This window comes from Schistocerca serialis, chromosome 7 (assembly GCF_023864345.2).
Source record: "Schistocerca serialis cubense isolate TAMUIC-IGC-003099 chromosome 7, iqSchSeri2.2, whole genome shotgun sequence".
NCBI lineage: Eukaryota > Metazoa > Arthropoda > Insecta > Orthoptera > Acrididae > Schistocerca > Schistocerca serialis.
In genome coordinates, this window is record NC_064644.1 from 327,598,267 (window position 1) to 327,742,445 (window position 144,179).

General features: G+C 42.1%; 1 pseudogene; it reads right to left on the reverse strand.

Moving 5' to 3' along the window:
• Positions 1-7,738: 7,738 nt before the first annotated feature.
• LOC126413477 (5S ribosomal RNA) lies at positions 7,739-7,856 on the reverse strand (annotated as a pseudogene).
• Positions 7,857-144,179: the final 136,323 nt, after the last annotated feature.

The following is a 144,179-nucleotide window of genomic DNA, read 5'->3' on the forward strand; positions in this document are numbered from 1 at the left end:
GCGAAAATTGCCGGGACTCGACGATATTTCTAAGGAATTTTTTGTGCATTTTTGACCTCTCATAGGTGATGTCATTACTCCACACTGGTACATAAGGTGAAGCGGGAGGGCGGGGGGGAGGGGGTTGATTCCTACCCATTTGAAGGTTAGTGCAGTCGGTCTAATTCCGAAGACAATCTGAGATCCGGACACTGATAAATTCTGCCCGATCATATTCCTTAATTTCAATTACAAAACTGTCGCGCTGGCGGTTAACAGCCATTTGTAGTGTTTATAAATAAGATTCTTGCAATTCACCAAAGCTGTGTGCCTGAACGCACAATTCTGACACCTGTAGTCGCATGCCGGAACGTCGTCTCGGTGGCTGCAGCTACTTCTGTTCCTGGAGCCTTGCTCTTTATTGATTTTAATAAGGCATTTGACCAGGTCATTCACAATTTCATGATGCAGGTTTTCGAGGCAATGGTCTCAATCATACTATGTGTAAGTCATTATCCCATTTGTTACTGCTATTAAAGTGTCTGTGTGGCTTCCTTCGACGGACGGTATCTATGTACAAATTCGGAATCAACGTATTCTTCAAATTAATTGGGGCGATGTTTTACTTTCTTCCTCTTTTTTACTCGACTGGAACCTCGTCTTCCCACTCTCATTCTGTATCTATTCCTCCCATCATGTAAACTTATTTTCCAGATAAACTCACGAACCCGACCCTATAACGCCAGTTACGTTATCCCTAGTTTATACAGCTGTTCGGCGTTACTCGAATTGGTACAACGCGTTTCCCGCGCTATTCCGAGAATAGAGTTTAACCACTTGAGCTGAGTGTTTATAACCGGGCCATAGAGAAAGCTTTTGAGTGTTGACTGGACTACACTCTCTAAATCTTGGAAGTTAACAGGGAAAAATACAGGGCACGAAAAGTTATCTCTAACTTTTACAAAAACCAGGACTCTAAAAGCAGGCAGTAGTTCAGAAAGTAGTGACTCAGGGTTGTACCCTATCCCCAATGCCGTGCAGAGTTGCCGAGCGGTTTGAGGCGCCATGTTACGGTTTGCGCAGTCCCTCCCGCTGGAGGTTCGAGTCCTCCCTTGGGCATGGGTGTGTGTGCCGTCCTTAGTGCAACAGCCACTTGAAGAAGGCATAAAAAAGAAAAGAATAAAAAAAGGAAAATCAAGTAAAACAGTAACTAGAGCAGAGGAACCGAAGGTTCTGGATTAGACGCCAGGTCGGTCCTTGAATCTTTTCTTCTTTCACATATGCGAATAGTTAGTTAATATGAAAATATAATTGTCTGGGTAAGTCAGGTCAGAGGTCGGAGGAGGCAATACGAATACAATCCCCAGTACGGATGCAGTGTTCAAGACAACTTTTCTGTTCAAGGCAGTCGTATGTTTTACCTGGAGAATTATCTATGATGAAAATTTGTTGAAATTTGTTGTATGGTGACTGCAAGTAAATTAAGAAGTAAATTTCTCAGCAATGTTTCAGTTTTTCTTTTTTTAAGTCCAACATGTTCTGTGCACTGATACGTCTGTACATATGAGACGTGGATGCAGCATACGACTCCAGAAGCGAAGCAGCAGACAGGGCAGTGCATAGAAACTGGAAAGGGAGAAGCCGGTATCAGTTGCCCAGAAGTCTACAGACACCATTTTCTGGGTGGGACATCGATTCCTCTTGCTGAATACACTGCAGTGGGTCAGTCAAAACTAGAGAATTCTGCACAAGGTGACTGATAAAGGTGGAGAGGACGTCAGGTTTTTGAGAGAAAGATTGTCATTTTCCATCAGGTCAATGCGCCTTTCCACAAATGTGCTTTCTGGGTGGGAAAACTGAGGGATTTGAAATACAAATTTTGGAACATGCAACATATTCATCAGATTTAGACACTACGATTCCCCACATTTTCGCGCACTGGAAGGAATTTGTGCCTGGAGAACGCTTAGAATTCAATGGAGACATTGTGGCAGCTGTAGAAAAGGATTTTGTTATCCGTTGCAGGATCGCACTTTTCGGATGAATCACTAATCACGTGAAACAGAGTTTATTTCTTCTCTACAATTAAATAAACTACAAGGCCAGTTCGAGATAATTTTTCCACACAAGCTAGTTATCATGTGTGGCCCTCTTTCTGCCCCTTTCCTCTCATATACTTCCATTTGTGTCAGTTTTCGCTACTAATTGTGATACAGAATAAATACTGATCTGTCACTTGGGCAGTCACGGTGTCCTTTTCATTTTACTTCCCCTGGTGGCTGCTACTAATTGTGACACGTCATGTGTAGAAATCTTATGGTTATGGCGCTCCTGGCGCTCGGCGCCTTACGCGGTGGCTAATGTTGCCTGCTGCTTAAACCAGCCCTGCATGGTTAGCTGCTGATTTACACGCAAGCACGTGACTCGCATCCACTATGAGTAATCGATTTTGACCAGCATGTCTCTTCCGTAAAACATACTTTATACAGGGCAGGTGTAAGATCGGATGGGAGCTACAACACCACTGATTTGGAGGGACCCCATTCAGCAATACAAGAGGTAGTCATAAAGTTTTAATTCTCACATATAAAATGAAATCACCACACCACTGTATTGGAGCACACCGCTAGCCGAGCCGAAATAATATGGTGCAGCCCTTTGATAAAACAGACTGTAGTGGGTGGTAAAAGCTGCAATAGTCTATTCTGACTAGGTGGAAGTGTACAGAAACAATGTACAACTGTATGATACAATGGTTAGGTGGTGCAGAGTTTCCCAGCGTGGTCAAACATGTCTGAATGATGAAGAACTACGTGGCAGATCATCTCTGACTGAAGAACCAGGAATCGCAAGAGATCAAGAGAGGTGGAGGCCATGGTGTTAAAACACAGGTGTATCACAACCGAGACTAATGCATAGGCATGGACACACTCGTCCTCAATGATAACCTACTTGCTGTTCAAGTTTGTTCAGAATCCGCCAAACGTACACTCTTCACCAAATAGTCAACATATCGTATCATGTAGCATCGACGTTTTCCTATCAGACCAAGCGCTCAAAATTCACCCTAAAATTCCTTCAACATAGTATCTAAACAAAATGTTTCACTGACGTTAACTCGTGATCCTCTTCCACAAAGCCAACACCCTCTATACCACAATACTCCTTAAACATAAATACAACATACAAGCACAAAAATTGTAGTAATTAATAAGACAATAAGAAAAAGCAAATCTCAATGTGTCCCCAGTTATCTTGCAATCCTCTTCGTGATCTTAAGTCATGTGGGTGTTTCAGAATAACTGTAGATGTATCGTGTTTTTTTCCGTTTTTCTTGTCTAATTTTACCAGACTTTTCTCTTGCCCCAGGCACTCCACCCTCCCCCCCCCCCCCCCCCCCTCCAACACACCTCCTTTGTGAAGGTACTGCCAGAAATTGAGGCAGGACCTGTGGGGATCTTTTAAAATAGCGGATTCGACGTACATTGACCGCTTTCGCACGTTGGAAGCTGTAATTTAACTTTAACAGGTGAAATTATTTTCATCACGTGATAGGGTCTTTGGTAATACACAAGAAATTTTTTAGTCTTTCCCGTTGATGCGCAGAGGTTGGTTAACATAAGCCATTATCTGGCATGCCATATACAGTTTTTTTTAAGATTTGTAATTTTCTGTCATTCCAAGGGTTTTGTGTTCATTTATTTAACCTCACACCAAATATTTTTTAACTTTGTCGATAATTGTTTTATTGCTGATATATCTTTTCCGTGACAGGGAGACAATCCTATACTCTTGTGGATTTTTAATTGTATGCCATTACTACACAATGGATTGCTGTGTTCCAATCACCGTGATGATTGTTATTGTAGTAACTCAACATTTTTCTACCCGACAATGGTGTCCCTCTGTTTGTCCATTTGCCTGTGGGTGAAATGCACTGGATCAAAATTTCGTAATGTGTAATAGTCAGCACAATTGCTTTATTAAACTGGATAAAAAATTCTATCCTTGATACGTTATCACTAGCCAAGGTGTGCCGAACTTTAGTAGCCACTGGTTAACCATCGCTTGTGCCACTGTTTATGCCTGCTGGTAAGATATTCCTATCATGGACATGAAACGTGAAAAATGATCAATTATCATTAGCACGTAATGGTCTCCTGCTCATGTTTGAGCAAATAGTCCAAATATATGTGCATGCCAATCAGCTGAAATGGTTTAACTGCCTCTGGTAACCTCTGACAATCTGCATAACTGATCTGTGCTTCTTTCAGTTTTTCTGTGTCTAGCCCAGCACGTTACACAGAGCGAATTTTGTGATCAAGGCCATCATCGTTTCTATGTGATTTACTTGGTGGATTTACCACTTTTTAATCAAATTCACTCAGTTGTACTGCTCATCTAGTTGAACAACTCATTGGAGTTTAAGTCCTAGTAAACATTTCAATGTTGCATGATTTGCTATTACTTTGAAGTACTGTCGATACAAATAACAACAGAAATAAGTTACTCTGTATATTAGTGCTAGTATTTCTTTCTCAGTAGTCAAAAATGCACCTCAAGGCAAAATTGCTAGCATCATACAACAATCAGAAATTATTTCTGGTAATTCAGAATGGTAAACTATATTAGAGGTTAATAAATCTTTTAGTTTTCAAAAGCCAATTCACAGTATCGGGGCCATTAAGACTTTACGCCTTTTTCAATCATTAGTTGAGCTGTTTTGCAGTATCAGCATTTTTGTAATGAATAAAAATTATTCGTTTTCTGTAGAGGGGTCAGAAAATTTTCGACAGCATCAGCAGTTCATGGTGCAGTTCGTATAATGTAATATGGGGCAAGTAATGGACTTCTTGTAACATGAAATGGAATTTTTCCTGACAGAGTGCTAATAATGCTGCATGTTAATAATCAAAGACTTCACGTAAATCTGGAACATGGACCTGGGTGTCCTTGGAGCACACAATAATCTAAATAGCCCACATATTGCTTCAGTTTTAATACTCTCAGTACACCATCCCGTAGGCACTGGAACGTTGTTGGCAGTTTATCGCTCCAGAAGGTATGTGTTAATCTTTGGAAACTGGAAATTTGTGGTAAGGCCTTATGGGACCAAACTGCTGAGATCATCGGTCCGTAAGCTTACACACTACTTAATCTAACTTAAACTAACTTACGCTAAGGACAACACACACACTCATGCCAAAGGGAGGACTCGAACCTCCTATAGGGAAAGCCGCGCGGACTGTTAATCTTGATAATGACAAGATGGATTTGAGAATGCTGTTTTTGGATGGTCATCGGACGCTGCCTCCAATTGATGATAACACTTCATAAGTCTACAGTTGTAAAACAGTGAGACTGGTCTAGATTATCTCAGACGTCTATTATATTACGTGCAGGGTAGGCATCTTTAATTGTTTTCTCGTTTCAATATCAATAGTCACAAAAAACCCTATGTGTGTTACTGCCATCTGATGATTTCTTGAATACAATGATGACAAGTGCAGTCCAGGGGATTTTATTCCATTCTGTGATTCCATCTTGAAGTTACTGATCTACAAATTCTTCTATGACAGTTTTCTAGTGATGTGGGATTTTACACAACTTCTAATAGACAGACAACAAATTCCCAGTTCGAATATTATGTTGAGTTAGTGGCATGATAGGCAGTAGTCCAGGACAATCAAGTAACTCAGCGTATTCGTCTAATAGTCTAACACTCTCCTTCTCCTGCCACTCGAGATGTGACACTTTCCTCCTCAACATAGTTAAACTGACAGACTGTTGGAGCATTGCACAGATTAATGTGGAATTCCTATCTAAGTTAACTTAATTTAGTATTTCTTAACTAGCTATCAGTATACTTTATGATAGCTGCACCTCTCCAGAACTGAAGTTATGGATGCTGAAGGGCACAACTATGCTTACATCAATTTTCTATGTGTAGGACAAACTAAATCATGTAAAACGTTGTACTTTACCTAATTCTTAATGCTCAGGCAAAGGCTCAACTACATATTAAGGGTTGACCAGCAGATCAGCTTCTACATCAGACCACATTAATTTTCCAATACTGTTCGGTATGGTACCCCACGAGTTGTCTTTGAGGGCCTTGTTCACAGTTTGGGTAACTACTCCTGGCGTAAGATAACTCCTTGCAACAGTAATGGCTTTCTGGCCACAAAAACAAGGTGTTTCATCCTTGTATGATACTTGCCTTTCCAAGGTAGCTTTGGTGTGATGCACTACCAGAATATATAAACCTAGTATGATTTCACAACCACGCCCAAGCTTAGGGAGCAGTGCCACATTAACCCAGAAGCTACTTTCCCCCATTCAGAATCCTAGCACATCGAAGCCGAGTGAGTCAGCATGACCGCTACCTATGCCGCTTAATCTCCAGTGTGGCGGAATAAGTTATAGTTTACTAAGTACAGGCTTACTTGCCACAGATACTTGAGATCCAATATTTAATAAGAATTTGCACAGCCTTTGGTGCATATATGTTATGTTTATACTCGTATTTATTTTGAAGACGTATTGTGTCATAGAGGATGTTTTTGTGGAAGAGGCTCACTAGTAAACATCAGTGAAACATTTTATTTAGATACTAGGTTGAAGGAGTTTTAGGGGCGAATTTTTAGCGCTTAGGCTGATAGGAAAACATCGATGCTGCATGATACGATATGTTGACTATTTGGTGAAGAGAGTACGTTTGGCTGATTCTGTACAGGCCTGAACAGCAAGTAGGTTATGACTGAGGACGAGCGTGAAAATGCGCATGCGTTCGTCACCGGTATTTAGCTTCAAGAATAAAGTTTTTATTGCTCAAACAGTTTATTTACATAATAAGATGAAGGACAATATTAGCCAGAACTCCCATACACTGCTCCCCTCGCAAGAATTACTGCACTGCCAAGCCGAACCGATAACCAACTGCTCTACACAGCGGGTATGCACCGTCCCCTACGTCATGTGAGTTCATCTTGTTTCGCTCCGAGAAATATGTGACAGACCTTCCTAAAGAGACAATCACAGACAAATCAGAATTCTTCCAAAGAAAGCTTCCATGACAAGCTCAATGGTTATTATTTTCACTTGGCACGAGCAGGGACGTTACAGTGACATACAGAACGCAGGGCTACTGGCTCAAGGATTGTTGATCAAGCAAACCCAGTGCAGTATTTCCGTACCAACCTTTCGTTTACCTGCCACCATCAGTGGAACCACCATCCTAAATATCACCTACACATTAATTTACTTGTGATCCATAGATATCCTACCTGCTAAAAACCTGACTAACTTCAACAATACTTTAGACCTGTCTCTGCTCGCCTCCCCACATCAGGTGTTCGTTGCGGAAAATGGTGCACATGAATGAATCATTTTTTAGACCACATACCGTTCCGAATATCAACGCCGATTCGTAGGTTTAGGAACCTTAACCTCAGCCCCCTGCGTGATTTTAACCATAGTAAGTATTGCTTACTACCACCTCAAGTAATAATAATAATAATAATAATAATAATAATAATAATAAAACTAAATTCCGCTCGAACAGGCCATGAAGGCCCAACGGTACCGACCGGCCGCCGTGTACTGATATTCCACGTTCCAAGCTCTGCCTATAGGTGTCAATGGATTCGGAGATGGAGGGGCATGTGGTTAGCACACCGCTTTCCCGGTCGTATGTCAGTTTACGAGAGCGGAGCCGCTACTTCTCAGTTTGCCTCACGAGGGCTGAATGCGCAACCCTTACCAACAGCGCTCGGCGGACTGGACGGTCCCCCATCCTCGTCCTAGCCCAGCCCGACAGTGCTTAACTTCGGTGATCTGACGGGAACCGGTGTTACCACTGCGGGAAGGGCGTTGGCCAATTACAGCCCTATCAACTTTGAACAAACAAACAAAGTGGAGAGGGGAGGGGTGGGGAGTAGCGTCTTTGACTAGCAATCAAAACTTCCTCGGTCTTGAGTTCGAACACCACCACAATTTAAATTCTGAATAAAAATCATTAGCAATGGCGGTTGAAGACTTCCAGCATAAAAAGTCACCGACATTCTGCCAACGGCTTTGTCAAAGAGGGCGGAGGAGCGGACAGAAGTTCAGAGCACTGTTTTGCCCTTTGGATGTGAAACTGCCCCTGAAAGACGGAAGAACATCCATGATCAGCGGCATGAGAATGGAGAAGGCAATGGAAACCACTACATTAAAGACTCATAATCCACAGGATATGCGGCCTGTAACTGAAACAGTTTCATGATGATCTCTCCATCAACAAACGATTCCAGATTAGTCTCCTTTCGGATCTCCGTGACGGGATTCCCAAGATGAAGGTGATCATCCGGAAAAGACCGAATAACCAACGAAAGGATAACATTCTACAAGTTGGAATGTGGAATATCAGAATCTTAACGTGGTAGAGAAGCTAGGAGATCTGGAAAAGGAAATGCAAAGGGTCAGCCTAGGTAAAATGGGTTCAGTGAAGTGAAATGGAAAGAAGACAAGGATTTCTGATCAGATGAGTGTATGGTAGTATCAACAGCAGCAGCAAATTGTATAACAGAAGTAGGGCTCTGAGCACTATGGGACTCAACTTCTGAGGCCATTAGTCCCCTAGAACTTAGAGCTAGTTAAACCTAACTAACCTAAGGACATCACACACATCCATGCCCGAGGCAGGATTCGAACCTGCAACCGTAGCGGTCTCGCGGTTCCAGACTGCAGCTCCTAGAACCTCAAGGCCACTTCGGCCGGCATAACGGAAGTAGAATTCGTAATGAATAAGAAGGTAGGGCAGAGAGTATGTACTGTGAATAGTCCGGTGATAAGAGTTGTCATCAGAACCAATAGCAAACTAACACCAACAACAATGTTTCAGGTATACACGCCGACGTCGCAAGCAGAAGATGAAAACATAGAAAAGCTATATGAGGATACTTAACTGGTTATTCAGTACGTAAAGGGAGATGAAAATCTAATAGTCATGGGGACTGGAATGGGGTTGTAGAAGAAGGAGTAGAAGAAAGGGTTACGGAAGAATATAGGCGTGGTAGTAGGAATGAGAGAGGAGAATAATTGAGTTATGCAATGAATTTCAGTTATTAACAGTGGATACACTGTTCAAGATCACAAGTGGAGGAGATGTACTTGGAAAAGACCAGGGTTTACGGGAAGATTTCAGTTAGATTACATAATGGTCAACCAGAGATTCGAAAATGGGATATAGGATTGTAAGGCGTACCTAGAAACAGATATACTCAGATCACAATTTAGCAATAATGAAGAGTAGGGTGAAGTTTAACAGACTAGTCAGGAAGAATCTGTGCGCCAGACAAGTGGGAATCAGAAGTACTAAGGAACGAAGAGATGCGCTTGAAGTTCTCTAAGGCTGTAGATACCTAGATAATGAATACCCCTATCGACAGTTCAGTTGAAGAGGAGTGGGCATCTCTAAAAAGGATAATCACAGAAGAAAAACGTAGGTACAATGAAGGAAACTGATCGGAAATCATGGGTAAGACAGGAAATACTTCAGTTCATCGACCAAAAAAAAAAAGAAGCACAATCGTGTTAAAGTAAATTCAGGAACAGAGAAATACATGTTCCCTTAGAAATAAAGTAAATAGGAAGCGCAAGGAATCTAATGAGAAACATCTGCATGAAAAACGTGAAGAAATCGAAAAGGCAATGATTCTTGGAAGGAATGACTGAGCATATAGAAAAGTCAAAACAACTTTCGGTGAAATTAAAAGCAAAGGCGGTAACATTAAGAGTGCAACGGAAATTCCACCGTTAAAGGCAAAGAACAGGGTGGATAGATGGAAAGAATACACTGAAGACCTCTAAGAGGGAAAGGACATATCAGATGACGTGATACAGGAACATACAGAAATCTGTAGGGAAGAGATAGCGTATCCGGAATTGGAATAATAAATTAAAATAACATTGGAAGGCTTAAGATCAAGTAAGACAGAAAGAATAGAAAACATCCCATTGGAATTTCTAAAATAATTGGGGGAAGTGGCAACAAAACTGTTATTGGTGTTGGTGTGTAGAATCTAATGAGACTGGTGATATACCATCTGACTTTCGGAAAAATATCATCCACACAGTTCCAAATATTGCAAAAACCGCAAAGCATGAATTCACGTCACTGACAAGAATAATATACAAAAGTGTGGAGAAGAAAGCTGAGGCTCTGATAGATATGACGATATTTTGTCTTTAGGAAAGGTAAAGGCGCCAGAGAGGCAGTTCTCAGTTACGGTTGATAAAGGAAGTAAGACTGAAGAAAAATAAAGACACTTTCACAGGATTTGTCGGCCTGTCGACCTATAGAAAGCGTTCGACGATGTAGAATGATGAAAGACGTCGGAATATCTGAGAAAAATAGGGATAGCCTTTAATGAAAGACGGGTAATGTACAATATACAGGGAGGTCCATTGATCGTGACCGGGCCAAATATCTCACGAAATAAGCGCCAAACGAAAAAACTACAAACACCCAAACTTGTCCAGCTTGAAGGGGGAAACCAGATGGCGCTATGGTTGGCCCGCTAGATGGCGCTGCCATAGGTCAAACGGACATCAACTGCGTTTTTTAAAAATAGGAACCCCCATATTTTATTACACATTCGTATAGTACGTAAAGAAATATGAATGTTTCAGTTGGACCACTTTTTTCGCTTTGTGATAGATGGCGCTGTAATATATTAGATGTGGTGCTACAGAAGAATGTCGAAAACTGTGTGAACTTATAAGGCAAGAAATGATGAGGTTCTCTAAAGAATCGGCGAGGAAAAGCTGACGAAGAATAAGGGACAGGATGATAAGACATCGGTTAAGACATCAGGGAATAACTTCCATAGTACTAGAGGGAGCTGCAGAGGATAAAAACAGAGATTCGAGTATACTCAGCAAATAACTGAGGACGTAGGATGCAATTGCTACTCTGAGATGAAGAGATTGGCACCCGAGAGGAATTTGTGGCAGTCAGAAGACTGAGCAGTCTAAAAAAAAGTCGTAGTCTCCGGCGACAAGGAATTTTTCTTCAGGAGGCTTTCAGACTTCCTCCAACACATTCTGTGGTGTTACAGGGTTGGTACAGTTTGTGAACCATAATAATTTACTCAAAGACCTTCCGACAGGTGGAAGTTAGCTCCTACGAAGCACATAACACTATGGGTGTGACAATGTAACGGCCCAGAATTACTGAGGAACATTGCAAATTTTACGCTTGAAGTAATATTTGTTCTGCGTCTTGCAATTTACACCAACAGCGTAGTATAAAATAATTTTGCAGTTCCCCTGCTTACTGCTGAATACTCTTATACTCTTGTCAAAGGAAAAATGCTAGTTCTTTTTTTTTTTTTTTTTCATTGGCGAGGTTAAGAGGATCTGTTACAAACTGTAATGGAAAGCGGGGCTGGTTGCGATACCCCTTTTTCCACACAGCGATACACGATGAACGCTAGTACTGTCACAGTCAAACAACATGGAGGCACCATATCCTCCACTAGAGTTTCAATTTGATGAGAAATGAGAAGAAGAACTTTAACTTTGCTGATTCTCAGCCACGAAAGTATTTTCTTTCACACGAAGTCTTTGTTATTCTGTGACTCTCTTGATAATGGGTAGAACTATTAACAACAATTGTACTAAAATGCTGAATTACTCATGGGACTTTTGTGGAACAGTGAGCCATCCACATTGTCCAAAAAGAACTATTGGAGCAAATTGCCATGTTATTTCTGGACATGTTGGTACAGAGAACATGACACATCGCAGCTTACATCTCACTCACAGTTTTTGTACATAGCTATCTGTTGAAGCATTGTAAGTAGTTTTTTATTTATTTTTTTACTGCAGGTTTACCACTAGGAATCATAAAAGAAAATCTGACACACCAGAACATTTTGATCAGACCTCCTCCTTACAGTCATTCCCCTCATTCCCTAGTGATACACTTACTCAAAGAAAATTACATTTACTAGGTAGGGAGAAGGGCACAAGTAAGTAAAAGAAAAAAAAAGCAACAGAAGTTTGCAGTTTCTGGCATTACAGAATTTGAAGACGATTCACCAAAGTTAATAAGCTATGCCGAACATGAGGACAGTACCGGTTACCAGCACGCACAGACATTGGACAGGAATGCTAAACCAAACTTTCAGGATGTTGAGAGTGCTCACTTACACTAATTCTAAATCAGAGTGCTGTGAATGTGGTATGTGGACATATTTCAGAGCAGTATCACCTGGACGATTTCCAGTCAATGAAGTATGATGCTTCTCTATATTCTTCAAAGATAATGGAAGCTAATAGTGATGGATTATTTGCTTCCACTACGGCGAATGAGAAGAAATTTTGAAGATGGCCGGACATTCCTGGCATTTTATTATAGCCGTAACAAGACTGTGCAAAAATTAAAACTACTAGTTCAAACGAGATTCTTAGAGATGATGTTCTTGGAGATAATGAAGCTATTGTTGATGACTTTCTTGTTTTCTTATGTAACCTTCCTTTGTTTGTTTCTTTATTTAATTTGTATATCGATGCTTAACATACACATTATGGATGTCAGTTATCGCTGAAACAATCGGTTTTCAGTTTTACCGTTTTTTTCACCTCCGACTTAACCTGACTGTTAAAATCGCTCAAAATAACGGGTTTTTGAAATTACCGATTTTAAATTTTTTATTGCTATTATTTCCAGCAATCGAACAAACATTGACAAATTCTAAGACCCTCTCAGACTTTTGCGTCACGAAATTAAAATATCAAATAACATAGGTAAATTAGAAAAAAGCTTAGTTCTTCCACTGTTCATTGCTTTTCTTTATAAGTAATGAGGGGGTCGAATACTATAAAAATTCATCAGTATTCTCTTCCTGATTCTATTTTTTTTAAATATCTACACAAAAACCATGTTGTAATCGAGGATCATACCATTATTTGGGCATTGCGAATAGTCAGTGCTAAAGGCTAAAAGATGAGGTTGAATAACTCTAATTTTCGTGTTCAGTTATCATTTTCTAAAGGCTACGAACAGGTAAACTCATATTACACAGACGTAGCCAGCAGATAATCTCCTTTCTATTTTCACTGTGAATGATGAATGAATTCTTAAGTTTTTAATTTATTACTGTTGCAGTAACTCCCTTTCTCTATTATTATTTGATAGAAATGGCAGAAAAATGCTGAGCTTTTGTGTAAAATTTGTAGCATTTTTTCGTTCTTAATAGAATGGGAAATACGCTTTTGAGGAAATGTATATCTTTACTTTTTAATAGGAATTCGAGTACAACTGATTTTATAGTAACAAAACCAAACATGTTATTTCAAAAAAATTGAATGAACAATTTAGGTAACGGACAAAATATAACATTCGCCAGGAACAATTACATGAGAGTTGTTAAAATTTCATTAACGAATTAGTTTACTGTCCAATGTTTATAGTCCAATGTGTTCATAAATATTCTTTCTGTAATATGTTGATCTGTAAGTTGATTCCTTCCATCAGAAACAATCTTTCAGAAGCCACAGAATTTCCTATAAAACTCCTTTGTTTAAAAACCCGAAGTTTAGGCGCCATTTCTGCGGCAAATTGTTATCCCAGTTTCATACCTAGTTATCAGTAAAAAATAAATATATTTGTTATAACCGATATCAAAAACCTGGAGAAAAATACCGATAATTCAAAACTAAAATACCGTTATCGGTTTTAACCGGTCGGTTCTTCTCATACCTAATGTACATCACTTATTTCAGCATTTTGTGTTGAAATAAAAGTTTCGCAGTTAATTTTCAGATGCCATTAACTATCGTTCTATGACATCTTATCCAGGGAGTACACAGCTTTTCCTGCATCTGAGGTAAGTTTTCGTAGTTGTAAAGTTTTTGTACATAATATTTTACGAGTTCAGTATATCATTTTAAGTGATATTTTCATCACCTATAAATAGTAAAAGACTAACACTGTGAGCAGCATAGAAGACATACCTTTAAGAGTGTGTATTAGAGGGAAAAATATCGAAAACTAAAAACTACGCCAACTATCCCAAGTCTCCCCTCCTTTACAGATCACGCATATCGCTGTCTGTCAGTCTTTAGATAAATTTCTAACCTTGTCAGTTACGAAGTGAGTGTTTCCAGGACGCCTCAATTACGAGACTAAATTTCAGGCTGTTAGGGTTTCTGGTGATAATATACAATTACCGGTAGCACTGGTGTCACACCATTAACGTCTCTTGTCAGCAGTTGCGTCGCTGCCACGAGCAATCCGTCACAGACAAGGACGGATTGATCACACGACCACATGTGTCGCTAGCGCGCTGCAATGTGTAATCCGTCAAACACAACAGGGATCATGTCATACTACCCCAGCGCACTGCCTCATAGCCGAATGTTTTGAACAATGATATACGAAGCAAGGTGTTTACTATATTCCGTGTTTTTCGAAAGCGAAGTAGGAAATTAGTTGAATACCTTGAGTTATCATGTTCTGCGATATCTCACGAAGAATGACAAGTCCCCGTTCGTGTCATTTCTTTGGCTTCGCCACTGATGCCACGCTAAATAAGATTTTAGTGTATGGTCAGTTGGATTACGGAAATACTAAGCGCTAAATTCGTGGATAAACAGTTTCACCATACTATATCCGTGCAAATGGGAATAGTAGACTATAAAAGTAAAGCTGTAAACGCTGACAGAATACAGTTCCAGTTACAAACGCAGACAAGTCTAAAAAAATAGTATGGCGTCATATACGAACAGTATGTGTCTGGACGGGAGGCTATTAGATTTTATATGCCCGTCTGACAGTGCTACAGATGTATATAAACGTGACACTTCATGATCTTTGTAGAAACTGCATGTATCTAGCACTCGTAAATGAAGTTGTTCTGATGAATTTATCAGACTATGGGGAGAAGAAATTGTTGTACCATAATGTTAGATGGATTTAGGTCGGATGAGTTGCTAGATTGACGGTCCCCCTAACTGCTGCTTAATGTGTAAGTTTGAGAGTATAGCGGTCTCGGCTGGTGATAACTGGGAAAATTTTGTTTTGGAGAATGTGTAGACGATTTAGGTGACAGTGGGGATCCGTGGATCACACTTCACAGAAATACAGGGTCTCCGAGAGCATGATGACACGCAAGACGATCAGCTTTGCGTCGTTTGATAGTGTGTCACGTTTAAGGAGAAGAAACAGTCGATAAAATAGGATGACCGCTTGGTTATGCGCGTCTCCAAGTCAGTCTCTTATGTATTATTATACCAAGGTATCTGGCTGAGTCACACCATTTCTGTGCCAAGTTGATGGTATGGGTGCTTGAGCTTGGACGTGAACTGATTCACTTGCCTTTATCAGCATATGTTTTACCTTCCAGACATTACACATTTTGGAGGTTTTCTCCAGGTGCGCCAGGAGGTACCTAGCAATTTAATCGAGGTTGCAGCAGTGCTTCAGTAGCACAGTATCGTCGGTGTACAGGGCAACTGTCCCTCTCGCCTGCTTGAACGTGTCGTTTCATTGGATAGATACATTACAAGTCCCAGAAGTGAATTCTGCGCCATTCCAGTCATAATCGGCGGTGACTGGCCTCTGTGTAGTCTCAATGTTTACACATAGATGAATAACTGTGTACGCTTCCGCGGGCGGTGTCATAATGACTAAAATTTTCCTGGATGATGAAACGCGTCATTGTATAAAATACGACCGCCTCTCGTTGTTCCTGAAACACGAAAAGTTGTCCACAATTGCAGTGGTGTTTCGCTGTCACCGATTTATTGTGTTGGGCTAATCACACGTAGCGTTCATGTTTTGCTACTCATGTGCTGAGTGGCCTTCCTGTCTCACCTATGTAGGCTGCTACGCACTCATAACATAGTTCATATACTCGTGAAGTAATAAGTTTGTTCACTGCATCCTTGGTGGAGCCTATCAAGTCTTGGATCCTGCACTGTTACGCCGCCCTTGCTGGCTACAGCATGTAGACGACACATTCATTTTCTGCCCACACGGGGAAGTGGAGTTGAGAAATTTCCTTCAGCATTTAAAGAGCCTGCAAAAGAACATATAGTTCATCCTCGAAACAGAAACCAACGGTACGTTACCATATCTGCGCGTAGAGGTGTATACAGGGTGTTACAAAAAGGTACGGCCAAACTTTCAGGAAACACTCCTCGCACACAAAGAAAGGACATATGTTATGTGGACATGTGTCCGGAAACGCCTACTTTCCATGTTAGAGCTCATTTTATTACGTTTCTTGAAATCACATTAATCATGGAATGGAAACACACAGCAACAGAACGTACCAGCGTGACTTAAAACACTTTGTTACAGGAAATGTTCAAAATGTCCTCCGTTAGCGAGGATACATGCATCCACACTCCGTCGCATGGAATCACTGATGCGCTGATGCAGCCATGGAGAATGGCGTACTGTATCACAGCCGTCCACATTACGAGCACGAAGAGTCTCTACATTTGGTACCGGGGTTGCGTAGACAAGAGCTTTCAAATGCCCCCATAAATGAAAGTCAAGAGGGTTGAGGTCAGAAGAGCGTGGAGGCCATGGAATTGGTCCGCCTCTACCAATCCATCGGTCACCAAATCTGTTGTTGAGAAGCGTACGAACACTTCGACTGAAATGTGCAGGAGCTCCATCGTGCATGAACCACATGTTGTGTCGTACATGTAAAGGCACATGTTCTAGCAGCACAGGTAGAGTATCCCGTATGAAATCATGATAACGTGCTTCATTGAGCGTAGGGGTCGATTCAAGACATCACCAACAATGCCTGCCCAAACGTTCACAGAAAATCTGTGTTGATTTACGTGATTGCACAATTGCGTGCGGTTTCTCGTCAGCCCACACATGTTGATTGTGAAAATTTACAATTTGATCACGTTGGAATGAAGCCTCATCCGTAAAGAGAACATTTGCACTGAAATGAGGATTGACACATTGTTGGATGAACCATTCGCAGAAATGTACCCGTGGAGGCCAATCAGATGCTGATAGTGCCTGCACACGCTGTACATGGTACGGAAACAACTGGTTCTCCCGTAGCACTCTCCATACGGTAACGTGGTCAACGTTACCTTGTACAGCAGCAACTTCTCTGACGCTGACATTAGGGTTATCGTCAACTTCATGAAGAATTGCCTCGTCCATTGCAGGTGTCCTCGTCGTTCTAGGTCTTCCCCAGTCGTGAGTCATAGGCTGGAATGATCCGTGCTCCCTAAGACGCCGATCAATTGCTTCGAACGTCTTCCTGTCGGGACACCTTCGTTCTGGAAATCTGTCTCGATACTCACGGCTATTGCCCCGTGCTAATCCATACATCAAATGGGCATCTGCCAACTCCGCATTTTTAAACATTGCACTGACTGCAAAACCACGTTCGTGATGAACACTAACCTGTTGATGCTACGTACTGATGTGCTTGATGTTAGTACTATAGAGCAATGAGTCGCATGTCAACACAAGCACCGAGTCAACATCTCCTTCCTTCAATTGGGCCAACTGGCGGTGAATCGAGGAAGTACAGTACATACTGACGAAACTAAAATGAGCTCTAACATAGAAATTAAGCGTTTCCGGACACATGTCCACATAACATCTTTTCTTTATTTGTGTGTGAGAATGTTTCCTGAAAGTTTGGCCGTACCTTTTGTAACACCCTGTATAACTGCCGATGGTACACTGGGCTACAAATTGTACCGAAAGTGAACCAAACCCAAATCGGTAACTGTAAACGGAGAACCACCACCACCAAGTCAGGAGTATTATGTTCTGCGTACGTTGCTTGCCGTGCCTACCACATACGTGACAATAACAACATTGAAATCTGGTTCGCAGGACAGAGCGGTGCAGGTTATGGTTGTGGAAAGGGGCCAGAATCAGTTACTGTCAGTTGCACAAAACACACAAACTTTATTTTCCTAAAAACACTTAATCACACATGCCCTCAAAAGGATTCAAAACAATATGGCTGAAAGCCCGAACACTAGTTATTACAATTGCTTTAAGGAATACACGCGGCTGAAGGCCTTACTTTAAAAAGAAAGTCTTACGTAAATACTCGGCTGAAGGCCACACACTGGACACAGAAGAACTGAGGCTTAAGGCTTGGATAACAAGAATTTCCAATAGAGAAGAAAATTTAAAAAGGTTTTAAACAAGTGAATTTTTAAATTTTAATTTAAGACGGCTGAAGGCGTTATCTTAGAAATATTTGACATAAAAGCTCGGCTGAAGGCCGCATACTGAACATAGAACAACTCACGGCTTAAGGCCTCGATGACAAAAATTTGCAATAGAGCAAAATTCCCCTTTTTTTCTTTTTAAAAAAATTATTTCAAGCAAGAATCTTGAAGGTTTTAACTTAAGACGGCTGAAGGCATTATTTTAGACTTAAAATAACCTAAATTAATAGGCGGCTGAAGGCCTCGCACCAAACTTGAGACAAAAATCACGATCTAAAAACAACAGAACAATGGTGCTCAGAAGTGTTCCAAGGGTAGGCCTGAGGAGGTAACTCTAACGTAAGGTTAGGTGAGATAGGCAGCCAAGAAAAAGATTAAGTAATCAGATGGCAACCCGATCCAGGGACGGCTGAGGAACCAACCAACAACCTAATCAATTCCGCTGCGCCTACCAGCGGCACGTCAACGGAAAATATCAGCCGAGGACGAAGATACCAACAGCACTACTTCTTCAAAATTGGCGTCTAAAAACAGCCAAGGCACAATAACCACTCAAAAATATGAACAACACCAAAGGCTGTCGAACTACACGCGGTACGGACAGCATCAACACGGCGAGGAAAACCACACTGCGGAACACTACGCTAACACCCTCGCCGCGGAGGCTTTCTCGCTGCACTGTCCCTAACGACCGACTGGCTACTCTAGTACGCAGACAGCATTAACGTAACTCCTCAGTCGAAATTACACAAGCTAGACACAGTTCCACGAAAACACTTCCACTAGAACTCGAACAATCGTAAAAGCAGTCACTGTGGAACAACAAGGACGAATGACAAGTCGACTCACACAGTGAACACGAAGTGGTCGGCGACCAAATATACATCGTCCGATGAGACGACCGACCGAACGACCAGCCAAGGTCGTCTCCACTCAAGTCATGTGTGTCAGTAACAAATGGTTCAAATGGCTCTGAGCACTATGGGACTCAACTGCTGAGGTCATTAGTCCCCTAGAACTTAGAACTAGTTAAACCTAACTAACCTAAGGACATCACAAACATCCATGCCCGAGGCAGGATTCGAACCTGCGACCGTAGCGGTCTTGCGGTTCCAGACTGCAGCGCCTTTAACCGCACGGCCACTTCGGCCGGCTGTCAGTAACAGTCGGGCGAGTCTTGGCAGTTCGGACCTCACTGCAGCTCCATGTCCGTTGGGAACTCGGAGACACGGCGACCCGGGCACACTGGCTCGGACCCAACTATGCAGTGGGAACACTTGCCCATTGGCCACCCGACATCTCTGCATAAGGAAGGAACCGACTCACGTCCGGCAAGACGACCAACTGACGAGGCCCAGAAACGGTAAGAAGACCAAATACAAGTCGCCCGATGAGACAACCGACCGAACGACCAACCAACGGTCGTTCCCGCTCCAGTCTCCTTCCGTCGGAGATCGCATGTGTGTCGTAAGCGGTCGACGAGTACTGGCTGTCCGCACCACACTGGCGCTGCGTCTAGAGGTGTACAAATTCCCCTTGCAGCCTGCTTGCCCCTAGCTCCTCTCCAACCATTCATGCAGGTCAACCTGCCCCGCGACCTAAACACAAGAGTGCGCGTGTACTGAGGCATAGTGGGTAATGCGGCCGACTTGGGCTCCCGCAAGCCCGGGCTACCTGGGTTCCCGCAGGCCTGCCAAGCTTCACGGGACCCGCTCAGCTTGCTGCGCCTGACAACAGGTTGCGCTGTCAAGCTACCGTGACTAGAGTAGCCAAGTAGTTATCCCGCAGTTCATTTATCGCAACGGTGGGGGCAGCACAATGAATAGGTCGAACCTTAGTGAGATTGGAAAAAAATTGACAACTGGCGAAGACATGCTGGTAACGAAACAGAGAGCCGGCCGGAGTGGCCGTGGGGTTCTAGGCGCTACAGTCCGGAACCGAGCGACCGCTACGGTCGCAGGTTCGAATCCTGCCTCGGGCATGGATGTGTGTGATGTCCTTAGGTTAGTTAGGTTTAATTAGTTCTAAGTTCTAGGCGACTGATGACCTCAGAAGTTAAGTCGCATAGTGCTCAGAGCCATCTGAACCATTTGAACGAAACAGAGCTCAAGCGCCGCATGGGAAACGTTTTCGTGTGTTTATGAGGCCGCAAACGATGTCAAAATCTTTTGTAAGGTACTCTATTCCATGCACTGTCCGAAATATTATGTAGACAGTGATCTTCCTCTTGATGGTCAAGCGTGCAAAATTTCTTCAAGATCCGAATAAAACTGTAGGTTGGTGTAGAAGTGTGTAAAAAGTACCCTCCCTCATCCACCATTCAGAATTTTAAGCAGACAGCGCCCTTCATCCTGCTTTGAATATCTATTGTGACAAATTTCATCAAGATAGGAATAAAAACGCACAATTTGTCGAATTCCGTTAGGTAAAGTAACCCCTGCCATGCACCCGACGAAATTTTATGTAGACTGTGACCTTATTCTTGGTTTCAAGGTATAGTGTGCAAAATTTCGTCAAGAATGTATGCAATACAAACACACGGACACAATGAAAACGTACTTTCAGGTTTTCTCAAATTTTCCAATTTTTCGGTCGATTTTACAAAATTTTATTTCATAAAAACCTTGTCCTGAGAATTACAAACACAGCAAAAAAAAAAAAAAACGCCGAATTGGTCCAGCCGTTCTCGAGTTTTACGCTTATCAACACATTTGGCAATTCATTTTTATTTATATAGATAATAAGCCCGAAATATACTCGTAAAGGAAGAATGTACAAATAAAACCCAATATTTATTAACCTGAAAAAAATATATATATAATTATATAATGTTGGGGTTTGTCTTTTGGTGCTCAGGTAAAATAAAAACTTTTAATTAACGTTCATAATACGACAATGACGCGCGCAAACTAAACGGCTGCGTAGCGCAGCTCAGCAGTAATATGGGCAGGCAAGCAAGTTTCCCGCAGCCTGTCCGGGTTGGGTTCTGCTTGCCTTGGCTGGGAGTGAAGCAGCCTGCCCGTTCTGTTGACAACGCGCGGCGGCCTGCCCGCCTGGCCACCGGGTAAGCATGGGCGGGTTAAAAGCGGAACATGTACACCACTGGCTGCGTCCCGACTCAATCCCCGACACACGACGAGCTGGAAATACTAGCGGTCACTTCTTATCGATACGCGCTGCTGCTGCCATTGACGGGCAGGCAAGTCAACAACTTAGTGACGCCAGTAAATCGAATAAGAAACGAGGCGAGTTTTGTAAAGAGAAGCTGTCGAACAAGAAACGGCATAAACACGAGCCGCGCACTGCTCAAACATCAAAGAAGATTTGATGGAGCTGCACCACAATTTTCTCGCCAAAGTTATGACAGCAACTTTATAAGAAACGTAACCAGGGCCAACTGTAATAAACAAGAGAGGAAGGCAAGGAAGAGAAGCTTCCGCTAGTGCACTTACAATATGTGAAGGCGTCAGTGACGGCTAGGCAAAGTCCTTTGCCTACAAGGTTTCAAAATTTTCGACAGCTGCCACAGGATTCATGACATGATAGGATGCAGTGAACAAACTTAAATACTGCAGGGGTGTGTGAGCCGCGCTGTGAGGGCGGAGCTGCCAGTATAGGTGAGGCAGGCAGGCCAGTCAGCACACGAGTGGCAGAACGAACGTGAATCCTATGTATGATTAGTACAGCACAATAATTCGGCGATAGCAGAACACCACCGTCACTGTGGGCAACTTATCACGTTTCACGAAGCCTGTGCATAGACGAAAGACCTGTGAACACGCTAATGCAGAATGCAAGGGTCGACTGAAATTACTAAGCAGCATGACAACATCAATAGAGAGGACAACTACAGATTTCCAGCGTCCTAGCTGCAGGCTATCCCAGTCCAACAGGCTGTCAGCAGTCGTGGGGCAGAAGCCTGAGTGGACACAAACGCGACATCATACATAAACAACTATAGAGGAACTGACAGTGCACTTCCGAGCAAACTAGGCAGAAAACATGCCCACCAGAAGCCAAAAGCTGATTTGCAAACTGTCGCGAATCATTGATAAGCCTGAAATTCCACAAATAGCTTCTTTCCTATTTTCTCCCCTTTCGTCACGACTAGCTTATTATATCGTAGGGCCAATAGTTTCACAAATATGAGTTGATGACATCGATCATCTGCAACATGTAGAGGGCACCTTTCCTCCTCCAAAACCACTCCTATGCTGAAAAAATGTTCAAATGTGTGTGAAATCTTATGGGACTTAACTGCTAAGGTCATCAGTCCCTAACCTTACACACTACTTAGCCGAAATTGTCCTAAGAACAAACACACACACCCATGCCCGAGGGAGGACTCGAACCTCTGCCGGGACCAGCCGCACAGTCCATGACTGCAGCGCCTCAGACCGCTTGGCTAATCCCACGCGGCCTTATGCTGAAAGGCCATTGTAATACAGTCGAAACATCGGTTCTATAATTGTTGTAAACATATAGGGAACGGTAGCGATCCCACTGCACTAATAAAAAAATATCATATACAGTGAGTCCAAAAGGTATTCGTTTGGTTCTACTTTTTTTTTTTAAACTAAGTATATGTCGCGTGAAAGGAAGGGAACAAAAACTGTGAACTTTCAGTCGTATGCAACGAACCTTTGTAAGTCATTTTTATTGATGGACAAGGAAATAAATACATCCTTAGCGACAAGAAATTTGACAAAATGGAGAATTTATTCAAGGGCTACTTCAAAAAGTAAATGCTTACTCATATTTTTTAAAATTTACAATATGAAAATATGATTTCAGTCACAAAAATTAATATTTAGCGGGGTTTCCCTTTGCAGCTATTACTGCCTGTAGGCATCTGGGCATCGACTTGACCAAGTTTGCATTCAGGGAGGCTGGAATTTTGTCCCATTAGTCTTGAAGTGCTTCTTTTAAGTCTCTCTAGGTAGAAATGTGTCTTGTCCTGATGCTATCTTCCAGTACTTTCCAAAGTTTTTCAGTAGGATTATTGTCTGGGCTCTAAGGAGAGGTGTTAAGTTGTTTTGAGGTATTGTACAAGAGCCACAGCCTTGTATTTAGAGCCGTATGCTTGTTGAGAAATGAAATTTGCTTTCAGGCCTAATTTTTCGGCGCTAGGATTCAGATAGTCCTTTAAAATGTTGATATACGTCCATTGTACCTTCTATGAAATGTAATTTTTCAACACCTGCAGCACTCATACAGCCCCACACCATCAGGGAGCCACCACTGCGTTTAGCCGTTGGCACAAGATTGCATGGCAACATCTCCGCAGTCTTCTTACGCCACACCATTCGCCTGCCATCCGACCCGAATTCGTTATATTTACTCTCATCACAAAATATTACTCTATTCCAGAAGTCTTCCTTTTTGAATCTACGTTCCATCGCAAAATGAAGACATTTCTATCGATTCTGTTCATTGATTAAAAATTCCTTGCGCGCTACCCGGCCATTCTATCCATACGTTTTGAAGATTTTCTGATTGTGTTGGCACATACCTTCTCTCCCTTGGACTCTAACTCCCCAGCCAATTTAGGAGCGCTGATTTTAGGTTTCTTCTTCACTTCCCTCACGATAAATCTCACGTCTGCATCAAAGTGTGAGGGCGTCCGGTATGTGGTTGGTTTCTTAATGATTTTGTTGCGCAAACTCGATCTATTATCGACTGAACCGTCGACCTAGGTCTACCGACTACTTTAGCAATCTCGTAAGAAGATTTGAACTCGTTATGTAAGCGGAGAATTAGTTTCATTTCGATCAGCGTCGTCTCACTACCCTTACGGCCCATGGCGCTAATTGCACTGTATCGGCACCTTTCAGTAGCACAACAGGCGATGGAGTGGAGCCGCGCACGGTTGACTCTAGTGTGTGCCGTGGGTCAGCGTTATACACTCCTGGAAATTGAAATAAGAACACCGTGAATTCATTGTCCCAGGAAGGGGAAACTTTATTGACACATTCCTGGGGTCAGATACATCACATGATCACACTGACAGAACCACAGGCACATAGACACAGGCAACAGAGCATGCACAATGTCGGCACTAGTACAGTGTATATCCACCTTTCGCAGCAATGCAGGCTGCTATTCTCCCATGGAGACGATCGTAGAGATGCTGGATGTAGTCCTGTGGAACGGCTTGCCATGCCATTTCCACCTGGCGCCTCAGTTGGACCAGCGTTCGTGCTGGACGTGCAGACCGCGTGAGACGACGCTTCATCCAGTCCCAAACATGCTCAATGGGGGACAGATCCGGAGATCTTGCTGGCCAGGGTAGTTGACTTACACCTTCTAGAGCACGTTGGGTGGCACGGGATACATGCGGACGTGCATTGTCCTGTTGGAACAGCAAGTTCCCTTGCCGGTCTAGGAATGGTAGAACGATGGGTTCGATGACGGTTTGGATGTACCGTGCACTATTCAGTGTCCCCTCGACGATCACCAGTGGTGTACGGCCAGTGTAGGAGATCGCTCCCCACACCATGATGCCGGGTGTTGGCCCTGTGTGCCTCGGTTGTATGCAGTCCTGATTGTGGCGCTCACCTGCACGGCGCCAAACACGCATACGACCATCGTTGGCACCAAGGCAGAAGCGACTCTCATCGCTGAAGACGACACGTCTCCATTCGTCCCTCCATTCACGCCTGTCGCGACACCACTGGAGGCGGGCTGCACGATGTTGGGGCGTGAGCGGAAGACGGCCTAACGGTGTGCGGGACCGTAGCCCAGCTTCATGGAGACGGTTGCGAATGGTCCTCGCCGATACCCCAGGAGCAACAGTGTCCCTAATTTGCTGGGAAGTGGCGGTGCGGTCCCCTACGGCACTGCGTAGGATCCTACGGTCTTGGCGTGCATCCGTGCGTCGCTGCGGTCCGGTCCCAGGTTGACGGGCACGTGCACCTTCCGCCGACCACTGGCGACAACATCGATGTACTGTGGAGACCTCACGCCCCACGTGTTGAGCAATTCGGCGGTACGTCCACCCGGCCTCCCGCATGCCCACTATACGACCTCGCTCAAAGTCCGTCAACTGCACATACGGTTCACGTCCACGCTGTCGCGGCATGCTACCAGTGTTAAAGACTGCGATGGAGCTCCGTAAGCCACAGCAAACTGGCTGACACTGACGGCGGCGGTGCACATATGCTGCGCAGCTAGCGCCATTCGACGGCCAACACCGCGGTTCCTGGTGTGTCCGCTGTGCCGTGCGTGTGATCATTGCTTGTACAGCCCTTTCGCAGTGTCCGGAGCAAGTATGGTGAGTCTGACACACCGGTGTCAATGTGTTCTTTTTTCCATTTCCAGGAGTGTAGTTTAATCACTGAGCGCAGAATTTCGGCTTGTTCAAATAGTGGACGAATAATTATGAAAAATCCGCCTCGATTGTACAAACTACCTGGTGTTTATCTAGGTTTCAGCGTGGGTAACCACGCCTTCTTCAGAACAAATATAAAACAGCTTGCCTGAATAGGCATAGTGAAAGGCTAAAATCAGCGGCAAGGCCCCATAAATTTTTTTTACAAATACACTGTATATATGTATCAAGTAAATAATATTACTTATCTCAACCCTGTGTGTGGTGCCTCGCCCCAGCCGACGTACGATGGTCACAGGCTCTCCACCTAACTGAGGCACCGGGGGCTGCTCACGTGCTGCTAATGAAATCACTGCGCATGGGAGCGGGATTACAAAGTTAACACGGATCGGGACCTAACTGATTGCCAAAAGTCGTTGCACAAATAGCAAATTGAGCAAATGCTCCTCTGTCAAAGACATGCACCAATCATAATCCCACCCCACACCATCGAACCACGACCTCCATTGCAGGTCCCTTTTAAGGACATTAAGAGGTTGGTATCTGGTTTGTGGTTCACGCCAGAAGAAAACCCGGCGAGAATCACTGTTCAGACTATTCCTGGACTCGTCCCTGAACATAACCTGGGACCACTGTTCCAATGACCATGTGCTGTGTTCTTGACACCAGGCTTTATGGGCTCTCCTATGACCGGGGGTCAGTGGAATGCATCTTGCAGGTCTCCGGGCGAATAAATCATGTCTGTTCAGTCATCTGTAGACTGTGTGTCTGGAGACAACTGTTCCAGTGGCTGCGGTAAGGTACCGAGCAAAGCTACCTGCAGTACTCTGTGGCCATCTGCGGGCACTGATGGTGAGATATCGGTCTCCTTGTGGTGTTGCAAACTGTGGATGTCCCGTAATGAAGCGCCTGGACACGTTTTCTGTCTGCTGGAATCATTGCCATAATCTTGAGATCACACTTTATGGCACACAGAGGATCCGTGCTACGACCTGCTGTATTTGACCAGCCTCCAGTCGCCCTACTATTCTACCCCTCATAACATCATCAATGTGTGTTCTTTGAGCCATTTCCAACACACAGCCACCATTAGCACCTCTGAAAACATCTGCACACTTACTCGCTGCACCGTACTCTGACATGCACCAACACACCTCTGCGTATATGGACTGCTGCCAGCGCCACCGTGCGACGACTGCAGGTCAAATGCACAGCATGGTCACACCCCCAGTTGATTTAAACTCGCAAACCCCCCACCAGATACAGTCTGGAACCGCGCGACCGCTACGGTCGCAGGCTCGAATCCTGCCTCGGGCATGGATGTGTGTGATGTTCTTAGGTTAGTTAGGTTTAAGTAGTTCTAAGTTCTAGGGGACTGATGACCTTAGAAGTTAAGTCCCATAGTGCTCAGAGCCATTTGAACCATTTAACCCCCCCCACCAGAGCGTTGTTTCACCATGTATCAGCATTATCCTTCATTTATGAGCATGAGTGTATAAAGTGTGTAAGTAAAAGTTTATTCATTTGGAATCATTGCTTCAGAGTGTTCACTCTCTTCTCTCCCACAGAAGGGGGAGAAAAGTTGCATAATTTGTTGAGGGTTTGCTTCTTTAGTGTGATATATTTGGTATCCTTGCGTACAGTGGGTGTCGATAGTGACAGGAGCTGAGCATCTCGCTGCTACGACTGCCGCCGCCTCCGACAGCATGAGGCGGAAGCGGCGAGTCACGTGGGCTACACTCTCCCACAGATATAGACCAACCGGGAAGCCAGTAATCTCTTGTTCCGCGCTGTGTGAAGTCCTCAGTATCTCATCATATCACTACGTACACAGCAACCCTGCTCTTGTTCTGGTCCTTACTGGTTCTTGCTGTTGGGATAAATTCAGTGTGTAGCCTAAAACGATTCTTGCTCTCTTTATCGCGTACGCTTTTGCATCGTAAGTTTATGGAAAACTATCAACACAGATATGTTCAATAAACTCCTACAGCAGACGGTAAAACAACTGCTTACAATTTTACTTCCTGTAACATACATCCCGCGCACTGCCAGGGGGATAAATCTGGAAAAATTATGACTTGCACACAGAAAGGTTCCGACAATTCACGTACAGAACAAGAGAAAGCAAAAATGACGTAGTCTCTCAGGTTTTCTCGGCGTTATTGATTAATGATGAGCTTTCGGGCAGTCAGCTGAGTCGTCAGTTACATATTTCTGCAATATATTCGACGACCGATGCTGCCGCATTCGTCAGATGCTGCGACTTTGTTGTTTTGCGCTTTCGCTGAACCGCACCCAAACGGTGAGGTCATGTTAGCGTCTCTCCACGTTTTATAGTCGAGTTCGAATCCCAGTGTCCTCAACGCCTTTCGATGCTCAATTGTTTTTCGGAGCACGCTCTGTTAATACGTGAAAAACACATTGTGTTACAGTTTTACAGTTCTGATGGATGAGGTTGTTAGCGAGATGTTAATAAGCTGAATGCCTGATCCCAAGTTTTACTTGTTCGTTTATTACGTTTTTCTAGATCTATATTTTAATAGACTCCTTAATTGCGTAGTCCCAGAAACTAATCGTATTTCAGTTCATGATTCACATTCGGGTGGGATGCGATACACACCTAGCTTTCAGAGGCGTAGAGAGTCTATAGCACTAAAACGAAGAGTTTTTATCTTCTTTGACGCGTGGTGACGAGTGGTGCTGTGACCAGAAAGAATGGACAACTGCTGAGTGGTGTCGCATCGTGCTGAACGATGAATCGCGATTCTGTGTACTCCGTATGACCACTGTCCGTAACGACGGAAACATTCAGCCAATGATTTAGAAAGGTACAGTGCCGTTACTCCAGACGTCACGGTGTGTGAGGCCACCGGCCATGACTTCAGGTCCCGGCTGGTAGTAATCGAGGGGAGTCTGACGGCGCAACAGTACGTCATGAACAGTCTGCTTCCTTCTATGTCGCCTCTCTCGCGACAATACCTTGATGTCATTTTTCAACACGACAATGCTCGTTCACACACGATACGTGTTTCTATGAAGTATCTGCCTGATGATGAGGTATTCCCGTGGTCGGTGTGATCCACAGGCGTGTCCCATATAGGACATATGTGGGACCGTCTCGGACATCAACTCCGTCCCAGTGAGAGTATCCAGGATATCCAGGACCACTTTCAACAGTGGTGGTCCAGCTTGCCTCAGGAGAGAATGGAACGGCTTTATAACAGCCTTCTCAAACGAATCAGTGCACGAATCCAGGCCAGAGCGCTGATAAGTGGGCTGATATTACCAAGTTCTTTGTGCATTCGTCTCGATTTGGAAATTACTGAAATAACATCACGTAACCTCTCAACTCGTGAAGTTTCGTTCTGTTTTCCTTCCCCCATTCTGGGTACTTCACTTTTTTTGCCACACGGAGTTCATCGGACGCTACGTTTCTGTAGGAATCCAACGATATTTGAGAAATTGGGCTGCCATAAGACAGGTAAGGGACTCTTGATTTTTCTTTTTCATTCTTATTCCCAATCTCATTATCAGGCATTGTTGATTCTGGCGCGAAATTATTGTCCTCTACGTACTGTACGCTGGCTTGTGGAACAAAGATGTTAATTTTGATGCACATATAGATGTTGCACGTCTTCTTTCAGTCAAGTCTACGTTTTACTGAAAATGTTAATAAATGGCATGTGGATCAAATGTGGAAAGCGTAATCTGTCCGAACATGGAAATACGCAGCCGTTCTCATTCTCATTAAAGGTTTCCTGGGTATGTGTCCATCTCGTCATGTTGTTTTTTAGACTAACGCTTCCACTACTGTGACTCACATCAGTATACAGTGATTACCATAATGAAGGATCTACAGGGTATGTGCGAGCTCCGCCGACAAAACTCCGCACATTGTTCAGAGTTATTATCCGAATATTTAGTTCCTGAGGATACGTGGTCTCCGGTAGCTCATCGAACAAAATTGCATTGAAGTCGTCTGGTTTCTTATCGCAGTATCTGATCAAAAGTATACGGACATCCCTATGTAATGCGGAATTGACCATTAGTTGTCACGAGAGACAGAACCGTTTATATAATGTATTCGCAGTTGCGAATATGGACACCCATCAGCTGTATAATGGAGTGACAAAAACGAAAATTTGTGACGTCCTGGACTCGAACCTAGATTTCTCGCTTACTGCGAGCGGCCGCCTTGCCATTAGATTACCCTGGCACGATTTATGGCTAGACCCAGACTTCCACATGTCGTCGGCCTTGTGTCTGCAACCTGCACTCGTGTATTCCCGCACAGGGGAGACAATTCAATTGAAAGTCGCTTGCCCAGTATCAGTGGATAAATACGGTGCTGCAGCGCCTGTGTTGTTCAGAAGTATGTGCAGTATCGTATGACTGTGATATGCTAATGCAAAGAAGAAACCATAGCTAAACCAACACCAGGGAGACGTCTTGTACTAATGGTCAGCAACCGTCGAGCATTACGGAGGGTGGTTGCAAAAAATCTCATGTTGTTAGCAGAGTCACTAGTGAATTCCAAAATGCTGCCAGCAGCCCCGGTAGCTCAACGACTTTGCGTCGGGAGGGAAAAAGAATGGGGTATAATGACCGAGCAGCGAATTTTTGTAGTCAATAATAAGCGGCGCCATAGGACATTGGCCGATGGAAACAACTGATTTGGAGTGATAAATCACCGATGGAAGGGTCTAGGTTTGAAGCATGCCAGGAGAACGTTACCTGCCAACCCGTGTAGCGCCAACGGTGAACTATGGAGGAGGAGATGTTACGGTGTGGTGGTGTTTTCGGGCTTTCCGACCGTTGGCTTTGCGACTCGTGACGTCAGCGGTACCGACCGACCGCCGTGTCATTCTTAGCCTAAGGCCTGAACAAATGCGGGCATGTGGGGCCATGTGGTAAGCACCCTCGGTCATTGTCAGCTTTCGTGAACGGAGCAGCTACTCCTCACAAGTGTAGCCCGGTTGCCAATAGAGCTCAGCAGACCTGAACGGTCATCCATCCAAGTGATACGACGGGAACCGGTGTTATAACTGCGGCAAGGCCATTAGCCCACGTAGTTCAGAGGTATATTTAAATGCCTTTTTATTTTTTATTTTTACCTATTTATTTTTACTATTGTTATTTTGACCTTTTCTTTCTACAACATTAATTCAACAAGTGATTAAACTTATCTTATTTTGTGAATTTTTATTCCTCTTTCAGTTTTTTTAAAGAACCTCAAAAATGTTAAACATTTTCTTAAATCCTCCCAGTTGCTGTATATTGTTATAATGTCGTTTAACCTCCTGTCAAGATTTATCTATCTTTTTCCTCTTGTTTGAAGGCGCAGGCGGATGAAATCTTTTTTTTTTTCATTTCAATTATAGCATTTACTGCTTTCTCCTTCCGATTTTTTATCGCAAAATATACATTCGAGTGTAGTTTTCCAATGCCAACCTTCTCGGCATGCGTGATTCTGTTCCACTGGCTAAAAACATTAAAAATTGCAGCTGAACTTCTCATCCATTACTGAACGATATAGCCAGCGAATTGCGTGACCTTTTCGCCAGTTTGCATGTCTTCCATTACTACCATCGACTCTTCATCAACACTGTTTGGTGGAACGTACGTCACCGTAGCACAAACGCGGCGAAACAGTTGTACTTCTCTATCCCTGTACACCTCCGTTAATCGCAGCACTCGTATTGTTTTCCACCGTCATTGGTTGAAGTGAAAGTTGCAACCGGAAAGGAATGTTTCGGGGAACACTGTTTCATAGCTTTAATTGTAGCCATTTCAAAATCTAGAACTGCAGTTTTCGGTGGCCACCCAGGCATCTTAGTTTTTAATGCAGAAAGAAGTCTTTCGTATGTAATTTGACTTTTGTCTGAGAGCAAGACAGATAAAACAGGAAATACCTTCGTCCTTCTTCTATGCTCCCGATGTCAAAGTGTATGGCGTACATTTGTTTGAATTCCTCCGAACAACTGTCAAACGTCCCGTCCGTAAGAACAGTCCCATTTTTTACACAGGATTTTTTCCACTTCTTCACAACCGCACACCAGCATTTTGTGGTCAGAAACAATTACGTTCAGTTGATTTCAAAATATCTTTCCACGGTTGAATTTCCGATCTAGGGCCATGGTTCTGGATCGTCTGAGCAGCTTCCCCTACTGTTTTACACAATGCGGTCTTGGAGTTCTCATAAGTTGGCATATGGTGACGAAATCTAAGCTTCATCTTTCAGATCTTTAAATGCCTCTTTAAAAATTTGGAAAACAACAATTGTGTTTTCTCCGTGTTCTATTGTACCAGACTGATGCATTCGTTTCTTATCCTGCATATCTGCTTAGTCAGGTAGGCAAGAACGTTGTACAAAAACGAACGCTATCGACGGGGACCCTGCCTGACTGATGGTGGCAATACATCCGCTGCTGGCAAAAGACTGGTGTAAAATCTACAGTGGTGGAAGCTCTGATCGGAAAGTCCACAGTGCAGAACTGTTTGGTCGGAAACACAATGATCGGAAGGCCCACACATCAATGTTTTTGGAGTTAGGTTGTGCCCCTTTATTGTGATTAAGAAACGTTAAATGCGGTGGCATATGAAGACATTTTAGAGGACTGCGTAGTGCATACAGCAGAAGAACAGTCTATGGAAGAGCAGTTGTGAGTCAACGGTTTGTGGATAGTAACATTCCTGAAGTGATTTGTCTGGCCGGAGACCCAACCTGATTCCAATAGAATACCTTTGGAATGGGTTACATGGAACAGAGACCTCAGAAACATAACTGAAAGTGTCCCAACAGAGTTCAAGTTGTCGTAAAGGCGAAAGGTGTACGAAATCCACATTTAAGTCCAGCAACAAGTGTCCCGATCGTTTGGTCAAAAAGTACCTGTCTTGCACAACAGTGCGATGCGTTTCTTGTTTGGAAACAAACTCGTTCGTTTCACTTTCGGTACATGCAATTAATAGAGGTACAACCCACGTTATTTTTCTCACTCAAGCATGCACTTAGTACTGCTCGGTTGTGTCTCGGGATCGTTTTTCTGGTGGTGTCGGTTATACATTACTGGGACACGCATTAGTACGGATATGTTTACTAATGGTGAGTTGCCGATATGCACCTGGTTTATCATTTCACTGAATGCGATAAAAGAGCGGCACTAAGATGTTCTGTTCCGCTGTTCCCGCAGTCACGGCCACCATATCACAGTACATTTGCATTTGAATGTTGTTGCATTAGTCCTTGTTTTGTGTTGTACATTTTGATCATTGCGCATTACGGGCCTTTTCTCTGCTGTGAAAATGTAATTGCGGTAACAAACCGAATAAATGATAATTAAAGTATTACTCTATAACTTGTGATCGGAGTCCACGGGGATTCGTGTAACAAAAATAACTAAAGAAGTATTCTGGAATAATCTCCAAAATTTTATCTGTTCGTCCAGTACAAAACATAACTAACAATAATCTTGTTTTAGTTTTTGCTCCTTGCACTTCTTAATACCCCATTTAAGACTCACCTCAGAGGCATGTAATCTTTTTTTTTTTTTATTTGGGCTTTGATCTATAAAATTAATATCTTTAGAAAAATTTAAAATATTTCTGCCTCTTGGGTTTCATTCGAATCACTAAGGCAAATCGTAGAGAATTCACAAGAAAAACTATCAGAATAGGCCGACCACGGTGGGCGCTACAGTCTGGAACCGCGCTGCTGCTACGGTCGCAGGTTCGAATCCTGCCTCGGGCATGGATGTGTGTGATGTCCTTAGGTTAGTTAGGTTTAAGTAGTTCTATGTCTAGGGGACTGATGACCTCAGATGTTAAGTCCCATAGTGCTTAGAGCCATTTGAACCATTTCAACTACCAGAATAATAGGAATTTTGATGGCCTGTCCCACGAATTTTCTGGTCTTATTTTAATCTCAGTTTTCGAGTAGAAACATCACCTTTACCAGGCCGAGATACGAGGGCTGAGCTACACACATTCTGGTTCTCTAGGATGTAATTACAAATGGCCTCTGGGCACCAGTATCATTCATTTATTTTAGACATGTTTGACACTGCGTCAGTCGTTGGGGGTGTTCTGAAGTTACATTATTCTTGAAGAATCAAGTTTTACAAGATCACTAGCAATTACTTTTATTACTATGACGGTTTCGAAGGATCTACGCTGACATCATCTGAACTTTAAACATTATTAGATGTACGTGTTTATTACAACACTGCTCCGTGACTTTGAGTGTTGCAAAAAGCACGTACATCTCATAATGTTGAAAGATCTGATGATGGCAGCGTATATCTTCGAAAACGGTCGTAGTAATAAAATGAATTGCTAGCTATCCCGGAAAACTTGATTCTTCAAGAATAATATGTTGATTTATTTATTTATCGTTTGGCATAAACATGTGGATGCGTATGATACATTGGACATTTAAATTACCCCAAACGAGGAGCTAAAGAACCAAATACATTGCGTTTAAGTACATTAGTTATAAAGTAGATATAAAATATGCAGTAAGATGAACAGCACAATGTGCGATACAATGGACTGTAAAAGTGGTAAGTAAAGATGGCCTGTGAGGAGACCCAATAAAAAAAGCAATAAATTACTCATTAAGATGACCAGTTGAATGGGCATTAAAGTAAACAATAAAAATAACATTAAAATGAACAGTAGGACAAGTTATTATCATAACAATGAAATGAACAATAAATTTACACTAATACAGTTGTCTGGATTAAGAGACATGGGCAGCAAGCATGATGCTTATTTATTAATGTCTGAGCCATCCAGTCAGTTTATATAGGTGTGTTTTTGGTCCTGGGTACGCTCTAGTGTTGCACTCACTGACAGTGTGGTCAGCTGTCTGATACAGAGCACCAGCCAAGCGTAGGGCTTCAGAATTTGTGCAGAAAGTCATGGCAGACTCCGTTTGACGTTCGAGTCCTTTATTGTTCATGAAGTATCAGAAAGTTCCGAAACGTCACTGTCCACGAGAATGAGCTACATCACAAGTTTACTTCCTCGCTTGTGGTATATTATATTATGTGACAAGCAGGTGGTCGATTACAATATGCTCGTAGCTGCGTGCGTTGGCCTGCGATCGCTGCTTTGAAGCAGATGTGGCAAGAGAAGATTTGGTCGAGCAGATGCCACGGAACCTTGCAGCTTTTGAGAGTTCGCAGGTGCGCGCGGTTTGCATGTGAAGGTTTTAATGAGCAAATAATTTAAAAATAGCTATACTGATAATATCTGCTACCTTTTTGCATATAGTCGTGGTCTGGTGAGTAGCACACCATACTCTTGGCTTGAAGGTGCTGTGTTCAATCCTGGATTGAGGCTGGGGAATTTCCTCTTTTCAGATCATCCTGGAAAGTGCCAGATCCACTAAGCCTGCGATCAAATAACTATCGAGGATATTTTCTGGAGGTAAAGGATGGCTGGGGCACTGGGTTCGCCACCCGCTACCTCCTACAGCTACAGAGATTAAACCTATATTCTACCCACAGTCAGGCTAGTGGCAGGTCATACGATAGTGGCAAACACTTTTTTTTTCTACCATAGTTCTACTTCGGTTTTGTTTGTCATGTCAATAAGAACGAATATTATCCGACTTTTGTAATTGCGCTTTCTATTTTTGTTTTTACCAAACATGTTACCCCAATCGTGTTAGATATCTTCAGTGGTCTACAAAGAAATTAGAGAGATAATTGTTCACTATAAATATTTTGCTGTGTTATTTGATGTTTACTGGTAGTACATTTATGTTATCTTAATACTGACACTATTTAAAAGGTACAGGATTGTGCTTTAGCACGCAATTCTGTGTTTCCTTTGCTTCTTATATGCCCTTTGGTTCTATTACAAGAGTTGGAACTTTAATAGTGGCAACTATTTATTTACAGCTCGTACAAAAGAAATACGTGTTTCCAAGTTTTACTGACCTTCAAAGTAGTACCCAGAATTGTGTATAACCCGCTGCCAGCGATGTGGGACTCGTATGATACTCTTAGCAGTGCCAGTTGTGTTGATAATTCGAACGGCGCGGTCTATTGCCCGACGAATTTGTAGCAGTTCTGAAGTAAATGCCGTGAAGTGTTTCCTTCAGTTTAGAAATCGAATTGAACTTACGAGGGCTTAAGTCAGGGGAATGCAGTAGGTGGTATAGCACTTAGCAGCCCCATCAGTCAAACAAATCAGTAACATCTTGCACTCTACGTGCTTGAGCATTGTCCTGCTAAATGAAGGTCAGGTCCTGCTGAAAGTGTCATCACTTCTGTCTCTATGCTGTTCATTTTTGGAACACTACCTACGACCAGCTTAGAGACAGAAGAAAATCTGAATAAACATCACCTTTCAGATGTAGAAACACGCCTACCAACTTTCGTTTATGTCACACTGTTCCTTCTTGGTGTTGCCATTTTTTCGTCAGTTTCTATTTATATACACAATATGTATATAAAAAAAGTGTATAGCCTACGTCCCTCCGAACGTGTATTAGAGTCACGTAAAAATCTGATGTAAATGGGTGAAAAACTTTTCGATATTTTTGGCAATAACGTTGAAGATTACCTTGTCTTCATATAAAAATTAGATTTTTTATGTATATTTATATACCGTATACATTAAAAAATATGTAGCCTATATCCGTGCGAACGTTTATTAAGGTAATATCTAAAAATGTGGAGCAGATCGGTCAAGAACTTTTAGAGATTTTTGTTAAAAAGTTTTCCCTTTTGCATAGTATATAATATTTATAGAAAACGTACATATAACATGTACCTGTTGGTCCGAAGGTTTATTAGTGTATCGTGTTAAAATTTAAAGTAAGTTAGGAAATTTTCGAGATTTTTGATAACAACGTTAAACAACAACTTGTCTTTATATAGGAGTATAGATAATTTTAGATTGTCACATGTTTTACTCCAACTTGTTACTCCTGTTTTTCCAGCGCCCGCAGCTCGTGGTCGTGCGGTAGCGTTCTCGCTTCCCGCGCCCGGGTTCGATTCCCGGCGGGGTCAGGGATTTTCTCTGCCTCGTGATGACTGGGTGTTGTGTGATGTCCTTAGGTTAGTTAGGTTTAAGTGGATCTAAGTTCTAGGGGACTGATGACCATAGATGTTAAGTCCCATAGTGCTCAGAGCAATTTGAACCATTTTTTGAACTCCTGTTTTAATAGTTTATGGAATATAAAATTTTTAATACATTGTCACGTACTTTACGATGATGGACTCATTGTATCGCAATATTTGTAGCAATGATTACTTTAATTTATATGCTATCTGACAAAACTGTATTTTATTACTGTTATTTTGAATTCATGTGTTACATACAAAAACTTACCTGAACCCACTTTTTCATGTATGGACAATGGAAACAGAGGGTGTAGGCCATCCAACATGATGTAAGCCGAGGTTAGCTCTACGAATCTGTAAACAGAAGCCTGAGATTTATTGATGCTTGTACGTGCCAAAGTTATATTGTAACAAAAAGTGTCATTATAATTATGCTGAGTCTTTGTGACTACCTATAAGGATATATAATTGTGCAGCTGGCATTTTGCACAGCTGTGACATGGTTATTGGTTAGTGCTCTTGTTTAGTGTCTGTTTCCTTTGTTATTTTTATATTTACAGCACTAATGATAGCTGCACCGTTAGCAGAAATCTAGATCTCGACAAAGTAGAGATGATATTAAGAGCGATGCTGATCTTCTCTCTGTCCTAGATTAAATCGACAGATTAAAGGGCGCATTACCTAGTGCTTCGTTTGTAAACATTCTGCTGCCGAAAAGACAATATACACTAACCTAACTGTTAGTAAGGTGAAGGTTCCTAATTCGAATCATTGTTGGTGGAGAATTGATTAAGCCAGTTTTAAGTTCTGGGAGGGCAGTGTGCATTTTGCTCTTGGACCATTAATTGTAATACCTCCCATCCCCACCCCATGTCTGACCAGTGGCCACTGAATCGATTTTTCTACTCTGAACGTAAACTATCTCCAATAGCGCCATCACTGGTAAAATTACTTATTTGTGCAAACTAACAACATTGGCATCTGAAATTTTCTTGTAAGTTAAATTATATGTTGGAGCGGTATTCGAATCCTGGAGCTTTGCCTCTCGCGGGAAAATGTTCCACCACTGGTGGAAGTAAAACTGTGAAGTAGTGCCTGAGTTCGTGCCTGCAGTCATTAAAGCATTTCTCTGGAAAAGGGGAAAAGATCCCGGATTTGACTCACAGTTTTATCCTGACAGACAGTTTCAAATTAGCGTACGCTCACCTGCAGAGTGGAAACTTCTTTTTGAAAAACTTGGATTGATGACAGTCTCAGTAATGCTCGCGAACACTGATACATCTAACATTCGTTATGTAGTTTTCAGGAGTCGTATGTTTTTACCATTACCATACAGTTTGCAGCGTGTGTAGTATACAGTATTACAATAAACAGACGACAATAACACTCAATTTTCGTGTACTGCTGCAACATCTATACTCTGAAAATTACTTTGAGAGCCTTACAGAGGCAGATATGGCATCTGTTAAGGTCTTTTACCACTACTTTAGTCGATTAAGCGTAATGACTGCTCATCTATATGTTACTGATTGGCTCTACTTTCACGGCTCCAAGGAGAGCAATATGTAAGAGCTGAATAAACGAATGAATGGACTCCCTTAAAAACATGCGGGACGAAAGCTCACGTACGTTCCATAATATTCTTTCTACTTCTGCTCTGAAATGCTAGAATCTATTACTTCTACACATATTATAAAAGTCCCCCCCCCCCCCCACACACACACATACCTCCCCATGTTTTCCTATCTGTGTGTGAAGGCTAATCTCAAGAACTATTGTAGGGATTTAGATACGACTTTCACTTACAGATAGACCGAATCTCAAGGAACGTCCGTGTATATAATTTATTACCGTTAGCCAGACATCATACTTAGTGCTATCCGTGCAAACCCTGGGTCGCTGGTTTGATACTATGAGGGCGAGCTGAAAAGTAATGCCACCAAAATTTTTTGTGAATACCCTTAAAGCTTTTTTAATAAAAGAAATCTTATTAACATTCTACATCTTAATTATTCATGTCCACACACTTGCAGCCCTCTGCCCCTGGAGGGCTCAAAATTCTTACGTGTAACATGGCGATGTGTAACGTAACTATATTTCGGCGCGTGAGAAACAGCACGCTGTAATCACGTTTCGATTTCGAAGAGATCGTCCCCACATGGAACACCGTCTCTACCAGCATGAAAGTGCCAAACTACACCAGAGTGCAGCGACATTTGCAGCAGTCCGACGTCTTAGACTCACTGTCGTCGATAATCTTCCATACAGTCCCGACTTTACCTCACCAGATTTTCATTCGTTTCCCAAACTTAAAGAAGACCTTCGAGGACTTCACATTGATAGTGATGATGAATTCCAAGCAGAGGTGAGGTTATGGCTCCGACGACAAATTCATTCTACAGTGATGGTATCAACAAACTGCTCTCTCGTTGACAGAAATCTGTTCGTCGCTAGGGTGCTGATAGAAATGTGTTCGTTGCCAGTGTGACTACGATGAGAAATAAATACGGATACGTGAAGAATAAAGATGTAGAACGTTAATGAATTTTATTTCACTTAAAAAAACTTTAAGACTTTTCACATAAAAAATTAGAAGGCATTACTTTTCAGCACACCCTCGTAAAGTACAGATCATGACAACAGTTGACATCTTAGATTAGCAATATAACCAGGACAAGCTATTTTCTTTAAACTCTTTGTCCTGGATCAGCTGAAGAACTCGACGTTTGATAGAATTTACATACAGGAATGATCTAACGAGTTACTCATGCCCAACACTCCCTGAACTTTATCGCAGCGCGTTACGAGATGCCGATAACCTTTATCTATATGAAGCTGTGTTTAATGGCAGGCAAAATGAAAGTTCGACCCGTCCATGACAGAGCTTTAGTACTAATACATCACCGCGGATGAAGTTGCAGATAATGGAGGATGACAAAGCAAAACATTCCAGAACAGCTCTCAGTAAGGTGTTACGTCATGTTATCCGTATCATCCAGAGATAAACAATTGCTGTTCGCCAATTTTGCTGTCAGCTGTATTTGATATCCTCCTGGCATGGGCGTGGCTGGAGAATGTGAATGGAGCGCAGACAGCGCTGTATCTGGGGCCGAGGGAGGAGAGCTCATGCGAGCGGTGGCAAATGAGCCCACTCTTATCTGATCAGGGCAGGAATGAAACTGACGTTAAAGCTGTTAGCACTGAATGTTGCCCCACAATATGAGAGTGGGCGTGATGAAAGCTTGTGAAGACTGAAGACAGGCAGGTTGCGCGGTTGCACAACAGTCCTTCATGAACCGATCGAGAACCACCTTAAATGTAACTCTCAAGGGAAGCATAGATCCAGTTGGACATCGACTTTGTTCATCTTGCACACGGTTGTGGTACATACATACAATGTTGTTGTTGTTGTGGTCTTCAGTCCTGAGACTAGTTTGATGCAGCTCTCCATGCTACTCTATCCCGTGCAAGCTGCTTCATCTCCCAGTACCTACTGCAACCTACATCCTTCTGAATCTGCTTAGTAAATTCATCTCTTGGTCTCCCTTTACGATTTTTACCCTCCACGCTACCCTCCAATACTAAATTGGTGATCCATTGATGCCTCAGAACATGTCCTACCAACCGATCCCTTCTTCTAGTCAAGTTATGCCACAAACTCCTCTTCTCCCCAATCCTATTCAATACCTCATTAGTTATGTGATCTACCCATCTAATCTTCAGCATTCTCTGTAGCACCACATTTCGAAAGCTTCTATTCTCTTCTTGTCCAAACTATTTATCTCCACGTTTCACTTCCATACATGGCTACACTCCATACAAATACTTTCAGAAACGGCTTCCTGACACTTGAATCTATACTCAATGTTAACAAATTCCTCTTCTTCAGAAACGCTTTTCTTGCCATTGCCAGTCTACATTTTATATCCTCTCTACTTCGACCATCATCAGTCATTTTATTCCCTAAATAGCAAAACTCCTTTACTACTTTAAGTGTCTCATTTCCTAATCTAATTCCCTCAGCATCACTCGACTTAATTCGACTACATTCCATTATCCTCGTTTTGCTTTCGTTGATGCTCATCTTATATCCTCCTTTCAAGACACTGTGCATTCCGTTCAACTGCTCTTCCAAGTCCTTTGCCGTGTCTGACAGAATTACAGTGTCATCGGCGAACCTCAAAGTTTTTATTTCTTCTCCATGGATTTTAATACCTACTCCGAATTTTTGTTTTGTTTCCTTTACTGCTTGCTCAATATACAGACTGAATAAAATCGGGGAGAGGCTACAACCCTGTCTCACTCCCTTCCCAACCACTGCTTCCCTTTCATGCCCCTCGACTCTTATAACTGCCGTCTGTTTTCTGTACAAATTGTAAATAGCCTTTCGCTCCCTGTATTTTACCCATGCCACCTTTAGAATTTGAAAGAGAATATTCCAGTCAACATTGTCAAAGGCTTTTTCTAAGTCTACAAATGCTAGGAACGTAGGTTTTCCTTTCCTTAATCTTTCTTCTATCGTGAGTAGTAAGGTCAGTATTGCCTCACGAGTTCGAATATTTCTACGGAATCCAAACTGATCTTCCCCGAGGTCCGCTTCTACGAGTTTTTCCATTCGTCTGTAAATCTGGCCAATAATTCACTTGAGCTAAATATCGGAACTACCATATGATAGTGGATCAATGCCTCCGCAATATGACGTAAATAAAAGAAACCTAAACTTTAATGGTTGGTTAGATTGTGTTTTTATCTACGTTGTAAAGTCCTCTCTGGGATCTTAATACTTTCTTACTAAGCTCACTGGACGTGCAGTGCGCACGAAATGATGAGTAGTTAAGCCTTTACAGATGGTGCAGTGATCGAGCCACGTGCTCAACTGTGTGCGCACTGTCTCTGCATGAGGAAGTAGCAATCCGTGAGACATTTATGTTTACAGCGGGAATTGTATTTAAAAAGGGTAAATGTGAGAACGTAGCAGAGTGCCAGAAAGGGGCAATCGTGTTTGACAGTGCTCATAGGCGTAATAAGTGTGGTATTGTTGAATTTTGTGGTGTTTCGCAGCGGACTGTTCAGCTCCTGTACAAGCAGTGGTGTAACACACGTGGCAACGAAGCACGACGTCAGAATTGTGGTCGGAAAAAGATCGTACCAGAGAGGCACCGGAAATCGCTTTCGTGGTTTGTGAATCGAAATCGCTTTCACTCCCGACAGGAAACTGCTGCATGCAGTGTGTAAAGGTCCACCCCCTATTGCTGGCGAGAAAACATTGCGGCAGGAAGTGCATGCAACGAACATTTGGAGTCAGTCACCTCGCAAGAGGCCATTGCTCAAATAGGCACATAAATCTGCACGTCTTCAGTGGCCTATAAATCATCGAACTTGGACTATAGCTGACTGGCGGAACGAAACATGGTCTGACGAATCACATTACTCTACATTCAAGTGAAGCATGTCGTCCAGTACACCGAAGGCCAAATGAAGCATTTCATCCTAAATGTGTGCAAGGTTATGTAATGTTTTGGAGGCTGTTTGTCTTATCATGAATCGGACCCTCTCACTGAGGTGACCGCCAACACGAACCAGCATGCTTATTTAAACATTCTGAATGATCAGATGTCGTCTTTCAGTCAAAATCTGCATAATGAGTATGCTATTGATCTCCTAATTTTTCAAGACGACAAAAGCGTAGTTCATCGAGCGGAATTATAAGTGACTGGTTTTCTCAAGTCTCTCCCACAAAAGCACTTCTCGTTTGATCTGCAAAATCGCCTGACTTGAAACCCATAGAAAATCTGTGGGATGTGTTCAACAATGGGTAGAACGCAGACATCAACAACCCTGCATTTGGTGCAACTGCGCGATCAGATCCTCAGCGGGTGGCTTAAGTTGGATGCGACATACCTGCAAAACATAGTGCATTGAGCACGCGGTTATCAACCCCAGGATGGGAATTTCACGGTATTAATGGTGCTTTTAATTATTTCTCTAAAATTGACAAATTTTTTGTCCGGAGAACTTTGATGAGCCAAAACATTACGACCACTTGCTTACTGGCTTGTTTGTCCGTCCTTGGAACGAAATACATCACTGATTCTGCGTGTCAGGGTTCCAACAGTTTGTTGGTAGATTTGTGGAAGTATGTGGCGTTAGATGTCTACGCGCAGATAATCTATTTTGCGTAAATTACGAGCCTCTTATTTGCGTACGCTGTGACGGCGTCCGATAGCGACCCATATGGGTTCCACAGGGATTACATCAGGAGTTTACCATAATGCTCCTCAAACCACTGTAACATGTTTCTGGCTCCGAGGCACGGTCAGTTATACTACAGAAAGACGACATTGACATCAAGGAAGACATCAAGCATGAAGGGATGGAGGTAGTTCGCAGCCGTCAGTGTGTCTTCGATTAGTACCACAGGTCCCATGCAAGCACAGGAAAATGTCTCCCATAGCATAATACTGCTCCCACCAGCCTGCGTCCGTGGCGCGCTGCACATTTCGAGCCTCCGTTCACCTCGATGACGGAGTTGTGGAGACGACCATCATCGACATAGCGTAGCAGAAATGTGATTCAGCTGAGTGACCGACACGTTTCGATTGCGCGACGGTCGAATCCCGATGGTCCCGTGTCCACTGCAATTGTAACTGACGATGTCGTTAGGTGAACATGTGAACACGTAGGGGCGGTCTGCTGCGGAGATCCGTGTTCAACAATGTATAATGAGCAGCGTGTTCCGAAACACTTGTGCGTGCAGCAGCATTGTGTTCTTTCGGCAAGAAGCCACAGAACACCGTCTATCCTACTTTACAGAGCAGACAAGCCTCTGAACCCCACATTCTATGAAGGGTCGTGAACATCCAACAATTTAGTGCCTGGTGGTAGTTTCGCTATACTTCAACCTCTCTCAGTAGAAGCTCACGACAGTAGCACGTGAACATTCGACCAGCTTCGCCGTTTTCGAGATACTCGTTCACGGGTTCTCCTTAATAATAATCTGCCCCTTGTCAAGTCGCCTATCTCAATGGTTTTGCCCTCTTGCGGCTCATATCCTCGAGGGTGTGATCCCCCATTCGTATATGCTCCGCTTACATACAAGGTGACAATTATTGAACTATTTGAAATAAAATCATTATAACTTCTGAACGGTTTGCATGAGGACGTTCAAACTGCACTGTTGGCCGCGGTGCATGGTGGGAATTAGTACGCACATATGCACTCGTTTGGTTTAGCTACGAAGCCCACTTTCATTTCGATGGGTGAGTCATTAATCAGAGTTGGCGCATTTGGGGAACTGAGAATCCGCATTTCTATATTTAGAAGTTCCTTCACCCTCAACGGGTGACTGTGTGGTGTGCAATGTCCAGTCACGGAATAATCGGTGCGATATTCCTTATGGTACGGTGACTACGGAACGGTATATGAAGGTTTTGGAAGATGACTTCATCCCCTTTATCCATAATGACCCTGATTTCGAAAAGATGTGATTCATGCAAGACGGAGCTCGATCACATCGCAGCACGAGAGTGCTTTATGTCCTGGAGAAACAGGGGCCGCATTCTGGCTCTGAGGCACCCAGAGGCCATTGTTATGGGCCTCGATTGGCCGCCATATTCTCTCGATCTGAACACATGCGACTCGTTTTTTTGGGGATGTATTAAAAGCAAGGTGTACAGCAATAAACCGAAAACCATTGCTCAGCTGAAAACAGCCATTCAGGGGGTCATCGACAGCATCGATGTTCCGACACTTCTGCGGGTCAAGCAGTATTTCGTTAGCCGGCTGCAGTGGCCGTGCGGTTAAAGGCGCTGCAGTCTGGAGCCGCCAGACCGCTACGGTCGCAGGTTCGAATCCTGCCTCGGGCATGGATGTTTGTGATGTCCTTAGGTTAGTTAGGTTTAACTAGTTCTATGTTCTACGGGACTAATGACCTCAGCAGTTGAGTCCCATAGTGCTCAGAGCCATAAAATTTCGTTATTCGTCTGGGTCACATCATCACCAATGACGGCAGGCATATCGAACATGTCATAACCTAAATCCGCATATCTGTTGTGACGTTTGTATGTTGAATAAAGTGTGTGCACGCCAGACTTTGTAGCTAGTTTACGTTTTTTTCCATATAGTTCAATAACTGTTACCGTGTACGAGGCGTGTTTTTTAAGTAAGTACTGTTTTGAAATTAAAAAAAAAGACGTACTAAGATATCTCAATAATTTTATTTTTACATGAAAGCCTGTATCTTAATCTACTTTTCTACATAATTTCCGTCAATATTGAGGCATTTGTCATAGCGTTGTACCAGTTTTTCAATACCCTCCTCACAGAAGTCTGCCGCCTGACTTGTTAACTACTGCATCACCACTGTTTTGACTTCGTCATCGTCTTGAAGACGCTGACCGCCCAGGTGTTTCTTCAAGTGCAGGAACCGATGGTAGTCACTGGGCGCAAGATCGGGGCTGTACGGAGGATGATCTAGAGTTTCCCATCGAAAAGATGTGATGAGATCTTTGGTCTGATTCGCCACATGCAGACTGGCATTGTCTTGCAGCAAAACGATGCCCTTGTTCAACTTCCATCCGTCAACATTTTCGGTACCCAACGTGCGCACAATTTTCAGTAATTCAAGTGCTCGGTCACAATGCCATACAGAACACTACGAGAAATACCAGGAAAGTCATCCGTAAGGAGGAAATCGCAAAGAGTCTGTTTTCTCTCACCTTATTGTCCATTTCCTGCACCAAACTTTCATTAATGACCGAAGGACGCCCACTCCGTTATTCATCAAGCACATTTGTGCGGCCGTCTTTAAATGCTCTCACCCACTTTCTTACCATTCCATCACTCATAACGTTTTCTTCGTAAACTTCACAGATCGCACGATGAATATCGATCGCTTTTAGGCCTTTAGCACTAAGAAATCTTATAACAGCCCATACTTCACAGTCGACTGGACTCACGATTATCGGAGGCATCTTAAACACTCAGTACACAACGTAAACAAGGAAGAATCATACTGTAATGGCATTAGGGGATAGGTTAATGTACATACTTTCATGTAAAAATTAAATTATTGAGATACTTTAGCACGTCTTTTTTAATTTCAAAACGGTACTTACTTAAAAACACGCCTCGCGTTTTTATAACTGCGTCATGTGCCCGCAACGCTTCCAAGTGGCATCCAACGTAGCGGTGGGCAGCCATCATAATGTTTTGGCTGATCAGTGTATAGCCAACTGCTTATTAAACGAATCTTATCGCCACATCTTTCCATAATCCTATTACTCTTCTTCTTGTTCAAGTTCCACATCCACAAAGCAGTATCCGCACCGGGATTACCTGGTACAGACTGAGTCATATCTCCTGTTCTCTTAAAAGCTTCTCTTCATTATGCCTCACATGTACTGAAAATCTACTGATTCTATTGGATGTCCCAATAAAGTTCTAAGCTACATATGATACTTTGTTGACAATTTTTGTTATTTTGTTATAAACAACTAACATTTCACATGTCAGTTTTTAGTTCTGAAAATGGAAAACTGTCCATCTATGCTACTTTCGTATCTGTGTTCAATCCCATCGAAGAGTCTCTTCAGATTTAAATAAAGCCATTAGGTGGCCTGGAACAAAACATCACGCACCGTCAGTCCAAAAAGCTTCGAATCTGGATCAATAAAGACTAGTGGGAAGTTAAGATGGTGATTTTAATGCTTCACGTGTTCTACACAGTCTTTCCCCAATCTAGTACGAGGCACAGAACATTCATACGACCATGTGAAATTGTCAGAGAAGTTCTTCTTTCGTATGTTGTTCACCTCGCGTGCCATATTCGCATTTTCTTCGGTCTTGGCGAGCTACCAGAAACCCGTTCTGCACTTTCTAGTTTTGTGGTAGGTTCGTACTGGTAACACCAAGTAGATGAGGTCGCATCACCCTCAACGATTTTTTCCAGAAAAGAATTGTCCGCGTTTTGCATTTCATCAAGTTTGAGCAGATTTCCAAGCGTCGACGTACCTGTTTGGCAGTCAGGTGTGCAGGACAAAGTTTGCACACACTTTCTTCTTCTTCAAAACGTTCTGGAGAGAGTCTTCAACACTTGATTTAGAAACGTTCAGTTCGTTTCTCCAGTGCGATTTGTAACTATGTTAACGTGCCACTGACACATGTCCACTACTTAACACCAACGGTTCTCATCTCTGATCGAATGCACATCTGTTGTATACGGTTGTTTTTTCAAGCTGCCACCGTAGTTAGTGCGCTGACGTTGATTCTACGCCAGATGCAAAATCACTCTCTGATCTTTTTAGATGGAAGCTGTATGTGAATTTAAGAGTTATCTTGCTAAATGGATTAAGTAACAAAATGTACTTTTTTGGTATTCCAGGTTTGTGGCTTGTGTCGACCGTCGATCTTTCTGAGCTGCTTACGAAACCTTCCGTCACCTTCTCCACTGTTGCATTTGGCACACTTCTTCAACTGGTATTTTTCTTTTCACAGAGGCAGCCAGTGCCCCTAAAATCTTGATGCCAGCGCACGCTGTATTTACATAGTGGTAATTTCCCTAATTCCTTCTGAATGCATGCTGCACTGTTGTAACAGATAAACATGTAGCATACTCCAGTACGCAAAAACTCTTTTCTTGCTTTGCTGCCATTTGTCAAAGCACTGCATTTTTAACACCAACTGTTGGCACAATGCGAACTCGGTGAAATTATCGTTCTATTCATGCATCAGTCATACCTGTACACGTAAAACTTTGGACAATATAGAACTTTGGAAAAGATAAATCATTTATAGTAGCACTGCACTTTTAATTTTGAAACATTTGCCTTCAGAGTTGCTTGTTAAACAACATAGTTGGCGACAAACAGAATTACATATTACAGAGATGCTTGTAATGTGTATCGCGTATAAGTGGCTGTCGTCCGAAACAGTGTTTGGCAAATGGTTCAAATGGCTCTGAGCACTATGGGACTTAACTTCTGAGGTCATCAGTCCCCTAGAACTTAGAACTACTTAAACCTAACTAACGTAATGACATCACACACATCCGTGCCCGAGGCAGGATTCGAACCTGCGGCCGTAGCGGTAGCACGGTTCCAGACTGTAGCGCCTAGAACCGCTCGGCCACTCCGGCCGGCAGTGTTTGCTGTTGTCTTGTGCATTTATAGGTCGAAATTTTGTCTTATTTGGTCACATGAATAATGAAACTCGACATAGCCGGCTCACAGAGATGAAACAATCACGAAAAATGAAGCTCTTAGTACATAGTTAACTGCAAAGTATACAAATGAAATATATGGAAGAAGAGTGTCCGCGTAAGAGGAATCGGCCAATACAACACGTGCCTTTACGAAACCCCGGTCACTGATGTGTTTCGTTCCCAATACATGTCTCACTTTGAAACGCTGCCTCGTTGGTGTTGGCAAAAGAAATAACGGTGCCGAAAGTTTTACGTAACGATGCAGACTTATGCATCTTAATCATCAGCATAAGGTGTTTTTACCAAAGGCTGCATCTCAAAGGATTTTGCTTTGAAGTAAATCGACCTGTAATCGAAATTTCGTTATCCATTTTTTTATTTCTACGCGCAGTGACTACACATTGAAAATGGTTTTGTTGTTTTCCCCTCATCCACATTCAAATCTTTCGCAGAACTAAGAAACAGGTGTGCGTATTGAAAGGTTAATTTGTTAATATCCTATGAAAACCTATTAGAGGCTTCCGTCTAAAGAACATGCTGCGTAATCTTCAAATTTTAACAAAGTGAAAAATAGACTTTCTGTTGTTTATAATTTGTACAAATGATTTAAGAGACAATCTGAGCAGGCATATTAGGCTGTTTGTAGACGATGCTATCATTTATCCTCTAGTACAGTCGTCAGAAGATAAAAACCGATTGCAAATTCATTTATATAAGATACCTGCAAGGTGCGGACAGTGGCAATTGACTCTAAATAATGAAATGTGTGAGGCCGTCCTAATGAGTACTGAAAGGTTACGTGATAAATCACAAAAAACTGAAGGCTGCCAGTTCAACTAAAGACCTAGGAGCAACAATTAAGATAGCAAATGGGTACGATTACATACATAATGTGATGGGAGAGGTTAACCAAAGACTGCGTGTTATTGGTAGGACACTAGAAGATGCGACTGGTCTACTAAAGAGACTGTCTACACTACGCTTGTCCGTCCTCTGCTAGAGTACTGCTGTGTATTATGGGATCCTTACTACGTAGAATTCACGGAGGACATCGAAACAGTTTAAAGAAGGGCAGCCCTTTTTGTAGCATCGCGAAACAGGGGAGAGAGTGTCACGGATATGGTAACCGAGTTGGGGTGGCAGTTATTAAAACAAAGACGGTTTTCGTTGCGGCTGCATCTTTTCACGAAATGTCAATCACCAACTTCCTTCTCATAATGGGAAAATATTTTGTTAGGGAGAAGTTACAAAATATGAAAATTAGAGCTCTCACGGAAAGATTTAAGTCTTCGTTTCTACAGCGCGTTGTTCGAGAGTTTAACGGTAGAAAGATAATATGAAAGTGGTTCCATCAACTCTCTGCCAAGCACTTAAGTGTTAACTGCAGATTGGTGATGACGCAGTTGTTGAAAGGTATATGCAGTTTTATAAGAAATGAAAAACGAATATGGCTTTCGGTATATGGCTGCAACGTTTTTAATCCAAGTTATGTACTAATCTAGTGTTAAGCCAAGGTCTTGGACGGTGGGAGAAACAGAGGTTTCTAAATTGTTATTTAGAATCGGAACCGGAAATTTATCGATTCGTTATTAGGATTTTGCTGCCCTTTAATGGTATCGAGATAATGTTGAGATAATGTAGAGTCCTCTCTTAAAGATTTACGTATTTTTATTGAGCTTATAGCATTCTTCAGAGTTTTAATTTGGCTTTAGATATGGGTCAGAGACGTTTGTGTACCCAAGTAAATAATGTGGATGAATATGGGAGATATACGATTCATGGAAAGAGGAAACGGCCATAGCACAATTTCTGTTCTTGACCTCACTTCCTGTAAGTGCCTGCCTTCCTGTAATTAATAACTTTGTCGTCCTCTATGATATGGTTAGATGGTTTCTAGGATCAGTCAGACAATTTTGTGTTTCTCAATTTTGCAAATAATATTCAAAAAGTATCGTAACCAAGTTGCTAAAATTAAGTGCTGTCAGAGACAGCCAATTTGCTATCAACTGCAACTTCCAACAGGGCAGAACTTTATCTGGTATGCTCCTTACGTGTCCACCGATATTCGCTGAAGTGATCATGCACTGGACATTCCACTGTCTTGACAACTTATAGATACGGGCTGTATAATACCTTTATACTGATATAGTTTGCTTTTTGCTTTATTGGTAGTGGTACTACTAAGCAATGTTTAAAATCATATTGTAATATTAAATCCTGCGACTGTATTTGGATGCAATATATCTTTTACAACGCGAAATACTATGCTGACGGTATCGTAACATTTTAAAAGTAGCACTGAATATGCTTGTCCTATAGGAAGGAAAGATTGCATCATATCTGTTATACGCAGTGTCCGAGAATGTTTACCGTGATTCTAAACAGGTATTACTATTTACTTATGCAATCTGTCTGTGACATTCTGTTTTTAGTATGTTGTTAAACTCATTATTTCCATGATGGTGTGTTTAAGTTCCTGAATGTTACGCTGAGAGCGCCACAATCGATTAGAGCGAAAAATGACAGTGTTAGTACGGGTAAAGGCACACTGTGTTGTGTGGCTGCCTCAGACAGATCTCCAGTCAAGGTGTAACGAAGGTTCAGAACAACTTACGGTAAATGTATGAAAGTCGTTTTAAAAATAGGAGTGCATCTGAAAAGAAAGCAGTGGGTGAACTTCGATTTTGCAGAGACTGTCGGAAATGTCCGGACAGTGTTTATATGATCATCATCCAAATTAGTGAGACAAGCACGACAGCAGTCCCAAGTACCGAACATCATATTAAATCTTCAAAATCTACATGGAGCACCATCTCACTGTACAACGCGTGTCCGAGAGACTTTGGAAGAAGAATTTCTTATCGATATATTGGAAGGGATAGCCCAATACCACGGACACCAAGATCGCTAGACATTACACCATTGCATTTTTTCTTTTGGGGAAGTTAATATCAAAATATATGCTACACCTGTACTTGATACGCTCACATTGTGCAGGCGCATAATTCAAACTGCTGAAAGTGCTCAAATGCTACAACATATATGGCGCGAGACAGAGTACCGTTTGGATATTTTGTGTGTCACCAACGGTGCCTACAATGAGAGCAATAAAACATGTTACGTATGACTGAAAACTTTGTGATCAAGTTTATGCCTGTTGTGACGCTAAAACCAGGGTAAAAATTCTGTGATCCCAGAAGCAAATGTTTCGCCGATGATATACAGATCCTTGCAAACCGTAATAAGCGAGGGTTGTCCAGAAAGTGAGTTCCGATCGGTCGCGAAATGGACACCACAGTGGAAACCCTATGAAGCTTTGCACAGATGTTTTGGGTAGTGTCTCTAGTATGACCGTCGATCGCATCAAGACGCTCTTTTCAGTTGTGAGCGCACTGTGGCCGAGTAAAGGTGCCTAGGACAACGATGTCTCCCGCCAAGTAGGAGGGCCCGCCGAGAGGCTTCACCTTAATGAATGCAGCCCACCTAACACTGCCCTAGATGACTGGAAGACCGTGCCCTAATCAGATGAGTCTCGATTTCAGTTGGTAGGAGCTAGTGGTAGGGCTATCTGGAAACGATTTGCATCCGTTTATTGACTTCATGTTACCAGATAACAATGGAATTTGTAGGGATGACAATACGCCATTCACTGGGCCACAATTGTTCGCCACTGGTTTGAAGAATATTCTGGACAATTCGATCGAATAATTTAGCCACCCAAACCGCCCGACATGAATCCCATCCAAAATTTATGGGACAAAATCGAGGGATCAGTTCGTGCACAAAATTATGCACCGTAAGCACTTTCGCAATTATAGACGGCTATAGAGGTCACATGGCTCAGTATCTCTGCAGAGAACTTCCAACGACTTGCTTGAGTCCATGTCACATCGAGTTGCTGCACTACGCCGTATAAAAGGAGGTCCGATACGATAGTCGGAGGCATCCCATGACATTGATCACCTCAGAGTAGTTATGCACCGTGCAGAAGCGTAGCTGTGCGGAAGCGCAACGGAAACACGGTCTGCAGCGACCGTGCGGCATCGTGGCATGAAATGCTGCACCGCTGTGAAACCGCCGTGACACCACCTGGTGTACCGCCACGTTAGTGTGGCCATCCCAGTTACACGCCTCTTGCTACAAAAATCAATTGTGCCGTCATAGTTACGGCTTGGTTTCTGTCACGTCATTGTGGCGAGTGACAGATAATCACCCGCACAGAGACTTTTTTGGAAGACTTGAGGACACACAAACTTGATCTTAGTGTGAAATTTCATTGCAACCAAAAGTGTAAGTCAAATGAGAATTGACTAAACACTCATTACGTTATCATGTCTTACCTTCATCTGCGTCGGGACAGTTATGCGCACTCTCGATAACAGGGGCTGTGCGTTACTCTACTATTGTTGACTGTGGATATTAGGACGAAAAATTCCGTCCATTAACAATTATTGAAGTACAAGTACAGTGAAACTTCGCTAAAACAGTGTAATAGGGGCGACAATCCGAATTATCGAGTGTCGGAATTACCGATATGTTTTCTAAAATAGTCATCTGATGCTACAGTTGGGAATATAACATACAATGTACACTATGTGATCAAAAGTATCCGGACACCTGGTTGAAAATGACTTACAAGTTCGTGGCGCTCTCCATCGGTAATGCTGGAATTCAGTATGGTGTTGGCCCACCATCAGCCTTGATGACAACTTCCACTCTCGCAGGCATACATTCAATCAGGTTCTGGAAGGTTTCTTGGGGAATGGCAGCCCATTCTTCACGGAGTGCTGCACTGAGGAGAGGTATCGATGTCGGTCGGCGAGGCCTGAAACGAAGTCGGCATTCCAAAACATCCGAAAGGTGTTCTATAGGATTCAGGTCAGGACTCTGCGCAGGCCAGTCCATTACAGGGATGTTATTGTCGTGTAACCACTCCCTAACCGGCCGTGCATTATGAACAGGCGCTCGATCGTTTTGAAATATGCAATCACCTTTTCGGAATTGCTCTTCCACAATGGGAAGCAAGAAGGTGCTTAAAACATATATATAGGTCTTTGCTGTGATAGTGCCACGCAAAACAGCCAGGGGTGCAAGTCCCCTCCATGAAAAACACGACCACACCATAACATCACCGTCTCCGAATTTTACTGTTGGCGCTACACACGCTGGCAGATGACGTTCACCGGGCATTCTCCATACCCACACCCTTCCATCGGATCACTGCATTGTGCACCGTGATTCATCACTCCACAGCACGTTTTTCCACTGTTCCATCCTCCAATGTTTACGCTCCTTATACCAAGTGAGGTGTCGTTTGGCATTTACCGGCGTGGTGTGTGGCTCATGAGCAGCAGCTCGACCATTAAATCCAAGTTTTCTCACCTTCCGTCTAACTGTCATAGTACTTACAGTGGATCCTGATGCAGTTTGGAATTCCTGTGTGATGGTCTGGATAAATGAACTGCCTATTACACATTACGACCCCCTTCAAGTGTCGGCGGTCTCTGTCAGCTGACAGACGAGATCGGCCTGTATGCTTTTGTGCTGTACGTGTCCCTTCACGTTTCCACTTCACAGTGGACCTAGGGATGTTTAGGAGTGTGGAAATCTCGCGTACTCACGTATGACACAAGTGACACCCAATCACCTGACCACGTTCGAAGTCCGTAGGTTCCGCGGAACGCCCCTTTCTGCTCTCTCACTATGTCTAATGACTGCTTTGGTCGCTGATATGGGGTACCTGGCAGTAGGTGGCAGCACAATGCACCTAGTAAGAAAAACGTATGTTTTGGGGGTGTCCGGATACTTTTGATAACATAGTGTATGAAGTAGTTAAACGGAAACTAAATGGACTGTACTATTATTTGAAACACTGTACAGTATATTTAACTTAAAAGAAGCTAACGTAATGATATCAAAATAATGAGCAACAGTATTAAACAAATTAAAGTGTCCCAAATGTGACACTGTTTTGCCTAGATTTTCTAGGTTGGCGCTACTTCCTGTGATATGGCGCTGGCTAGCCTGGCACATCTCTCGGCAGAGGAAGGGGTTACCTGCTGGCGCTGAGGGGTGAGTGAAAAACTGTGAGAGGAACCACAGGTGTTGACAGCGCTGGTCGGCTTACTGCTAGAAGTTTGGCCGCAAGTTCAGAGCGGGCTTGTTCAAGAGAGGCCACCCACACCCATGGCAGTTACTGGTGACTTACTGAGCAGGCTTGAGGCGGTGGAGTCTGTTGCTCGTGTAAGTCGATGTTCCTTGCATGTCAGGCACAAGGAGATATAAAATGTCCATGATGTGTATATAGCTAGCTGTGCTGAGCAATGTTACCTTTTGAACAGGTACTGTAATCTGATGTTTACTAGAACCGGAATTATCTTATAGCACTCTTAAATAGACCGTCGCAGTGCAGTAACTGATGATACTGAGATCCACGGTGTATTATCTTTGCTTTGAAGGTTACAGATTTTGTATCAGTTGTATGTTATATGGTGGACTATCGGGTTGATTGAGGTTTTTATATGAGGTGTCCAGGAGCAAAATGCAGTGAACGCATCAGAAAATTTTTTCCAGGAAACGGAAAAGTCTTCTTACTTCTTTCATATGAAAGATATTCGAAATTCCTTTTCTTCATAGATTTGCATTTGTGGAAGAGTTAATTTCCGACAATTCCTGAAATATTCAGGTTTCCTTTTAGTAGTCATAACTTAAAATAATTTGGATTCACCAAGTTTTGAATCTATTCCCATACATCTACAGTGTTTTGCTACTGTAGAGATTATCATAACATAATAGTAAAAAGTCGCCTTAATGCTGGTACAAAGGAGAAAAGAAAACGATTTAATACCTACAACTGGCTGTGATTACGAACTATGTGACATGAAGCAAGCCGGCCGCTGTGGCCGAGCGGTTGTAGGCGTTTCAGTCCGGAACGTCGCTGCTGCTACGGTCGCAGGTTCGAATCCTGCCTCGGGATTGGATATGTGTGATGTCCTTAGGTTAGTTAGGTTTAAGTAGTTCTAAGTCTAGGGGACTGATGACCTCATATGTTAAGTCCCATAGTCCTTAGAGCCATCTGAAACATTTTGAACATGAAGCAAAAGTCTGAAAGTAGTTAAAAACGTCACAAGCTCACAAGTCCAGTCGTATCCCGTCTAAATTGGGAACTCGCTATACGCTGGATGAATTGCAAACCCGTAGTCCTTTTTCTCATTGTTGACAGGTTACGTTCTTGTAGACAGTAGGGTTTTCGTTTTCTCCCCAAGTCTGCTCGAAATGTTTTTGAACAGGAAATCCATGTCCCTCACTTTTGCTTCCTTTACGGCTATTCCAGTTCAGATAACATTTCGTTCCACGGACGAGTAGGCTTTGCCTCGCCTCCATACCCTTCTTCCTTCATATGCGTCCATTTTGTAGGGCACTTCAGTTCTTACTATTGCATTTAAATGTTTACTTTTGACTTTCACAATCCATTTTCTTTTACAAATCTGAAGTTCCACTGACCAGGTGACTTAACGATATCAGCAACTGCATCCATCCAACACCTAGCGTAAACATGCATTCCCAACTGGATAACAGTGACCCTTGATAACTTAAGGATGACGTAATTGTGAATCTAGATCGGAGAACCTTTCCTACTCGGCGGAAAATTCTAGCCACAGAAGCAGCCACCATCACCTCACTCGCTAACCAATATCAACCATTGTTGACGGAACAGAAGAAAGCCGTGAGGACGGCCAAAAACCGAACACGGAAGACGCGCCAGGTCACGTCCAGGACACTCTACTGGACAGTCGGAGCAGGGCTACAGACACGGTTGGCGGCACAGGCATCAGAGAGACAGCCGAATACAGACGAAGCCAGTTACCGTTAGGCCTACCCGCCAGGCGGCCTGAGCGTCAGCTTCTACCCGTTATCATGAAAGTTAAGTTCATACTACAGAGAATTACTGCAGCGCTTCAGACAGTGGACGACATCCGTCGTCATTGTCATGGCTGCAAGAGATGACAATGAGCCAGTCTAGCTCTCAACCGTTAAAGATTTCAAGAAATTCACACACCAGGAAGCAGGGCTCTCTCTATAGTTACGCTGTTGTCACAGACAATCCCGTGAAGGCGATCTTGAAGGGTTTCCCAAAGTGCACAGACCTTGACCTCCCAAAAGAACCCCTGGAGGACATCGGATTTGGTGTGTATACAGACGCGCCTCAAATCTATCCTGATGCAGATGGCTCTGAGCACTACGGGACTCAACATCTGTTGTCATAAGTCCCGTAGAACTTAGAACTACTTAAACCTAACTAACCTAAGGACATCACACACATCCGTGCCCGAGGCAGGATTCGAACCTGCGACCGTAGCAGTCGCGCGGTTCCGGACTGAGCGCCTAGAACCGCTAGACCACCGCGGGCGGCCCTGATGCAGAGGCAATCACCTTCACTCTTGGCGATCACCAACAAGAACTAGGAGAACAAGAAGTTCTTTTCGGTGTAGAAGGTGCCCAACACTAAGGTTACTGTCGAAAATCTGTGGAACAAGAAAAGCTTACTCCAGTGCTTTCACTGCTAAGGGGGACCTATGGCACGCCACTATACCTTCCTCGAGGCAAGGGTGAAATGCGCTGGCGAACACTCGAGAGCAAGATGTCTGCTACCCAAGAAGCGCCCTCCCAAATAAAAGAACTGTGGTAGCCCGCACGTCGCGAGCTACTGCAGTCTTGAAGTGTTTAAGGCTGCGGTAGCCCTTCAGCAAGGAGTGCCACTCAAGAAGTAGGCCGACCATTCCGTCCAGCGCACAGACAATAAAGAGACTGAGCAACTCCTGAAGAAACTGACACGCCACAGCCTAAATTACTGTTTACAGATATGTTGATAATGAACTTCTTATTATTTTCGTACAGAGAAATAGCACAAAATTGAGAGTTGATGACTGAATCTTACCTCAAGTGCTTTGCTTTATTCTTCCGATCAGAAGTACTTGCTGATCCTTCATGGCCTTTCCCTTTTGGGGCTGATTGTACATTTATTGCATCATTAATATCCATGACTATGGAGGAAACGACAAAGCACTCTTGATATTTTATTAAAACAAATCCATCATAACCATAGCCCATGCAATCATAAGCAAGCCAAGAGAAGAAAATTGCGCCAATAAGGCTACATATTGTGAGCGTGTTACTGTTTTCTGTTTCACAGAAGCGTGCATTTAGGAGAACTCTGTGAAGCAATAAGTTGGGAAATCAGCATTATTCCGACAAAATACAGAACATGTACAAAGCCAATGTTGTGTCTTCAACCTTCTTATGAGATGGCGAGTGCTAAGGACACACCAAGTTTTGCTACTTCATCATTCATTGGACTCATTCAGTTCTGTTTTGCAACAAGAAGTGCATATTTTCAACTGTTGTACGTGTGCTTTAGGGAGGCATAAGCTGTTTCGCTCGTGTTTTAAGACCGTAATCGCTAGACAGCAGTATGGAGAACAGTGGATTGTTCAAATGTTCAAATGTGTGTGAAATCTTATGGGAATTAACCGCTAAGGTCATCAGTCTCTAAGCTTACACACTACTTAACCTAAATTATCCTAAGGACAAACACACACACCCAAGCCCGAGGCAGGACTCGAACCTCCGCCGGGATCAGCCGCACAGTCCATCACTGCAGCGCTTAGACCGCTCGGCTAATCCCACGCGGCCAACAGTAAATTCATTGCAGTATGCTTCTGGACACCTCTTATTGTGGGTATAATGGTACCGTGATAATAGTGTATGCACCATGAGTAACATATGTTATTGCTACAATACGGCACGGCTGTTTTCTGTTTCTACTACCGAGCTTCTGAACGGATACTATAATCTGGTGTTGGCTAAATCCGGCATTATCTAAGAGTTATCCACAAACTGTTCGTCGCAGTGGAATATCGGATGATATTGAAGTGGCTGTCTACGGTGTAGGGGTTTGCTGTACAGGACACAGATCTTGTACCTATTGTAAGGTATCAGGTGAACAGCCGGTTTGCTAGATGTCTTTATATGTTGTGGTTAATAGTACTGTGATATGGGGGGAACACCACGAGTAGAATACGATATTGATAAAATAAGCCAATGTTTATTTCTGTTTATAATACTGAGTTGTTTCAGGTTAGTTTGTGTGGTATTTTCACGTGTATTTTACGTAGATATGTGGATTGAACTACAAGTACCAATGTGCACGTTAAAGGCAGAACTCAGTCGGTGGACACCCATGGTCCTTCAAACGGTAAGCTACTGTTCTTATTATAGTATTTAGCGTAAACGTTTGATCTTTTAGACTCAAAATATTTCTGAAGTTATCTTCCAATGGCTTGTTTTATTATGCTTTTGTTGTTTCAGCTATGATGCAAAGTTCATTTAATTTTTCTTTAACCTGAATCTTTATTAATAATTTATTACTGCGTTGATATTTTCTCTTGGTAACATTCCTTGTACGAACTAGTGGTTGTAGCCGGTTTTTCTAATGTAGCCTTAACTGTGATGCTAAATTCAGGTACATTTTATTTGATCTGAATCTTTAATAATAATTTCTTGCTGTATTAATATTTGGTCTTCGAAACATTCCGTTCATAAATCGAGTGATTTTAGCTGTTGTTCTGTTCAAGCCAAATCTGTGTCTGTGTAATACTATTTATTCACGTTATCAATAAATGCGTAAGTATTGGTCTAGTAACCAGAACTCAGTCAGCCAATTCCACCCTTTAATCCCCTGGTCCCAACTGCATGCAAGAAAAATTACAATGTATGTCCAAAAGTTACATTACACAAGCTTTATACATACACTACTGCACATATATATTATTGTATGCGTTCAAACGCTGCTCTGAACTGGGAATTAATATGCTAGATTTACAACTAATTTGTTGGTGTCCTCTGGATATACAATGTTATGCTCCACTGCAGCCAAAGACACGCTACCACCTGCTGTTGATGCTATTGCAATATTTTCAACCGTAATCCCTGTTAACAATCACTTGAACAAGGAAATTATTTTCGATTGAGACAGTGCTGAAAAATTGGTGAATTGGTCGCTAAATGAAATGCCACTTGTTAAAGCAGCAGATAGTTTGGAAACCAAAATACAAATGACAGAAAATATACTAAGGTGTAGAGAGCAACATAACAAGAGTACACGCATTACAAAGCTTCATCATATTGAGACTCACATACACACCATGATCATCTAGGTATTCAGATACATAAAGACACGTTGTCACTCGCACATCTGTCATAGGAAACTAATTTCAAAACTACAACATGCTTTCCAGGTTGACAATTTACACGACCAGTGGGCGGTGCAGCGTACATGTGTGGTGCCGCATAGCGTAGAAAAATGAATAATAAATACAGTATTAGTCTGCAGCTCGTGGTCGTGCGGTAGCGTTCTCGCTTCCCGCGCCCGGGTTCCCAGGTTCGATTCCCGGCGGGGTCAGGGATTTTCTCTGCCTCGGGATGACTGGGCGTTTTGTGATGTCCTTAGGTTGTAAGTAGGCTGTTTAGGTTCTTATATTGGTAACGCCTCCGCCACGTAGCGCTCTCTGTATGAAAATCACTGGCTGTGCTATGTGCAGTCTGTGGCTAGTTTGCATTGTTGTCTGCCATTGTAGTGTTGGGCAGCTGGACGTGAACAGCGCGTAGCGTTGCGCAGTTGGAGGTGAGCCGCCAGCAGTGGTGGATGTGGGGAGAGAGATGGCAGAGTTTTGAAATTTGTAATACTGGATATTAGGAACTGCTATGTATATTATGATTTTTCAACACTATTAAGGTAAATACATTGTTTGTTCTCTATCAAAATCTTTCATTTGCTAACTATGCCTATCAGTAGTTAGTGCCTTCCTTAGTTTGAATCTTTTATTTAGCTGGCAGTAGTGGCGCTCGCTGTATTGCAGTAGTTCGAGTAACCAAGATTTTTGTGAGGTAAGCGATTTGTGAAACGCATAGGTTAATGTTAGTCAGGGCCATTCTTTTGTAGGGATTTCTGAAAGTCAGATTGCGTTGCGCTAAAAATATTGTGTGTTAGTTTAAGCACAGTCATGTACAATTGTTCTAAGGGGACGTTTCATATGTCGACCCTTAGCCGAGGATACCTCACTGGAATCTTCTGATTTTTTCCTTGTAGTTTGTGTAATTAGCGTAGATTTTGCTTATTGCTAGCACGTAATTGTAGAGAAAATCTCCTTTGTAGTTGCAGTCTTTCATTGTTGTACAGTAAAACAGTTGTGGCATGCATGTAGATTTGCACCAAGTATTTCGCAGCTGCAATTAACTAGATGTTATTTTCAGTGTTATGTTAATGTGTTCTCTTATTTTTGCTCTTCAAATTGTGCTTTTCTGTGTTATCGTGTGAAATATTGTGACAATAATGGCGTGTGAAAAACGTAACACTAGGCTCCAAAGTAAACTGAGAAATAATAATGACGACGAGCGTAGCTTATCAGCACCACTGTGTAATGAAGTAACAGACATTCAAAGTAGTAATTTGGTAACTGTGCATAGGGAAATGAAGCGGGCGTCAAATAATGGTGTAGACAGTGAAATAGGTAGTGAACAGGGAAGCGTTATCGATCGATCGGTCGGCAACAGCTCGTCTCAGGAATCGGGAATGACAGAACACAATATTGCAAATACTGCAGACTCAGGTTTTGGGTTCTCACCGTTTTCTCAATGAGTCAAGACACATTTTCCGCTTGTCAAAATGTGAATGTTGCCGGTGCAAATTCACTGCCGAAAAGCACTGAGGAACATGTTTCAGGCACCAGTGCATTGTTATTACAATTAATGCAACAAATGGGACAAAAGCTTCAAAAGTTAGACACAATGGAACAAAATCTTCAAAAGTTAGACACAATGGAACAAAATCTTCAAACGTTAGACACACTGGAACAAAATCAGAGACAAACACAGCAACAGCTTCAAAAGTTAGACTCATTGGAACAAACTCTTGAACAAACGCGTGAAGATTTGACTACTGAGTTACATAACACTGAATCGAAATGTCAAAAAGTCTGTAATGACGTAAAAACTCAAATTTGTGAACATTTTCAACCCATTTTTTCGCGGCATGAAAATGCATTACAGAATCACGAAGCAGCCATAAAAGAACTGCAAATTATTGTTCATGAAAATCATGAGACCTTGCAAGCTAAAATTGACTCAGTTGCGTCTACCGATTCGGTTACGCAACTTGCAAAAACTCAGGAAAACTTAAAGGACGCAGTAGAAAGACACATGGAGGAAATTAGTACTTTATCAGAGAAAGTAGTTGAACTTTCGGATCAGCTAAATAATTTATCTACGAAGGTAGATGATAATCTGAATGACACAAAACCGGTAGTCTTTAATGACACAGAAGAGTGCGAACAAATTAGGAAATTCAAACAAAATCAGAATCAAATTAATACGCAACACCAAAGAGAAATCCGCGAAGTACAAGATCAGCTGACACAGGTAGTACAAGAATTACGTATTTCAGAGGACACTCGCGCCCCAATACGGGAAGAGGGACATAGAAATACGGAACAGCCACAAAATAATAACACAGCGCATTTCGGAAATTATGACAGAAATTGGCAAGGTGCACCGAATTTTGAAATGGAACCGCCGAAACGACGTAACAATGACCGATATGCGACTCGCCGACATGATTTTGACTATAAGCTGTTCATTACTACGCGTAAATTTAAAACATTTAAGAATTCTGGCAACGACATTCATCCACAAGCATGGCTCCATCAATTCTCTCATTGTTTTCCTCCCAACTGGTCATTAGAACACAGATTAGAATTTATGTGTTGCTACTTAGAGAATGATCCAGCTGTAAGAATGCGATCGGTCAGACACGATTGCCACAGTGAAGGAGAATTTTACCATGCCTTCCTCTCAGCATATTGGTCTCAAGCCACACAAGACCGAGTAAAACATGGCATCATAATGATGAAACTTTTCGAACAATCTGAATTTTCCAGTCTTGTGAAATATTTTGAAGACATGTTGCACAAGAATCAGTATCTTTCAAACCCATACAGCCCCTCAGAACTCATCCGCATTTGCTTAATCAAATTGCCTGAACATTTACGACATATTATTTTAGCAGGACGTTGCAAAGACGACATTGAAGCTTTTCAGGGACTGTTACAACAATTGGAAATTGACACAGACAGTCGCGGGATGCGAATACAGGAAAACAATCACTACAGGTCACATCCGTCACAATTCCGTGACGACAGAAACAATAACTGGACATGACAAGTTTATTCTTACAACGCAAATCGTGACCAAAACAGACACCACCCATATGACAACCGTTGGCAGAATAATAGTTACAGAGAAAGATCGGTTTTCCATAGTAATGAATGTGACATAGACAACCATAGAAACAGACAATATGGGATCCAAAATAATTATTATCAAGGGAGACAGAATAACTTCAGACGCAACGGTCCACCGTGCAGTTACGATTCTAGGAGAAATTCTCCACCACATGACAGAGAGAAAAGAAACTATGTAAACTACCGACATAACGACAGACCTGAATTTCATCAGAACTGGCGGGACTCTAACAGAGCTGGGCCCTCTCGGCAAGGCGAATTTGTAGAAGTTAGGTCTCCTAATCCCAATAACGACGCACGCCAACAAAGAGACAGACAATGACTCGCACAGCAGGCAGCCGCGTGCGCCGGCTGGCTCAGAGAAAAATAACATAGACGCTAACCTTGAGAAAAATTCCAGTATTCTTTACCAATGTATGCCGCATGATAATTGCATTCAAGTTCAAACTCTGAGTACTATGAAGAGCAAAGGATTGCATCACATTTCATATGTAAAACCGTTTATTGAAAGATAATCTGCTTTTTGACTTAGTCTTTGCCATAAAATTTTTCACTTCACATTTCTAGTATGCTTTGTCAGACTTAAGAAACTGTTAACATGCAACACTGTTTGAAGTTAAATATCCAGTCAAGAACCAAGAGAATTTATTTAAACAGAAATTACGAATGCATTGTTATTGTGAACAGATGACACAGTGTTATTGTATGTGTACATTCTTGCTTGGTAGTTGCACGATTACATAACGACTATAAGGCTTACATACTTAGAACATATTCTGGTACTGCTAATGAGATTTTAATGCATCATTTTGGTTTACTTGAAAATACATTCTGGATTTAAAGTACTTTCTGTGAGATACCAGACGACACAGTGGTTAGTTTATGTGACAACTACTCGGTTTTATCACGACACTACTTATGAGTGACAATTTACAATGTTGCTTTTGCAGTGTTTCTGTTTTATATCTGCACAGTTCTTCTGCATTATTCTGGAAAGTAAAACATGTTTTAGTAGCAACTTTTGTGGTATAGCAACAATGAGACAGCCTTTCTCGTGGCACAACAATACGTTACTGTACAGTACTTTCTCCATCACGCCAATAAGCATAATAACTAAGATATCTATACGCAAAGCATTACACTTTTGTTTATCATGAGGTAAGTACATTGACTTCTGCAGAACTTAGCTTTCGGAGGACGATAACTACGACACTTCCACAGAGATTATCTTACAACAAGACGCACAGTTTAGCGCTACAGTACACGTATTTGAGTGATTAATTTTGTACTTATAACACTTATTTTTAAAGGTATTTGAAGTACAATGATACAGAGGTTTTCCGTGATACATTTCATCCCATTGCTGTAATCTGTAACACCTGAGGGTATAATTACATTAATCCTCAGGGGGGTACACACCTACTTTGTGTACCATGTGTCTGGCAAACACAAGGAGCCCTAGCTAATATGGTATTTGCTTATACAACTTTACACATCGGTACCATATTTCTCTAACACAGAATTACACAGCTATCTGATTATTTAACAGAGAAACAAATATTTTTTTTACTACATCAGTGACACATGTTTACGCAATTACACAGTTGGGTAACTTCACACTTATAAAATTGTATTTTGTCTGTACTTTGTGAACTGTTCATATTTTTTCGGAACCATTGTGTTCTTATGAGAGCTTTGAATGATATATTTGGTATGGGATCACGATTTTTAAAGTACGTTTGAGGCAGATGACACTTTTGACATGAGCAGAGAATTTTTTTAGGTTTTGAAATTATTGGAGGAAGCTACAGCGATTTTGAGAGTTGACTGAGGTGTTATGATGTTATTATTACGATGACTATGTGTATTATGCTGTTGCAGCATGTTGATGATCAATAAGCTGATGCTATATGAGGAATTTGATTATGCTATGTATTTATTATGATGAAATATTGAAGTGTCGTCGCAAGATTGACGTGTCGACGAATATATATATGTGTAATAAGGTAAGGAGTAATGAATAGTGGTTAGGGACTCTGACTTGTGAAAAAGGATGTTGGAAACCAAGAATCGTACTTTAAGAGTTATGAAATGTGTGTAAGTGCGTGAATGTATCACAATGCCGGCGAAAATTTTTGGACACTGTTATATTCATAAGATTTTGTTTCTACACATTTGCAACGCAAATTCTCAACCCGTGAAATTTTGTATATGAGACTGTCACTGTAGCGGAAACTGCTGTCGTAAATATTTCCGTAAGAAAGTTAAGTGACCACCTGCACGTAATGCGTCATGGGCACCAAGCTGCATCAGACACCTGGAGAAAAAGCCATTAGTGTGTGCGTTTTCAGAGGCACAGGTAGAAAAAAAAAGGGAGACCCTTATCCTCGGTATTGACATTCCTTTGTAGAAAGCATCCCAAATACGACATGCTCAAACTTGAGAACATATGATTACACTGTGGAGCTCTTAATTTATGTTTTACTGAAATGCCTAATGAAATGACGTGAAATATTTTATGTCTATACACCTGATTATGACTACTGTCTTTATAGTTGAGAGATTTTTTACCACCTTATGAAATGCCATATGGCTAATGAATGATGTTTCATGCCTTCCTTTGTACATATTTTCATTTTTTAAAATATCTAGTTTCAAGCTGCACTGCAGCATTGGTTAAAATAGAATTTTATAGATTACTGATATAAATATTTTCTGTCTACAGATCCAGTAAATACTTATTTTGTAATACATTTCCCAAAAATGGGGGAGCACAAAGACATTTCCCTTCACAGGAATTGCATACGGAATATTCTTTTCAACTACTTGGTAATTTTTTTTTTGTAGAATAACTTCTAGTGGTGCACCACTTTAATTACATAGACATTAAGATGTGAATATACATTTCCCTTGTCTGCATTATTGTCTTTAGTGTAAGGTTTTTTTCTGCTTGAGCTATGTCTTGTTTAGATATAAGTTATTTCATTTGCTGCTGCTGTTTGCCAGGCATAGTGTTACTGAATTTGACTTTGTGTTACTCTTCTAAGCCAGTTTACTACTGATTTATTTTTCTTGTTTGCTGCACATTGCCTTATATTAGTTGTAATATTGTTGCTTACTTTGCCAATTTGTATTTTTTTGTCCTTGCTGTTTGTGTTAATTTGTTATGTGCTGCTGCATTGCCTCGTCCCTTGGTATATATATCTGAGCTCAGTAGATTTAAGTTAGCTTAAGAGGGGGTAGACTATATGAGAAACTAACTATAGTGAATTGGAAGAAATGCATTAAGAAGCTATAAGAAAATAGTTTGGCCAAAAAAAAAGTAGTGCACAGTGGAGAAAAAATATTTTTGAAAGAGGATGTGAACAGAATACAGAAAGCATGCTTGGATAGGATTTTTTTTTTTTTTTTTTTTTTTTTTTTTTTTTTTTTTTTTTTTTTTTTTTTTTTTTGCTGGAGCTAATGTTGAAATAAGAGGGACGATATATGGAATGAAGTTTTGGGTTGACTGCAGTACCAAATGTTACACTGAAAACGAACCCTATCCTTTCCATTGTGTTATTCCCCTATGTGTTTGTGTACTCTTGTATATTTGTGTTTTTCCTGTCTTTAGGTGTTTAGCTAATAAGAGTTATGTTGTAGAATTTTTCTGATAATATGTTATTTTCTTTGTAAAGATGTTTAGACATTATGTATTCTGTTCTGTTTTAATGCTCATGTGTGAAGTTGATGTTTCGAAAGTTATTCTGATCTTTTATGTATGTACTTATGTCATAATTCTTGTAACACTGATGTACATGTTTATTTCTATTCTTTTGTAAAGCCTTGCATTACCACAAATGTTGTCTGTATTGTTATTTTCTTTAATGATGTATTTTATACCTTTGTAATTGTATTCTTATGTTATAAAATTGTAATTGACACCAGTTCATCATATTATTAACTTGTAAGTTCCATTTCACTGCATACGTTTCTGTTGGTCATAGTATATGGACAATGTGTGAGAAGTAGGGACTGTTAGTGTTTGCACGTGTGTTAATAATTCAGCAAGGGACTGGATAACAGCATTGCTGGTTCTAAGGACAATTCCAGAAACTTTGTGAGTGCACAAGTTGTGGTTTATGGACTTGCTATACTCTCTGCAAGACTCTTCGATGGTGATTGTGCACCTGCACAGTCGCAACAGATGGCTGCTAGCTATCTCTACAAGGACTACAGTGGGTCTACACCTTTGATGACTCACCAACACCATTATTTCTGCAAGGACTGCAGGGGGTCTGCACCTCTGGTGGCCCACCAATACCGTAATCTCTAACAAGACTGCAGTGGTCTGTTCTGTGATGACCTACCTACCAATATTCCTCAAAACTTCGACTGACTCTGCAGTGGGTTTGCTCTGTTGTGGCCCATTACCTGTCTGCATGTCAAGAGTCAGCACTGTCTTTCCATTGGAAGGACAACACTACTTCTTCAAGACAGCATGGAAATCCACTACTTCTGTGTGCATTTTCTTTTACTGCTCAGACTTTGAGAAAAACACTGCTATTTTACTGTGATGAACGATCAGGACTGTCTTTATGGACTGTGAGAAAATTTTAGCTTTTGACCAACATTGTATCAAGAAGTGTGTGCATTTGATATCTTTCTTACTGTAATTATGAAAATTTTTTTCAAATCTGTATTGGGCACTGCCCAAAACAATTTGTAAAATTTTTTGTGGGGAGCATGGGGGCTATGTATGTAGGCTGTTTAGGTTCTTATATTGGTAACGCCGCCGCCACGTAGCGCTCTCTGTATGAAAATCACTGGCTGTGCTGTGTGCAGTCTGTGGCTAGTTTGCATTGTTGTCTGCCATTGTAGTGTTGGGCAGCTGGACGTGAACAGCGCGTAGCGTTGCTCAGTTGGAGGTGAGCCGCCAGCAGTGGTGGATGTGGGGAGAGAGATGGCAGAGTTTTGAAATTTGTAATACTGGATATTAGGAACTGCTGTGTATATTATGATTTTTCAACACTATTAAGGTAAATACATTGTTTGTTCTCTATCAAAATCTTTCATTTGCTAACTATGCCTATCAGTAGTTAGTGCCTTCCGTAGTTTGAATCTTTTATTTAGCTGGCAGTAGTGGCGCTCGCTGTATTGCAGTAGTTCGAGTAACCAAGATTTTTGTGAGGTAAGCGATTTGTGAAACGCATAGGTTAATGTTAGTCAGGGCCATTCTTTTGTAGGGATTTCTGAAAGTCAGATTGCGTTGCGCTAAAAATATTGTGTGTTAGTTTAAGCACAGTCATGTATAATTGTTCAAAGGGGACGTTTCAAGGTTATTTAGGCTTAAGTAGTTCTAAGTTCTAGGGGACTGATGACCATAGATGTTAAGTCCGATAGTGCTCAGAGCCATTTGATAGACTTTAATTTAGTTACATAAAAATTTTAGAATATATAACACAACTTTCAGATAGGTATACAAAGCAAGAAAGTTAAACAACAACCTGTAAAACAATTTTTACATTGGTATAAAGTCCCATCAATAGAAAGGACATATAAATAACACGCGTAAGGTATACAAAATCAAAATTTTGCACAAATGACGTGTTGACAAAAAGTGTGAATCATACCGCATAGTCAAATACAGTCAAATATATGAAGTTCCAATGTTAAAGAAGCAAGAAAAAAACAGTGGTGGCATATGAAACGAGTGATTCAAAGTGTGCCCTTCCCGCAACCCTGTAGACATACATTAATCAGAAGACTGCATCTGTTGGTGGAACAGTAGAACTTGCCTGAGCGCGTTGTGAGTTTTGTAAACACGGGCCTACGCTAACAATAATACTGTGTGTCGCGTATAGTTGCCCATATTTCTGCAGAGCCGCTAGACTCATACGGGAAGTGACCTTTCGCTGCACTTTGCAAGTGCTGTGTGTCTCGAGACTTTCGTTTGTGAACAATGTGGAAGCTTTCGCCACCTCGATCCGTGTGTTTAGCGGTCGGTCAGTCGCTGCCGCCGGGGCTTGCTCAGCTGCGATGCGGGTTGCCTGCACCATGGCGTAAAGCATTGCCAGAGCGGGAATGCGCCTCCCTCGCACAACCTCGCACAAACGTGTCACGGAGTAGACACACGTCTTTCCACTAGCTACTGTGGCGGTCACTGCTGTTGTACTCCGTACGTGTATACCTGCACGGCCGGGTTCTGCGATTTGTCGGAACTAACGGACCGTAATATGCTTTGTACTTGACAGACGTAAGTAACATCCACCGCTACCTTCATTCCTGCGCGTCGTGCGCACCCACATTACGAGAGCGATTGACATAACATTTTTTTCCAAAAACGGGTTATTCATTTTTTAACATGGCCCTGTTTAATAGATACTGAATTTTTCCCAATGTCCTGGCCAGTTTTTGTGTATACTGGAGTATTTTCCATTTACCCGCACGGATCGCTGCGCGTTACAACGCCGCTCCCGATATTCAGGGAGGCACGCCGGCGAATAAACGACGAGGTGGCGGTGTGCCGGTTAGCCTGGATGTGATTTTTAGGCGGTTTTCCACTTTCGTCTAACAAGGGGAGGCCGCCAATTGTGAAATTCAGATTCGATTCATTTTGCGCATAACAAAAGCTCATGGCCAGAGGTGTAGTGTGGCAAAGCACCAAGATGCACTTCTCAGCCGTTGTCGAGAAAATCGACAGTTAAAAGAAATCGTTGCGGTGAAATACTCTCTACAGGGTCGTGGCGCAGCGGTAAGCGCTCGGGTTCGTAATCCGAAGGTCGCCGGATCGAATCTCGCGCCATGCAACTTTTTTTTATTATTTGTTTTTTGTAATTCAAATGTACACACACACACACACACACACACACACACACACACACACACACATAATTCCCGGCAATTAGTTGCAACAATTATGCATATAATAAGTTGTTGAAAGTCGTTTGTCGTGGAAAAATAATACTTGAAATAAAACACAATATCACAAATAATATTCAAGTGGATACAATTTATTGATAAGTTCGGTATACACTCGCACATAATTAACTATTAGTGACCAGAAGTAGCTGGAGTATCGCACGAACCAGAGTGACAGTTATCATAGAAACATGGAAAGCAGAAAACAGCACGACATCGAGCACATCTGATAAACGATGCGTTTTTACAAGAACAATTGTTTTTTAAATTATCTGTTGGGAAACACACCTGACTGACATTCTGAAAAATTGTTCTATCGTTCGTCAGGTTTGATGCATACCACGCGTATCGTATCATATTGGCAAAAATCGGAGAAGACAATTGGTGGTGGACGATGGATTGGATTTTTATACAATCGTCTCTGGAATTGATGTCACAGTTTCGCTCGATTAAAAAAGCACAATTTTGAAGGCGCTTGATCAAATTATTTTACCTGCCGGTAAAAATACACGTCACACGGTTGGACGAGAGGAGTGCACTATGGAGGAATGACTTCTATAGTGCACCTTGGTAACTTCTTATCGTCCTCGAACATCTCATCGTATAACGCCGGGTTCGTTTGCGCACCCCAAGAGTCGATCAGAAGGAGAAATGTATGTATGTATGGCTGCAAAGCATTACGCAAGAAGTCCATGAACAAACCCATTGTTAGTTTACCGGATTTGGAGGATGGAATAACGTAGTTGGTATACTTCTTGGCGTACTCGTCGACTGTCTTCTGTACTCTGGGTCCAAACGTACCTGTGGACTCTTGGAGGCATACGAAAACAAGAGGCAAGACTCGTCCAGACATCGTGATTGAATATTGTGCCGTATACGAATGCGTCACCTTGTTCATGTCGTGTCAGGTTACCAGGACACCCTTTGACCCTTTTTCGGCGAGAGTTCTGTTGAACGTGGACTGGTACTGGCACCCTGGCAAACAAAATATAAAAATATCGTTTATATAAGAAATATACGAAATCTGTGTTATCTATCATATATCAGATTATCATATTCTATCATCATGTCATATGACATTTGTGAACAGCTCTTTACGTACCTGTTTGATCAGTATTAATTATGAAATCTTTGTCGAAGTTCGTTATCAACGTTCGCGTCTGGATCCGAAATGTGTTCGCTGCGGCCATAATTTCGTCTTGGGTAGCCGTCTCTTTCCGGGAAACAAATTTTGTGATTTTCCGTTGCCGAATCCCATGTTTCTTTTTAAATTCGGTGACCCATGTTTTTGAAGCTTGGAAGTTGAAATCTGGGAACTGATTTGCAGCGCCCAAGGCCCACTGCTGCAGGTTTCTTGTAGTAACTTGCTGGAAGTTTTGTCGAGCTTCTACGAAGCGATCACGCACCTATGAATCGATGGTACAATATTTATCAAATTTGCTACCGCCACGTTTGATTTGCTCTTCCCACCTGGATAAATAGCCCATATTTGTCCAACGAGAGCACCCCTTTTTTTGTAGAGTTTTGAGACTTCAGCCTGGATGTTCTTTGGCCAGATTGACAGCTCTAATTTTGTAATCCAGAGAAATATAGTTGTACCCTTTTTTTTCTTCTCGTCCGGCTCGTATTCGTTTGATGATTCGTTGGCAATGGGACTCGTTTCAACGTCTTCGTAGAAATTATTATCGTCGATTTCATTAATGTCTATCAGTTCCTCATCATGAACGAGGGTTTTTTCGGCGAACATTTGCAGCGTATTCTGGAACATTTCTTCCCCAATTACCATGGTTTATTCGTTGATTGATGATGACGGTTCTGCTGCGATGCGATTACTGTTTCGAAAGAGGCTTTCAAAATACACCAACGCATCTTTCAATTGTTGTTTCGCCACATCACTGTGTATAGAATCTTCTTCGATCACATCACTTTCATGCGAAGGGTCCGGATCGCTCTCCAATTGTACCGCCTCAATTTTTCCGCTTGTTTAACAAGGTGTACCAAAGCTCTCACGTACGCACTGATTTTCGACGATGTTATAAGTTGCGCTAGGGACCGCATCTACCTTCTTTCGAAGTTAGCAGGCAACTACGCTGTTATGCGGCGGCTCGTTTCGGCCCATTAAACATCTGTCCTTAAAGTCTAACGAGCGAGTAACGGAGTTTATATTTCATACCTGCCACAGCAAATTTGTGTTCGTGGGGACTCTATTCCAATTCGAACGTTTGACTTACACAATATGTATTCATTTCGGAATATCGTTTCTACGTCTTCCGTTAACGATACGCGGTAAACATTATGAAGACAATTAATAAAATTTGTGAAATACAACTTTGTTTGCGGAAAACATAATGATGTTCGAAGTCGCCAGTTTTTCCACGACAAACGACTTTCAACAACTTACAATATGCATAATTGTCGCAACTGATTGCCGGGAAATTATATATATTTGAATTACAAAAAACAAATACTAAAAAAAGGTTGCATGGCGCGAGATTCGATCCGGCGACCTTCGGATTACGAACCCGAGCGCTTACCGCTGCGCCCTGACGCTGTAGAGAACTATTAATCGTAGAGAGTATTTCACCGCAACGGTTTCTTTTAACTGTTGATTTTCTCGACAACAGCTGAGAAGCGCATCTTGGTGCTTTGCCACGTTACACCTCTGGCCATGAGCTTTTATTAGGCGCAGTATAAATCGAATCTGAATTTCACAATTAGCGGCCTCCCCTTGTAAGTGAATACCAGGCTGGCGCCCATGTCCCGCCTCAATTACACGACTCGCGAACATTTCGAAAGCGCTTACACATGGGATACCATTCGGCTCAGGCAACTGAGTGCATAAATCACATGGAGAGAATGGGGGGGGGGGGGGGGTGAGGAAGGCTACCTCCGCTTCCCCCCCCCCTCCCTCCGCCCTACAACTAACATTGCCAAATCCAGATTTAACATGCCGATGCCGTAAAGCTAAGGGATAAGACCAGGTGAAAGAAGTATATGCTAGGTTTTAGCGTTGATGCACTTTGTCGCTTCTCAAGCTCCATTGTTTATTGTCTTCCCAATTGGAGATTACCGGCATCAATAGTTTCTTTTACATCTATCATCTTCTACACGGATGACCTTGTTTCTTTTCTCCCTTTAGAATCCACATCTATACCTTCTTTCGTCATCTATTATCATCACCCATCCGTTCTAAATAGCCATACCATACTAACCTCTTCCTCCATTAAGTTTCGTTCCACGTCCATCGTTTTTCTAGTTTCTCCATTTCTGATCTGAACTTACCTTGAGACACCAGCGCTTCATCTCCATTAAGCCACTCCCATAGAAGTCGATCTTTTTTTTCTCTTCCTTATTTCTCAAACTTCAGACCTATATACTAGTATGCATTCTTCTATTATTCTGCACATCTTTTCTTTTTTGTAAGCTTATTGCTCCAAAGGACTGAGTTTAGTTGTCAAATAAGAGATTTCCCTTGTCCAATGGTATTATTAATATCTTGTATTCACTTTCCATTCGCAAGTACAGTTACACCAAAGTTATTTAAAAGAACATACACCACTAAAAGTTGCAGCATCTCAATCAAGCTGTTCGTCACTACACGTTATCATATACTCAGTTTTCTTTGTGTTTATTTTTAACCCCCTTCAGTTTCCTTAGAATATAGCTATTTTTGACAATTATCAACTGCGCATCAGCTAATAGGAGAGAATGTTTTTTACCATCTGTCACTGACGTTCTTATAGAGCTACAGTTGCTTTTTCATGTCTTAAATATTTATTTCAGATAAATTTTAAACAACAGAGGAACCAGTAGGCTATCCTTTCGAAGCTGTATGTTAATTTGGAATTAATCTAATAAGACATTATCCAATTTCAGTGACCGTGTGTGACCCCAATATAAAGCCCTTACTGCAACAATGTAGGTTATTAAGACCTACTGTTCCTGACGCTCAGTGATAACTTATTCAGTAGCACTGTGTCATACGCCTTTTCGAAATTTACTGATGCTAAATGGGCTCTTCGGCATCTGTCAGGCATATCTGTGTTAGTTGTGTAAGTATGGAAATGCTATTAACGTAATGCACACCGGCAGGAAAAGTGCCACAAGTCAAAAAATGCCATTTCCTAGTTTATGTCACTAAAAAATATTACTGAAGTGCCCCACCGTGCACGAAAAACATCACTTCTCTATCTCGCAATTTATTCTCTTCAAGGCAGAGTATCAGTTTTGTTGTAGGCTATCTCATGAATCGCCTTGTGTGCATGGGTCACTTAAGAAGAGCGCCACATTGTGAGTTCTTACATTTTTCATGTGTAAGGTAAGTTGAATGTAATTTTTATACAGTGCCTGTATCTGATATTACAACGTAATGCATAGATGTCTGAAGAAACAGACACTGCTTTGACGATTACAGCTGTTGTAAATACGCGTTGCCGCGTAGAAGAAAAAAAAAAAAATGGAAACTCCTGCTGTAAAGAAAGTACGTACTGAATCGCTTTTCTCGGCGAAAAATATTTCTGCATTATATAAGACCATTTATGATTCTATTTTTCGTACATTTTGTTTCTTATATTATATCTAATTGATGTTCTTTATTAAATTGTATTAATTTTCATAAACCACCGGTGGCAATAAAAAGCCAAGGAACTCCAATGTCTAGCAGACGCCAGGGACTTTTGGAGTTTTTATGCTGGAATATAAGAAATATACGGGCCTGTTCGTTATCAGGAACCTGTGAAAACGTAAATCACTTAAATATGTTACCTAGACAAATTTATTCCCAACATTTCATTACTCTATAGGCCTATCAATTATTTCTTGGTATTGAGATTTTTTTCCGTCAGTGTAGGTCAAGTGCATGTCGTGGTAAATCTTTGAGTCAAGTGAACTGTACGCAGATGAAAACACAAGTTGACACTACAGCATTTCCTTCCCATTTTCAGAGACTTAGCTCTCTCTATGACTGCTAAGCAGGAACAGTATTGGGTGTTGTTAAAAACGCTTGATAAAATACTCATGCCCTTAATGAGCATGACAATAAGAAACGCTTTTTTTAAAAACTAAAAGTGTCATAGTTACATTTCTGTTCCCTGACGGCAAATCCTGCAACTACTGCACATGTTTTTCACGTTTATTGTTAGGTCGGTGAGGCCTATCTATATGATTCATTTAAATGTGGTGGTAGTCTGAGTTCGAAAGATAGCGTCAGCAGAATGATATATGTGTGGATGTGCACTATGAAAATTAAGGCCGAAAACCCAGTGAAAAGCGCGATGACCATTGGTTGTTTTGTCGTAACTTCTAGTACTGGAAACCAAAATCTCAGACGGAATCCCACATTCTATGAAGTTGGTTGTCAAATAATCTGAAAGCGTATAACATTTTCGCTTAATACTCATTAAATCTTCAAGAAAGCTCCACAAATTCGTCGGCATGAAGAAAAGCTAAGCCAAACGTCCAGTGTAACCATATAGCTAGATCAGTATTATTTTGTTTATGATCAGAATAAAGCCATAAGGCCTGAATTTTGCCCTACCAAGCCTGCGGCCAGTAGTATAGCATAGTACTCGGAGAAAGTGACAAATGATATGAATTCTACTAACAGTTCAGTGCAAACATCTCCAAGTAGCTAATAAAACACCTGCACACACTTGACCTGTTTATGACCTACCTCATCGCGCGCTGAAACTGCTTGCGGGCAGTTGGGTAACAGTACACAATTTTCAATTTTGCACGCAATCGGTACCCACCCCAGGACAGTAGTCGAACACCTGTATCGAGCACGGGGAGCATGCGGTCTGGCGTTATCTTGTTGAAATTGACGTCACGGAGATCTAGATGATAACGCACAGTCATCGGCTTTAATGCGTCAGGAATGTAGCAGATGCTGTTCAAATTACCGGTAGCGTGTACTAGAGGTCATTTTGTGGACCAAATGGCTCTCTACATTATTACGGCATCCACTGAACTCATATACTGAGGTGACAAAAGTCATGGGACAGCGATATCTACTTATATAGATGACGGTAGTATCGAGAAGACAATGTATAAAAGGGCAGTGACATCATCTGTACTTAGGTGATTCGTGCGAAAACTTTTCTGACGTGATTACGGCTGCTCAACGTGAATTAACAGACTTCGAACGCGGAATGGTAGCGGGAGCTAGGAGCATGGGATATTCCAGGAAATCATAAGGGCATTAAATATTCCGAGATCCACAGCATCAAGAGTGTGCCGAGAATACCATGTTTCAGGCATTACCTCTCACCACGGATAATGCAGAGGCTGATTGCCTTCACTTAACGACCGTGAGGAGCGGCGTTTACGTGGAGCTGTCAGTGCTAGCAGACAAGCAACACTGAGGGAAATAACAGCAGAAATCAACGTGGGACGTACGACGAACGTGTCTGCTAGGAAAGTGCGCACGAAGCTATGCACGCAAGTTGTCAACAAGGCACTGTGCAAGCTGTTGGTGGCTCCATAATGGTGCGGGCTGTGTTTACATGGAATGGACTGGGTTTTCAGGTCCAATTGAACCGATCATGGAGTGCCAATGGTTATATTCGGCTGCTTGGAGACCATTTGCAGCAGTTCATGGACTCATATTACCAAACAACGAAGGAATTTTTATGGATGACAATGCTCCATATCACCGGGCCACAATTGTTCGCGATTGGTTTGAAGAATATTGTTGGACAAGTCGAGCAAATGGCTGCGCGACATGAATCACATCGAACATTTATGGGACATAATCGAGTGGTCAGTTCATGCACAAAACCATGCACCGACAACACTTTCGCATTTATGGACGGCTGTAGAGGCAGCACTGATCAATATTTCTACAGGACACTTCTAACGACTTGGTGAGTCCATGCCACGTCGAATTATTGCACTACGCCGGGCTAAAGGAGATCCGACACGATATTAGAAGGCATCCTATCACTTCTGTCCCCTCAGTGAACGACGATAACGAATGCGATCTGGAAAGGTTGTTCGCCTCGTAGCATCCACTTAAGCATACGTCCGTCGTGATGGTGATGCAGAACCGAGACGCTGCAGCAACAGTCACAGTGGTGCTCCAGACGTCGTCGCACTGCTGTCGCGCATATCTGTCTTGCTGCAAGCGTATTTCCCGACTCGAGGTAACTGCCTTGACTGAACAGTCGGGCGAACTGTTTGCCTGTCCTCTCTGGCACCAGCCACATCGGGACAATGGGATCCCGCGTAGAGTTGAGTGTGTCCATTCTGCCCCAGCGATTCCATATTCGCATGACAATAATTGCATCCCAACTACCGTGACCAGGAAATTTGTGGCACGATATACTGCGGTGTCGATAGACTAGATAGCTGCCGCTGCGGAATTCCGACACATTCTGGAAGAAGTTTCTCCTTCCAACACGGGGCATAACATAATCTCATTACAAACACTCATTAAAATGCAGTTTCTAGGTGAGGAACAAGTTGTGTTGTCTGTCCCTCTCTCAGGTGCTAATTTCTGCCTAGTTTGTGCGGTTACGCTGAAATGCGAATTATCTGGATACCCAAGCGTGTAATACACTTCTTGACAATCTGAGATTCTTTGCATGCCGTCTTCATTGTGTTCCAACATTAAATGGCAAGCAAGGTGATACTCACCGCTCCTCCCGACACTAATATTCCGCGTACTTCCCTTGAACGATCAGCGAGAATTACATCGTGCAATTTTTCAGTGATTTATTCGGTAAAAGTATCTGCTGGGAATCCTGACTATCGTTTCTCTTACAACTTACCTCGTAACGCATTTTCTATCCCAACAGCAAAAGGCTACTGCAGTTTTTCATGGCAAAAACGGCGTAGTATAATTTACTGAAATGTCTGCAGAAACTATCATTCATATTATTGTCACATTTTGTAAGTAGGTTGTTTAGGTTTTTATGTTGGTGACGCCATGTAGCGCTCTGTATTAAAATCGCTAACTGCGCTATATGCAGTCTGTGGCTGGTTGGACTCATTGTCGGAATATTCGCTAGTGTAGTGTTCGGCAGTTGGATGTGAACAGTGCGTAGCGTTGGGCAGTTGGAGGTGAGCCGCCAGCAGTTGTGGATGTGGGGAGAGAGATGCCAGAGCTTTGAGATGTTAATATGAGGGGACGATCTGGAAGTGTCTCCGTCAGAAAAAGGAAATTTGTTAAAATAGATGTCAAGAATTTTTATATATATATTATGATTTTTGAACACTATTAAGGTCAATACGTTGTTTGTTCTCTATCAAAATCTTTTATTTGCTAACCATATTGAAAGGTGGCTACACTGAGCCACAGCGCCAGAGATTGCGCCAAAGAGTATTATTCAGCCGCCTCCACTGGCAGTTCTCGTCGAGAAGTCGTGGTGGAGAGTGCTTGTTGAGATGTAGCAGTGGTGAGTCGTTGTTGAGAAGTTCCATGGAGAGTGCTTGTTCAGAACTTGTAGTATTGTTTTTATGGGCTAGACACCAGATGTTGTTGGATTAGGGATGCTGTAATGTGCTTTTCGTCAATATATATGAAGGTAAAAAAAATTCCTTTTTTTCATTATTTCAATGTCTTGAACAATAATGCCTCTTGGTCACAGGTTCAGTCAACAAAGCATCTGGCTCGTGTTCTTGTATTAGACTGTATTTCTGGTTTCTATGTGCAATTATAGTATTTCTGTTTTTTTTTTAATTACTTCAGTATAAATGGTCTTATTGAGGAAGAACCGTGCCAGATGTGTGCGTTGAATCACACTTCCACACACAGAACAGCTACACTTGTGTTTTGTTGTTTCGTAGGTTTTATAGTTGCTGGGGACTTAATTAATTAATTGTGTTAACGGAAATTTTCTTTCATTCTTTGTTGTTGTTCTATGCAGTCAGATTGCGTACAAATACTAATCAGGGCCAACCGTTTACGAGACTGCGTAACCGTACATACAGCTACTAAAAATATTTGCATTTTATTTAATTAAGCCCCCATGCACGTGGCGACCGCTGCTTCGGATCGTCCCTTGGAATGCTTCTGATTGTAAAAATAGCAGACAGTAGTATTGTTGTAGTAATTTGTAGTTTAGTAATTGTAGTCTATATTGCATGTGTAGATTTGGTAATTGTCATTCATCTAATGGTATTTTTTGCACAATTTAATTTTTGTTGTCTTGTATACGGGTTTGACAATTTTGTGCAATTATGAAGATTTCAATTGTTCGTCAATCGTGTTTGAGGGAAGCATTTCGTGAGAATGATATTGTTGGTGATAAAGTGTCATTGTGTGTAATTTTCATATAGTGACGAGTTTTGTATGTTTTGTAAATGATTACGCGATCGATGAAAAAGGCAAAAATGATGGATAGTCAGAATGACGAAATTGTTGACATGGCGAACTCGCCAACACAGGAGAACAGTATGATGAATAATGAAGTTGAAAACAATTTAATAAGTCGGGAAAATAGTCCGGAACCAGTTCAAAATTTTTCACAATCAAAAAATTTTCGGAATACGAGATTAACGACAGAAGATTCTGGAATAGTGTCGAACACAGATAGCTTTACAGCTTTGACGGAAGAAGTTGATTATGCGGGAAATGTTAGGGGCGAAAGGAATTTCGATCAAGTTAATATGGAGCAGTTGATGAGTGCAATATTAAATTTGGGATCGCGGTTAGACTCACAAATAGGAACAATTAAAACTGGTATGGGAACAATGGAAAAACGGTTAGACTCAGTGGGATCACAAATAGGAACTATTAAAACCGAGACGGGAACAATGGAAACACGGTTAGACTCACGAATAGGGACATGTTTCAAAAACATGAAAGATGAATTAAGGAAAGAAATTAGAGAAGAAGTACAACCGATTTTGAATTCTCACAATAATAGATTATTTGCAGTAGAGATTAGACAAAAGGAACAGGATAGAGAACAGGAAGAAAGAGATCGCGTGATAGTACAAAAATTTTCAGAGTTAAATTTACAACGTGCACACGATAAGGAAGAAATATTTGAGAGAATCGAGGAATCCGTACCAAATGACAGAATAAATAACCTAACACAACAATATGAACAGTTAACTACTAAATGTGTCAATACTGAAACCCGAGTCGCGACACTTACGGAAGACGTAAATAAACAGAAAGAAAAAATAGGTGACTTATCGGAAAGAGTTGAGGAGATTTCAGATAAATTGACAAGTCTTAGTTTAAATGGGGACAGAGATTCAGATGATACAGCTCCATTGCAATTTGCAGAAACCGAAGAGTACCAGAACATAAATAAGCATGTTGAAAATCAGGGAAAATTTAATGATCGCGTTAAAAGGGAATTTGAGGCATTACAAAAGCAAGTCAAACATATTGAAAGCGAAATCGTAGGAAAAGACAGCAGAAGAAATTTGGAATCACAGATAGCAGAGGGGTTTGAAGAAAATAATTTGTTTCATTTACGAGATGCAACAAGAGAGCGCCAGGCGCGCGAACTTGACAATAATCGACATTCGGACTGGGACAGACGCGGTAGGTCTTTGTCGCCACGAGAAGAAAACTTTGGCTATAAACACTTCTTAACTGTTCGGAAATTTAAGATCTTCCGCAATTCTAAGAACGACATACATCCATGTTCATGGTTAGATCAATTTATGTACGCACTTCCACCAAATTGGCCACTAAGTCACAAACTGGAATTTATGTGTGGATATTTAGAAAACGAACCGGCGACGCGGATGCGCGCACTTATTAGAGATTGTAATAATTTAAATGATTTTTATCATGCATTTCTATCGGCATATTGGTCCGAAAACACGCAAGCCAGAGTCAAACACAGTTTTATTATGCAGCGTAATTTTAAACAGTCTGTGTTCCGCACGCCAGCAGAATACTTTGAAGACATGATTCGAAAGAATCAGTTCCTTTCCAGCCCTTATAGCCCGACTGAACTAATTCGCATTTGTTTAACTAAGCTGCCACAATCCATAAGACAAATTGCTTTAGCTGGAAGATGTAAAGACGACATTGAGACTTTTAAGACTTTGCTACAAGAACTTGAGTATGACAATGACGACGGGACTTCTTGTAATTTTTTCAGTAACGGTAATCACAGTAGATTTTCAGAGAGAAGGGATAATGATCGAAACGGACGTTATATGGGTAATTTTGAGAATGACAGACGAAACAGACAGGACAATAGATACCAGCCTTATGACAATAACAGACGTTCTAACAGAAATTACACAGACAGTTATAATAACGGAAACTCCTACCGGCATGATCAATCATACGGAAACAGTAACCGGTATCATCAAGACAGAAATTATTCATACAGTAATAGAAATTCTTACTACAGAAATAACCAGGGTAGTAGATACAACAATAATTTCAGAAGTGACAGTCGAAATTACACAAGAAGTAGTCATGCAGACAGTCAGGAAAATAGAAATTTTCATAACAGACACAACCAAGAATTGGCATCTAACAGACAGGAAAGACCTAATTGGCATCCTCCACGTGACAGAACTTCAGAGAGACAAGTGCAAATCGTAGAAATAGATCCGCGAAATGACGCGAATAATCAAAGACGAGACGCAAACAATCGACAATGACTTGTAGCTTCGGCTTCTGGCAGCAATACAGACGGTTCAGAAAGTAATGACACTACGACTTTACATTACGTGCGCCTGGAAGACATGAGAGACATTTTGCTAGACGAAAAGGAAAACAATGTAGACGCATTTTTACATCCTGTTATTGAAGTATGTCTGGGTAAGAATAAGTTCACTGCAGTTTTAGATTCTGGGAGCCCACTGAATGTTATTAGTGAATCAGTTTTTCGTATATGTGTAAGAACTATTGCTTGTCCTGTGTTACCTGTTTCTAAAACTACAATTCAAGGAGCTATTTCTGGAAAAAGCGTGGAAGTCAAACAACAGACCAACTTAAATTTCATTTGTCAAGGATACGAATTTTCTGCTAATTTTATTATTGTTCCATTACTTAGCACACAAATTATACACTCCTGAAAATTGAAATAAGAACACCGTGAATTCATTGTCCCAGGAAGGGGAAACTTTATTGACACATTCGTGGGGTCAGATACATCACATGATCACACTGACAGAACCACAGGCACATAGACACAGGCAACAGAGCATGCACAATGTCGGCACTAGTACAGTGTATATCCACCTTTCGCAGCAATGCAGGCTGCTATTCTCCCATGGAGACGATCGTAGAGATGCTGGATGTAGTCCTGTGGAATGGCTTGCCATGGCATTTCCACCTGGCGCCTCAGTTGGACCAGCGTTCGTGCTGGACGTGCAGACCGCGTGAGACGACGCTTCATCCAGTCCCAAACATGCTCAATGGGGGACAGATCCGGAGATCTTGCTGGCCAGGGTAGTTGACTTACACCTTCTAGAGCACGTTGGGTGGCACGGGATACATGCGGACGTGCATTGTCCTGTTGGAACAGCAAGTTCCCTTGCCGGTCTAGGAGTGGTAGAACGATGGCTTCGATGACGGTTTGGATGTACCGTGCACTATTCAGTGTCCCCTCGACGATCACCAGTGGTGTACGGCCAGTGTAGGAGATCGCTCCCCACACCATGATGCCGGGTGTTGGCCCTGTGTGCCTCGGTCGTATGCAGTCCTGATTGTGGCGCTCACCTGCACGGCGCCAAACACGCATACGACCATCATTGGCACCAAGGCAGAAGCGACTCTCATCGCTGAAGACGACACGTCTCCATTCGTCCCTCCATTCACGCCTGTCGCGACACCACTGGAGGCGGGCTGCACGATGTTGGGGCGTGAGCGGAAGACGGCCTAACGGTGTGCGGGACCGTAGCCCAGCTTCATGGAGACGGTTGCGAATGGTCCTCGCCGATACCCCAGGAGCAACAGTGTCCCTAATTTGCCGGGAAGTGGCGGTGCGGTCCCCTACGGCACTGCGTAGGATCCTACGGTCTTGGCGTGCATCCGTGCGTCGCTGCGGTCCGGTCCCAGGTCGACGGGCACGTGCACCTTCCGCCGACCACTGGCGACAACATCGATGTACTGTGGAGACCTCACGCCCCACGTGTTGAGCAATTCGGCGGTACGTCCACCCGGCCTCCCGCATGCCCACTATACGCCCTCGCTCAAAGTCCGTCAACTGCACATACGGTTCACGTCCACGCTGTCGCGGCATGCTACCAGTGTTAAAGACTGCGATGGAGCTCCGTATGCCACGGCAAACTGGCTGACACTGACGGCGGCGGTGCACAAATGCTGCGCAGCTAGCGCCATTCGACGGCCAACACCGCGGTTCCTGGTGTGTCCGCAGTGCCGTGCGTGTGATCATTGCTTGTACAGCCCTCTCGCAGTGTTCGGAGCAAGTATGGTGGGTCTGACACACCGGTGTCAATGTGTTCTTTTTTCCATTTCCAGGAGTGTATTAGGTATGGAGTTTCTTAACACACATAAGGCAATTTTGAACTTTAAAGAAGGAAGTGTGAATTTGACTGTTGCCGGAATGCCGCAATGTTTGAAATTTTTCGAGTGTTTAACAAAATCTGAATCAGACACAAAATGTTTAAGGTTTCTTACTTCTGATATTTTCGCTGAGTATTATGACGACAATGTGTTCATTCATGACAATGACAATAGATACAGAGACGGGATGGATGATATAATTAATAGCGAAGAATTAATTAATGAAAAGGTTAAGAAAGCTGAAGTGCCAGATGACGTTGCAAGAGAAGAACTGCACCAAATTTTGACTTCACATGCTACAGTATTTAGCCATCACACAGGAACTATACAAGGCTTACAATATTTATTTAAAGTAAAAGAACACACACCATTTCGGGGGAAAACGTACGCTATTCCTTTGGCTTACAGAGACAAGGTTAAGAGTGAACTTCAATACATGTTAGATCAAGGCATTCCTGAAACTGACCGCCCACAAAATTTAGATGAACTTCTTCAACATTTCCATGGAATTAAAGTTTTATCCACGATTGATATGCGCGCAAGTTTTTGGCAAATAGAACTCCAACCTGATTGTAGAAAATACACTGCCTTTTTAGCCTTTGGTAACTGTTATCAGTTTCGAAAATTACCGTTTGGACTTACTGTATCTTCAGCAGCATTCATTCGCAGTTTAATCGAAATTTTACCTGTTTATCTTCGTGACAATATTACTTCATATGTTGACGATATTCTTATTGCTAAACGTTCTTGGAGTGAGCACAACAAAATTTTGGATTTATTATTACGTATTTTTGCAAGAGTTGGCATTACAGCGAACTTGGAAAAATCTGAATTTGGTCGATCTCAGGTGAAATTTCTAGGTCATATTATTTCTACAGAAGGTATTCTCCCTGATCCAGAGAAACTAGACGCTATTCGTAATTATGCTGTTCCTACCACAAAACGTGATGTTCGTCGTTTCCTTGGTGTCTGTAATTTTCTTAGACGCTTTGTTGGATTGGACAATTTGGCCACACCTCGTTTATGTGAACTGTCGGGAAAGAATTCTAATTGGTGTTGGGATGAGGAAGCTCAATCAGAATTTTAACAACTTCGTGATGCTTTAGTTGCTGCTCCACTTCTTTCACATCCGGACTTACCTAAAGATTTTTGTTTGGCGACGGACTCATCATACAAAGGCCTAGGTGCACACTTATTTCAAGAGATAGAAGAAGATAGCCTTGTAGTACAGAAAACTGTTGCATTTGGAAGTCGTGTTCTCTCTAAATCAGAAAAGAATTATTCGATTACGGAACTTGAAGCTTTGGCTGTCGTATGGGCTTTCACAAAATTTCGCATATTTTTGTATGGCAGGCATACTAAGGTTTACACCGATCATCGAGCTCTGGAATTTCTTATGTCAACAAAATTAACACATGGAAGATTGTCACGATGGGCGCTGTATCTACAGGAATTTGATTTTAGTATTGTTTACATACAGGGATCTTCAAATATTATTGCTGATGCATTATCACGTGCACCTATAGGTTTGAAACAAAGTGCTGAGGAGGACTGCAAGGAAAACAATTATTGTCTGATGTATATTCAAGGTGTTGCGTTTGAGAATTTTATTTCGTCTTCGCTCCAGGACATCGCTAAGGAGCAAAACAAGCATCCAATCTGGAAGGACATTAAGGAGAAGTGGAGGAGAAAGGAAAGCGTAGCGATTAGACAGTATTATTTAGTTCGCAATGATATTCTTTTTAAACGAAAATCGGTCGACAACTCTGTTTGGTTAGTTTGTGTTCCTGATGAGTGGGTCAATAAATTGATTTGGTACACACATTTCAGTTATGCACACTGTGGTCCCAGAAAATGCTTTCATAAATTACGAGAGAATTGCTACTTCAGTAATATGGAAAAACGTATTCGATCTGTTCTTGCCAAATGCAAATTATGTCAAAAGGCTAAGCTGCCAACTATTTCTCACAGAGCACCGTTGTTTCCTATCATTCCAGCGAAATTAAAGGAGATGGCTGCAGTCGATTTGTTCGGTCCAGTGGTTAGTTCTACTAATGGTTTTGCGTACATTTTGGTAGCAGTGGAATTGACATCAAAATATGTGTGTTTTACACCTTTACGCAAAGCAACAGCTCGTTCAGTATCTAATGCCTTCATCAAACATTTTCTTAAAGAAGTGGGTCATGTTGATAAGGTAATATCAGATAATGGATCACAGTTTCGCTCTAAAATTTGGCTTCGAACTTTACGGCGTCGTAAGATTAAACCAAATTTCACTTCACTTTTTCACCCTCAATCTAACGCTTCAGAGAGATGGATGAAGGAAATCAATAAATTGTGTCGTCTTTATTGTCATCAAAATTACAGAACTTGGGACCAGTATCTTCATATTTTTCAAAACATTCTGAATGATCTCCCTAATGATTCAACTTCTTTACCGCCTATATTGATATTAAAAAATAAAACACCGACAAATCGCATTTCTGAAATAGTTCCTTTTCCGCCTTCACGGAAACTGCGGCATTCTGAAGTTGTGAACCTGGCTCTACAAAATATTGCATCTGCGGCTGCTAGAAGAGAGAAATCAGCTAAACGTCCTGGTCGTTTAAAAACCTTGTCAGTTGGTCAAAAAGTTTTAATTAAGTCACACCGTTTGTCTCACAAAGGAAAAGGCTTGAGTCGCAAATTTTTTCTGCTTTATAACGGTCCATATAAAGTTCGCAAAATTATTCATGATTCATGTCGAAGAAGAAACTCTTAAATCAGAAATCTCGGCGCTCTAAGGGAATACATCATATATCGAACGTTAAAATTTTTGTGGAATGACATACTTTTGAGAAACTAACAGTTATACGTAAACACACGGAGAGTACAAGGATACCGCGCCGTGTTCCGGCGGCGGCATATCCTCAAAGCAACAGTCAAGTCTGCGCGGCGCACAAGGCAGTCATTGACCGCAGACAATTACTTCCTACGTCACGCGTACCTACAGCTGATCGAGTGCTCAGTGCGAATGCACTGGCAGCCGTAAACAAATACACAGTCTAATTTCTCTGATTAAATTCAGTATAAAGCTATAGTGACTTGATAAATTATGTTATTAACGTTCAGTATTTTTCAGGATACGATTGTATAAAATATTTAAGAACTTCAGGTAAATTCTGTGTGTGTCCGACGTTAAGAGGACTTGCTATCGAGAAAATTTCAGGAAGAATGTAATTTCGAAGAAGAAAGTAATAAACTAAAAAGGTAACTATTAATTGAGTTTATTTTTCAGGTAACATATTTCCACTTGGTACGTACTTTAGACGTAATTTGCTGCTCGCGATTACGTGATTCATACTTCGTGTTAACTGATATTGACAATGATTGATTAATGAACAGGGCTGTTACTTATGTATATTATGCATCGCTTGGCTGCTATGCTTTTTCACTGATGTCACATTATTTTTTAATGTGCCTGCTGTGGTTATTTATTTAAATTATAATTGTCACATGATTAATTGTGCTCATATGGTTATGTATGTAGGTTATGCTTTGTGATTTATCTGCTTGCGCCTTCATCTTTACTTATTAAGATTACATATGAAGATTTATTTGCTTATGCTGAAATGATGCTAATGCCCTGTTTATTATGTAAGATACATATTTGCTGCTTGCGTATGGATTGCATATTTATGCATTTCTGTTTGTTGTCATAACTACTCTTTAATTTGGTATATAGAAATGCTGATATACTGTGTACGAACATGGAGTTTAGGTCACACTATGGTATTAATTATAGATTGTACGCTTGGCAGAGCCTCGTTGTAGGAATTGTGCTGCATCCACGTGTTGACATTCTGTTCTTCACTGGTATATTTACTCGCTATTGCATGTTTTGCTTACGCTCAGTGCCTTATATTTTTAAGATAAGAAAATGAACTACTATAATTCTACGAACGACATTGGTACAAGAAACTTCATTGAAGTCACATGAGCTGGAGGTTTTATGGAAGCTGTATAAATTTATGCTAATAGGAAGGAAGCTAACGACATGACGTACCAACACTAGGTTTAGACCATTGACAGTTATTACACTGCATGCTTCGTGAGCAATTGAAATACCCAGTGACACTTGACACAAGAAATACTCCACATGTTTGCTTCTGTTTTGCCATGATTCTTGAAGTGGTGTACACACTGTGAAATATTATGATCATTCACACTCCGTAATCGTACTTACTTACTGAAAGTTCTTCGAACTAAAGGCTGTTAGAGGTCATGTATGCATTTCTTTTACTTAATGATGGACAAGGTAACCAAAATGTATTTTATAATTTATAATGAGTAGAAGATTTGGTTCAGGTGGACTACACAGAGGTTGTGTGTGGACATTGTGTCTACGGATTGTATGGGACGATGAATTGAAGTTTGCACTAGGATTTTATCTGTACTTGTTCGAGGAGACTGACTAGAGGAAAGAGTTGTCATGGAAGTGAAATGATATTGGTAATAAGGTTTATATGTATCGACGTATTGAAGAGGTATTATTGAGGTATTGAGATTATGTGAAGTTGATGATTATTGGAGTTTTGGTGGACAAGAGGTAAGGTAAATGATATTGATGATAAGGTTTATATGTATCGACGTAAGAGGTATTATTGAAGTATTGAGATTATACGATGCTGATGGTTATTGGAGTTTTGGTGGATAAGAGGTAAAGTAAGTGAGCAGCATTTTTTTTGTTGATTTATATGGAACAAGGAGGATGAAGATGGCAGACTAGAACACTCAAATGGAAGGAAGATTGTCTACACACACACTTTGATAAATCAATAAGCAGTATATACTTTTTTTGGAGAGAGGAAGTAATTGCATATCTTGGCACACTGACAGTTGTTCAGCAACCGTACATTTTGATTTGGCTTGGCAAACATTGGTCTTGACATGATGACTACGGTGTTGACTAACTATTATTGACTGTTATACATTGCTGCCACTACTATTTGATACACAAGTTGAACATAAAATTTTGGACAGAATTACATTTACACAGTTAACACTATTCAATTACACAGTAGTACTTAATGTGGATGGAAGATGAGTGAATGTGTTTTGTGTGTTTTCCTTTCCTAATCCCAAATAATTGGTACTGACATATCTCCTAAATATTATTTTACTTGTTTGTTGTGGCTTGCACTGACACCCATAAATATTATAGGTTTACTGATATTTGTGTATTTGTAATATTTAATATGACAACTATCTGATATCAATTGTGTGTTTATTAGATTTTGTATGTTTAGTGTAAGAGCATTGATAATAATTTTGTAAAAGCAATTGTGTGTGCCTTCAAACTGTTGTTCGTGCTTGCACCTGTTCAACATGATGGTTACCACTAGGAGATGTTTAATTTCTGCTGATAAACTCTGATGAGTTGTCTGATTAGTGATAGTGAATATTATGGACTGTTACTTGCACCTGCTCAACAATGCTGGGTGCCACTGATGGACTGCTTCTACTGAAATGATGTCACTTGTTGCTGTCTGCACCTGTTCAACATTGTTGGGTGCCACTGTGGGAACTGCTTCTACTGAGATGATGTCACTTGTTGGTGTCTGCACCTGCTCAACATTACTGGGTGCCACTGTGGGAACTGCTTCTACTGAGATGATGTCACTTGTTGGTGTCTGCACCTGCTCAACATTACTGGGTGCCACTGATGGACTGCTTCTACTGAAATGATGTCACTTGTTGCTGTCTGCACCTGCTCAACATTGCTGGGTGCCACTGTTGGAACTGCTCAACCAGTGATGAGATGTCACTTGTTGCTGTCTGCACCTGTCAACATTACTGGTTGTCACTAATGGAACTGCTTCTACTGAAATGATGTCACTTGTTGGTGTCTGCACCTGCTCAACATTACTGGGTGCCACTGATGATCTGCTTCTGCTGAAATGATGTCACTTGTTGGTGTCTGCACCTGTTCAACATTGCTGGGTGCCACTAATGGACTGCTTCTACCGAGATAATATCACTAGTTGGTGTCTGCGCCTGCTCGCCATTTTTGGGTGCCACTGTTGGAGCTGTTTAAATACTGCTGATGAAATGTTATGAGACTGCTATTTGCACCTGTTGATCATTGCTGGGTGCTACTGTTTTAATTGTCAACTTCTCTGAGGAGTCCTGCTTGTTTATTGAACTATGGAAAGCATTTTATGTGAATATTTGTATAAACTGATTTTTTGTGTGTTTACTGTTTATGAAATGTTATGAGACTCTTACCGGTGCATATTCGTCATTGCTGACGCTATTGATTGAATTGTTTAACCACATGATACTTGTGTAAACTATCATGTAAAATCACATGTATGAAAGCATTTGTATTCCTTACTGTATTTTGTATATTAGGTTATGGAACGGTCAGTGCAAAGCCAAAATTTTATCTAGTTATGTGATATTTAATTATTAATATTATCTTTTATTTTTGTCTGTAATTTTTTTCTTCTTTGGACGAATTTGGTGGTATTTTCACCACCAATGCTGGCAAAAATACCATCAAATTCTGGCCCGTGGAGGAGGGGCATATGAAAGGTGGCTACACTGAGCCACAGCGCCAGAGATTGCGCCAAAGAGTATTATTCAGCCGCCTCCACTGGCAGTTCTTGTCTAGAAGTCGTGGTGGAGAGTGCTCGTTGAGATGTAGCAGTGGTGAGTCGTTGTTGAGAAGTTCCCATGGAGAGTGCTTGTTCAGAACTTGTAGTATTGTTTTGATGGGCTAGACACCAGATGTTGTTGGATTAGGGATGCTGTAATGTGCTTTTCGTCAATATATATGAAGGTAAAAAAAATTCCTTTTTTTTTCATTATTTCAATGTCTTAAACAATAATGCCTCATGGTCACAGGTTCAGTCAACAAAGCATCTGGCTCGTATTCTTGTATTAGACTGTATTTCTGGTTTCTATGTGCAATTATAGTATTTCTGTTTTTTTTAATTACTTCAGTATAAATGGTCTTATTGAGGAAGAACCGTGCCAGATGTGTACGTTGAATCACACTTCCACACACAGAACAGCTACACTTGTGTTTTGTTGTTTCGTAGGTTTTATAGTTGCTGGGGACTTAATTAATTAATTGTGTTAACGGAAATTTTCTTTCATTCTTTGTTGTTGTTCTATGCAGTCAGATTGCGTACAAATACTAATCAGGGCCAACCGTTTACGAGACTGCATAACCGTACATATAGCTACTAAAAATATTTTTATTTTATTTAATTAAGCCCCTATGCAATATGCCTATCAGTAGTTAGTGCCTTTAGTAGTTAGAATCTTTTATTTAGCTGGCAGTATTGGCGCTCTCTGTATTGCAGTAGTTCGAGTAACGAAGATTTTGGTGAGGTAAGTGATTCATGAAGGATAGGCTATTGTTAGTCAGTATTCTTTTGTAGGGATTATTAAAAGTGAGATTGCGTTGCGCTAAAATATTGTGTGTCAGTTCAGAAATGATCAGAATAATAAAAGAGAAAATTGTGTGAGTACGTTCAGTTTTACTAAGCTGTTTCTGTATCAACTGACGTAGAAGTTTACCAGCACAGTCTTTCTTTACATTCAAAGGGGAAGTTTCATTTTGAATCTCTTATAAATAAAAGGGGATAACTCCTCAAAAATTTTAAAACCAAGTTTATCGGTTTAGGTTTCTTGAGACATAGATGCATCTATTGAATTATAATTGGAGGCCATCATTATTTTGTTGCTTCTATAGATCAGATTTAAATCGACAATTGTTTCTAATAGGGGACAATTCCAGAAGTTGTCACGTTTTAGAAACGAACTTGTGGCAGATGTGGAAAAATGCTGAACCGGTCGGTGACTTTTGTTGAAAACTTTGATTAACTATTCCACCTATAATATCAAGATGAACATCTCAGAGCCTGGAGCTACAAATAACGGCGAAAATAAAAAAAACAATAAAACGAAATGATGGTAATCCTGATTACTTTTCAATATGCTACAGGTTTTTCAGACACACAACATAAAAACAGATGTACTTATTATTCTTATAAAAAGGGCCAAGGTAAGAAAGGTCCCAACGAAGTGTGCGCCTGTTTATGCTGCTATATTGAGTAATTTGTCCCCATAGCAAAATTCCACTTTTTCAGCAATGCATACGGTGGCCAAAATCGCACTCATACTGTTGTAAAAGTGGCCAAAATCGCAGTAATATTGTTATGAAAGTGCTGTCGTTCTCAACAGACAGTGGCACATTTGATAAGATCTACAACTCATTCCCCATCGGAGCGCTCTCTTTCTCACCGCGACTTAGGTGTCGTGAAAAGGAAGCTACGAATGTGCGATCGAGTGCTTATTCCAGCTCAATGTATGTCACTTATCACCGAATCCAGATCACTTGAATATAGAAATTTTATAATATTGTGGGTTCTTTTATACAGAAAAGTCGTCATCTTCACTGAAATAATGGGGAGAGGCACTAGAAAACGGGACAAAGTATCGTTTGCTCCTCATTAACTTCTGTGCCAGGAGTACAGTTCCAGAAACAAAAGGCAGGTGCTTGCTAAGCCCTGTATCGGAGGACTCTAAGTTACATTAGTGAAACCCAAGTCATATTTTCCTAAAAAAGACATTGGGCTTCTTCAAACAGAAGACATAGTAATAAGGATTCCTGGAATAAGAGAAAAAGCTGATAGATTTGAAAGCAACTTAATGACCAGGTCCGGATGGAATCCCAATTCGATTTTACAAAGAATATTCTACGGCACTGGCCGCTTACCTAGCCCGCATTTATCGTGGATCTCTAGCCCAGCACAATGCCCCAAGCGACTGGAAAAAAAACGAAGGTGACTCCATTATAAAAGAAGGTAAAAGAATGATTCTGCAAAATTACGGATCAATATCCCTAATTTCAGTTTGCTACAGAACCCTTGAATATATTCTCAGTTTGAATACGAGGTGCGGCTAGAAAAAAACCGGACTGATGCTGTAAAAAACATTTATTTACAATTATTTACAATTTCATGCTATCTCCTTCAATGTACTCTCCTCCTCGGTCTCTACACCGCTCCATACGAATTTTCCAGTGTTCATAGCAATGCTGCAGATCATTTTCGGTAAGTCCATACATTACTTCCGTCGCTTTTTCTTTTACTGCTTCAACAGTCTCAAATCTAGTTCCTTTCAAAGCTGACTTGACTTTAGGGAAAAGAAAAAAGTCACAGGGGGCCAAATCAAGTGAGTAGGGTGGATGATCTAAGATGGGAATGTTGTGTTTTGCCAAAAACGTCTTCACTGACAACGCACTGTGAGCTGGGGCATTGTCTTGGTGAAGGATCCATGACTTTTTTCTCCACAAATCGTTCCGTTTTCTCCGTACTCGCTCACGTAGGGTAGCCAGGACGCTAATGTAGTAATGCTGATTCACTGTTTGTCCCTCTGGTACCCAATCAATGTGCACAATCCCTTTGATGTCAAAAAAAAACAATCATCATTGCCTTGAATTTCGATTTTGACATTCGTGCTTTTTTTTTGTCGTGGAGAACCAGGAGTTTTCCAATGCATCGATTGGCGTTTAGTTTCGGGATCGTAAGCAAAAAACCACGATTCATCGCAAGTAATAACATTTTGTAAGAAGGTGGGATCACTTTCAATGTTTTCCAGGATGTCAGAACAAATCATTCTTCGGCGTTCCTTCTGTTCAATTGTGAGACACTTTGGAACCATTTTTGAACACACTTTGTTCATGTTGAAACTTTCATGAAGAATCTGCCTAACACTTTCCTTATCAACTCCTGTTAACTCAGACACTGCTCTGATTGTTAAACGGTGATCTTGTCGAACAAGTTTACCGATTTTTTCAATGTTTGCATCAGTTTTTGCTGACAATGGTCTGCCAGTGCGAGCGTCATCACTGGTGTCTTCGCGGCCATCTTTAGATCGTTTAAACCACTCAAACACTTGTGTTCGCGATAAACAATCATCGCCGTACACTTGTTGTAACATTACAAACGTTTGACTTGCAGATTTTCCTAGTTTGAAACAAAATTTGATGTTAACACGCTGTTCTTTCTGCACACTCAACATTTTCCGACGCACAGACAAAACGTCAACTACTTAAAACAGACGCCACGGGCAGACTGAGTGCAGGAGGCAGATGAAACTCGAGCAGTAGGCGGAGCGAGAGTCACGTGACAGGCAACGCGACTTTCAGCCTTATTGCATTCGTTTTATTGTTTCATCAGTACTAGTCCGGTTTTCTTCTAGCCACACCTCGTATAATAAACTTTCTAGAGACTGAGAAGCTCGTGTCCACGAATCAGCATAGTTTTAGAAAGCATGAGTCGTGTGAAACTCAGCTTGCACGTTTCTCATATGATATACTACGAACAATGGCTGAAGGGCAAAAGGCAGTTTCCATATTTTTAGATTTCCGTAAAGCTTTTGACACGGTGTTCCACTGCAGATGTTAACGAAGGTACGAGCATATAGAATAAGTTCAGAGATATGTGAGTGGACCGAAGACTTCTAAAGTAGTAGAATCCTCCAGTATGTTGTCCTCAAAGGCGAGCGATTATCAGAACACGGATATTGCCAGGAATGCCCCAGGGAAATGTGATGGGACCACTGTTGTTTTCTATATACATAAACGATATGGCGGACAAGGTGGGTGATAATCTGTGATTAATTGAAATGGTTCAAATGGCTCTTAGCATTATGGGACTTAACTGCTGTGGCCATCAGTCCCCTAGAACTTAGAACTACTAAAACCTAACTAACCTAAGGACATCACACACATCCATGCCCAAGGCAGGAATCGAACCTGCGACCGTAGCAGTCGCGCGGTTCCGGACTGAGCGCCTAGAACCGCTCGGCCACCGCGGCCGGCTGTGATTATTTGATGATGATACTGTAGTGTACGGTAAGCTGTCGAAGTTGAGTGACTTGCGAAGATACAAGACGACATAGGCAAAATTTCCATTTGGTGTGATGAATGGCGGCTAGCTCTAAATGTGGAAAAATGTAAGACAAAGAGGATGAGTAGGAAGAACAACCCTGTAATGTCCTGCTTGACACAATCAAGTCCCTTAAATGTCTGGGTGTAACGTTCCACAGCGAAATGAAATGGAACGAGCATATGAGAACTGTGGTAGGGAAGGTATTTTTTTGGGAGAATATTAGGAAAGAGTGGTTGACTTGTAAAGGAGATCGCATATAGGACGCTGGGGCGAACCTATTCTTGAGTACTGCTCGAGTGTTTGGGATCCGTACCAGATGGGATTGAAGGAAGACATCGAAGCAATCTAGGCGGGCTGCTAGATTTGTTGCCTTTACGTTCGAACAACACCCAGGTGTTACGGATATGGTTCAGGAACTCAAATGGGAATCCCAGGAGGGAAGGCGACGTTCTTTTCGAGAAACACTATTGAGAAAATTTAGAGAACCAGTATTTGAAGCTGACTACCAAACAATTCTACTGCCGCCAACATACATTGTGCGTAAGGACCACGAAGAATAGACACGAGAAATTACGGCTCATAGGGAGGCATATACACTATTGGCCATTAAAACTGCTACACCACGAAGATTACGTGCTACAGACGTGAAATTTAACAGACAGGAAGAAGATGCTGTGATATGAAAATGAGTAGCTTTTCAGACCATTCACACAAGGTTGGCGCCGGTGGCGACACCTACAACGTGCTGACATGAGGAAAGTTTCCAACCGATTTCTCATACACAAACAGCAGTTGACCTGGCGTTGCTTCGTGAAACGTTGTTGTGGTGCCTCGTGTAAGGAGGAGAAATGCGTACCATCACGTTTCCGACTTTGATAAAGGTTGGATTGTAGCCTATCGCGATTGCGGTTTATCGTATCGCGACATAGCTGCTCGCGTTGGTCGAGATCCAATGACTGTTAGCAGAATATGGAATCGGTGGGATCAAAAGGGTAATACGGAACGCCGTGCTGGATCCCAACGGCCTCGTATCACTAGCAGTCGAGATGTCAGGCATCTTATCCACATGGCTGTAACGGATCGTGCAGCCACGTCTCGATCCCTGAGTCAACAGACGGGGACCTTTGCAAGACAACAGCCATCTGCACGAATAGTTCGACGACGTTTGCAGCAGCTTGGACTATCAGCTCGGAGACCATGGTTGCGGTTACCCTTGACGCTGCATCACAGGCAGGAGCGCCTGCGATGGTGTACTTAACGACGAACCTGGGTGCACGACTGGCAAAACGTCATTTTTTCGGATGAATCCAGGTTCTGTTTACAGCATCATGATGCTCGCATCCGTGTTTGGCGACATCGCAGTGAACGCACATTGGAAGCGTGTATTCGTGATCGCCGTACTGGCGTATCACCCAGCGTGATGGTATGGGGTGCCATTGGTTACACGTCTCAGTCACCTCTTGTTCGCATTGATGGAACTTTGAACACTGGACGTTACATTTCAGATGTGTTACGACCCGTAGCTCTACCCTTCATACGATCCCTGGGAAACCCTACATTTCAGCTGGATAATGCACGACTGCATGTTGCAGGTCCTGTACGGCCTTTCTGGATATAGAAAATGTTCGACTGCTGCCCTGGCCAGCTCATTCTCCAGATCTCTGACCAATTGAAAGCGTCTGGTCAATGGTGGCCGAGCAACTGACTCGTCATAATACACCTGTCACTACTCTTGATGAACTATGGTATCGTGTTGAAGTTTTATGGGCAACTGTACCTGTACACGCCATCCAGGCTCTATATGACTCAATGCCCAGGCGTATCAAGGCCGTTATTACGGCCAGAGGTGGTTGTTCTGGGTACTGATTTCTCAGGATCTATGCATCCAATTTGCGTGAAAATGTAATCGCATGTCAGTTCTAGTATAATATATTTGTCCAATGAATAGCCGTTCATCATCTGCATTTCTTCCTGGTGTAGCAATTTTAGTGCCCAGTAGTATAGATAGTCGTTTTTCCCTCGCTCTATTTGCGAATGTAATAGGAAAGAAAATGATTAGTAGTGGAACAGGGTACCATCCACCAAGTACCTTAAGGTGGCTTGCGGAGCATCTATGTAGATGTAGATCTAGAAGAATATGGTGGTAGATTGCCCGTAATCAAGAAGAAGGCTGCAGAAGTATGTTACGGGTCGTCAGAATCAAGTCTTTATAATGAGCTGGAGACGTAGCATATAAGAGAAATGGATGAAGACTACTGAAAAGTGACTAGAACCAGTAATTTTCTGTAACATGTTTTGTATTCGTTTATGTGTAAACGTATGGCAGCTTTGTGAAGAAATAGCACTATAAAAATAATATTAAACATAGTCATTGGTTTAGGTCCAGAAATACTACGTTTTCTGGTTACCATTTATGTCTACTTCATATCATGATTATTTACATTTATTGGAATCGAAATACTGTCATCCATTAAACATTATTTAAACAAAGCTCCTAAAATATATTTGCTTCCTCATTTATTGCTGTAAAAGAATAACTCCACCTGATTTAAATCACCGTAGAAGCTAAACTTTTCAAACTCGGTATTATTAGCGTAACTCATTACAGTAAATAAATTGTTTCATGCAACAGAGAGAAACTCGCCATTAAATTGTTGAACAAGGTTGTGGAATGTTTTTTTCTTCCTCCTCAGTAATTTATCAAACGTGAGTCGTTCTCTTCTAGAAATAAGCGATTCATTTGTTTTATCGACTTCTCAACAGACGGCGCTCCATGGTGGTAACGCCGACTTTCCTTAAGCAACGACACCTGTCTTCAAACACGAGTATTTACTAACCATTCTGGCACTATGCGAAATGTGAGAACCGACAACAGCAAGCAGCTAGGAAATACGCTAACGTTGCCACCGGGCCACAGGGAAGAATAAACAACGCGGAATTAAAAGAAAACTGAGTGCTGTTTTTATTCTCCTGAAATAGGGTTCAGGACATAACAGCTGCTGGCTTCGCTGAGCATTCAGTTTTACAACCATTACACCCCATAAAGTAAGTAATGCAATAATTAAATACAGCACTGCCTGCCCATGAATTATTTACAAGTAGGCAAGACCAATAGGACCAGAGAAATGTTAAAAGTGTGCAACATCTTACGAGTTGTTATGTAAAATTTATATTCATAGCTATGAATTAATCAGAGGGATTTTATTTTCGAAGGCCTCATGAAAAAGTGTCTTAACATGGAAAATACGATAGCTTCTGACCAGGTCGCAAATTTCACGCCTGGGGTTGATACCTACACCCACTGCGCCATGAAATATCATATGTACTGCCGACTTTGGTAAATTGGGTAACATTCCCGAGAGTCAGGGTGGAAACAGACTATCTTTGCCTAGTAGCGTTGAAGTAAAGCAATCAGTTACTTAAGACTAGATGACAAACAAGTTAAATGCGGCGTTGTGAACTGCTGCTTCAGCTTTGGCATAACCTGGTATCCTTGTTGATTATACATTGGAGTACAAAACTCAAGGAGGAAAGTAACTTTCACGTGATGTGTCACAGCCAAGTAACATAGCTCGACGAAACGTGAGCATACGTAGTAAGAACTATTGAAATTTAGTACGGAACGTAACTGAAATTACTACGCAATGAGACGAACAAAAATGACACTTTTGTTCAAACCCAATAAAGGTACTACAGTCACTGCGGTTTGTGATTTCCCTTGGACATTACAAAATGCAGGACGTGGTTCTTATTAGCGTGTGCGATCACCGTGAAAGGCAATGCATGGTATGGAAAGTGCTCCCATGCTGACCAAGTTAGTAAGCAGCCTTCCATTCCTAAACGAACATAACTGACGACTGCTGGATCGTCGTTGCTGGATGTGGTCGCGCTGTAACACGTGTCCTCAGCGCTTCTCACACGTGCTACATGGGATTTAAGTCGGGGCAATTCGCAGGCCACACCATTCGCTCCAAGAGCTACTCCACCTGCATTTTTTGCACTGAAACAAGCGTTCAGTTCATAGTGCTGTGGAATGTGGAAAAAACCCGCAAATTTGCATTCATAAGAGGAAGAACAACACCAAAAATGCAACAGGAGCGTAATATGTAGGAAATTGTCCACGCAACCTGCCACTGATGATGCCTTGCAGAAAATAAAGGCGAAACGCGTATGGCACTAAAATTGTGTTTTATTCAGTTGCTGTCAGACGGTCCATAAGTATAAATTATCGATATACCGTAATTGTGAAGGTGGTTGGAAACCCTCTGCAGATTTTCAGGGTATCCATGTAGATGTAGATGTAGAATTTCCTGAAAATACCATTACCAAAAGCGTATAGTGATATGGTGCTATAATTTATTCGGTCTATTTTTTCTTTTGTGTCATCTTTTCCCTTCATTTAAAGTGATTTCATGATTTACTGTGCTGTCCGAAGTCCTTATTTACTTTTCTGCGCTTCATGTGCTGAGATTTTTTCGCTGTGTAACACATTATTGCAAAAGTCCTAACAGTAAAATAGACATACGCAACTTGTCTCAAAAGTGTTCTGGACTTGCTGGGTGTGGTGCACATTCCAATACATGTCTCTTTGTGTCTTGGAGATACGCGGCCTGCCTACTGAATGACACTGCCTACGACTGAACCTGTAGAACAGCTGGAAGAAACTTCTGTTTCATTTATTTAAGGGGCCCTTTATTTCCAAACAGCATCCAACCTCCGGAGGAAAACATTTGTAGCGAGAATGTCTGCTGCCAGGTTATGTTATTTTGTATTCAGTACTTCCGTCAGGAATTTTAGATTTCGAAGACGATTATTCTGTTATCGACAGAAAAACGTTTTCAACGAAGTGATTCGATAACGATTATGATTTTTGTGCAGCGTCCAGTGAATATTTTATTTCCTGTCTGATAACCAAGCAACGCCACAGGCTTTCAACTCTTATGACGGACTGTCAATTCGTCTATCTGCTGCTAACGTGTTTTATTCATCGTTCTTTATTGGGCTTTAAGAAGAGCAGTACGTCAAAAATATTCTTTTGTAAATTTGCATTATGAAGAAATACACTTTCTGTTTTGCTATACATCAAGCAGTTTCAGTTCGCAAAAAGGAACTCTCGTCACGGCACGTGGACTCTGAAGGACACTTACAATATAATTTCACGCGATTTATTTCTTGATTTCGTTCTTTACTGCTGTAAAGGTCAGAAGATTATGAATCACCCTTTGTTGGAACATGATATTTTCGTTCCAATCTAACTAGGGCAGTGAAGGTCACCGATGAAGGCACCTTTCGAGAGCGCAAGGAAGGGCTGTGAGGGGAGAAGGGAGGGAAAAAATAGAAAATAAAAAAAATTAAAAAAGTGGTCAGTGCATCTGCCTATTAACCAGGAGACCCGGGTTCGAATCCTGGTCCGGCACAAGTTTTCAACTTTCCCCCTTGATTTAAATCACGGCCCACTGACACCTAATTCACCATTCCCGATAAAGAAATTGAAGTACGGTAAATCTTTTTCTTCTTGCTTACTCTTGCTGTTCCTACCACTTTCCTGTAACGTCACGTACCTTTTACGCGCTGTAATCTTTCTTGAATAACAACAGGTATGAGCTTAATACACCACTGGCCATTAAAATTGCTACACCAAGAGGAAATGCAGATGATAAACGGGTATTCATTGGACAAATATTTTATACTAGAACTGACATGTGATTCCATTTTCACGCAATGTGGCTGCATAGATCCTGAGAAATCAGTATCCAGAACAACAACCTCTGGCCGTAATAACGGCCTTGATACGTCTGGCCATTGAGTCAAACACAGCTTGTATGGCGTGTACATGTACAGGTGCCCATGCAGCTTTAACACGATACCACAGTTCATCAAGAGTAGTGACTGGCGTACTGTGACGAGCCAGTTGCTCGGCCACCATTGACCAGACGTTTTCAATTGGTGAGAGATCTTGAGAATGTGCTGGCCAGGGCAGCAGTCGAACATTTTCTGTATCCAGAGAGGCCCGTACAGGACCTGCAACATGCGGTCATGCATTATCCTGCTGAAACGTAGGGTTTTCGCAGGGATCGTATGAAGGGTAGAGCCACGGGTCGTAACACATCTGAAATGTAACGTCCAGTGATCAAAGTACTGTCAATGCGAACAAGACGTGACCGAGACGAGTAACTAATGGCACTCCATACCATCACGCCGCGTGATGCGCTAATATGGCGATGACGAATACGCGCTTCCAATGTGCGATCACCGTGATGTCGCCAAACACGGATGCGACCACCATTATGCTGTAAACAGAACCTGGATTCATCTGAAAAATGACGTTTCGCCTTTCGTGCACCCAGGTTTGTCGTTGAGTACACAATTGCAGGCGCTCCTGTCTGTGATGCAGCGTCAAGGGTAACCGCAGCCATGGTCTCCGAGCTGATAGTCCATGCTGCTGCAAACGTCGTCGAACGGTTCGTGCAGATGGTTGTTGTCTTGCAAAGGTCCCCGTCTGTTGACTCAGGGATCGAGATGTGGCTGCACGATCCGTTACTGCCATGTGGATAAGATGCCTGTCATCTCGACTGCTAGTGATACGAGGCCGTTGGGATCCAGCACGGCGGTCCGTATTACCCTCCTGAACCCACCGATTCCATATTCTGCTAATAGTCATTGGATCTCGACCAATGTGAGCAGCAATGTCGCGATTCGATAAACCGCAATCGCGATAGGCTACAATCCGATCTTTATCAAAGTCGGAAACGTGATGGTACTCATTTCTCCTCCTTACACGAGGCATCACAACAACGTTTCACCAGAAAACGCCGGTCAACTGCTGTTTGTGTATGAGAAATCGGTTGGAAACTTTCCTCGTGTCAGCACGTTGTAGGTGTTGCCACCGGCGCCAACCTTGTGTGAATGCTCTGAAAAGCTAATCATTTGCATATCACAACATCTTCTTCCTGTGGGTTAAATTTCGCGTCTGTAGCACGCTATTTCGTGGTGTAGCAATTTTAAAGGCCACTAGTGTACGTTATTTCTCTAGTGGTTGGTCCTTTTCATTAATAATATGGAAGTCTGAAGTTAACATTTCAGCCTGTTAAATTCCCTGGTAGTTGCTAGTTTGATAATGCAACGATGGCAAACCATAGGCGCACTGTCGTTAATACATTTTCTTTTCCGCAAGTCGAGCCTACAATCTAATGTTTTTCACGAAGTCCCATTATCACAGTTATTATAATGCCAGTCATTTCATTGCACTGAAACTAAATATTAAGAGGCCTCATGTCATCAAAGATTTCCGCTGTCCAACAAAGACTTTTGGATCTGATGAGTCATTTCCATGAAGATTACAAGTATGCAGTCAATTGATGAGTCATTTACATGAAGATAAGGGGTATTTAATCAATTGAAGGAATTTGACAAAGCAGGAGAACTTGATTCTATTTCATTAATTCCAAAACTTAGGTTTGCATGACTTTGGTGTTCTCTTGCCCTCTTCAGTGTTATACGGCCTTGTAATTTTAAAAACCGTTAAAAATCCACACTGGTCGAAGCAAAGCCAGCGTTACACATTCCTTTCTAGGCTGCAATCTAAGGTATGATTTCGTCTCTTAATGGTGATGACATACTTTAAAGCTATAAAGACTTTGTGAGTTGATTTTCGAAGACCAACAAGCTCAGCTGGCCGAACTATTTGTAGCTAGTAGCGCAACAATCGGGTCGTGACCTCATCAGACTGCCGCCGAAGATCTTGTTAAGGAGCTTGTTCCATAAAAGAGCTGATGCTGTTTGTTTTATTTACCATTAAGGCCCAAAGATTATCTAGTTTCAGACCTTCTTCTTTTTTGTTAAAGTTGCTATCTATTTTTTGAATTTCCATGGCGTTTCTGCACATCGTAGCATCCATCCTCTCAGTACATGATCTAGTACTGTTAAATTATCCATGTTTCCCAGACAACAATTGCTTTCGTGCTCTTGAAGCCGGGTTTTAGCATTTCTTTTAGTATGTCCTACACATACTTCATCTCATTTGCGAGGAATTTTGTATATTCCTGTGTCATAATTATTGGGCGTAGGTCCTTCACAGCGTTCAAATATTCACGCACCTCGTTTGTCGGTCTGCACATCGTATTAATACTGTGTCTTCTTAGCATTCTGCTGATACGATCTGTGACTGTTATTATGAATGGGAAGAAAACATTTCCTTTAGCTGGTTCTGTAGTATCATTGCCACAGATACTACTACAACGCCGCGCCAACGCAAGGTTGGCAGCCCGTCGTCTGCCGAGCACAGCGCACTCTAGCGGGCTGTGCAGCTCGACGGAACTGGAGTGTGCCTCGTTCACTTCTCAGCTAGATTTCAACCTAGGCAGACGCACTTCCATAATCGGCCCTCAGCCAGTTCTGTAATGTTTGCATTGATTCTCTGGGGAGGGCCCATCAGGCTTAGTCCCTGAGAATATATTGTATTAGTTCATGGTATTCCATGTTTCGAGATTTGGTTCATAGGCGCAACTGCTGTCCTACAAACTACTGAAGATAAGTAATTTTCATTGTACAATGTGTTTCTTGAGTAATAATTCTTCTCTCTAACAGTGTGCCGTACCGCATATTATTGCAACCTGGACTTCTTCAGCTCCTATCAACTCGGCCCCCTACTTATTTGCATTTAGTAACGAGCTGAAAACACCCACGCGTTTTGTGCCTCTAAACAGTGAGACACAATAGGTTATTTTTCGCTAGAACCTGCAGGTTAACATGTAGTATCCCATTTATCTTTTTGTCAAAACAGCCATTTCGTCCAATATTAATTCGTTTTCTTCGTACAAGTATCTTCATTACTCCTATTTACCGCTTGGAACGGTGACTGTAAATTTAAGAAGGTGTATGTCCGAGTGAAGGGGCTTTCTGTCGATTTTGTGCCCTAAAGTTCCGCCAGTTTTTCTAAGTTCCTATGTATCCTAAAATGAAACTTGGCTTTCTGTCTATCTTTCGAGTGTAAACTTTATATTAGAACTAACTGAGTACTTTCTGTCGCCCCTGTATGTAATTATTCCAATATTCTATTAGTACATCTCCTCCTCCCCCCTCTCTCTGTCCATCTCCTCCTTCACCTCCTCTCTGTCCATCTCATGCATCCCTCCCCCCTTTCCGACTCATTGCCCATTTCTTGGTGCCCCTCTTTCCACCCAACTGCTCCTCCTTCTCCTCCTCCTCCTCCTTCTCCTCCTTCCTGTCCACCTTCTTCTCTCCTCTCCTTCTGTCCGTTCCTTCCCCCTCCGTCCATCTCTGTTCCATTCTAACTCAATCTCCTCCTTCCCGCTCTTTCCGTCCATCTTCTCCTACCCCCTCTCTCTCTCCATCTCCTTCCCCTCATACAACGACATAGATACATTCAGCAACATATGTAGATACTGTCTGCGAAATGTGTTGCGAATAGAATTAATAGGAACGCAGTAATAAATTTAAACGTCTTGCATTATGCAGCAGTTTTTCACGCTTCTCAGTATTTATGACATCACATTTCCCGAAGTTTGCTGCAAGTCACTAAGTGCTCTGATGCTCACGTAATGGGTGGCTAAAGTATGGGTATTGGTGCGTCGAGGCCTACACTATTTTCACTCCCACCCCTTTGACAAGCAGGTGGTTCTACACATATTCATTTATAAAAGTTTTATGGATTAATGCCAATGAGAAAAATTTTAAATTCTGAGACTTCGTATTTTGACGTCATATAACTAAGTGTTGTCAACGTACCGCTGTATGTATTCTTGGCCGGTGGGAGTGTTGCTCCTAGTTTTCCGAATAGAAATTCCCTACAGCTGGGCTGAGCGGATTCGCAATAGACACTACATCAGTTTATTCATGTTCAATTTAACATCTATGCCACCAGAGGCGAACGTAATGTATGCCAGTGGCACCCCATACCAGCCTTGAGAGACGAAACGCGCCGGCCGGAGTGGCCGAACGGTTCTAGGCGCTACAGTCTGGAACCGCGCGGCCGCTACGGTCGCAGGTTCGAATCCTGCCTCGGGCATGGATGTGTGTGATGTCCTTAGGTTAGTTAGGTTTAAGTAGTTCTAAGTTCTAGGGGACTGATGACCTCAGAAGTTAAGCCCCATAGAGCTCAGAGTCATTTGAACCATTTAATCGAAACACTAAGCGCAGGAGCTTGCCTCAGCCCACCGCCTGGTGCCTATAAAACAACAATCGCCAAGGGGTGTAAATACCGACCACTAAAGCCTACGTCGCAAGAACTTGGTGTATTAGAGAGTGCCTCGTTTGGCTGCTGGTACACAATTTCAACAGTTTCTAATAGCGCTAGGTGTCTACGACCACCTGTTGTGCCCACTCCAGCCACAATGCCAAATAGCCCTTCTTCCCGATACCAAAATTTTATTCAGTTCACGAGCCTCTGTTCCTAAGGTCTTCAGTCTGAAGTTTGGACTGACTCCTCTCTCCACAAATCTCTCCATATCTGCATAAATACTCGCAACATACATCCACTTTAACTTCGTTACTGTAGCTATGCTTTTCGACAATTTCCTCTCATAACCAAATAAATTACACCTTGATGCCTCGGAATATGCCCTAACAACTTACCCATTCATTTAATGAAGACGTATGATATTGCAGCGTCTCTTTTGTTCAGAAATACGATAGAATGTTTCTTCCGACATAGTAGCAGTATAGTATTCGACTACGAGCCATGGAAACGTTCAGACTTCGCCACATACTAATCTCATACTATATCTCAACTATCTGTGATAAATCTCACGGAGAATCTTGACGACGCAGCTTTGTCTATGCTAGGGAAGGGCTTAAGTTTTGCTCCGACTCCCAAACGTTTGCCAATGTTTCATTGTATTTGTTCTGTTGGACAGACTGTTGTTAAACTATCTCCTGATGTTGCAGAGGAGGCTAGGAAAGAGGCATGTCGTGTGTTGACTGGGGCACGCCCACCCAAGAGCAATATCACAGCGGCTGAGAGGGCTGCTTCACTTTCACTTAGAGTTGATCCAGATATTATTTCACCTGCGGACAAAGGCAATATTACCGTTGTTTTGGACATGCAGAATTTCGTTCAGAAGATGCAATGTTTACTGTCTGATTCAGCGTAACACAGGATCGGTGCTGACCCCACAAAAAAATGTTGAAAGAAAAACCAGCAGCTTCCTAAATAAAAGTTCCTTATCGCAGGAGACTATCAGAAGTGTCAGTTCTTATTGTACTGTTCCCCATAGGTTATATGGACAAGGAGGGTGCTCCTCTTCGATTGCGAGTAACATTAATGCTATGAAATATCACGTAGCAAAACACTCTGTTGAGCCCTATAGAACTCGGTGGATATCATACCGTCGATTAGAGCGAATGCGTTTGAATGACTCTGATGTTCTAGTACGTTTTGATTTGGTCTCTCTCTTCGCTCGTATTCCTGTGCCTGATTCCTTACGGTTGACTAAGGTTAGGCATGGCGATGAATTAAGCAACCTATTTCGACATGTGTAGACTTTCACTTACATTTTATTCGTTGACCAGTACTACGAGGAGAATGGGAACGCCGTTGTCACTTATTTTTGCCAGTTTATTTATGAGAGGTTTCGAGGAACGTGCCTTGGAATCGGCGGCTTTGAAAACTGTGTGTTTTTTCAGAGATGTAGACGATATTCTTGTTGTTTGGTTCATGGCAATGAAAATTTGAACGACTTTTTAAAACATATGAATTCAATCCATCTTAATATTCGTTTCACAATGGAGATGGAAGACCGTCTTCCCGTGCTTGATGTATTGGTCAGGCGGAAGCAGGATGGCACGCTGGAATATACCGTTTATAAGAAACCTGCACACGTTGGCTTGCACCTGTAGGCTTACAGTTGTCACCATTCGCCTCAACGTGGAGGGGTGTACCTTGGTTCACAGCGCCCCTGTCATTTCGGACGCTATGAGTTTGACAGCTGAGTTAGCCCATCTCGAAGTCACCCTTCGTCAGAATGATTGTAATGAAAGACAGATTAGACGTGCGTTGCGCTATCGACCAGCTGTGCACCGGATAAGTGATGATAATACCAAGGTGACATCAAAGTCTACGGCTTTTTTGCCTTACCGATTGAGTATTTCGAACAGGACTGGTCGTATTTTGCGGAAATATGACGTGAAGTGTGTTTTTATTCCACCATATAAGATTAGGGTCATTTTAGGTTCAGTAAAGGATGGTCTTGGTTTGCGTAAGGCGAATGTCTAACGTATACCTTGTAATCGTGGCATGTCATATATTGGTCAGATCATAAATTGGTCAGACTATCATGACTGTGGAGGACCAGTATACTGATCATAAGCGTCACACATGCTTACAACAGCCGAGAAAATCCGCCATTGCAGAACACTGTCTTGGCAGAAGTCATCCTATGCAATATAACAACACGGAGATTCTGGCATGCACTTCCAGCAATGGGATAGTGTTATTAAGGAAGTTGTTGAAATTAAATTAGGAAGTAACCTTATGAATAGAGATGGTGGATTTTGTTTAGATTCTGAATGGAATCCTGCTTTCTCACTTGTGAAGAAACAGAAGAACAGAGTTTATGCTACCTCCCATTGATTATTAATTTCACTATCGATATGTTCTGACATTGGTCAGCTTTCGTTTGTGATGGCGCTAGTGTTTACAGTACGTGTGAGCCTTATCTTCGCGGACTTTCTCTGAAAACTGAGGTTTTCAATTCGATTGCACTGCGCTTACTTGCAAGAGATTTGCCTTGAACATGGCAGGATATAGTCCTGTCAAAATGTCGGCGGCTGTCGACGACGTCACCCGGCTGAATTCCCATATGTTATTTGAACACTGCATGCGCCGGGACAAAGTAGAGTAGCACAACAGTAAAACGCTTTCAAAAATATGCACTTTTGTTTATTTAATATCCAGACGGTACTTACGAGGGCTAGAACTAGAATAGTGACAGCAGTGCCTTAGAAACGTAAAACAACGGAACGAAACTATATTGCTTATACCACAATTTAGTTACATGCACCTACATTACCTCAGCGCAAATGGACCCCCTCCCCCCCCCCCCTTCTCACATCACGCCCATGCGCAGTTAGGAGGAAAGAAGAGCCTCGTGTAGTGGACGGTCTACTGCTGCCACGTTTTCGAAACAAGAGCAATGGATATGGGTAGAACTTGAATGTGCCAGAGGACGTACAGCAAAATAATATCATTAAAGTGGTCAAGAGGCTTCCGCCGTATCTGCATTATCCAACAGAACAGCGTAAAGTGGGTAAAAGTTTTCAACGAGGGACGCCAAAATGTGAGAAATATTCGCCGCCATGATCATCCCCGGGTCAGTGTAGACGAAGCGGCTGTTCTTTCCTTAATACCGGGAAGCAATCAACGCCGAACCGTCCGTCAGCAAGGATTAGCAGAGATGACTGTATTCCACATTTTGAAGGAACACTTGGGCATGAAAAATTGCAACACAATGGATTCCGATCAATTGACGGGAATGCATAACTGAGCAAGAAACGACGACGCTCGTACCCCCTTGGAATACTGTGAACACGGAGGGACAGCTTCTTCACGCCGTATCACTACGCCGGATGAGAGGTGGAGAAAGGTGTACAAGCTGCACCTGATACGCCGATCAAACGAGTGGGGTATTTCCGGGTCATTACGATGACTAAAATTTGCCCGAAATCCAGCAAAGTGATAGTGCTATGGTGATGCAAACTACTCACCAACTGTAGACCATTAATTCGATGTATTTATATTAATTTTTGGAATACAGATCCCGACTAACTTCGCGAAAGAGTAGCTAACACTTTATATAGAACTCGCTCATCACAATGCACAACAATGCTTTGGCTCATATGAGACAGAGACGTGTCGCAAAATAGCTCGCTTCGTTCCAACAGTCAACAAAACTGGCGTTTCTAAAGATATCCTACACCGAAGAGTCAAAGAAACTGGTACAGCCTGCCTAATATCGTGTAAGGCTCCTGCGAGCACGCAGGAGTGCCGCAACACGAGGTGACTAAACTAACGTCTGAAGAAGTGTTGGAGGGAACTGACACCATGAATCTTGCACGACTGTCCATAAATTCGTAAGAGGACGAGGAGGTGGTGATCTTCTGAATAGCACTTTGCAAGGCATCCCAGATATGCTCAATAATGTTCATGTCTGGCGTGTTTGCTGGCCGGCGGAAGTGTTTACACACAAAAGAGTGTTTCTGGAGCCACTCAACAGCAATTCTGGGCACGTGGGGTGTCGCATTGTCCTGCTGGAATTGCCTAAGTCCGTTGCAATGCACAATTGGCATGAATGGGAGCAGTTAATCAGACAGGATGCTTATGTATGTGTCACCTGACAGAGTCGTATCTGGACATATCATGGGTCCCACATCACTCCAACTACACACGCCCCACATTACAGAGCCTCCACCAGCTTGAACAGTCCCCTGCTGACATGCAGAGTCCATGGATTCCCTTACACTTCCATCAGTTCGAAACATTTTGAGAAGAGATTCGTCCGACGGGGCAACATATTTCCAGTCATCAACAGTGCGATGTCGGTGTTGTCGGGACCAGGCGAGGCGTAAAGCTTTGTGTCCTGCAACAATGAGGGGTACACGAGTGGGCCTTCGTCTCAGAAAGCCCATATCGATGATGCTTCGTTGAATGGTTCGCACGCTGAAACTTGTTGATGGTCCCGAATTAAAAGCTGCAGCGGTTTGCGGAAGGGTTGTATTTCTGTCACGTTGAACGATTCTCTTCAATCGTCGTTGGTTCCGTTCTTGCAGGATTTTTTTCCGGCCGCAGCGATGTCGGAGATTTGGTGTTTTCCCGGATTCCTGATATTCACGGTACACTCGTGAAATGGTTGTACGGGAAAATCCCCACTTCGTCGCTACCTCGGAGATGCTGGGTCCCATCGCTCGTGCGCCGACTACAACACCACGTTAAAACTCACTTAAATCTTGATAACCTGCGATTGTAACAGGAGTAACCGATCTAACAATTGCACCAGACACTTGTTGTCTTATAGGCGTTGCAGACCGCAGCCGCCGTGTTCTGCCTGTTTACATATCTCTGTATTGAATGCGCATGCCTACACTAGTTTCTTTGGCGCTTCAGTGCACAACTTCTACACCGATGGAAAAAAAAAAAAAAAAAAGAAAAACAAAAAGGACACTGAACACAAAGAAGGAATTTCGTTGTATAAACGAAAATTGGTAGCTGTGATCTCTACATCTGAAAGATGATGTCTATTCAAATTTCACGCCAGTCGCTAGAGTGGTGTTAGTAGCGCCACTATAAGGACGCAGATCAGGTTTGCTTCAAATACACGCTGTAACAGTCATGAGCGCTAGTTACCTTTGAGATTGGACGTGGTGAGTTTACGCTAGTCAAGAACGCCTTTAAGGCAACAATGTAGCGATTATCAGCTCAAGTCCAAAGGGCGTCTGGTAGAGGTTTCACACATTCCACTGTACCGAATAACAGCTGTGTGTGTGTGTGTGTGTGTGTGTGTGTGTGTGCGCTCTAGGTTCCTGATGTACAGACGGCAAAGACGTAGATGATGGAGGAATTTTGTACAGATCAGTTGCTCCTTGGATCTATAGTACTGCAAACTGGCCTATATAGTATCGGTCAGTTGTACAAGTTTGGAACACATGTTATAGTCTTCCTGAAAGCAAAATATCAAAGTATACTGATTATGTGGTACTCAGTCCTATTCCTTCAAAAGAAGTCGAATGTAGCAGGTACAGTGCCCTCTTACTTCCGTCTGTTCCAAATTAAATTGGAGACAATGTTGCAGGGAGAATTAGTTAAAGCTACGAGATGCATAGAGAGGGACTATGTAGAATTTTGTTCAGGATCATTAGCCAATAGGTTCAACGAAGGGGCAGCTGATTTCGAAGTGGAGGACAGAGTGCTGCTATAGATATTATTCATTTTTTGGGATAGTAATCACCAAAGTGTTGATGAGATCTTTCAATATCTGACCTTATCCTACAAATACGAGAATACTTTGTGACAGTGTTGGCACATCCAGAACATTTGAAAGCATTCTGCTCCTGACTTTCCAGTTCTTCATCTGTAGTGAATAGTCAGATATTTTGCTATTGTTCCAGGGGTAGCAGTCTCTCCGAAAAATACGTTTAATGGCTTGCAGGGAACGTCCTAATCTTGAATCTTTTGTCCATCTGTGACTGATTTCTGCAGATTGCAAACGCTATATCAATGCCAACATATGGATCTCTTTGTGTACCATCAATAACAGGCTAAAAGGGCCTGGAAAACCAGTAGCCATGTCTACAGGAGAAGGAGAGAGAGAGAGAGGAGCGGAGGTAGGAGGGGAGGTAAAACTGGTTCTAGTCTGTTTTATCTGTATCTGCGCTTCGAGGTGAACACACATGCACTTGCTGCCACTCTCTCGAGATAAGGTCTTTTGAGGTCAGTTTTTATGGTAGTTGTTTTATTATAATGTCGTTTCTTCATTTCCAGTGCTTATGTTGCAGTATGACCAGTTGTTTACGAATGGTGGTTTTTTTCTCCACAATTTCGACGTGTAATTAGAGCAGTAAAGCATTTTACATCACTCGTGGTAGCTTGTATTAGCCATCCTACACTTCAGTATAATCCCATTTTACTATGTATCTGTGTGCAAGTTCCTGAGCAGCTATTTCACTTCCAGATCGGTAGGAGGCATCTCTTCCTACGCTTCAGTGATAGTTTGCACTCCTATCCCCTATTTTCATGTATGTGTGTGAAAGTTCCTCAGCACCTATACACTTGTACATTGGTAGGAGGTAAATCTTCTGGCAGCAGCTGTAGGACGTTCCCCACCAATTTCGAGTGGCATTGTGGGATGGAGCACACAGCAAGGTGAACATATACACACATGTGATCGGAAACGGAGCAAAAGCCAATTCAAGTTTTCTCAGTTGAGCTGCATACACCAAGGCGAGCACCTCTGGTTCATTCTTTCTGGGGCAGTGGATTAGGGTGAAGTTGTTTCTTGCACTGTGGACTCACCGGCCTTTTCAGAAAACAAAAACAGCTCCAGCACAGACAGTAGTCCCTATGAGTTGCGAAATCCATCATGGTCAGTCCATCCTTCTACCTCACCATTATTTACTGAAATGTCTTCCCTCTATGCTCATACATTATCACCTCATTCCATTCTTCATGTGGGAGACTATGGACACGGCCCTCAGCTGTATGGTTACAGGTAATACACTTATTAAACTTCTCACCAACATCCTGTCAACTGAACATATTTCCAACCAAAAATAAAAGGCAGTACCTTCCACTCCAGGCTTTTTCCCGACAATTGAAAAGTGGTAGGTGGGAGCGGTGGTAAGTGGTGGTTGGTGGAGGAGGTTGTAATGCAGTTTCGAGTACCCTCGGGTGGGCAGTATTGTGCACTAGAGCAGTCTGCCTTTAAAAAGTGAGGGGAAGGGGGGTTATGAAAGTGAGGGCGGGTGGTGGGGGATGGCAAGTGTGGGGCAGCTGTAGGACATTCGAGCAACTGGATAATAGCCTTAAAAATAGATAATGTAAATACAGAAAAATAGTACTTGTATGTATGTATGTATTGAAATGAGGACCTAGAAATGAATGAGAGGATCCGTCCCCACTGCTGTAGCTCTCAATGGTACACAACTCCACAACAGGCTGCAGCAGTCCACTCACACCACCGCCACCTTACACTGAACATAGGGTTATTGTGCAGTTCGGCTCCCAGTGAGACACCCCCCGGGAACATCTTGTGGGAGACGAGTGTAACCCCAATGTATACGTGGTAGAGTAATGATGGTGTACACGTATATAGAGACAATGTTTGCACAGCAATCACTGACATAGTGTAACTGAGGCGGAATAAGGGGAATTAGACCTCAGGCAGATGGGAAACCGCCTTAAAAACCATCCACAGGCTGTCTGGCACACCAGTCCTAGACGCTATACTGCCAGGCAGTTTCGTGTTGGGGACCGGCACGCCTTCCCCTCTCGGGAAGCAGTGCATTCGACCTCTCGGCTAGCCAGGAGGGCTAATAGTACCTTACTTCCTTCCTCTCGAGCAGCTCATCACAGATTGAGTCCTTTTCCCACCAATTCCCAAATGGTACAGGGCAGGGTAAGTGGAGGAGGGGAGGAGGGGATGCGGGGGAGGGGAGGAGAAATGGGGAAGGGAGGAGGGTTGAGGTGGTGATGACAACAATGTGACGTTGCCACATCTACACCCCAGGGAATTTGCCAACAGTACATACTGTTGTCCCTTAGGCTTTATCTTCTGCTATCTTGCTTGCCACACACCTCAAGCGCTTCCATTCTCTCCTGTTAAAATTTTATTACTGTCTGTGATTCACTACCATACAATGCTGTTTTCCAAATGTACGTTATTAGAAATTTCTTCCTCAAAGTAGGGACAATGTTTGGTACCAGTAGGCTTCTTTTGGCTAGGAATGTCCTCTTTGCCTACACTACTCTGATTTTTGTCCTCCTTGATCATGATTAGTTTGCCTCCAAGGTAGCAGAATTGTCTAACTTCATCTTCTTCGTGAGCACAAATTTTGATGTTAAGTTTCTCGCTGTTCTCATTTCTCCTACTCCTTACTTTTTTCTTTTTCTGGTTTACTGTCATTCCATATACTGTACTCATTAGACTGTTCATTCCGTTCAAGATATCCTGTAATTTTTTGCACTTTACCGAGTACAGCAATGTCATCAGTGAATCTTTTCACCGATATCCTTCCATCCCGAATTTTAATATAAATTTTGATCATTTCTTTTATTTCTGTCATTGCTTTATCGATGTATAGATGGAACAATTGGGGCGAAAGACTGCATCCCTGTCTTATTACATTTTGAATATGTACGCTTCGTTCTTGGTTTTCCAGTCTTATAGTTCCATCTTGGTTCTTGCACATCATACATAACAGCCATTTCTCTCTACAGCTTATTGATGTTTTCCTCAGAATTTCGAATACCTTTCATCATTTCACAGTGTCGAACGCTTGAAGTATATTGATTTTTCTTCAGTCTTGCTTCCACTCTTAACCCCAAGTCAGAACTGCCTCTCTTGTGCCTTTAACTCTCCTAAAGCCAAACTGGTCTTCATCTAACAGTTCTTCAGTTTTATCTTCCTTTATTCTGTGTATTATTTTTGTCAGCTGCTTGGATGCGTGAGATATTAAGTTGATTGTGTGATAGTTTTTGCACTTATCTGCTCTTGTTATCTTCGGAATATTTTTCCGAAAGTCTGACGGTACGTCGCCAGTCTCATAGATTCTACACACTAACGTGAATAGCCGACTGGTTGCTATGGTCCCCAATTATTTTGGATACGATGATGGAATGTGTGCCAAGTCTTCCAGAGCTCTTTACATTCTGACTCCCTATATACCCTACGTCTTCTTTACTGAGTCCTGTTGCTTCTTCTATCAACAGAGACGTCCTCCCCCTCAGAGACGACTGTACCGTTTCCATCGATCCACTCTTTCCTCTCCATTTAACACTGGATTTCCCATTGCACTCTTAATATTACTATACTTGCTTTTCATTTCGCTCAAGGGTGTTTAGACTTTTTTATATGCTAAGTCAGTTCTTCCGACGATCATGTGTTCTTCGAAATTTTCATATCTTTCCTGCAGCCATTTCGCCACGTTGCCCTGCTCTACCTATTTATTTCATTCCTAAGAGATTTATAATGTTGAATTATGGTATTTCCCTGAACATTTTTGTACTTTCTTCTTTTATTAATCCATCAAAGTAGTTCTTCTGTTACCAAAGGTTTCTTCACAGTTATCCTCCCTGTACCTATTTTTATCTGTCCAACATCTGTGAAGCCATTTTTACAGATGTCCAATCCCCTTAATCTACCTACTCTACCATTCATTATCGCAGAAGGCACGTCCTTTTTTTTCTCTCTCTTCTTACTGGTTTGATGCGACCCGCCACGATTTGGTCTCCTGTGCCATCTTAGCGAACTTCAAAAGTATCTCATCATTCTTCAGTACATCAGCATCCCATTTCTTTCCACACTGATTTTTCCGTATGAGTCTTTTAAACTTCACTCTAGTTTACATCATTACTAAATTGTGATCTGACTCTACAACAGCCCTAGGTACACCTTACAATACAATATCTGATTTTGGAATCTCTGTCTGACAATGATTATTAGCCAGATGGAGTCTTCCCGTGTCTCCAGGTATTTTCCATGTATACCTCCTCCGCTTGTGATTCTTGAAGAGATCATTCGATGTTACCATCTGAAATTTATTGAAGCACTCAATCAGTCTTTCTCCTTTCTCATCTCTATGCCAACATTTCTCGAACAGAAGCTGATCGAAAAGTTTAACGAACTTGTGCAGTACCTTTGGGATTCCTGAGAACAACAGGTAGAATGCAGACGATTTAGTGATCGATCTCGCCCGTGAAAAGGTAGGACTGGGAGTGACACTGAATGACACAGAAGTCAGAGATGGCGTAAGACGCCAGGATCTTCAAAACCTAAACCCATTACGATGAGGTTTGCGTCATACAGGAAAAGATCTGAAATCTTCAGGGCGAAGAAGAAACATGCGAAGTCAAGTCCAACAATACGCGAGGTACTCACCAGTGAAAAACTGAAAATTTTGAACAGTGCGATCTCAACATTTTTGCTACAAAACGAGTGAACAAACGATGGCAGGTTAATTGCGGGAACCGAAAACGGGATGCAGATGAACTCGAATGCCTGTGCTTTAGGAGTTAAGAACATGTTAGCTCCTGCTGCCTGCAGTACATGTGTTATTTTTGTGTCTTATTTTGTAAAGAAATTATTAATTTTGTATTGCTTCCCGTACAGCAGTTTCCTGTTATTGTTATTCGTTTGTTTCGTTGCGTCTAGTACTAATTATAGATTTTGTGTTCAATTTTCATTGTTCCAATACCTATGTTGGCTGGTTTAAATGGCTCTGAGCACTATGGGACTTAACGTCTATGGTCATCAGTCCCCTAGAACTTAGAACTACTTAAACCTAACTAACCTAAGGGCATCACACAACACCCAGTCATCACGAGGCAGAAATACCTATGTATTCGGTGTTTCACTGTTACCTCAATATTCTGGGAGGACTGTGATTCAGATGACTAATGTACTCTCTTACTTCAATTTCTATTTAGCAATTTATCCTCCAAAGTGCTACAACCTGTCATGCAAATGGTAGTTACACTCTCATAGATATATTTGCAATGAAATCTACAAACAAAGTAATTCGTACCTTTTAAGAGCTAAACAGATGGAGAAGAAATTCTTCATTAATTCCATTCATTTCATTTTTATGACTATTTTATTATCTTTGAAGTTATTTGAAAAGATAGAGTGTTGTTATAGCGTTGCTGCTCTGTTACCGCTTTGATGTGGCAGGGACTCGACTAATGTCTGAAGGAGTGCTGGAGAGAACTGATACCATGAATGCTGCAGGGCTGTCGATAAATCAGTAAGGTATATGGGGTTGGAGATCTCTTCTGAACAGCACGTTGCAAGGCACCACAGATATGCTCAATAATGTTCCTGTCTGGGGGGTTTAATGGCCAGCGGAAGTATTTAAACTCAGAAGAGTGTTTCTGGTGCCACTCTGCAGCACTTCTGGACTTGTGGGGTGTACCATTGTCCTGTTGCTGCAATTGCCCAAGTCCGTCGGAATGGGGAATAGACAGCCGGCCGGAGTGGCCGAGCGGTTCTAGGCGCTACAGTCTGGAACCGCGCGACAGCTACGGTCGCAGGTTCTAATCCTGCCTCGGGCATGGATGTGTGTAGGGTCCTTAGGTTATTTAGGTTTAAGTAGTTCTACGCTCTAGGGGACTGATGGCCTCAGACGTTAAGTCCCATAGTGCTCAGAGCCATTTGAACCATTTTGGACAATGGACATGATGGGATGCAGGTGATCAGACAGGATGCTTACGTCGTGCCACCTCTCACAGGCGTATTTAGACGTATCAGGTGTCTCATATTACTCCAACTGAACACGTCACACACCAATACAGAACCTCGCCCCTGCTTGAAGAGTCCCCTGCTGTCATGGAGGGTCCATGGATTTATGAGATTGTCTCCATACCCGTCCACGTCCATCCCCTCGATACATTTTGAAACAAGACTCGTCCAACCAGACAACACGTTTCCAGTCATCAACAGTCCAATGTCGATGTTGACGGGCCCAGGCGAAGCAGTCATCAAGAGTACAGAAGTGGGCCTGTATCGATGATATTTCGTAGAATGGTTCGCACGCTGACACTTGTTGATGGCCCAGCATTGAAATCTACAGAAATTTGCGGACGGGTTGCACTTCAGTCACGTTGAACAATATCTTTCAATCGTCGTTGGTCCCGTTCTTGCAGGATGTTTTACAGGCTGCAGCGATGTTGGAGATTTGATGTTTTACCGGATTCCTGATATTCACGGCATACTCGTGAAATGATCGTACGGGAAAATCCCCACTTCTTCGCTAGCTCGGAGATGCTGTGTCCCACCGCTTGTACGCGGACTATCAAACCACGTCCATATTCACTTAAATCTTGATAACCTGCTGTTATAGCAGTAGTAAACGACCTAACAACTGCGCCAGACACTTGTTGTCTTATATAGGCGTTGTCGACCGCAGCGTCGTATTCTGCTTATTTACAAATCTTTTGTATTTGAATACGCATGCCTATAGCAATTCCTTTGGCGCTTCAGTCCATGATTTGTTTGATAGCGAAGTTTTATTCCACTACAACAATGGTTATGGGCTCAGTCGTGCTAACGAGGGAAACAGTAAACTGAGTGTGTCAATTAACCGATCTTAACCTCATCCGTGTGGCGAAGACGGAATATTTCCCGATATTGGCCGATTTTTTTTTGGGTGACATATTTGGAAAACGTTAATTGAAGACGAACTGTGTTTGTGATCTCACGGGGAAGAAAAAACAATAAACTGAGTGGTGAAACAAACAGAGATGACGGAGAAACTAAGTGGTGTGAAATACGCTTCCTGGTCGTATCAGATGAAAATGATTCTACTGGATTCTGATTTTTGGATTATGATTGAGCCTGGTGAGACGGAATGAGTTTTGCCCGTGGCACAATTGCATTGAATGGTGGTAACTTGGTAGTGGATTCCAGAGCAACGCATCACATGGCTCCAAATGAAAGTTATTTTTCAGATGTTGATAAAAATATTTCAGCTGAGATCATAAGCTTAGCTGGTGGCGGAAGAACAGAAGCCATGGGGAAAGGTACAGTAAAGGCGAAGATAATTAGCAAAGAAGATTTAGCTAAGGAATTCGTAGCTGACAATACACTACTTGCGCCTGAAAACAACCACACAATCTTTTTTTTTTTTTTTTTTTTTTGAGGCAGCTCACTGAAAACGACAGAAATGTTATTTTTGATAAAGAAGGTTGCAATATCCACGATGAATCTGAACGACTGCTCATTAAAACTGAGCAGAAAGGGGCCGACCGGTGTGGCCGTGCGGATCTAGGCGCTTCAGTCTGGAACCGAGCGACCGCTACGGTCGCAGGCTCGAATCCTGCCTCGGGCATGGATGTATGTGATGTCCTTAGGTTAGTTAGGTTTAAGTAGTTCTAAGTTCTAGGGGACTGATGACCACAGATGTTAAGTCCCATAGTGCTCAGAGCCATTTGAACATTTTTTTTTTTTTTGAGCAGAAAAGTAGTTTATATTACATAAATACGAAGCCATGTTCATTTGATAGACCAATAAACATATTGAGAAATAAATAATGTAACACAAAATCACTAGACTTATGACACTGTCGAATGATGCACGTCAGTAAGCATACAATAAAGGACATGATGAGAAAGGAAGCAATCCTGGGATTAGACTATGAAGCAGAAGGTGAAAATAACGACGTGTGATAACGGTTTGGCGGGTACATCGACTGTTTCTGAAATCTGTATCGCAAGATTCTAAGGAACGAGCAGTCACTTCATAACTTGTTCGTAGTAATCTCATGGGACCTACTGATGTTCCAAGTTTTGGAGGCAATAGATATTTAATGAGTATCGTGGATGAGGCAAGCAGAAAGATATTTGTACGTTTCTTAAAAAATAAGGTATTGGAAGAATCCAAGAAATGGAAGACTGAAATGGAAAAACAAACCGGAAAACTCTTGAACACAACTCGCACTGACAATGGCCTAGAATTCTGTTCGTACAGATGGTCGCAGTTTTGTGAATCTGAAGAAATATGGTATGAAATAATAATGACATACTCACCTCAGAAAAATAGTGTAGCTGAATGTTTCTACAGAATGTTAATGGATATGGTAAGGCTGCAGTTACTAGGAAGTAATTTACCGAAGATTTCTCCATCTGTTCAATGCTGGGCCATCAACAAGCGTCAGCGTGCGAACCATTCTACGAAATATCATCGATACAGGCCCACTTCTGTACTCTTGATGACTGCTGCATACATACGAAATCGTGTTACAAATAGACACAGAAACGAATAAGCGCCTTGCGATTTGCAGACATTTAGAATGCCTAGTGTGAGAATATTTGCGTGAGATAAAATGCGGAGTTCTTGCGCGCAAACAAAGACGACGTTCTAAATTATCTAAAAGGGCAGAAAAAAGTGTTCTTGTAAGATATTCTCTATATGGTAATGGATACAGGATCTGGATGTCAGAAAAGAATCAGGTTGTGGAATCCAGGGACTGCATATTCAAAGGACTTTTGAATGGCAAATTCTCATCCGAAAATAATAAACTGAACTGTACAGTGATGGAACACTATGATTTTCAAGTATCGAAGAAGAAATACGCAGTGAAAGAGAAGATTCTAGCACTGAAGAGGAATTCTATGGTTTCTCAGATCAGGAGGATCAGTTAATTCCGACGAGGGAGCGGAATTAATAGTTTCAATGAATGAAGAAATTGTTTCCTTGAGGAATCATGATGCTTGGAAATTGGTTGAGCTATCGTCTGGTGTAATTCCTGCAAAGAACAGGTGGGTATTTAGAAAGAAGACAGTTGGTGAGAAGCAGATTTTTAAGGCTTGCTTGGTCGCAAATGGATTTAGTCAACTAGCAGGTGTAGACTACAACGAGATTTATGCTCCTGTTTTAGATTCTAAACAATTGATAGCAGCCACTGTTGAGAAAAGTCGACGTACTTATCACTATGATGTGAAAAGTGCCTATCTGCATAAAAAATTAAAAGAAAATGTGTATATGTTCCAGCTAGAACCTTTCATCGGGAAAGACCAAGAAAGTTTGGTCTGCAAGTTAAACCAGGCAGTATATAGACTGAAACAAGCTACTGAAATGATCATTTAAATAACACTAGAAAAACTGGAGTTCATTAGGAGTCATATAGATCCTTGTGTGTACAATCTAAGCACAAAGGAAGGGAAAGCTACTCTGTCTGTGTATCTAGATGATATGCTTATATTGCACAAAATGAAGAGATGAGGCAAGAGGTGAAAGCTCTTTTAGGAAGTTGCTTTGAAATCAAGCTCATGACCATAGTATCAAAAATGTTAGGAGTGAAATTTGAGAACACTGAAGATTGGACAGTTAGTCTTATTAAATATCTGCCTGATAGATCTGGACCTCAAAATGTTAAGGGTGCCAGGACCCAAGTGGAAATGAAACCGAATTTTCTGTATGAGAAGTGTGATGAGGAAGTTAAAAATCTTCCATATCGTGAGCGTGTTGGTGCCATTCTTTACCTGTCACAATGTTATTCAACGTTTAATATGAACCAACGAAATGATGCAAAAAGGGTAGTAAGATACGTGAAGGAAGCAGCGCATTATAAACTAACGTATTATCCCACTGGTCAAATACTCGGGTCTACTGAAGCAGGGGATACAACCATTCGGCTTTGACCAATGACGTCAAAATTGGCCAGAGAGCATTTATTACACATAAGAAAGAGCTGACAAGACTGTTCAGAAACAAAGGAATATGAGAGGCGAAAAATATAGGTGACATATATCAAGGCAAGTAGTATTTTCATGTTAAGGATATCGCGTGTTTGTATCGTATTATTTCTGAGGAAAATGTAGGGGAAAAATGGATGTAAATATTGGTAGCATAGAAAACCTCACGTCACATATATATGGGTTGTATTTCGAACCTTATTCGAACTGTATTGGAAAACTGCAGTACGGGATACAAGTTTAGCGCACGTCGATTTCTTCGTTTTCGTTAGCATTAATATCCTGTTGTTCAGTTGAACTATATAGGTCAACTGAGGCACGGGATACAAATTTTACATGTGTTGTTTCTTTCGCCTTCGCTACCAGTAATAGTCTGTTCTTACGTAGATAGTAGTACTACCGATGTCAGAAGGAGCTACATACATCATATTTGTATCCCATACTTCCGTTGACATATATATATGTACACTGCTAACGAAAACGTGGAAGTGGACGTACGTTACATTTACAACCTGTGCCTCAGTTGAACTACGCGAACAGGCAATAAGACGACACATATACAATTTGGATCCCGTACTTCATTATGGGGTACAGTTTTTTTTTTTTTCGCCTTCAACTGAAAGTTACAGTTTTGATCACAGCAGTGACAATAGTATCTCATTCTTTAGTTGAGCTATGTAGCTATACGCAACATTTGTATCCTGCTCTCCAGTTTACATATATAGGTAAATCTCATCAATGTTACATATGTCGTTCTTTTCGAATAGGTAGTGTCAGTGTAAAGTCAACTGAAGAACGGGATACAAATTTTGTGTCGGGCGCTTCGCCTTTAATATTGCTAATACAGATTCGAAAAAATCGTACTGATACTAGTGCTGAGAAACGAAAGAAGAACGACAGCTGTGAAATTTCTATTACGTACTGCAGTACAAGAAAACATACGTAATGGTGTAATACAACAATGAAATAAGTCAAAATTGTGAAATGCAGTAAAATAAAAAAAATGGAAAACCGAACTTACCACACGGGAACTTCTAAAAAGAACCGAAGTTCGCCTAGAAAGACATCAACAACAACCACATACCCACATACACAACAAACAAAACATTACGAAAACACTCACAGACACACACATTCACTCCTCCATCCCCATACTAATGTGAAATTATCTAATATATTTCGGGCCGTACATTTGCCCAACACGTTTAAAAAAACATTTAAACGGGCAATATGTTTGGGGAATACTACGCCTCCATGAATATTCGTTTCAGTGACTTTGATGTGTGGAAATCCGGTGTTTCCCCTTCCCTACAAGAGATTTCACAGCTAAACAATAGCCCTCTATGCTATTTGTGCAAGCCCCTGTGTATAGTGATCTGAACTCAATACTGTGATTAACTACGAGATGCTGATAACCCCTTCCCCCTAAATCATTATATGAAGAAAAACCATCTGAAATTACAGTGGTACCCTCTGCAACGTGATCTTCAAATAAACTGACCAAAACTTCCTTCCTTCGATTGGGTACTACCTTAAACACTATATCGTCACATTCTTGACCAGAAACTACAGCCCCCCAAACCCATAATCCCACCGAAGGTTCCCCCCTGTTGTACTTCCTTTTGCCAAAATGCGACTCGTCAGTTTCGACCATAATATCCGGCCCCTTCAGCGGCCCCCTTTATTTCATGTATTCCCCACAAATTTACCTACAAAAAGAGTACCAATCCACAACTGTACGCTTACTCACACGACATTCATGGGCACACAGCCGCACAGGTACAAACACCAACAGTACGTAACTTTCATAATGTCTCTCAAGGCGAGCTTAGATTTTTCGAACCACGTCCCTCCTCTAATGGGCCGCCACAATCGATCTTTGCTCCAGCGCCATACGAATAAGTCGTGAGTACGCGACGAGATACTCTTGTGAGGCGCATATGTTCGCCGCACTCACGACATCAAACGTACTCGGCAACGAGACCACACGTTTGTAAAAAAACAAATCGTGGCCAACATGTCTACTCCCATAGCCTCTCTCAAATCATCCACGTTCATCGGAACAGATAAATCCATACCTACAAATGAAAATGAGACACTAAACATTGTCCTAAAATAAGAAACTAATAGTCAAAATTACCTCAATATCACTAAGAATGAAATTAAGTACCGAATGAATTGCAAACAACCAATTATTTAAATAAATGCACAAGAAGAATATTTTGAGCAATATGGAGCGATCTCTTTTAAAATCAAATTCAATTATTTTAATGTACAATGATAGCGCTTGTCCGAAACACAGAACTGTTTTATTACCTATGGCTGAAAGTGAAGACATCATTGTCTGAGAAATGTATGGCGTCATTGGTCAAAGGCGGCGGATTGTATCCCCTGCTTCACTAGACCCAAACACTCGAAGCATTCGCTGATGCTGGTTGGGTTGCTTGTATAGATGATAGTAAAAGTATTACGGGATACGTAATATTAGTGGCAGAATCGCCGGTATACTGGAAGAGTATGAAACAAACTGCGGTTGCACTGAGCACAATAGAAGCAGAATACGTGTCACGGGAAGCCTGCTCAAGAGAGGTGGTATGGATGAGAAAATTACTGACAAGCCATAATTTGAAAGAACCAATTGTAAAATCAACATGTGTATAGTGTGATAATGAAGCAGCAATCATAAACTCCAAGAATCATAAAGACAAACCAACAACAAAACACACTGCCATAAAACATCATTTCAGCAGGGAGCAAGTAATGGATGGAACGATTGACATTCGATGCATCTCGACAGATAAAAATCAAGCAGACTTATTAACAAAGCCATTGAATCAGAATATTCATGAACGTCAATGTAAGAACGTGCTACATTCTAAATTATATACGTTGTTAATTTTGGATATCATTTCGAGGGGAGGTATTAAGAGATAAACAGGTAGAGAGGAGATCCTTTTTTTTCCGCTCATTCCATTTTTAATGTGATTATATTACCTTTGACTTTATTTAAAAAGAAAATCAAAGTGTTGCTCTAATTATCTCTCTTACTGCATTGATGCTACAGACAATTTTTTTCTCAGTAAATATAATGTTTGTAATACGATAGTTTTATTTTACTGCAACAGCATCCCTCAAGTATCTGTACCTGGCCTGTCTACTCGTGACATAGTTTTCATGACGTACTCGCTAGAATGTCCTAGGAAGTAGCAGCAACTGACTGCGTACCGAGACTTCAAATGCATTAATTTAACTGAACTGGCAGCTGTGGGATTGGGGAACGTCTTCTATTGAAATTGTTTGGGGAACGTCTTTTATTCCCATCTTGGACATAAACGAAAAATTTATTGATTTACTAACAAGATTACTGAACTAAATGACGAATATGCTCCCATAAAGACCGGAAAAGTAAGAACGAAAACTTTAGCTTGGATAACTCTAAAACAGCTCATGAATCTCCCAGACACAGCACATCGGGCATACGAAAAACGCCCCGACCTTCAAAATCATGTTGCTTACAAGCAGAAGCGGAACAAAGTCAGTCAAGCTGTTAGACAGGCAAAACTTCAGGCATGCCCATACATTAACCGACAGCAGAAATAGACCAGCTGTCATGTGGATAAACCTGCGTGGTCTTGATACGGGCAAAGTAAAAGCTGCACCTTATCCCTTTGTCCCAGCTGAAGAACTGAACCAACACTTCATATTATCTACAACCACAACTGAACCACAAATGAATCAGAGACTCGTTGATTTCTTCATGGGGGTAAACTACTGTAGCCACGAAAAATTCTATTTAAGGCTTGTTACTTGCAGTACCATCAAAAAAGCCATCATTTATGTCAAATCAGCGTCTACTGGATGTGAAAGCATCACAGTACAAATGATGAAGCTTATTGTTGAGTCTCCTCTGGCCACTGTAACAGTTGTCTTCAACCACTCCTTAAGCACGAATGTTTTTCCTAAGGAATGGAAACAGGAGCTAGTTAAGCCAGTACCAAGAAACAGCGTTTCCACCTATCTGCGTTCTTCCTGCACCATCCAAAGCCTTAGAATACATAGCCCACAAACAACTAACAAACTACCTAACTACTAACAACATAGTAGATGCATACCAAACAGGTTTCTATAGACATCACAGCACAACTTTTGGCTGAATAAAGGTAGCAGAAAACATTAAGCTTGCCATGGATGCACAAGAAGCGACTATAATATGCTTCTTAGACATCAGCATAGCCTCTGGCACTGTAGACTTCGACATTTTACTTGTCAAGCTTAGCAGGCTAAATTTCGTTCGCTCATACCTGACGTCTTTCCAGTAATGCATCGTTTCCGGCACCGTAACGTCACAGTGGAGGCAGAAAGTGTCAGTGTCCCCCAGGGTTCGGTATTAGATCCTACGCTCTTTTCATAATAAGTAAATGATTTGTCATCAGTACTGTCCCACTGCAAATACCACATGTACGCTCATGATGTGCAGTTGTGTGCAAAACCAAGAAACCTGAAGACTGCTATCGAGAATCTCAGTATCGACCTATGTGCACTATCAAAATGGCGCAGGGTATAGGGTTAAAACTCAACCCATCCAATACGCAAGCGGTAGTGGAGGGTCATTCTAGGCTCATTAAGCAGAAATATCGGGAATACCTACCATCTGTAACCCGAAATAAGGTTCTCTGCTTCAGAAAACAGTCTAGGAGTGGTGACAGATGAAAATCGAAACTGTACGGAGAGCTTAACTGCAATGCGCATGAAACTCAGAGTCTTTCCAGACCCTGCAAAAATATAAAAAGCTAGTCTCTCATGACCTGAAAAATATAAGGCGATTAAGGGTTTTGTGTCCTCGGCTTAGGGTCTCCCTTTATATTCGTCAGGATTTTGCAGGCGTTGGATCCATGAGGTACAGAAACACTCGGACACCGAGTTATTTATCATCACCAGTTTACTTCCGTAAGAACAGTATAACAACGAGCTCGCTACGCCGACCCTATATAGCTGCGTCGGTCGTCCTACCGCGAATAAATACGGGTTTGTTAAGACTCCATTGTGAGCCGAAAAGACATAAATTTCACGTCTAAACCATGCGCGTTGAATATCCGTAGTTCCCTTGAAAACGGTGAGCAATGCGACGCGACTACTGTGTGTGTGACGATGCTCCACGACCGGCGTATACTGACATAGAGTTTCACCAGCACTGTACGACAGCGCCCACTCGCACTCGTTCTCGCACGAGACGGCTGCGTCTGTGATTTTTACAAATAGAAATTTAAACAGACACATTTCCAATTATTGATTACAGCTATGTTATCCAGCAAGGCCCTTCTCAGGAAAGCCCACGGCACCTGGAATTTTTTATGAGTGCCTGTTTTCATCATATCTGTGATCCTAGATTCTTTGATCATATTTCACCATCTTATGCACAGTTATCCTGTCTGCGTGCAGACAAGCGTAGGGACTGCCGTACCATATGTCTTGTGTACTGTCTTATCAACGTACATGCCCCTCATACTTTTCTTTATCCTTAACGCTCTTATCTGAACACATAGCAGAAACACCTATTCCCTTTAAAGCAAAATATTTTCTGTCCAACTTCGTCGTTCAACCACTTTCGCGCAATTCTTCTCAATAGAAGGAATCCGACTCTGGAATAGCCCTCTGCATTGTATTAGAGAACGTACCAACATTTCCAGTTACTTGACATACTTACAAAAGCAACACTAATAATTACCACTGTCCTTGTATGCACTCGTTAGCCTCGTACATCATTCATCACAACCAAATGTTACTCTTTTCCCGGTACTCTTATCTGATGCAGAGTTCTTAAATTTCCTTTCCACTAAGCACGCTATATTAGGAAACCTCTATCTGGTACACCTAGAAATTCATATATCTGCCACTATTATTATTGTTGTTATTATGAGTATCGCTGTTGATGGCAGCAGCTGCAGTAGTACAAGTACTACCAGCATTAACTTTATTAGATCATAGCCAATATTATTTACTCATATTATCACTCTAGAAGCTCACATCACTTTAGTATTATATGTCGTCTTGAAATTAACTGAAATTCTTATTTCTCATTAAACTATGATCTGCGGAAGGTACTGTACGTAGAAAACCCTAATGTAATGTAAGAGAGGGCCTGATGGCACTAATCAGGTCAGTTTAACCTTTTTTTCTATTCCTTTCCATACAGCTGCGTTACGTCTCCCTATCATTATTAGATTCTGATCTCCCTTTACATACTGAATTACGCGTTCAATGTTCCCACAGATGCGATTGGGGGGACTAAGCCTGAATCATTTGCCAGCGCAGGGATTATCATGACATTTGCTTTTCAATCACAACCCACATGTCCTGTGGATACATGTCATTTGTCTTTAATGCAGTGGTTTTCATCGCGTTCTGCATCCTCATGCCGTTGATCATTTCCGATTCTTCCGCCTTTTTGGAAACGTTTCCCACCCAAACGGCAAGAGAGTGCTCTGCAGCACTTTGCTCTCCGCCGCTTCCTTTGATAAAGCCATTGCCTCAACAGCCGCCATTGCTGATGATTTATATTCAGAATTTAAGTAGTCGATGGGTTCGAACGCGGCTCTCATGCCTTTTAGATTACTAGTGAAAGATGCTACCCTTCCCCTCCGCCCGTTTTTTGTTCTCTTCATCCTTATATATGAAATTCTCGTGTCACAGTGTTAGTTGCCATACTCCTCCGAAACGGCTCGATCGATTCTGATGAAATTTTATATGTATATTCGGTAGGTCTGAGAATCGGTCGTAATCTATTTTTCATACAACCAAGTGATAAGGGTGGTCCACCCCAAAACTTTTTTTCGTATTTTTTGGACAGAACTTTTTATTTTTATTTTCTTATGATCTGGCATTAAAAATACACGCAACCCTAGATTTTCACCCTTCTACCACCAACCCCTATTTTTAATAGCGATTTTAGTAATGTAATAATTTTCAACCCCGGTCGATAACTGATCAATTATCACTTGATCAGTTATCCCTGCCAGTCTTTCGCTATTCGATAGATAGGTACCTGAAGAAAACGTACCAAAAGCAAGGACTCGAACATCCCTCTTTGAATCGACGTAACCAGACCGAGAAGTTTAACTAGGTAGCACGAGTTATTCGCCAAACCGAGATTTAGGCCTAGCGCACACGCATCGATTTTCATCGTACCGAAATGTATCGTACTATCAAATTCTTTTATTGGAACAAAGAATTTCCTATGGTTTCCATTGTTCCTCTAAAAGAATTGAATCATACATTATTTTTACGTACGATAAAAATCGATGCGTGTGCGCTTGGCCTTATTCATAATGCTGACGAACACGTTTCGACACGAAATTGCCGCTATGTTTGTATGATAATGGGCGAGCCGTGTATCGGCTGCAATTGTTAAATCCGCGCGATCTACCGTAGAAACGCTAGAACTAACAGTGGCCGATACTGCCGGACTTCCCCCTAAGCATTTTCTCACTTCCTACACAGTTTTCGGCCATTATAATTGTTTGTATCACGAGCTCCCGCCAACAACGGCTATTGTGTTACACGTATACATTGTGTTACACGTACACATTATTCTTATAGACTAGAGATAATTTATATGGCAAAACAACGTTTGTCGGGTCAGGTATAACATAGGCCTATAAAGATTTTCAGAGACGGAACAAAGTTCGCCGGGTATACATTGTGTTACACGTATACATTATTCTTATAGACTAGAGACGATTTATATGGCAAAACAACGTTTGCCGCGTCAGCTATAACATATAAAAATTTTCAGAGGCGGAAATAAGTTCGCCAGGTATAGCTAGTTTGATATAAAGCTGCCGTGTCGGCCGTCCTAGACCATGGGGACTATTTTGGATCGTAAATAAATAATTCGACTACATTCCATTCCATTATCCTCGTTTTACTTCTGTTGATGTTCATCTTATATCCTCCTTTCAAGAGACTGTCCATTCCGTTCAGCTGCTCTTCCAGGCCCCTTGCTGTCTCTGACAGAATTACAATGTCATCGGCGAACCTCGAAGTTTTTATTTCTTCTCCATGGATTTTAATACCTACTCCGAATATTTCTTTTGTTTCCTTCACTGCTTGCTCACTATACAGATTGAATAACATCGGGGAAAGGCTACAATCCTGTCTCACTCCCTTCCCAACCACTGCTTCCCTTTCATGTCCCTCGACTCTTATAACTGACATCTGGTTTCTGTACAAATTGTAAACAGCCTTCCGCTCCCTGTATTTGACCCCTACCACCTTCAGAATTTGAAAGAGAGTATTCCAGTCAACATTGTCAAAAGCTTTCTCTAAGTCTACAAATGCTAGAAACGTAGGTTTGCCTTTCCTTAATCTATTTTCTAAGATAAGTCGTAGGGTCAGTATTGCCTCACGTGTTCCAACATTTCTACGGAATCCAAACCGATCTTCCCCGAGATCGGCTTCTACCAGTTTTTCAATTCGTTTGTAAAGAATTCATGTTAGTATTTTGCAGCCGTGTCTTATTAAACTGACAGTTCGGTAATTTTCACATCTGTCAACACATGCTTTCTTTGGGATTGTAATTATTATATTCTTATTGAAGTCTGAGGGTATTTCGCCTGTCTCATACAGCTTGCTCACTAGATGGTAGAGTTTTGTTAGGCCTGGCTCTCCCAAGGCTGTCAGTAGTTCTAATAGAATGTTGTCTACTCCCGGGGCCTTGTTTAGACTTAGGTCTTTCAGTGGTCTGTCAAACTCTTCATGCAGTATCATATCTCCTATTTCATCTTCATCTACATTCTCTTCCATTTCTATAATATTGTCCTCAAGAACATCGCCCTTGTATAGACCCTCTATATAATTAAAGTAGTAAATGAGTTTTGCTATTTGGGGAGCAAAATAACTGATGATGGTCGAAGTAGAGAGGATATAAAATGTACACTCTCAATGTAAAGGAAAGTGTTTCTGAAGAAGAAAAATTTGTTAACACTGAGTATAGGTTTAAGCGCCAGGAAGTCGTTTCTGAAAGTATTTGTATGGAGTGTAGCCATGTACGGAAGTGCAACGTGGACGATAAATAGTTTAGACAAGAAGAGAACAGTAACTGTCGAAATGTGGTGCTACAGAAGAATGCTGAAGATTATATGGGTAGATCACATAACTAATGAGGATTGGAGAGAAGAGAAATTTGTGGCACAACTTGACTAGGAGAAGGGATAGGTTGGTGGGGCATATTCTGAGGCATCAAGGGATCACCAATTTAGTATTGTACGGCAGCGTGGAGGGTAAAAGTCGTAGAGGGAGACCAAGAGATGAATACATTAAACAGATCAAGAAGGATGTAGGTTGCAATAAGTAATGGGAGATGAAGAAGCTTGCACAGGGTAGAGTAGCATGGAGAGCAGCATCAAACCAGTCTCAGGACTGAAGACCACAACAACAACAAATAAATAATTGCCACTATTTAAGTTCCAAGCCTCGTGTTTATGATCGGTTCTTACTTAGGAAACCCGCCTCGTATTACACTATATGGCGAAAGAAGACAAGCCGTACGGCATGGAGTACTTGTCTATATGTTGCCGAACGGCCGCGGACAGGAGTTCCAGTCCGATAGCTGGAGATTCCAGGGAGTGGCCGCCGCAGCGGTGCGCGGAGCCCCGATCCGTCTCGCGTTTCACGCGCGGCCGCCGCTGGACCGGAGACAGAGGAACGGGCCGCTTGGACAGCAGGCGCTTCGCGGCTCCCCTTGTGAAACGCTGCCTCCACAGGTGAGAGGAGCGAGACAGAGAGGCGATACTGCCGGCCGTAGTTTCCCTCGCCAGGTCTTTAGCTTTTTTCCCACCCAGGAAGTCTCAGCTGCGACCGTCGCATTTTTGCTCCGCTCTGCATAACATGCGGTCGAACTACATACTGTGGCGATTTCCTTATCAGTCTGCCCTATGTTGCTTCTATTTGTAATTACAGTCCCAGGGGGAATCCATAAAAAGGAGCAGAAAAGCTACAAATATGTAATACTCTACATATAAGCGATTTTTTTGCTAATTTGAATATTAAAAGAAGTCGAATGTAAGAATTTACTATTTCAACCATACGTGAAAGACAAATTCACAAAAGTCGAGGAATAATTCACTTTCGCAGAATAAATGAATTAAAATTCGTAAACTCATCACTAACTCAGTTATCATGGTTAAATCTATTAAAACCGCACAGAAAAGCCCTAACGTAATAGGACACACAACTGATAAAATCACATTAGTGCTGTTTAGACTAATAAACCACTTCCAAAGGCTATTCCAAATAACACGACTCTATTTCACTTTAGTCATAAAAGTACGCCGTCAAATTCCTGACTACCCTGAAAATCACTGATGTCAGTCGCAGTTCAGGGAAAGCAAATTTTGGCTCTGTTCGATCATTACATGAATATAACGTAAGAGAACTGTCTCTTTATCTTTTGGTGTTTTACACACATCAAAAAAAAGTTTAGCATCACTTCGGTTCCGAGAGTTCCGGAACCTGTACAGAAAATTGGAATAGCGATCAACATAACATCATTTCCGCTCTTTTTATCGCCCATGAAAACCACACATTGCATGTTGTACCACCATACAGCGAGACCTTCAGAGGTGGTGGTCCAGACTGCTGTGCACATCGGTAACTCTAATACCCAGTAGCACGTCCTCTTGCATTGATGCATGCCTGTATTAGTCATGGCATACTTTTCATAGGTTCATCAAGACACTGTTGGTCCAGTTTGTCCTACTCCTCAATGGCGATTCGCCGTAGGTTCCTCAGAGTGGTTGGTTCATAAATAGCTCTTTTCAACCTGTCCCAGGCATTTTATATAGGGTTCATGCATGGAAAAACATGCTGGCCATTGTAGTCGAGCGATGTCGTTGTACTGAAGGAAGTCCGTCATTCAGAAGACGTGCGCGACGGGGGCGCGAATTGTCGTCCATGAAGACGAATGCCGCACCAATATGTTGCCGATATGGTCTGATTTTTCCACCTTGGTTCTTCTATATACACACATCAAAAAAAGTTTTCCATCACCACAGTTCCCAGAGCTCCTGAAGATAGACATTGACTGTGGATATTGTATAGCAGACAAAGTCCTTTGACTGTTCAGAGATGTCACTAAACACGCCAACAGATATAAACAACCATGCTTGAGCAGCGCCTATTAGACGGAGGGAGTCCGATAGCCGGTCAGTTCCAGTCATTCCACCAGGAAGTAGGTACAGGGCTCGTGTCGTCTGTAGTTCAACCATGCCTAGACGATCAATATCGCGGATAGATCGCGTCCGCATTATTACTTTGTGCCAGGAAGGGCCCTTAACAAGGGAAGTGTCCAGGCGTCTCGGAGTGAACCAGAACGATGTTGTTCGGGCACGGAGGAGATACAGAGAGAAAGGAACTGTCGATGACATGCCTAGCTAGGGCCACCCAAGGACTACTACTGGAATGGATGGCCGCTACCTCCGAAAATGGCTCGGAGGAACCCTGACAGCAACGCCACCAAGTTGAATAATGTTTTTCCTGCAGCCACAGGACGTCGTGTTGCGACTCAAACTGTGCACACCCGACGTCTATGACGAGGTCCATCTTTGCAACCACGACACCACGCAGCGAGGTACAGATGGGCCCAACGACATGCCGAATGAACCGCTCAGGACTGGCATCGCATTATCTTCACCGATGAGTGTCGCATAAGCCTTCAACCAGACAATCGGCGGAGACGTATTTGGAGGAAACCCGGTCAGGCTGAACGCCTTAATCACACTGTCCAGCGAGTGCAGCAAGGTGGAGGTACCCTGCTGGTTTGGGGTGGTATTACGTAGGGCCGACGTACGCCGCTGGTGGTCATGGAAGGCGCCGTAACGACTATACGATTCGTGAATTCCATCCTTCGACCGATGGTATAACCACATCGGCAGCATATTGGCGAGGCATTCGTCTTCATGGACGACAATTCGCGCCCCCAACGCGCACGTCTCGTGGATGACTTCCTTCAGGGAAACGACATCGCTCGAATAGAGTGGCCAGCTTGTTCGCCATGCATGAACCCTATCGAAAGTGCCTGGGATAGGTTGAAAAGGACAGTTTATGAACGACGTGACCCACCAACCACTCTGAGGGATCTATGAAGAATCGCTGTTGAGGAGTGGGACAATCTGGACCAACAGTGGCTTGATGAACTTGTGGATAGTATGCTACGACGAATACAGGCATGCATCAATGCAAGAGGACGTGCTACTGGGTATTAGAGGTACTGGTGTGTACAGCAGTCTGGGCCACCACCTCTGAACGTCTCGCTGTATGGCGGTAGAACATGCACTGTGTGGTTTTCATGAGCAATAAAAGGGCGGAAATGATGTTTATTTTGATCTCTATTCCAATTTTCTGTACAGGTTCCGGAACTCTCGGAACCGAGGTGATGCAAAACGTTTTTGATGTGTGTATTATACAAGGGGGGATCAAAAAGTTATCGTTCGAAGCCCATGCAGTCCAGAATCGATATACGAAACAGCCAAAATCTCCGTTAGCATTGAGGCAATCATCTCACCGAAGCAACAGGTTGAAGATACTAATTTGGTAAAACAGCATGCCGTGCTGTGTGCAGAATTCCGCAACTGCGTGCTGGAAATCCTCGTCTGACAGACCTTTCTTAAATGATCGAAGGCGTGATAATCACAAAGGGAGAAGTTAGGACCACAGGGCAGGCCCTCGAGTGTCTCTCACTTATGTTGGTTTAGCTTCTGCGTTATGACATTTGCGATGTGCGGACGCAGCATGGAACTTGTCGCACAATTCCACAACGATCGTTTTCGACAGACATGTTGTCCGATACACATTCGTCACTCTCAGATGGATGTGTACCAATGTCTGTCCTAGATGCTACTAAAATGCAGGAAACTAGTGGCTACCGGCTTCCACATGAGAAATTGTCTACTGCTTACGAGGGGTCATAAGGTTTTAATTATCACCTCGAAAACATAGCTCCGTGATACATTTTTGTTTGCGGATACATGTATGCAGTCGTAGAACATAATGAACTCTCCGCCCACAGTGCCGTGGAACTACGCTACAGGGGCCAGAACGAAATGGCGAAGCCTTTTGGTAAAGTGCAGTACCGTGCGGTAGTTTCCTGCTTTTGAAAGGGAACATCGCTGCAACGATGCGTCCTGAGTTGGTGGAAGTGTAGGGCAGCAGTGCTCCGTCATATGACACAGTGGTTGTTAGCTGGCGCAGACGAGTCCAGTCTGGTCGAACGAGTCTGCATGACGGAGAACGAAATGGCAGACCAGTTCTCTGTGAAGAACGTGGAGTCGCTAGAGAAGTGGAGGGACTGGTGCTCGAGGACCGGCATCTCTTAGTCGAGAATATAGTTGAAAAAGCGAAAATCTGTCATAGATCAGTTCTGAACATATTGCGTGATATTCTGAAAATGTCAAAGGTCTCCGTCCGTTGGTTTCCATCACTACTCACACCTATTCAGTACGCACGTCGAACCCAGGCGGCAGCACAAATGTTACAGGTGTGGCAGGTCAATCCAGATGGCTTATTCAGCCGTCCAATCGCTATGGAATAGTGTTGCATGTACTGTACTACTAATGACCCCGAGACAAAGGAGCAAATCAAGCTGTGGCAGCATGTGGTAGAGCTGACAGGGATCCCAAACAGCTGAACAATACTTATGAATCCGCCGAAAAAGTGCCTTATAAGCCACTTCTTTCGTGCATTTGTTAATTTCCCTGAGGTTCTTCTGATGAATCTCTGTCTGGTATCTGCTTTTCCCACTATCTATTTTATGTGGTCATTCCTCTTAAGGTCGCTCTGGATAGTTACGCCTAAATATTTTACGGCAGACGCTGTCTCAAACTCTTTGTCATTAACAGTGTAGTTGTAAAGCAGTGGATTTCTTTTCCTGTGTATGCGCGGTATGTTACATTCATTTACGTTCAGCGTCAACTGCCAGAGCCTGCACCATTCATCAACTCCCTGCAGGTCGTTCTGCAATTTCTTACTGTCTTCTGGCGCTGCTACATTGGTAAAGACAACTACATCATCTGCGAATAGCGTTATAAAGCATCCGACGCTTTCTACTAGACCATTTATATATATCGTAAACAGTAGCAGCCCTATCACATTTCCCTGTGGTACTCCGGATATTGCCTTTACATCTGTCGATTTTGTTCCGTTAAGAGCGACGTGATGAATTCTATCTGCAAGAAAGTCTTGAATCCAGTCGCAGGTCTGCTCCGATACTCCGTAAGCTCGTGTTTTTTCATGAAACGGCAATGCGGGACGATGTGAAATGTCTTCCTGAAATCAAGGAACACGGCATCAACCTGAGCGCCGTTGTCCACTGCACTGAGGATCTCATTGAGGAACAGAGTGAGCTGAGTTTCGCGGGATCTCTGTTTGCAAAATCCATGTTGATTTTTATAGAGGAGACGCTCATTTCCCAAAAATGTCATAATTCTTCAGCATAAAACATGTTCTATAATTCTACAACAGATTGACATAAACGGTATAGGTCTGTAATTGTGTGTTTCTGTCTTGCGGCCTTTCTTAAAAATGGGAATGACCTGCGCTTTTTTCCAGTCGTCAGATACCTTTCGTTGCTCAAGCAATCTACGATAAATCACTGCTAGAAGGGGAGCAAGTTCTTTCACATAATCTTTATAGAATCTTATCGGTATCTCATCTGGTTCTGACGACTTTCCACTACTAAGCAATTGTAACTGCTTTTCAGTTCCGCAATCGCTTATCTCAATATCTTCCATTTCGACGTTCGTACTACGATTGAAAGGATGGACAGTGTTACGATCTTCCGCGGTGTAACAACTTCGGAAAACCAAATTCAGTATTCCAGCCTTCTCCCCGTTATCTTCCGTTTCGGTGTTGGTGTGGTCGCTGAGTGAAATAGATGATTCTGACGCACTTACTGCCCATCTCCCCTAGAAGTTCGTAGCAATATTTCTGGGATATCCTGCATGCACTATGTGATCTAAAGTATTTGGTGCTGACTGCTGAGGTATTCTAAAATTTGTATCCGGTCACCGTTGTTGGGCAAATATATCTTCCTACCTTTCTTAACATCCCTTGTAAGACCCGTCGTCATAGATGCTGTCCCAGCCTTATGATCACTGATACCTTCCTTTATGTTAACTGATTCAGTAAGGCCAGGTCTGTTTGTTGCCAGGAGTTCTAAGACGTTACCGTCAAGAGTTGGTTCTCTAACTGTCTGTTCAATGTAATTTTCGGACAAGACATCCAGAACAGTGCCACTAGCTTTCTGTTCTCAGTACTATCTGTGCATTATAACTTGTCTTGTCCGAAAGTAATTCTGGGACCTTTCCTTGGATACTCCTGCAGTTTACTAAAATCGTGTTAATCTTTTCTACCTCTGACCTGCGAGGACCAAGTTTTTATGTTCGTTGCTTCGTTTTTTCGCATGAGAATTAAAACTTTACGACTATCTCTTGTTTATTTGCGTTATATTTCGAGGAGTCACCGTTAAGCTAATGCATTGGCTGAAAAACGAGTAAACAGTTTCTGAAGCAAATCAGAATTGGTGCTGCACGGTGACGACTGATATAAGAGTATCATTAGGTAAATACTGACCATTTACTTTTAAGTCCAAACCATTTCACAAAGCTGTACGGCTGTTCAGGTAATATGTATTGAAAATTACGTTCACCGCAACAACTATCTATCTTGGTCGTCAACTTGTCAACAGATAAACGTGAACAAATATAACAAATCATTCCAAGAACTAGTTAGCAAAGTACGTGAACTATATTGTTAGAAAAGTTAAATATTTTGATTCAAAAAGTATTTGTTCGTGTGTATTAATAAGAAAATGATTTCTTGTGTGAGATTTATAAACGCAACTCTAGATTATCTATCCGCTCAGTTGCAGTTGTATAATAATTTATAGAATAGAGTTACCATCAGCGGAGGGAAGATCTGAAACAATGGAATGGATTCCAGCTTCACCAGTGCAGGCCAAAAGTGTTTCGAAGTACGGGTCGATACGCAAACGATTCCACGTAAACCAGTGCCAACAAAACATGCTCCCTATTTTACGGACAACAGTTTCGTTAACAAGAAGTGTCTGTCGCCAGCAAATAAGCACCGAGAAGCAAGTACGAGTGAAACTTCCCTAATTGCCAGAGTTTGTGTCGTGCTAAGCTTCTTTCTCCATAAAGGAAGCTTTGTCTGTCCCAAGTGACTGTTTATATCTCAGCAAGTGGGCGACAGGTTTAAAGAACACTCTCTGTGCAAATATCAGAAGACGAAAAACTTCATTAACACAATTTACAGGAATTTTTCATGCGTAGGACGTATGGACTACTTGCAACGTTCGGTTAATTTGAAGAGCGCAGGAAGCACTATTACTTAACAGTTATCTCTAATATTATATACGTATTTTGGTAAGAGTAATTTGAAACTATAGGAGACGAAATGAACACTTGCGAATTCTTACACAGTATTGTCTGTATCTCCTTTTTCCTCTACCCAATAGGTTTCAATATATTTAAAAACGCATTATCAGTTGTGTTTAATTCACACAACGAATGATGTTACATATTACGCTGAAATTTAATGCTATTTTTTAAAAAATAATTACACGTGCTCTCTGATTCTGGATATTACTCTTGTTGTCTTTTTGTTTCGTTTACTAGAAGGACAACTTCATACCAGCCCGTAAAACATTTTATTCTTCTTATATGATCCCAACCAGCACCAAGTATTTTCTGTTTACATTTACGAGCTGCATCTTTGTTATTTTAATGTCACCAGAACTAAAGACACCTGTTGCAGTAGGAGCAACAGGAGAATCTTTATAAAACAAACAAACCCAATAACCTTGTATTTATTTTATGTGATAAATACCTAGCAAAAGTTTATCATTTCGTATAACGCATGTATCTGGTAGAGGGTAAGTACATTAACCGCCGTTGCCCCTCTTAAAAAATTAATAAAGTCTAGACAATCCTTGCCGTCAACAGAAAAGGCCTGATGAGGATTTGAAACGAAAAATCTGAAAGTTTATAAAGCATTTCTTTTATGGAAGAGAGCTCACTATGAGTTCAGGATGTACCAACAAACTTTAATGTGACGACTTATGTTAATAACGAAAAGCGAAATAATGACAAATATTTGTTATATGAAATAAATTTTCCTTTCAGATGTGCTACTTATTCGGATGTCCATATAATATAGCGACAGATTTCGAAATCATAAAGTTCTGTCTGTAAGATACTCTGAAACATTGGAGGCTTCCACTGGTTTGACATACACCAGAATCTACACCAGGTTCCATAACTAGTACCCAGCTTCATCCTTCTTCGGGCATAAATATTACCTACGTTAATGAGTTCAACTATAGAGAAACCGTAAACAGCTAATAAACAACTAAGAGGTTCTGAAACATGTGCATATCTAAAAATTCCTAAATGCTTAATAAACCATTGATAATCTGTAGTGCACTAGACAGCGTATTTTTGCTAGTGATAATCAGAATATGTAACTGTCTCTATGGACACCGCTTGTAAGAGGCTGAAAGAAAGAAGTCTGTGGCACATTTGACAGGGAATTTCGAGCCCAAGGTCAGTAGTACCACAGCCTTATTGGAGGTGTTTCCTTTATACACACCTTTTCTTTGCGAGGTGTGAGAGCTGTCTTATAGTAGATGCCAGCGCACCAAGAAATTCTATTTTTTGTTCATATACGCAGTAGTATAATGGAAAGATTAGATGTTTAATTTTGTAGGTGACTCGGGGATATACTGGGTGCGAAACTTAATGCCATCTTCAGCAGAAACACTACCTCTTACCCAACTGGACATCTAGCCGAACAGAGCGTAAATAACAGAAACTACCCTGTAATGTCGTTCTGCTTCAACGCTACCCCAGATTTCAACGGCTATAGTGGCTGACAAATGGTGGCGTGCCTGTTTGCTGGAAACTGAGGGCCATGTTAACAGTCCAACAACATCTATATCGAGGTGGCTCAGGACACCATATGCAACATACGGTCTTCCTTTATCTTGTTCAAAAAGTCACAGAGACGTCACACAGGTCACAGCCACCGGCCTTAGCACTTGAGTCATTTAACGACTGATGTCCAAATTGCCGATTATGAAAACCAAAGTTGATCGTATTGTGTACTCAGTACCTAGCCATAACATCACATCAGGCACAAATACCATTTGATGATGATGATGAATGCCCCACATGCGGATACATATATCATGATACCACATGCAGAATTGGAGAACTGGGACTTGTCTGAAGAAAGTATGTGGTGCCAAACTTCTACGTCTGTTCACGTCTGTCGTTGGGTGCACCACAGTCCGTGTGTCTCTTTCTCTGCTGCAACGTCAAGGGAAGATGCAACAATGGTCGCCATGCAGGCGGTCTGTTATAGATAACCTGCAATGATATTTTTGTAAGTGTATTCAGCGGCAAATGTGGATACCGTCTACAAAATATGTTGCGAACAGAGTTATTAATAGAGGAGAAATAAATTAAAACCTTGTACATGGTGTGGTATCGGTAGCAACAATGCCACGGCCGAAGTGCAAGTTAAGTTGGCACTACCGCGAGACACCGACGACAGCGCCCTCTAGCAGGCGCTGTTGAGATCCACGAGCTTCGCTCCAGTCTCAGCCCTTTTGATCAAGAGCAGACGGCCGGGACAGTTCGCTTCAGCTTTGCTCTACATACGACGGGTCTCAACATAGCACCTCATTGCAAGTTATGTAACCATGTATTAACTTGTTTTTGGCACCAGTAAACCACTTTTACTTACGTGCAGTACCCACGTATTTTTCCTGCTCCTGCTCCTACCCACGCGCCGCCTTCCAGGAGGGATACAAAACATGGTGCTTTAAGACATAATACCTCCTATGTTGTACAAAGATATTAATTTTCTCGTACATTCAGGGGTATATGTGAATATAGGTTGCAAAATATGTTCCAAGTATAGTTAGTAGGGAAGAAATGATAAATTAAAAAGTCATGCTTCATGCAGCAGTTTTCTGGATGAACAGTGAAAATGAAGTAACGATAAACTCTTTCCTTTGGTTATTATTTGTTGATCGCAAGGAATAAAAAGTTTCTTGCAGGTTCGAAATTACGTGTAAAGTTTGTTGAAGGACACTAAATGCTCTCATTCTCAATAACTGGATGATTAAAATATCGGTATTCGCGAGTCACAGGTTACACTGCTTTGCCAACCCCACCTGCATCATCTCTATAGATAGGCGGTTCTCCCACACCCCCCCCCCTCTCCCCTCCGCTCCAGCGATGATTTACAGACAGTAAGTGACATGTGTGCCAAGTTTGGATAAAACCGGTCTAGTAGTGTAGGAGGAGGTGTGGGACATATGTACGTACATACGTACATATACACATACAGACATATACTACTGGACACTAAAATTGCTACAACACGAAGATGACGTGCTACAGACGCGAAATTTAACCGAATGGAAGAAGATGCTGTGATATGCAAATGATTAGCTTTTCAGAGGATTCACACAAGGTTAGCGCCGGAGGCGACACCTACAACGTGCTGACATGAGGAAAGTTTCCAACCGATTTCTCATACACAAACAGCAGTTGACCGAGGTTGCCTGGTGAAACGTTGTTGTGATGCTTCGTGTAAGGACGAGAAATGCGTACCATCACGTTTCCGACATTGATAAAAGTCGGACTGTAGCCTATCGCGATTGCGGTTTATCTTATCGCTACATTGCTGCTCGCTTTGGTCGAGATCAAATGCTTCAAATGGCTCTGAGCACTATGAGACTTAACATCTATGGTCATCAGTCCCATAGAACTTAGAACTACTTAAACGTAACTAACCTAAGGACATCACACAACACCCAGTCATCACGAGGCAGAGAAAATCCTTGACCCCGCCGGGAATCGAACCCGGGAACCCGGGCCTGGGAAGCGAGAACGCTACCGCACGACCACGAGCTGCGGACTGGTCGAGATCCAATGACTGTTAACAGAATATGGAATCGGTGGGTTCAGGAGGGTAATACGGAACGCCGTGCTGGATCGCAACGGCCTCGTATCACTAGGGGAGATGACAGGCTTCTTATCCGCGTGGCTGTAACAGATGGTGCAGCCACGTCTCGATCCCTGAGTCAACAGATGGGGACGTTTGCAAGACAACAACCACCTGCATGAACAGTTCGACGACGTTTGGAGCAGCATGGACTACCAGCTCGGAGCCCGTGGCTGCGGTTACCCTTGACGCTGCATCACAGACAGGAGCGCCTGCGATGGTGTACTCAACGACGAACCTGGGTGCACGAATGGCAAAACGTGATTTTTTTCGGATGAGTCCAGGTTCTGTTTACAGCATCATGATGGTCGCATCCGTGAATACCGACACCGCGGTGAACGCACATTGGAAGCGTGTATTCACATCGCCATACTGGCGTATCACCCTGCGTGATGGTATAGGGTGCCATTGGTTACACGTCTCGGTCACCTGTTGCTCGCATTGACGGCAACTTGAACAGTGGTCGTTACATTTCAGATGTGTTACGACCCGTGGCTCTACCTTTCATTTGATCCCTGCGAAACCCTACATTTCAGCAGGATAATGCCCGACCGCATGTTGCAGGTGCTGTACGGGCCCATCTGGATGCAGAAAATGTTCAACTGCTGCTCTGGACAGCACATTCTCCAGATCTCTCACCAACTGAAAACGTCTGGTCAATGGTGGCCGAGCAACTGGCTCGTCACAATACGCCAGTGACTACTCTTGATGAACTGTGGTATCGTGTTGAAACTGCAGGGGAAACTGTACCTGTTAACTCCATCCACGCTCCGTTTGACTCAATGCCCAGGCGTATCAAGGCCGCTATTATGGCCAGAGGTGGTTGTTCTGGGTACTGATTTCTCAGGAGTTATGCACCCAAACTGCGTGAAAATGTCAGTTCTAGTATTATACATTTTTCCAATGAATACCCGTTTATCGTCTACATTTCTTCTTGATGTAGCAATTTTAATGGCCAGTAGTGTATATACAACAAATGTATAGGCAGTTGCAAATACGATGAACCGTCAGCTATGTAAGGGAAAGAGAACATTGAAAATTTGTGCTAGATCGGGATCCGAACCCGGATTTCCCGCAGGAAGGACAACATGGAAGTTTAGGCTGGCCACGAGTTACGGACGACCAGGGTGGTTAAGGTGGCCTCTGAGGTAAAGCGGTTAATCCGGGTTCGATCCCCGGTCCAGCTCACATTTTCATTGCTGTCATTCCCTAATACAGCTGATGGTTGTCAGTATTCGTGGCTGCGAATGTATTTCGTGTATTTAGTAACGGCTGTAGTCGCCCCAGTGCTTGTTGCTTCGGAGGTGCATCCATGTCTGAAGGGAATAGTAAATTGATTATGTCCATGTTGCTAAAGGAACCATCCCAGCAATCCCCATAACAGATTTAGGGAAACCTAAATCTGTAGGGCCGGACGGAGATTTGAATTTTGTTTCTCGAAACTGCGTGACCAGTGTCTTAATCTTGCGTTGCTGTTGTGGTCGTTTGTATTACCTTTACTATGATATGTCTCTCAGGCACAATGCTTTTTGGGATGGTTAGGAGTACAAAAAGAATTGACATTGAATTACGTTGAGTACACAAACTAAGTAAACACGTTTTTTGTAGTTTCTAAATTCGAGTTCAAGACGAAGAATGATTACGAAGGGTCAATTTACACGAACAAAGTAGAAATCGAGTTCACACTATTTTATCGTTTCAAAAGAACTGTTTAATGGCAAATTGAGGAGAACAATGAAGTTTAAGAAAATCACAGTGTGCTAAGGAGAAATAAATAAATACTATCCAAGAAAACTTTGCAAGTAAACTGCCTCCACAATTTGTTGTTGTTGTGGTCTTCAGTCCGAGGAATGGTTTGATGCAGCTTCCGATGCTACTACATCATGTGTAAGCCTCTTCATCTGCGAATAACGACTGCAACCCACACCTTTCTGAATCTGATTACTGTACACATCTCTTGGTTTCCCTCTACGATTTTTAACCCCTCACCTTCCCACCATTACTCCTAATACACATATTTCTTTTGTTTCCTTACTGTTTGCTAAACGTACAGATTGAATAACATCTGGAACAGGCTACAATCCTGTCTCACTCTCTTCTCGACTCTTATAATGGCCGTCTGGTTTCCGTATAAGTTGTCAATAGCCTTGCGCTCCATGTATTTCACCGCGGCTACCTTCAGAATTTCCAAGAGAGTATTTCAGTCCACATTGTCACAATCTTTCGCTTAGTCTACAGATGTCATAGACTTAGGTTTGCCTTTCCTTAATCTACAGGGTGTTTCAAAAATGACCGGTATATTTGAAACGGTAACAAAAACTAAACGAGCAGCGATAGAAATACACCGTTTGTTGCAATATGCTTGGGACAACAGTACATTTTCAGGCAGACAAACTTTCGAAATTACAGTAGTTACAATTGTCAACAACAGATGGCGCTGCGGTCGGGGAAACTCTATAGTACGATATTTTCCACATATCCACCATGCGTAGCAATAATATGGCGTAGTCTCTGAATGAAATTACCCGAAACCTTTGACAACGTGTCTGGCGGAATGGCTTCACATGCAGATGAGATGTACTGCTTCAGCTGTTCAATTGTTTCTGGATTCTGGCGGTACACCTGGTCTTTCAAGTGTCCCCACAGAAAGAAGTCACAGGGGTTCATGTCTGGCGAATAGGGAGGCCAATCCACGCCGCCTCCTGTATGTTTCGGATAGCCCAAAGCAATCACACGATCATCGAAATATTCATTCAGGAAATTAAAGACGACGGCCGTGCGATGTGGCTGGGCACCATCTTGCATAAACCACGAGGTGTTCGCAGTGTCGTCTAAGGCAGTTTGTACCGCCACAAATTCACGAAGAATGTCCAGATAGCGTGATGCAGTAATCGTTTCGGATCTGAAAAATGGGCCAATGATTCCTTTGGAAGAAATGGCGGCCCAGACCAATACTTTTTGAGGATGCAGGGGCGATGGGACTGCAACATGGGGCTTTTCGGTTCCCCATATGCGCCAGTTCTGTTTATTGACGAAGCCGTCCAGGTAAAAATAAGCTTCGTCAGTAAACCAAATGCTGCCCACATGCATATCGCCGTCATCAATCCTGTGCACTATATCGTTAGCGAATGTCTCTCGTGCAGCAATGGTAGCGGCGCTGAGGGGTTGCCGCATTTGAATTTTGTATGGATTGAGGTGTAAACTCTGGTGCATGAGACGATACGTGGACGTTGGCGTCATTTGGACCGCAGCTGCAACACGGCGAACGGAAACCCGAGGCCGCTGTTGGATCACCTGCTGCACTAGCTGCGCGTTGCCCTCTGTGGTTGCCGTACGCGGTCGCCCTACCTTTCCAGCACATTCATCCGTCACGTTCCCAGTCCGTTGAAATTTTTCAAACAGATCCTTTATTGTATCGCTTTTCGGTCCTTTGGTTACATTAAACCTCCGTTGAAAACTTCGTCTTGTTGCAACAACACTGTGTTCTAGGCGGTGGAATTCCAACACCAGAAAAATCCTCTGTTCTAAGGAATAAACCATGTTGTCCACAGCACAATTGCACGTTGTGAACAGCACACGCTTACAGCAGAAAGACGACGTACAGAATGGCGCACCCACAGACTGCGTTGTCTTCTATATCTTTCACATCGCTTGCAGCGCCATCTGTTGTTGAAAATTGTAACTACTGTAATTTCGAAAGTTTGTCCGCCTGAAAATGTACTGTTGTCCCAAGCATATTGCAACAAACGGTGTATTTCTATCGCTGCTCGTTTAGTTTTTATTGCCGTTTCAAATATGCCGGTCATTTTTGAAACACCCTGTATCTCGTAAGATAAGTCGTAGGGTCAGCACTGTCTCTCGTATTCCTACATTTCTCTGGAATCCAAACGGATTTTCCCCGAGGTCCGCTTGTCTCGGTTTTTCCATTCTTCTGGAAAGAATTTGTGTTAGTATTTTACAAACATGACTTATGAAACTAATAGATCTGTAATTTTCACACTTTTCAGCAGCTGCTATCTATCTATATCCGGATCCCGCTCTAGCTACTGACGGGTCTGGGTGCTGACGAGTCCTCTCCATTTGGCTCCGTCCTCCCACTACCTTTCTTCCTCTCCTTTCCACAGAGATTCTCTCTCCCGTTTTCCATCGTCTTCTTGGGCGCCCTGTAGGTCTTTTTCCATCCATCTTTAGTTCTTCCAATTTTGGGGAGTCTCTGCCCACACATCCTCTTAATATGCCAGTACCATCTTAACCTCTGTTTTTCAATTTCTTCTCTCATACTTTCTTGTTTAAGGTCCTTTCTGATATCTACGTTCCTTACTCTTTCCTTTCTTGTTTTTCCCTTAGTTTCTCTGAGAAATTTCATTTCCCCCTGCTTGCAGTCTGCTCCAGTCCCTTCATGTCATTGTCCGTGTTTCTCCTACATAGGTGACAATAAGGAAGTAATAACTCTTATACTTAAGGAGTTCTGCTTCTTCTGAAACTTCCTTATTCCAAACTAGGTGTTTTATAGTTTGGCAGAAATTGCCTCCCTTCTAAAACCTTCTATTAATTTCGTTTGTTATTCTTTCATGAATAGATATTTCACTCCCTAAATAAGTAATTCAAAGTAATATTTCTGTTGATCCCTTTGTCTCTTCCAATTCACTGCCTAAATACGTGAAACTGTCTATCGCTTTGAGGGGTTCTTCATTCAAAGTAATATTTC